Consider the following 142,994-nt stretch of genomic DNA (forward strand, 5'->3'; position numbering starts at 1 on the left):
GGTGGAAGAGTGTAACCAGTCCAAGCCTGTCCTTGGCACCCCTTGAGTGCTTTGCTTTCAGCCTAGTCCTTGTGGGATTTATGGCCTCAGATATAATGCCTGGAAGGGAAGAAGCATCAGCAAGGAGATTCAAGAGCTGCTTTCACCTCAGCTGGTACCAGTCTGTTGCTCCCCTGATTCCTTTCCTGTCAGCTTTTTGTGGCACAAGACCTCCCTCATGTGTGGTGCTCTAGAAGTAGAATTGGGACTTTTTGGTCCCTTCCAGCCCTAGCTATGCTAACACCTGTATAGCACATACACCTTGGGCTGCTCCAGTATGTACAGGTAAGCAAATCCTCATCTGCCCAGCGCACGGCTTCCTGACTGTTGAGCATGTTGAGAAGGGCTCTCCTGCACTGCAGAAGCTGTCTGGCTGCTCAGCAACTAAGACTAAAGGATTCAAGCTTCCAGTTCCTGGGTTTCAAGTGGGTAAGAGTGTTTTGGATTAGGGCTAATCTGTTGGGAACCCTGTCTTCGCCCAGCTCTGCTCCTTTGGGGTTTTTGCCTGAGGTCTGACCTACGTGCCTTTTACTTGCAGCCCCGAGACAAGGCATTGCATTCAGTGCAGTGGATAGCTTTCCCTCTTCCAAGCTACTGCACAGGCTAATTTACCTGGCATCCAGAATTAGAAGCATCAAAGGAGGAAGGTGATCCAGCTGAGTGCGGCAGGGAGCTGTTCTGCATGGGCTAGCCCAGGCCTGAAGAGGTGCTGGGTTTGGCAGCCAAGGTTGGTCTGGGTTGGGAGCAGTGAGGGTGGTGTGTAAGTCACATGGCAAAACCAGTAAAGAAACCCTGGTCACCCCCAGCACAAAGCCACAGCCCACCCAGGGCTTCCCAGCATCCTTGCAAGCAACCTCCCATCCCACTCCCCATCCTCTGTCATGCCAGGCAGCAGCAGAATTAAAGCAACACAATTCTACTCCCATGCTCCTGGGGGTACTGTCTTTGCTTTTGGCCTGGGCAAGAGAGGACTTGTGCTAATGGCTTGTTTTCTGTAAATGCCTACTCTGAACTGCTGTAGGGCACAGCCCCCACCTTGGCTGCAGCTGCCTGGCACCCTGTTCCTGCAGAAGGGCTGATACCAGCTCCTGGAGTGGGAGAAGTTGCCTGAGGGGAGAGTGCCCTGCCTTTAGCTGTTTACAGCAGTTTGTCCCTGTGCTGGAGGATTGCTGAAGATGCTGAACCTAGTGTTATATGGTGGGACTGAACAGAGACTCCCAGAAAACCCAGAAAACCTCCCACTCTGAGTTGTTTCAAGTGTGAAGACTGGAAGAATGGGGCTTGTTCCTAAAGTTGGCATCTTGTGCACAACTGGCCACAGGACAGCAGTACTTTGTCCTTCTAGAAGATGACACGGGGACCCTTGCTTGGTAGTGTTACTGCACTGGAACCTGGTGCTCTTCATCATGCAGTAGGACTTTGCCCTTTCTTCCCCAGTGAAGGATACGATAGATCTATCTGGAGGCCTTCAGAGAAGTAACACTCTGGTGCTCTCTCAAGGACTGGGTGGCTCTAACCACTGAGAGTCTCCTCTCATTTCTGGCTGGGAGACAAATGCCACAGTCAGGTACTGGGAGCTGCAGTCAAGGAAGCTGAGGAGCTCCAGGGAGTGCCAGGGCCAAGGTCTCTTCACAGGGCAGGCAATAGGTGCAGTACCAAGAAACTGGCACATCTTGGTGAGGATGTGCTAGAACAGCACTGGCCAGAATACAAACTACTTAGAAGAGTTTGGTGAGGAGCAGGAAGCTGAAGTAAGAGCATCTCCCTTTCAGAGAGGTTTTGCACTCAGGGTAAAATTTTCAAGCTTGTCAGACTATCCTGGTCAGTAACAGACCATCACAGGAGCTGGTTAGTTTTTTGCTGTAATTGGGTCACAAGAAATCCAGACTCAGGTCATTGTTCAAGTCTCTGCTAAAAGCTGGAGGTAGGTTAGGAGCAAAAGGAGGTGCTAAAAGCTTGACACCACAGATCTCCAAAAACCACATATTAATCGTGTATTGTCATACTGCATCTTTGTTCCAGGAGGAAAATCATGACAGCTCAAGATACATCAGCTGTGATCTGGTCTGATCTTTCTGTTGGCAAAAACCAGATTGTATCACTTCTCTCAGGTGGAGTCATTACTCTTGACGTGGCTTTTTTGCTGCTTTGGTGCTGGTGATCTGGGGACAGGACATCATCTTGCTGGCCCCTGACAGGCAGGAGGTCAGTACATGAGCTCACAGTGTGTTCTGATGTGCTAGCTGAACTTCTTGAGTCTGAAAGTAATACCAGGATTACAGTTTCACTGGAGTGAATGTAGGTTTGGAGAAGAAACAGAGGGGTTTGGAGTTGATTTTCCCCATTGTTATTCAAGGCACTTTTGTTCTAGAAGTACCTGGACTGGAAGATGAAGTTTTCAGACACTGCAGTTGTTTCCCTGATGATAAGGAGTCTGTTGTGTACCTCAGTTCTGCTTCAGAGGCATTAGCTCAGGCAAGCAGAATGTGTTTTGGTTATTCCTGTTGTACACCTGAAGCTGGAAAAGAGTCCACAGAGGTGAGCTTTTTGCTCTGTTTGAGTACATCAGCTCATCTCTGGCTGTTGTGATCTCTTCAGCTGGTCATGACAAAGCTGAACTAAACTTGTGCTGTGGATCTCCAGCCAGTGTGAAAACCAGCTCTGAGAAGGCTTCAGCCAGCCTCCTACTGATTATGTTGAGACTGCATATCCCATGATGGAGGAGTGCCACCTTTGAACCCACACTTAAATTACAGAATAGCTGACAAGGTCTGTTCTAGTCTGGTCAAGTCCAGATGTCTCAGGACAGGCATATAATACATGTTCTTCTCTCACATCATTCAAGTGCCTCACACCCTCTTACAGAGGGGCTGGGGCTCCAGAGACATCACAGCTGAGTCAACTACCACAATTGCTTACAAGTCCTTAAAGATGCTGATCAAGTGCTGGAACAGATCTCATGCCTTTTGGTCTGTGAGGGCTTCCACAGGAGCATTCTCCTAAGCCAGCACAGAGGGTGACTCCAAAGCAGGTGAGTGCATGGTGCTTGCCAAGGGCTTTGGCAAAGACCTGCGTTGTGCAGGAGCTGGCAGCAATGACTCAGTGCTGGAGTGAGACCTGAGCTGTGAGGGTGGTGGTGGGGGCAGCTGAATGAAAGGCTGAGTATTACAGAGCAGCTCTGGCAAAATGCTGGCCTCTGTGTGGTTGGGTAGAGGAGCAGGCCAGGTTTCCCTTCTGGACTACAACCACTGCTGCAAATCTTTCCAGCCTAAGCAGTACTTGTGTATCACTTCTTGCCTTCACCATAAAGGTAAGCAAAGCTACTCAGGAAACAGCTTCCCCAAGTCTGTAGGCTTAGATGTTCCAGGAGCAGGTCTCTGATGTGAGGCCAGGCTGAGTGGCCTCCAGGGCACCAGAGTGGCCCAGGTTCTTAATGGGATGGCTGGAAGGGGGTCTTGTGATATTGCATCCCATGTAGCCACAGGTACCTCTAAGGGAGCTCATACCAATTTTGGACAAAATTGGAAGTTTCTTAGTTTACTTTGCTCTGTGTCTTAGGAGGAGCCTGTGTTACTATGTGGAAGAATAGCCAGGCTTTAGTGACCTCAATCCCTTGGACTTATGTCTTCGTGTGTGCCTTCTAAGCCTTCTGCATCCCCATCTTGGACTCTTTTGTAACTGCTGCCAGTGAGTAAGGATGCCTGTGGGATGGGTGCACCCACTGCATCTCCTGGTGAGATGTTTCAGCTGTGGGTTGGTAGTCTCCTGGTGTCCACATCCTTTTAGGTGAAGAGGATGCTGGTGTGTGCCCTGTGTGCCTCCTCAGCCTCTGAGGCAGTAGGATTTGGGAGATGGTTTGGGAAGCGGTCAGACCTGCCTCTTTAAACTGCCAGGCTGTTATTTTCTCCATACACTGCTTTATACTTGGGGATGTGCTGTAGGAAGGGGATGACATTGCTCAGAGGATGGTGTGACAGCCACCATCCTGGCCACCAGCCACTGGTGGGAAGGGGAAGAGGCAGATGGGCTTGGCCCCATGTGCAACTGCTTTGCTCTTGCTATGGGTTAAGTACAGGGTGTGTCGCTTAGGAGAGCCATGGTACCAGCCCTAGCAAGGGCTGCTGGGTCTGCCCTTGCTCTGCTCCCCAAGTCCCATCCACTACTGCCATGGCTCCTCTGCAGCACACAAGGAGCATGAGAGCAGCATGACAGCAGCGTGCAGCTCCCACAGGTGCCACAGCAGCAGGTGACAAATGACAGCACAGCAAGGCTAAGAAGAGGAATGCTCCCAGGCCCAGCCAAACTCCAGCTCTCTCTGCCAAACTGTCTGGGGCACAAAGCTGCCAGACACTGCACACCCATCTCTCTCCCCCTGCTATATTGGGGAGCAGAGCCTCCTAAGGCAGCACAAAGCCTTGCTCCCTCCCTCAACTTCTCTGCTCCAGGCTCCACTTAGCATCAATTATTCAGTGCCAAGTGGCTGAAGCCTTGTGGAGGCATGCAGCAGTTGAGGAGCTTTCTGTGTCGTGGGAGGTGGGCAGGGATGGTGATGAGCACAGCCAGGGCTTGGCTGAGAGGCAGCAAGCAGCGAGGACAGACCTGCTCTCCTGCTTGTCCCAGCTCCTGGGCCTACTGGTTTGGCTGTTCCTGATCCAGGAAGGACAGGAGCCACAGGGGGCTGCCAGGGTAATAAAGCTGAGCACAGCTTGGGGAGTTTGCAATTCTGCCTTGGGAACCAGCCCTGGGAGCTGGAGAGCTGCTGTGAGGACAGCAGTGGCTCCACAGGAAAAGGGAGATGATAATACTGGCAAATACCAAGTGCAGAGGAAGAGGCAGTGGGAGGACCTGTCCCTGGCTGCTAAGACCACTAGGATTCAAGCAGCAGCCTCAACACCATCTATGACACTCATTTGCTGCTGGTCCCAATGCTGTCCATCAAGTGGGTATCTGTAACCTTGGGCTTTGGGATTGTCCTAAGCTTCGTCCCCTGCCAGCAGCAGTCAAGCCCTCAGGGGGACAGGAGGGGAAGGACTCTCTGCAGTGGGTGCTTGGCACCCCAAAACCATACCTGAGAGCCCCATCAAGCACCAGTTCAAGGCTGGGTACCTCTGTGGCTCCTGCACTAGCTGGAGGGATGCTGTAAGAGGAGGTGGTGGAGCCATGCCTGGCCCTGGTCCCTGCAGGGACAGGGTGAGAGTACCACAGCCACAAGGCCACAACTGGGCAAATGCAGGGAGCCTGGAGACCAAGGATACCAATAAGCAATATATTCCTCCTTTTTTTCAACAACTACGTGAACCAAGGCTGTTTAATGGAGGAACACAACCCTCAAACCTAGCACAACTCACCTTCCCTTGGGGAAGCTGCCCTTCTGGACATTTCTGCTCTCTCCTTGACAGGGACGCTGTTTTAGCAGTTGGATAAATGCCATTTCTAAACCCTGCACTGCCTGTCACGTAAGTAACTGTGGCAGAAATTCAAACCTGGTCCCACCTGGCACCGCCTGAGGGTTCAGGGAGCTGGTGGCCGGGAGGTGACACAAAGCAGCTTGTGCAATCAGGCTGTTTGTGAGCACCTGGAACATAAGAGGGATGAGGTTTGCTTCACTCCAGCCTGGGGATCTCACCCTTGGTCACAGTGCTGCAATCCCCGTGCTGGCATCCAGTGAAATGGCACAGGAGATGTGCCAAGAGCTGCATCCTCATGCTGCTTCTGTGACAGTAAACACTGTGGTGTTCAGTGGTGCTGGGACTTTTTCTGTGGTGTTTCAGACCAGGTTTTAACCTAATCAATATAAATGAGCTAATTTAAGGGCATTAGAGAACAATTTTTTGTTCCTGTTGGACCTCTCATGTGTGGCAGGTCAGTAACAGAAGCAGGAAACGCAGCCTACAGCACTCAGTGGGTGACAGACACATGGGGATGCCAGTTTCAGGCACTGCTCTTAAATCCTAGGGTGCCATTTAGCTACTTCTGACCCCTCCATCTGCTGTCACTCTTTGTGCCCTCTGCGCTACTCTGGCAGAGACAGACCTGTGTTTACCATAAACATGCTGCTTAACGCTAAGAGGCAGCTTTCTCTCAGGGGAGCCACAACACTGCTCACTACTCACATTTAACACCTCAAAGGCAGCAGTACCATCGTCATCTAAGCCCAGGAAGCCTTGGCTATGAAATCTGGGGTGTGTCAGAGGTACTGCTCACGCACAGCTTTTTAAAATGCATCCTCAGCTGTCAGCAGCACCACCTCACACTCCCAGTGGCTGCTGTAAACGTGACTCAGCTCAGCCCTGACTCATGAGTGTGAGTCGCACCCACCCACCCACCTGCTGTGCCAGGAGCTGTGTCCACCCGCTCCCCCTCCCATCCAGCCTCCCTACACTGCCTACAGGCAGGAAAACAAACTCCAAACACAAAATCTTGGCCAAAACACAAGCTTCAGCAGTGCTGCTGATCAGCAGCTGCGTGTGAGAAGGGATGCTGCCCTTTGCTCAGCTGGGAGAGGATGGTGGTAAGTAGAAAAGAGCATTTTGCTTTCCACTGCTGCCGGGGATGCCTGGATTTAATGACAATAGAAAATCAGGGAGGAAAGCAGAGATGGAGCAGGATGGACCTGTTGCAGCTGAAGCATACACAGTGGATCAAGCTAAAAGTCATCAGGAGAAGACAACCAGTCTTGGTGCAGCTTCTGTTCCTGTAAGAAACCTTGTGGAGTCTGAATTTGTGCTAAACTTCTTTAACCATTATTACTACAACCATGTAAAACACAGCATCGAACACTCCGGACAGTTTGGATCAGCATAAAAAGGAATGATTGACTTTTTTTTTCCAAAAAAAACCTTCCTTTAAAAAAAAACAAACTGAACAAACAAAAAAACAGACATAAAAACTTTTTTTTTTTCTTGAAAGTAATAATTATAATACATTAGAAAGAGTCATGAAAGAAGCGTTCCACGCTGTAAACAAGAAGAGCAAATAAAAAGGAAAGCAGACGGTAGCCAGGCTCTCAAAGTGCATGGCCAAGAAACCCTAACCTCAACCTCTGGCCCCTGCTGGAGCTGGGTCCTGTGGCTCCTGCTCTCTGCCAGTGCTGCAGCCACTCAAAGTGCTCTATCACAAACAAACAACACAAGGAAAAACAAACAACCTAAAAAACCCAAACACACAACGTTGGTCCTTACCTCTGCATGGAAGGCAGCAAGGCCACCATTGTGTCAGGGCTGCAAGGACAAGGATGTGGGGAGCTCCTTTCCCATGTTTGCTCACAGTAAGAGTGGTTTCTGCTGAGGGGTCAAGACTCTTGCAGGGGGCTGGGCAGGGCTGCAAGTGGCTTGGTTAGGTAATTTGTCCTGCTGAGCTGCCACCCTCATCCTGCTCTTTCCCTTCCTATTCCTGCAAAAGAGCTGAGGCTGGGCCATGCTGCTGCAGACCCATCATGGCTGCAGCTTTGTTGCAGCAAGAGGAGACAGACAGGAGTGGGCATCTCCTTGGGGATCATGCATTGATGTGTTCCAGTGAGAGCATCACCCCAAAGACAGCAATGCATGTTGCTGGTGGTTCCCCCAGGCCTGAAGATGACTGAGGACCTTGCTGCTCATTCCCATTAGGGCTTGGAGAGAAAGACAACTCCCACCAGTTTCCCCATCAAAATTCACGTTGAACATCATGCACCAAATGCCATGCAATGAGTACTGTACATTTGACAGCTCTCCAAAATTAGAGCAAACCACCTTTTTAAAATGTTAATACTGCAAAACATCCCAGACACACTGTGTGAGGAGTCTGGGTGCACAAGAAACATGATGTGCGAAGGCTGTGTGCCTGAAATGAGGGAAAATGGGTTAAAACAAGGGGAAAGAGGTCTCAGCTCTTGCATGCGTGATGCTCAGATGCATTAGGAGTCCTGTGTGGGCTTCAAGGAGAGGACAGAGCCCCAAGCTACAGAAGTCAAGATGTGACCAACAGCTCTCAGATGCTTCCTGTTGCTTCCCAGTAAGCTCCTGTGGCCAGTGGACTGCTAGCAAAAGGCAATGGATATCTGTCCTGAAATACTGCTCAGGTATTTTAACGCACAAATAATATTTAACTATGCACAGTTATGGAAAAACATACTCTAAATTAAAAACAATTCAAGCACCATTGTCCTAGAAAGGACCTGTGGTGTCTCAAAACACAAACACTGAACATTCAAAGAGCACTTTTCCTCAAACAGCAATGCTTGACTCCTCACAACACCCCTGCGAGGTAGCTAATAGGGTTTTCCCTGCTCTACAGAGGGAGAGGATGGGCAAGGTTGGAGGCTCAGTGGAAGAAGATGGGGTCTGGGACAGAGCTGGGGTTCCAATGAAAGCTGAGGGTGCTGTGGTCTGGCTGGCTACATCCAAACAAAAATCCAGTGCTCCCTTTGACACTCCCTGCTGCAAACATAAACCACCGCACGTACACAAGGCAAAATAAACCCTGATAAATCACAGAACCATAGAATATGCTGAGCTGGAAGGCATCCACCAGCATCATCAAGTCCAGCTCCTGGAACCCACAAAGTAATTTAGTGGAAGTTTTCTGCTGGGCTTTCAAGTAGGCTTTAGATCAGGTTATGCAACTGAAGCAGCCTTTGAGATATTAAAAAAAAATTAGTTTTCAAAGTCTCCTTAGAACTTAAAGGAGCTTTTGCTCAGGATCTCTGTTGAAGGAATAGGAATCCCACTTGCAGTCCCACCTAAGGTTGCACTTGCAGCTACCCCTTCTGGACAGCAAAGTCAAATCCAGCATATCTGGACTACTTCCTGCTTTTTCACTGATCTGCCTTCCTGATGAAGTCCCTTCTAAGGGTGAAGTAGATACCGGAATCAGAATTTTGGACCAGCTCTTTCTATGAGGTGTCTCCCCAGATCCTTGCACATCTCCAGCCAATGGCCTGGGCTGTGCAGCAGCTGCACCTTGGGATGGGGAGGAGATGGACAGACCTTTAGGACTTAATGCAACTTCCTGTTGTTAATTCTCTGTGGGCTCAACCAGAAGGACTAAGATCAGGTTCTGGGCAATGTGCTCCCCCTTCCCCAATTCCTATGCCCTTTCCACTCTGACACTTAACTTACTCAAAGCAAAAGTGGACTTATCTGCGGCACTGTGATTAGATGCCATCACTCGTCCAGCAGCTGGGTAGTGCAGGCGGGTTTCCTGAGCCAGCAGCCCCTTCTCCTGTCTGAGGAACAGAAAGGCAGCGAGCCTGCTCGCTGTGCTGGCCCTGGGAAGGAAAGGCCAACAGAAAGGGCACTCGGCCCAAGAGACCAGGCTCCACCTTCATCACTGTCCTTGTCACCCTGAGAACCTGGGAAAGGACCACTCTGCTGGCAGCCCCCCACTGGGCTGACACCAAGGAGATGTCCAAGGGACTCAGCAGCTGTTAAATCTGTCCTCCTAAACACCATCCACTACGGCAGCAGGAGCCAGATACAGCTGGGCACTGCTTTGTGGAATTGCATAGAGGGGGCAGCGGGCTGCCTGTGTCCTGCCAGGATGCCATGGCACTGCCTGGAAATTCTGCTGCCTACAACTGCAGGTCTGGGAAATGAAATAAAGATCTATTGCTACAAAGGCCTTTGAAAGCAATGCTGTAGCTGCGCCGATGGGGCATTGTAAAGAAAGCGTTTCGGATTCCGACACCTTATGCCTGCTTGCTTGGTCGTGGGTTCCCACAGACAGGAGCAGGAGAAAACACGCAACGAACTCACCAGCCCTGCCCCTTCCCCCAAGTGATGAGACTTGGGGAGCTTTGAAGAGCAAAAACTGAAAGCATTTTCCAATTTGTCCATAGGAAACATGCAAATCCAATCTGCTGGTGTCTCCTAGTGCTGGCGGCCACCGCTTCATCTCCTCACTGGGCACTCGTACCAAAGCACAGCGTGACGTGCGATGGTGCTGTGCTGTAACCCTGACAGCCCTGCTGACAGAAGGGAATCCTGTAAATGGGGCAAGGGTGCTTCTCCAGAACCCACTTCTTCTCCCTTAACTTCCCCTTCCCCATCCCCACTAAAACGTCACCGATTTGGGCAGCTTTGCCAGGGAAGGAGAGCCTGAAAGGAAACTGTTCTCTGAGCGGGATTTGGCAACCTGTGGTGGTAATTTTGGTTTGGGGCTCAGTGGGGGTCGTGGGGCTTTCAGTGCATTTAATGGTTTCTGGAGGCTTTTCTGGACCTCTGCCTCCTCTGGGTCCAGCATAAGAAGTGGTGGCATGGAGGTGGTAGGCAGAGGATGTCCAGTCTCTGACAAAGGTAATGCCACCTGCTTTCTGTTCAAGAAGTCCTGCTCTGTCGCATGGGCCAGGTGGAGGGGAGTGGTGGTTTTGATAACGACATAGGGGCTGTTCCCTTCCACCACAGGGGACGGTGCCCGCTGGGTGGGGCAGCCCTCGGTCAGCCCTGCTGCCTCCGGCTCTCTGCTGGACAAGATGGGCACACTGCCCCCTGCCTGCCTGTGCGCGGGCAGCACGGCCTCGGGCCAGCGCGTGCTGCTGGTGGCACTGCCCAGCCCATTGTGCTGCAGGCTGAGGAGCTCCCCTGTGGATGCAGCTTTGGATGCCGAGTGCTTCAGGCCCATTTTGTACGGCAGCACCGCCCTGCAGTGCCTGTCATCCGCCGCCTCCTCCCCGCGCTCGCTCTCAGGGGAGCCATGGCTCTGTGATGTTTGGGACAGCTGCTGGCAGCCGGCTGGCAGAGGATAGGGGGCTGCTTCGAGCACTGTGCCTCTGCTCAGGGAAGATGCCTGTTCTCCTGCTGGCAGGGCAGCAGAGTTTGGCTGCCATGCTGCCTGGTCCTGTTCTCCTGCTGGCAGGGCAGAGGGATTTGGCTGCCACGCTGCCTGGTCCGTAGCAGAAGGCTCAGCGGTGCTGGAGTTGGGAGGAGCCAGCCTGTTTTGGAGAGAGGAGTCTAAGGAGCTGTGCTCAGCTGGGGCATGGAGGGAGACTCCATGGTCCACCACGGCACAGCCAGGAGCAAGAAGGGGCTGCTCTGGAGGCAGGACCGTGGGCAGGAGGTGTTGCTGGGCCTGTGTCTCGCTTGCCTTCAGAAGAGATGATGGCTGCCCGTCCATGATGGGCTCCACCTGACCTTCCTCATCCGGTGGTCTCCCACCCAAAACAGGCGCGTTCGTTGCTTCAGCTGCTTCACTACCCTGGAAGGTGAGAATCCTCGCTTCCACCACTGTCATTCCTCCTGGTGTGCCAGGAACTCTGTCGGTTTGGGGCTCCCTGTCTGGAGTGCACTCACCCACCTGGCCATTCTGGCCATTGGCTGCTGTGTTTTCCTTTATGGCTACTGGGTTGAGGGAGAGCTCCAGGCCCAGGGGTTTCCTTGGAAACTCCTCAGGCTTTGCTGCATTGGAAGCAGAGAAAACAAAATAAAACCCAAACTATGCATCAGTTTATGTTTGCATGGCCTGAATGTAAGGAAGACAGGTGCTTCCACACAACAGGTACCAGCCCCTCTGGGCTGCCCTGGCTCCCAGCCACACCAGTGGGATGCTCTGGTCCCTGCTGGGCTGCCCACCTTCCCCTCTACCCACCTGGTGGGGGCAGGTCAAACTTCATCTTTCGCAGTTCGGTCATTGACACCTGCAGCTGCTCGATGACAGCATCGTCCTCATACTGCAGAGAAGCAGCAATTTTCTCCTGAAGAAATTCACGTAAATCTTCCAGTGTCATCTTCAGCAAGCGCTCTGGGGGATGGGAGAAAGGAGTAATGGCAGTGGCACAGACAAATTTCAGGGTAGCACAAGTGTGGGTTACACCATGCTTTGGTTTTATGTGGGATTCTGTTGCTGTTCCCATTCCACAGTGGGGACAGCCTGAATGCTTCTGCCTCTCTCCCACCTTCCCACTATTGCTCAGGGTCATCAATACATGTATATATCCATGCCACCTGAGCAGTAGTTTCCCAGTGGCAGGACAATGGCAGGGCTGGAGCTGTGCTGATGAGGATGCAGGGTTCAGACCATTTCTGGAAGTTCTCACCAATGCCTCTAGGAGGAGGAAAAGCTCCATGAGACAGGCCCGAAGCATCAGGCTGAACAGCCACTGGCGGCAGCTGCCACCACCAGCTGAGGATGCCAACCTGCACCAGCAGGCAGGGAAGCAGGAAGAGGCACTGGCCCTTCCAAAGGTTGCAGACAGGGATGGGATACAGGCAAAAATACAGGTTGTAGGAAGAGATGTCAACCCACACTACACATTCCTCAGGGAGGTGAGATTTTCCAACCAAACTGAAACATCTGCTTGCCTGCCAGTTTCTCATTTTCTGCAGACAAATAGGATACTTCAAGATTTATTTATGGATAGCCTGTTCTTCATTTAAATGAGAGAAGAACAGGGTGGCTGTTTGCAGAAGCCAACACATGCAGTCCCATAAATTCTGCTGCCCAAAGGTTCTCATCACACACTCCTGCCCCAGATGAAGGCCAAAAGAGTGACACAACAAGACTATCAATTTATGGGAGTGAAGGGGTTCAAGTTACAAAGATCTCGAGGTAGAAACATCACTGCCTTAGTGTTATGCAAGACAACCAGGTTTTGATCATTTTAGAAGTGTATTAGTGGACTTACTTGTCCCTCTACAGACTTTTCAGTTGAGTCACCACATAGTTCTGCAGACAGATGGGCTGCTGTCTGTATTGCCCCTAAAAGCAATTTGTGGGGCACAGTACATAGGAAGAGGCAGCAGGGAGCATTTCAGGTGTGGTTTCTGTGTGCTGAGCACAGCAAAAACCTTGTGGCATCTCCTTTCCTCCCCTGGACTGTGCCTTTTGTGGCCAGTGCAAGGCACCAAGAGGCTGGAAGTGGCCAGCAGGGCTTTTCAGGTCAGCAGCACAAGGGTGGCCCAGCACAGTGGCACCAGAGCCACAGGGGATGCAATCAGGTGGGACCTTACTTTTGTGCAGTTTGAGGATGGTGTAAGCCATGGCCGTCAGCACGCGCTCCCCTTCCAGGATGTAGATATCCCACAGCCGCAAGGTCAGCGTGAATGGGGTCTGTTCCAAACACACAGACAAGTCACAAATGGCATGATGAAACAGAGGCTGCTGCCATCACTGCATCACCTTGCACCAAATCACAAAACAGGGCTAGGCTTTGCAAGTCAGGAATTCATCTAAAACACAAAAATATCTTTTATCATCTATGGCTTTGCCTTAAAGCTAATGAACTTGGGTGGCTGGGGAAATACTTAAAACCCATCCATGAATGCAGAAAAAAGAGAAACTTCCCTCATAAGCATGCTAGCATGCGGATAACCCCTACCCTAGAGAGAGTACCATCATCTTTCAGCCTTGTGAGCACAAAAAACAACTCCTGTATCCATCCAGATTTCCCAAAAGGGCTATTTATGGGATAGGTCTGAAAACCCAATGATGCATCACTAAGCATTAAAAAAATCATTCATCTGGTGTCCAAAGAAGAGGTTTTTCTTATATACAGGCTTATTTCTGCCTGCTAAAAATACCTCTGAAAAAGGTTTTAATTTGCACCTAGACCCAGTCTGACAAACAGGATTGAACTGATGTCCAAAGTGACGAAGCAGCCCATACCTCCCACCAAAGATCTAAGGTACCTCACCAACACAGAAATTAATATTAATCCTACTGAAATGTTTAGGTTCTAATTTAGGATACTGCACAGACTCTCCAGAGTTTGGCACAACTGACCATTGCAGCTTTTACCACATGCTACTGCAGTTAAAGGGATTTTGCATTTTATACAGCTTTCCATGGCAAAAGCAGCGAGTTCCCTCTCGAGGGGAAGGAGCCATCCACTGTTTTATAGAAGACAGGGCAGCAGAAAATTGAGACTGGAGCACACAGATGTCCTAAATATCAGCAAATCTGGACATTGCATTCAAGTCCAGTAAGCACAATGCTGATCCTAAAAATAAAGTAGTCTTGGCTCAGGACTAGCAAATTAGCTCTGGACGAAGTAGGGTAATTTTCTCTCACTTCCACCTTTCCAGTCCCAATCCACTCCTTTGCCTGCGGCTGCTGCACTGCTATTTGTCAAGGTTTGTGCCCCCATCTCTTCTTCTTTCTATGTTGTCTCCAGAGCCAAAGTGAGGTTAATTGCCTTTGCAGCAGTGCCAGTGGGCAAGAGAAAGATCTCTCCTGACTCTGAAGTTTGTACTGCTGATGCTGAGCCATCTCCCTGCAACTGCTTGTGATGAGGCAGCAGGAATTGGCTTCTCATCAGTGACATGCAGTTATTTTTACCTTCTCCCTTATTAATTTTTTTCCTTTATGAGAGTGTGCATAATATCCCACCTTATAAAATATTAACAGCTTCTTCAAAGTATAAGATTTACAAAAAAACACAGGCAGATTAAGCACACATGCAAACAGGAGCGCAGCAAAAAACCCCCAGAGCATCCTCACCCGGTCAATGAAACACTGCAGGAACCACTTGGTTGTGTAAATCCCAGTGGTCATCTGCTCCTTGTCCTGGGGGAAGAGAGCAAAGACAGGCATTTCACCAGGCTGGTTACTGGAGGTTCAAGCGGCTCATAAGGCTTTGGGGGAGGTTAGTTGGTTGGATTACTTATTCTGGGATGTGAGTGCAGGATTTGGCTGTGGTTGATCTCCCAAGAAAGCCCCTGCTTTACACACCAGTGCTGAAGCCCTGCTTTGGTCCTTTGCCCAAGACATCCACCGAACCTGGTCCTCGATGTGGCCAGACTTCAGCCATAGTATTGGAAAGGGATTTCTGGGAGAAGCTTTTCTGGCCTAATACCTACTCCAGGGATTTATAAAAACCTTCCAGGAACTCAAACCACTCCTGCAGACTACCATTTTTGTTTCCATAGCAATTCCCATGTGAGCCTCTTGGAGCACAGTCAAGGCAGCTTTGGAAGCTCCACCTGGTTTACATGGCATGGCTGCTGCAGGAGCAGGACAGCCTGACAGGCTAAGGAAAACTCTTAAAAACCCCACCATCACCACCTTGGTCTAACATTTCTCCATCTGGTGCCCAGTGCTGGCATGTGTGCAGAGCTGACGTGACCTCTGCTGCAAAGCCAATGAAGCAATGGGGATGGGAAGAGAAAGAAGCCCATGGGATGAATGGCCAGCTCCAGCCTTTGCTTCTGCCTGGTGCTGTGCAACTGCAAGCCTGGAGAGCCTTCAGGAGCAGGAGGAATGAGCAGCTTTCTGAGTTATTCCCATCCCCTCCTCTGCCCATGACTATAATTAAGTGAAAACCTATCATGGCTCTGTTTCACTTTTACAGCCATTTGCAGCATGAAGCAAGAGCTGTGCAGATGATGGTAATACAAACACCTTTTGCTGGAGATGGGGGCTACCAAAGCTCTTGGGAGTGTAAGAGAACTTTAGGAGTCTGGCCACTGAACACCAGCTGTCTACACCAAATGCAAAGGGGGGCAAGGCAAAAGGAAAAGAAAGGGAGAGAGCAGGTGCAGTAAAATAGTGGCCTGGACATAAGACTGGAGTTGGTGTGCCCTGCAGATGCTCCTGCAGCCACCAAATGGGCCTGTATCATCTGCTGGAGAGAAAAGCAACTGGACATGCCCAAGCAACAAAACACCCAGCAAATCTTATGTGCCTCCTGACTTAAAACAACAGCAAAGCACTTGGAGCTAATAATTACTGAAATAAGACTCCAGACAGACCAGCATCAGCCTTTGGGCCTTGCAGCTGGTGCAAGCACACAGTCCAGCCACACTGCTCCAGGCTCTGTAAGCCTTCCTGGCTCTCCTGGGAAGCCTTTACATTTTAGCAGTCCTTCCACTAATGATGATCAGCAAGCAAATGATTACCATTCACCTTAGCAAGATTTGGGCAACCCGTTTAATAAATGCCTGCCTCTGCAGCTGAAGCAGTCCTGTATGGTTAGAAATATGTTCAGCTGTGCATCTGTCTGGCAGAACACTATATGAACTGCTTTTTCATTAAAATGTGGCATTATTATAGGAAGACTGACAGTAAAGAGATACCATGTGCTTCTTCAGTTTGGGGAACAGTTTGTTTAAAATTTGCTCGTGGTGGGCTTGAAACCTCTGCAGCTTTGGGAATCCAGGAATGAAAAAACCTTAACAAGAAAAGACAAGAGAAATAAAAAAGAAATCAGGTAAGCTCTGCAGCAGGGACAGGGATAGCCTGATTCTCTATAAACACATCTCTTGCATCACCTGTTGAAGTTGGCTGAACAACAGGGTGCCCAGCTACCTCCTTTTCACCCTCCTTTCCAGAGATCACCCCTCACCCCATCTGGGCAACAGGACCCTCAGACCAAGCCCAGCTGGTCCTTCTCACCCAGCTCCCACTGCCTGCCTGCGACTTGGCTTGGCCAAGAGCTCTCCAAACACACCTCAGTGCTTACCAAGGTTCAGAGAAAAGCTGAAGATGTTTGAACACCACAAGCATGTTCATTGCCCTGTAATCTAGTGGGACACATATTTAAGACTGTCCAAAGTTATCAAGCCATAAGGTTTAGCTCTCTGCCCATGAAATAAGCCTCTGTGCATAGATTACTGCTAACCACAAGTAAGATGAAAGGATCTCTAATGTGTTTGAAGTAAAATAATACATCACACATTTAGTGGAATTACATCTACATTTAGCGTGGATACTCTTGGATGTACTTCTGTGAGACTTATAAACTCATAACCTTGAGTTAATTGATTGCCAAGGGCAAGGAACCCTGGAGGCAGGACAGCACTTCTGTGAAAGTGTTAATTACTGAGCACTAAAGCTCAAGTGGATAAAACTCAGGTTTTTTTGATAAGAGCTTGTCTGCCTCCAAGAGTGAAGTTCAGCTCCCCAGTCAGACTGCACAAGTAGTTAAACCTCACCCACTTTAATTAAACCAACATGTAAGGAGAAACAAAGCTCTGCCGACCAAACTGAACAACGTTGCCTTGCTGTGGCAGACACCCTGGCCCAGCCCAGCCTTACCGTGCATGGCGTGGCGCTGGTTGGTGAGCAGCTGCGCCAGCGCCCAGAACGCATCCTCTTCGTTCAGGTACATCAGGAGGATGGCTGCAATCTGGCTCATCCCTTGGCAATAGCTCACTTCCTGCAACAGTCAACAGGGGCACATGTGCTGCCATGCTGGCAGAGCCTACTATAATGCTAAAGCTGCCTGTACTTCCCTCTCCTCTTCCAAGGTCTGTCCCATTTCAAAGTCTTTACTGTTTATGTCCAAATTCACAGCTCCCATATCTACCACGTCACTGACTCATGGAGTAGTTTGGGCTGGAAAAGGACCTTTGAAGATTATCTCATCCAACCCTCCTCAGGGACAGCTTCCACCAGACCAGGTTGCTCAAAACCCCATGCAAACAGACTTTGAACACTTCCAGGACAGGGCATCCACAACTTCTCTGAGCAATTATTTCCATGCCTCACCATTTTAAAAAATGTTTTCCTTATGGTAAATCTATCTTTGGGATGACAAACAGCATGTGGCTCCAATGCTGTTTTGCATTCCTTCAGCCATATGAGCACTGAAGTAATTAAACAGTAAATAAATCTGGTAAACATTTATCTGGCATGAGGGAGGCTCCTTGACTAACCCCCTGAGCATCTTCTAACTGTCCCCTCTTGGAGGTGGAGACAGTAGGTTCAGCTGCTAATTTCAGCTTATTCTGCCTGTATCCTTCAGCTAAAAATTACTGGTTTGTTGTAGTAAATGAGTGTTTTCAACAAGGATACCATTTGGTGTAAGACGAGAAGTCAGAAACATGACAGACTGCCAGAAAACTAGTGTTGCTGAAAAGCCAAAGGGCAATCCCTTGTTCTTTGCTGACACTCTAAATCTGCCAGATGTCATTTACCAGGTGACAAAATGAACAAGGGAATGAAACAACTGTGGAAAGATTCTTGTGCTGCCAGAGATTCTTGCAGGTCTCTGTACAACCCACTACTAGGACTTAAAATTGGAATTACCACTGGCTAAATAAGTGTGTGTTTATTACATATATTTACACGTGAAAATATGTATGTCTACACAAATACACACATACATAAAGCTTTTCTTTAAATCTTTACACACACACACATATATACACACACACATATATAAATATATAAAGCACAATGCTCTTCATGTTAACTGGAGTTACTACTACTTACAGTATTATAAACCGAGTATGCTGACAGGACGTGGAAGAGTGCCTGTTGCCTGGGGAGAAAGAAGAATTTTAAAACACCTGAGCATGAGGTCTCCCGCTTCATGAACACACCAGTACATACACACAGAGAGCAAAGATTCTGAAAACACCCAACCAGCTGGTACTCAACACTTTTGCAAGGAGCAGGGCTCACAGAACCAGAAAGCTTGTTCCTTGGAGACTGGGAAGGGCAGCCAGGTATGACTTACCCCAGTGACAAAGTCACTTGGTCAAACCTCTCCAACCCAATCTGTCATGAAGACCCCATCCCTCCCAGATCCTGATGGGCCCACCTCCCATCATCCCAGCCATCCCAAACCAAGCCTTCTGCAACTGTGAGCCTTGGGGGACAAGGCACTGCAACAGGCTGTTGCTTGGCTCAAGAACTGGTGCTGAGCCTGCTCCAGTGTGGACCTCTCTGAAGAAAGAATCAGCAGCCCAGCACCTGTGGGTCACACTGTGTGGTGATGGTTTGAGGAGAAGGCAAAGATGGCTTTGCTCTGAGCCAGGGGACTGCTGGCTGCTGATCCAGCTCATCCCTCACACATGCACTGGCAGGACTGCCCATATGAGCCACAGACACCTTCCATACTCACTTCACTCCGTAGCGCTCCCGGAACATGATGTGGTTTCGGAAGGTGCGGTTAACATCCAAATCTATCTGCTTGATTTCCGATGAAAAACTCTTGGCTTGTTCTTTCATTTGCTGGAAGGGAGAGGGGCAGACAAGAGGCAGGAATCAGACACCATCTCAGCCTGTACCTCTCGCCATCAGGGAGAAGGCAGGATTCCTGCTGCAGGAGTGGCAGCCTGGGAGCTGCACAGAGCTATCCAGAGCAGGGGACATTGCTGTCCTGCAGTGAGCAATGAACTGCAGCTTGGAGGTGAGCCCCTGAGCCCTTGTCTGTGCTGCTAGCCCAGGGAGAAGGGGATGACCCTACACTCACATCCTAAGAAAGCAGCAGCTGTCAACCCAGCCTTCGAGCCTTCACCCATCTTCCAATGCAGATACTGAGTTTTCAGAATCTAAAACCTTTACAATTCAATTCCACTCTCATTTATTTTGATTTCTTTGCCTGGCTGGCTGTCATAAAGCATTGAGAGCTCTGTTGATCCTTAAGGAACCAATACACAGATGTACACAGCACTGTCAGCTTTTCAGAAGCTCAAACATAATAAAGCCCAAACTGTTATGACAGACTCTGTGATCTCCAACTACTACTTTCCCTGAAGAAGAGAGTCATCTTTAGTTTAAGGAGTTTCCACCAGGAGAGCAATCCTGGAATATTCTCTTGGGCTGGTACAAATTTTAAGAAACTGGCAGAGTCTAGAACAGAAGCTAAACTCAAAGCCAAGAATCCCCATGTTCCCACCAGGCTGGCAAATCATTTAAGGCAGCATCACACAGTAAAAGGATTTAAGTCCACTGCAAAAGAATGGAAATTCAAATGAAAGTTTACGACTACCTCATCCAACTGTGCTCTCAGAGACTCAAGATGAAGACGTTCCATGGACAAATCTCATGGCAGTCCCATCTGCAACCCACCATTCAGCTCTGTACTGCAGGCAAGGACCACTATGCTATAGCTAAGCATCTCATCTCACAGCCTTTAGATACCACCAGTGATCATGCCCTCCTCCTTTAATGTCTCCAGAGTTAACTGCAGGAAGAAAATACATTTTGTGACTGTCCTCAGGCACACTGAGATTCCCCAGCAGATTGGAGGCAGCAGAGATGAGCAGCAAGCCCAATTTGCCTTGAGCCCAGGGTCAGGATCCCTCCTGGCTCACAGAGGAGACAGAAAATAGAACATCTGCACAGATACTTATCATCTGCTCCAGCAGCTGCCATCCAATGAATGCTTATCAGCCTGACACCAGGCACCTCCAGGCTGCTGTTGACCTCCCAAGGTGGCCACATCAGCTCTGGTGAACAGCAGAAGGTCATTAGCACCCACATGTGTCCAGCACAGCCAACACTTTGGATGATCACAGCATCTTGGGAATATTAACTTCAACCTTGAAAGCAGCTGTATGGAGGAGCAATAGTAAAGGGGCTATTTTGAATTATTGCCTACACAGGACAAGTGAGGATAAAGTGGTAATGGAATGAAGATCTGATGAACAACATAGTTTCCCTGCTGTAAATAGTGAGGTCTCTGTATTCTATGGCTCCTTGCCCTCTATAAAGCAGACAGACTACCTGAGAGAATATGACTATTCATGTGCACTGGGTCACTTCAGTTCAAATTTTCCTGCTAAAGGCCCTCTTGTTTTCCCTGCCAGAACAACACAGAAATTTCCCAAAGTAAATAACTTACTTTGGGTATTTTTAAATCATTGCACATGAATGGCAGGTAGGTCACACAGGACTTTGTCATCTCCATGCACCCAGGAGGCTTTACTAATTGTGCAGACATTAAAAAAGAAACACAAGATGGGTTATTCTCCTTTTTTCCCTAATGTAAATAACCTGGGAGCTCCACAGATGCTCTGTTAGCTCATTAGTGCTGCAAGCTGGTGGCAGAGCAGAGGCTAGAAAGCTGGAAGTCCCATTCCAAAGACCTTGTGCAAAGCAGTGGGTAAAAGCCAGGATGCCTCTGTTCTGCCCCATGGCCAATGTTTCTCCTGCTGCCTTCTCAAGCTCCCCTCAAGGACCCTCTGGCTGCAGCTAATAAATCCTGGGGAGGTAGAGCATCACACCTACATGAAAAGCAAGTGTGGAATGTCCCATGGTAGCCTTCAGGCTTTTGTGCCATGGGCTATACACCAGGGAGAAATGGGGCGGCCTTGGAACCAGTTTCTTCAGGGCACAAGTCTGAGGCTGAGGCTTAGTCCCTTCTTGAAAGCAAAACCCCTCATCCAGGACCTGCACTGAGCTTCTCCTGGAGGAAATTAGGGGAGAGCTAATTACTGGTGGCAGGCAGCACCAAAGAAGAGGTAGATTAAGATGATCTTGAAGAGGGTTTGCATCCAGCAAAGCCTATTAGCCCTGAAGCTCCTGTTTATCGCAGACCCCTCTGGAGCACAGATAACTCCTTGTGACTTTCATTTGTTTGGATTGCTTCCCTGCCTGTGTAGCACAGCTTTGAGGGAGGGAGCACAATTTTAATCTGCATGCTGGGAGAGCCTCCTTATCTGTGCTTAGTGTGGTGAGCCCAGCCTGCCTTCCCCCAGCCCCTGCATGTGCCTCCATCCCCACGGCACCTTGCCAGTAACATCCACACTTGGCCAGCAATAATAAGTGTTAGCATCACCCTGCTTAATGGGCAGGGAATTTTAGAAACACCTGTTGGAAGCAGCACTCAGCCTCCTGCCTCTGAAAAATAACTGTCTTCACAACACCTTGATCCTCACCCTGGTACATGATGCAAAATAAATCATAACATAGGCTTGGAAAATAAGTTAATTATTCACCAAGGGCTTCCCTATGCTGCCTATGGAAAGCCTCCCCTCACTCTTCCCTGCATCTTTCTCTAAAGAAGCAGTAACGCTGACAGCAGCTTTGCTCCCAGCTTCCAGCAGAATAAATGGAAACAGCATATTATAGAAAGCAGCCAACTATCATGCTAGAAGACTCCAGCTTAATATAAACCCACGGACAAAGAGTTGATACCCTTTGCATTTTCAGTCCTCACCAAACCAGCTTCATCAACCAATCTAATCTCCCTATCATCCTTCTCCTGCTGTCTTTGGCAGGTAGAGCTCATACCTCGTATTTTCCTTCATTCTCCTTCTTCATCTTCTCAACATCCAGCAGAAGTGACCAGACCTGGCCTCGCACCTGAAGCGGGATCCCTTTGTACACACGCCGGCACATCTGCAGGGAGGAAAACATGTGCAAGGTTAGCTGGGTCCTGCTGGTGGCAAACACATTTTCTGCACGGTTTGCTGCTGCAGATAATCAGCCATCTGAGCAGACACCCCAGGCAATCATTTGCTCTTCCTGTGCTGGCACAGAGAGGGCATCTCCGATCTGATGGATGAGCTGAGTATCTGCACCCATCAAAGACAACTGTTAGTCAAAATCACAGAACCAGAGAATCATAGAAAAGTTTGGTTGAAAGGGACCTTACAGATCATCTAGTTCCAACACCCTTGCCAAGCACAGGGACACTTTTCACTACACCAGTCTGCTCCTAATCCCATCCAGCCTGAACCTTGAACATTTCCAGGGATGGGGCATCCACAGCTTCTCTGGACAACCTGTGCCAGTGCCTCACCACCCTCACAGTGAAGAATTCCTTCTTTACATGTAATCTAAACCTGCCCTCTTTTAGTTTAAAACTGTAGCCTCTTGTCCTATCACTATCTGCCTGTGTAAAAAGTCATTCTCCCTTGTTTTTACAAGCCCCCTTTAAGTACTGGAAGACCACACTGAGGTCTCCTCAGAGCTTTCTCTTCTTCAGACTGACCAACTCAACATGTCTTCATAGGAGAGAGGTCTTTGTTCACTTCATCTCACAGATGCTTCTTCCCTTTTTCTTGTAATAAAGCCCCCATTAAATTTCAGTGGAAAACAGAAAAGAAATAAAAAAAGCTTTTTTTTTCCATTGCTGACTACTTCCATTAAAAAAAAAGCTTCATAAGAAAGAAAAATATCTTCCTCTCAATACTTTCCTTCCTTTCATTCATCCCACCTCTGAAATGCCTTGCAGCTGCACTACAAAACCCACAGTAGCACTCCTCCAGATTCCTGAGCAACCTTGGGTACACTGAAGGACCTGTAGCACATGCCCAAGCTCCAGTCATGGAGGATATTTATGCTGCCTTATGGTGCTCCCTCAGAACCAGGCAATTCCTTGGGAGGGAACAGAGGTGCCAGATTTCAAAGCATAAGAATGAGCTTGGAGCTAAGAAGGGCAGTGCCTGATCAGGCAATCAACTGGAGCTACTGTCACTGCCTGGTACAAATGCCAACCACCTTCAAAATCTCTCTTCTTTTTCCATAGGGTGTTCTGCTTCATGCAATGCACGCTGATGTAAGAGAAGAACTGCAATCCCCAGGGAAGCACAAGATCCTAGCAGAAGGTTTTCTGGATGTGGGCATGCCACATTGCCATTGCCACACCCAACTGAACACCTGCTTCTCTTGCCTTTCCTTTCAGACTCACCTTGCACCACCAGCTCTCTTTTATTTCCAACCTGACTTTTGAAGGTCAGCCTCTCACAAGGACATTAAGACTTTAACCATGGCACTGTGCTGGCTCACAGCCTCCATGAACACAAACTGACACTCATCATTTCCTCAATGTCTTCATGGCAGCATTGTGTTTACTGAGGGCAAAACCCAGGAGTGCTGGTCTTTGTCCCAAAGACTTACAAGACCAGGAGGTAAGACAGGAGGTGGGCTTCAAGCAGATAGGCTAGGGCACAGCAAAGAACTAACACTATCCCAGTCAAAAAAATTATATAAAATAACTGTAGTCTGTAGGACCAGGAGAACCAGATGTTTATGGGAATGCTTTTCCACTCCATTACAATAAATACTTCAGTACTTCTGCTGACAGAGAAAGTGTCAGCAACATATCCTGATCCTGAAAGTATAATGGAAATTCAACATTTAAAATGCCATCCTCAGAACTCCCCAAACGCTTGCTCTGCCCCAAGCATTGCTTAGCACCAGCTGTGAAGGTCCAGTGCATAGCCATGATGAAATCCTGCAGAAATCCTTTACCAGATCCTGCCCTTCCCTCTGTATGCACCAAATAAAAGCTGCCCTCCAAAAGCAACCTCACCAGCAGACAGGCCCATGGAAAGCCACCATCCTGTTCAACTGCATGCTGCATTTCAAGTGGGACATCACTAATTCACCATCTGGACACCCAAAGGCTCACATAAGGAGGTGCTCTAAGGACAGCAAACCTTCATACCATGTGGGGCAGATTCATCCCCATTTCCCAGGAATCATTAAATCACGATGAAAGAAGAGCAATGCATCAAGAGACACAAAACAACAGGATTAGATGAACCACATCCCCAAGTAGTAGGTAAACACAAAAGCCTGGCTTCTGCAAGCACTCATGCCTTTATGAAGCAAAAGCTGGGGCAGAATCAACAAACCAGAATACACAGCAATTCTGACAAGAACAGTAATTCTGAAAAGATTACTTATTTCCAGTGGAATACAAGAGACTGACTGACAGCTGCCAAGGCATATGATGATACTCAGGTCTGTGGGAAGGAAATAATTTTGTTTTGAATTTCCAGAGCTGGTGTTGTTGTACTTTAATGAGTGTAACCCTCAGTGGCATATAGTAATGTCTCTAATGATTTTCTTTGCACAAGTGCTAAAGGAACAGGGGAGGTACAAAACATGCTGAGATGGAACTGAAATGAAATGCCTTCCTTTTATTTACCCAAGGGCTTTCCTCCTCCCACCACCTCCAGACATGAAAGTGATAAAACCTCAGAGCTGTGAGTCACCCAGAAAAAAATGAGCAACTTTTCTTCATCATGAAACTTGAAGGAAAACAGGGAAGTTACCATACAAGTGGTATTTATGATGGGATGAAAAGACAGAGGTAAGACAGCATGTGATGATAACTCCTGTACCACATGGCAGTCAAAAACAGCCCTCAAGATCACTCTCTTTTAAACCACTCAGTGCTTAGAGATGGCAAGAGAGCACCTGGGTCATGTCCCACGCAGGCTGACAGACCAATGCACAGGCTAGAATAACAAACACCATTCTGCTTCACAAAAGGAGATGCTGGTGGTCAAAGCAATGGTTCAAGACACTGTAGAAAGTCTGTGTCAGCCAAGGACTGAAACCACAGTGTCTAAAACTTGCTCCAGATTTTGCCACAGGATCATCTTCCCTCTCCAGGCTTTAACATACACAGCTCATGGCACAGAGGCCATCATCACCCCATCCCTATCTCTCCCCTGCCCACATATTTTCTCTGAGGTAGATGGGATGGGGAAGACTATGGAAGTACAGACTTGAGCTCCATCCTCCTGCACCAGCAGGTTTAGTGGTACTCAAAGGAAATCCTCCACTCCAGGTGAGGATTTGCACAGCTCAGTTCCTCTGAGAAGTACGCAACCATTGTTCCAGGTCTTGAATACAAGGGTTGGAGTCACTGCCTTTAAAGACAGAACATTTTTTTGCAGTAGTAAAGACAGTGAAATTCAAAGATTTGGGACAGGTGGGTTGGTTTTTGAAACAGAATATACACATTGCAGTTCACCTTCACACTTTGGAGTCTGTCACTGTTAACTTCTCAGCCATGTGCATGGATCACTAGGAAAAGACTGAAGAAGCAATGCCCAAATTTTGGGTATCCATGGCAATATCTCCAACACCTTAAAGTGTTGGAGACATATGCTGGATATATGGAAGGGCTTCACAGGGATATCGCCTTCCTCAATTCCTTTAGGACTCAAAGAGTGATCCTTCCAAAGAGAAAGGACTTCTTCACATCCTCTACCAGTGATGCACCAGAGGAACTGAGCTGTGCAAATCCTCACCTGGAGTGGAGGATTTCCTTTGAGTACCACTAAACCTTGCTGACTGATGATGTGGCCATGCAGGATGCTTGGCAGTCTGGACATCAGCACACGTGGCTTTCTTTCTATATGGTTAATGATTGCTCCCAACTCCACTGTTGTGCCTGCAGCTGGAGCCTATGCAGCTATTCCTGATGGGATGCCAGCAAAGCAGGGGCAAAGTTAAGTCCTAAGCTGGTGGGGCATGGGCAGGCATTTACAGTTATTGCCCAGGCTGCCTTTGGAGGAGAGGAAAATGCTACCTGCTGTTCCAAAATGAAAAAAAAAAAAAGGCAAAGCCACAACTCCCAGACACAACCCCCTTTCCTTGCCATGGCATTTGAGGCAGGAGATCTGACTTCAGCCAGCCCTGGCATGACAAATGTCTGCTGGCTGTCCCTGGCATTAGCAGACAGTTCACTCCTGGGGCTTGTGTCAGTCCATACAGATCCCCGATTCATCCTAAACTGCTTTGCTGGCATGCACTGGATTAAGTGCTCTGCACTCCCGTGACCTTAGCAGAGGCAAGGCTTCCCCCCCTGCACAAAGGCATGCTTTGCCTAAAAACCAGACATCTATGACCAAAGACATCCCTCTCTAAAGGTCCCATCCCACATGGCCAGCAGCAAGATGCAGCTTGGAAATGATGCAGAGGTCATATCCTCCTGCTATGACTGATGCTTCTGGCTAAAATCCATTTCAGGGCTATGATGAATAAATTATTCCGCTGTTGCAACACACACAGCACAGCCTTTTTTAACCAGCAAAACTGTGCTGCCTGAACTGTGTAGATTCTTACAAGGCACCAGCCATTTCCCGACCTTCCCAAGCAAAGTCAGGCTGGTGTTTAAACTTGGGTTCAAATCAGGAGTGAAGAGGAGACAGATGTGAGCCTCCCTGTGCTGAACCCTGAATAACACAGTTTAGCACTTCTTTGCAGGTTTGACACACCTTAACTCTGCAAAACAATGTCATCCTTTCAGGGACTCCTTTATTTTTGTACCCTTTCCCTTATGGAAATTCAGCCAGAAAAAAGCACCATTGCATCATTCTAACCCCACCCATATGAGGAATTGTGCTGAGTGTCACTCTTTGCTGATCTTGAAATTAAATCAGATTGTTACAAAATGTGTCTAGAACAGACATGAAGACAGATCTAAGGCAATGATGAGCACAGGGAGCCCCAGGGCATTACTTTAATTAAGATAATCCTATTTGTTGCTCATCCTGAAACAGGTTATGCCAGAAATTACTTCAGTTCCTAGCCAGGCCATTCTAGTCAAGGAACTGTAAAAGGTCCCACTATTTTTTTGTTCAGCCTTGTTTCCAATAATCTGTGACAGTCACGAGACCCAGACTGCCATCAGCAGCATGCAAGGATGCCCACAGGCTGCAGGTGGGGGAACAAGAAGCCAAACCTGCTGCTCTCTGGTGGTGGCTCATGCCAAGGGTCTGGAAAAGCTGCTTGCTTGCCCACTGACAGGTGGCTGCTTCGGGGTCAATGCTCAGGATGGATACACAACCTCACTCCTCCTGCTGGCATTTCACAACACAGGAGATGAGACAACAACCTAAGCCTTGATCAGATACTAAAATGATGTAAAACACAAAGGCTTGCTTGCTAAGTCCCTCTTCATCAAGCACTAGATATGATCAGATGTCTGCCAGCTCCAGCACATGAACAGGGACTGAAAAGGTTGGCCCTTAAGTCCAGGAAGTCTCAGTCTGGAAAATAAGATGGGTTTCTACATCATTCAAGCAGAGTCAAAGTCAGGGCAACTTCCCTGTGAAACTGCTTGCAGTTCCTGCAACAAGATTTCTTTCCCCTCTAATAAAGTACAGCATATCAAAATTAACATCAAAGGGAAGGTTCTTGTTTTCAATAAGAGGATAATTTCAAAGATGACACCTTAGTCATTGTTAAAATAACACAGAGTGGCTGTCTTGTGACATTTGAGTTTTATCATGTCAGCCAAGTGGTGAAAACAAACTTGAAGGAAACATGCAATGCAGATGTGGCAGCCTGAGTACTCAGAGAAGGAACAAAACCAACCCACTCTGCTTTAGAAAAATCAAATCAAGGGCTTGTCACATTTACTTTAGCTAGAACAAAAGACATAGCCTCTGACATGACTGTAATCCCAGCATAAGGTCTTTGAAATGCTACAGTTGAACTGCATCCAGCTGTGGCAGCAGGAATATCTGAGTAGCTTCTATGTTCCTGACACAAGAACATGGGGTTTCACATCTAGGTGTAGGATACAATTTGATTTTACATTTTTTTATTAAAAGAAGGCACACTTTTGTGCTTCTCAGTGTCTTTGCATTTAATGGTGTGTGGCTGCTAGAGACCTTACAGCCTGCACTTGCCTTGGTGCCAGGCAACGGGTGTTAGGCTGGACAGGACTGAAACCAAAGCTCCTTTCTACTCCCCAGGGTCACCAGACTGTTCCTTCCCCGCTTGGGGCCAAGCACTGCTTCTCTCTTTGCTGGGAGAGGGTATGGCCACTTCCGGTGTCCCAGCATGGGACAATGCCACCTCTGTGTGCAAGAGTCATCGACCATTTACAGGCTGTTATTCATAACATCCTTTATTCTACTACAAGAGCTTTCTCATTTTCTAATCCAAAGACCCTCAAAACCCACTTGTCAGTCTGAGCCTTTGCCAGCCAGCAGGTCTGAGTGACACCAGCTACAGTGTGCTTAACACCCCAATAATTATGAAGGGAAATCCAAAACAGACAGTGATCAGAGACTGCTACTGCTCCCCATCACTCATGCTGGATCCTGCCTGTCCTCACCATCTGACCCAGGAAATCCAAGGTGTGCTAAAACCACTCATCATCACCCACCCCACACACCCTCCAGGACCTGAAGGAATTCCCTGTACCCTGCTGGAATTTGGTGGTTTATCCACAAGGTCACTAACCAATTAGTGCTAACTTCTAATTAGAAAGAACCAAGTCACAGGAGAGCCTCTGATTTTGCCCGTGGAGCAGCACTGATTAACAAAGTAATTAGAACCACCCTGAAGTGAACAGAAGGATTATAAAACCCCAAGCCCACCTCCACCCCATCCCTGCTGTCATTAAGATGATTTTTTTTTCTGGTTTTGGTTTTTTTTTTTGAAGAGCGAGACTAGAACTCATCTTTGGCTGGCTGAACAGGACATGACTCCTGACAGCTGAGCAAGGAGGATGCTCTGCTCAATGTTGTCCCTACAGCTATGCAAATATTCTTCAGGTATTTCTTTCCACTTAGCCTTTTTAACCAAGCTCAAATTTCTCCTAAGGACTCCCAACAGGAGCTAGAAGCTGTCCAGCCAAACACCCCACTCCTGCTAAACACGAAGGCTTCAAAGGCCATGGCAACAAGGCAATGCCAGGCTTCATCTCTCTCCTGTGCAAAGTGCTGCAAGCAGAGCAGGTCAGACACAATACTCCTTACACAGCAAGGGTCTTGTCATTAGGTTCAAAGTGTTTTTTGTTTCAAGAGGTTTGTAAGGGGAACATAAAACAGATACTATTTATTAAAAACAATTCAGTTTTGAAGTGGTGGTTGGTGCAGAGTTCATTTTAACACCAAAGCAAGACATAATGTTGGTGTCTCCCTCCTTGATTTCCAGACAGGTGTACACAATATGAAACCTAAGTGGCTTCTCACAGGCACAGCTAAGAGCAAAATACAAAATCTAAGCATTGTTCTAGACAAATAATTCTTCCCCCAGGGAGAAGTACAAGGAATATCAACTGGGCTGTATCAGTCACAGCTCCCATATCATTTCCAGGAGGTGGAAACACAGAAGCAACTGACGGCGTGCACTGCCCTCTGCTCTCACCGGGCAGGGAGCCAGCTGGGCACACAAGCACCCTTGCTGTGCTTCTGCTTGCACAGGTGCAAGTGCAAAAATGGCATCAGCATTTAGGAAAACCTTTTTAATGCCATGTAAGTCAGAACAGGACATTTACCTCAACTGGTAACCCAGAAATTTCTAGGAAAGCTTTAAAATATTGAAGATAACAAGTAGAATCAGGCAATGTTCCAGAGATCTCTGGTTTTTCTGTAAACTTTTTGAAAGCCTGACTCATCATAAGGATCCATCACACCCACCCTTCCAGACACACACTCTTTTCCTCCTTACCTTGTCACTATTTCTGTATTTGCCCCACTTCTTCAGCATCTTAAGCCACTTGTCCACACGTTCTATTTCCTGCTGTTTTTGCTGGCACAAGGGAGAAGAAAAGACAAATTTAAGGAAAAAAAGCCCCAGGAGATGCCTCTTGAAAACACGAAACTTCATCCTCTTAGGTTTAAACTTCTATGCAAAGATCTCACATCAGGGATGGGAATAATCTACAGGTGCGTGCAGAAACTGCTAATTTCAGCACTTGGTAATTAAAAGCAGCATTGGTGAAAATGACAAGACACAGAGGCTTAACATAGAGAAAGCATTCCCAGGAGTATTTCCTGACAATAAAAATCTTTGCAGGTCCAGCTAGACTCAAATCCTATCACTGTATCAGATCAGAAGAAATGTGATTCAGTCCCACTTAGCAAGGTTCTACCAGAGGACATGCTCACCTCTCAGGGGAGATGAGGATGGAAGTGATGGTTACCTACAACTTCCACCATCCTCCCTTGCACATGCAGTCCCCTTTACGAGCCACAGCTGCTGAGCACTGTGCCAAAGCAGAGGGAAAAGCCCAATATTGCTTTAAGAGGTGCTTTTTCAGTGCCATGTGGAGGAGGAAAATTGTCTGACCAAGGAAAATAAAAGCTCCAACAGCTGGACATCGTGCAGAGTCCCCACCTGTGGGCGAGCAGCAGTGACCAGTGGGTGCTGGCTGCCTGCTTTGCTCTTACTTGCTCACTTGTTTCCTCAAAAAACATTCCCTCCCCAGCTGGTGTGAAAAGGATGCCACATCCATGAAGACAGAGCTGGCAGCTCTCACCTTCTCCTCCAAGGCGGTGCGGGTTGGCAGCTCCTGCTCGCTGGAAAAGCAAGGGGTCACTGGTTACTCCATGGGCAAGAAAGGCTGTGGGGGAGCACAGGCTGCTGCAGCTCATGGACCACCTCAGACACTTGAGGGGGTATGTCCTGGGGACTTTGTGCCCTTCCTACACCTGTCCCCAGTATGAAAGAGGCAGGGGAAGCATCATCCAAAATCCCACCACCCAACAGGAGCTCTAGGGGGTAATCGAGCATTGGACATAACTAGAAATCCTGGGCACATATCTCCTCTTCAATACACACATGATCAGCAATTTAAAGGGTGGGGAAGCAGAATTTCTAGACAGCAATTGCTTAAAACCTCCCTCCTACACACAGAACACCTACTATTGTAACTTCTGTTAAGCATCAGAATAAAAATAGTTATTTTTAAGCATTTTTCCCAGGCACAGGGTATGTAATTCATGTGTGCCTTGGTTAGGATGGAGATTTCTAAAGGAAAGGTTTCCTAAGGGAACCAAAGATGGTCAGCTATCTTTTCTGGTCTCTTCCTATTCCTCCCTGAATCATCAGGTGCAAACATAAGGGTCTCTATCTCTGTGGCACACACAGAGGCACAGGAACACCAGCCTGCACCTTCTAACGCCAGGCTTGTGGTAGGAAGCCATTTCTGAGCCTTGTCTTGCAGCAGATGCAAAGCACCAGGGTCTGCACATGCACAGTTAAGGAAGGAGGCCCATTTAGTCTTTCCTCCTGCCTTTGGGATTGATCAAGCCAAGCCACAGAGCAGCTTATGGGAGAGATGCTGGCCCAGTCATGCTCAGTGCAGAAGGATGGTCCACACACACACAGAGATCAGAGAGGAAAGGAGAGGGCAGGAGCACTTACTGCAGGAATCCAAACCGGTCTGTAACTTTGTAGAGAGTGAAATCGGCATCTTCCCATTGGTCAATCTGAGCTCCTTCCTGTCTGCCCTGAAAGCAGAAAGGATACCTGTGAGCTGTCCCAGTACCAGGAATGGCCCAGTGCCTGCATCCTGCCCCCAAAGCCTGTAGACTACATCCCTCTCTCCTGAATGATAAAAGGTACAGAACCAGGAGAGCAAAACCTGCACTAAAGAGCCAAATTCAAGGCAGAGAAAAATGCCAAGTTCAGCCTATCCAGCATTCCATGTGTGCCTCTGCTAGAGGCTGGGAAAAGCTGTACATCAGAAAAAACAGTGTTGTTGGGCATAAGCCATCCTGGTGTTAAGGGAGCACTGAAGCATCAGAATCTCAGCACCTTTCAGTATCTATGCTGAGCACACATGGGACCCTCAGTAAACTCCAGGGATGTAGTGAGAGGGGATGTATAGGAAGGGAGAGCTGGCATGAAGCCTAGTTGCATGAGGGTTACTGGGACGATGCCTGCAGGGAGGCAAAAGTTCTTATTTGATGCATTCCTAATAGATTAAACAGCTTCAGCCCCAGCCAGCATGCTGGGGAGGGGCACGAGGTGGTACCTTCTCATACTTGGCGACGATTTCTGCTTTTTCCTGCGCTATTAAAGACTCTATATCCTTCTTCATATCAGAAGCTGTAAGGGAAAAAAAAAAAGCAGGAGGGAGGGGAAAGGAGATAAGTAAATGTGTACACAGCATGTGAAATATTTTAGGAAAGTGCTAATACAAAAAACGTGTACTGACAATTTTAGCTTCCAGCCATATCCCACAGCTAAAATTAGGCTGAGGTTGCACAGTGCTGCACAGAGTTTGTGGAGCTTGCCTGCACACAGCAGGACTGCCAGCTCCCTGCTCCCTGCACTGGGACAGCCCAGCCCGAGCAAGGGGGGCTTGCCTTTGTTCCCAGGCACACACATGGCAGTGTGGAAGACATGGCTTTTAAATGGAGACACGCAAGGCAGCCACAGAGTGCTGGCCCAGCACAGCACAGGCGCCAGCCAGGCGCTGCTTGGCACAGCACCCACATGCATGACAGCAAACCACTGGCTCTGGATGGGAAGCCAGGAGATGCCCTGTAGGGGCATCCAGAGGCAGATTTAACGTCAAAGAAGAAATTGAAAAAAGTTTTTGCCTACTGAAGTGTGCATGAGAGAAGTGAATTGGCCTCTAGATGATTACCTTCTGTACAGAACTCCAAAAGAAAACAACACAGCAGCAAGATGTCCCCACCTATGCTGAGAAGGACCAGTCTTGGTCTAAGCAAGACCCAGTCCAGGTCCCAGGGGTCTGTGCCCACTGCTCTGCTTCATCCATACACATACCTATGAGCAAGGTAAGTTCCCACATCAAACACAACTTGAGTGTCGTCCTGTGCAAGCCCAAAGAAGCATCCTCCCTGTCAAGCCATAACCAGTTCCTCATTCACCAAAGGTGGAATTAACACACCAAGGAGAAAATGTAGGCAGACAAAACCCCCAGGGAAGGGGGTTATATAATCAGGGCTCTTTCATGACCTGCTATCAGACAGCAGCACAGGCATGGCACCACTTCATACTCATCCATTCAGACACTGGAAAAATGCAAATTCTTCAAATTCATACCAGGATTGGGTGTATCTTTCCCTCTTACTGACTCCACAATCAAAACAGCACAAGGACAGAAATATTAAAGTGTATTTCGTTATTTTATTTTTCCAAGCTGCAGCTCCTATTTCAAATGTGAACTACATTTTAATCACAGTTTAATTTTCTAATGTAGCAAGGTCTGAGTAACTGTCTCACCATGTCACCTAATACTTCTGCATCTCCTGCTTCTCACATCTCCTGTGAAACTTATAAGCAATTTCACTCCCCAGTTCTGACTTTGTTGTTGTTGTTGTTTCAACAAATTCCAATGATGTCTTTTACATGCTGCTAAAAATACAAATATTCTGCAGGCTACAAGGGAAAAATAAACTGTATGTCAGATTAAATGGTCAATTTTTCAAGACACTTATAAAGTGAAAACTATTCTGAACATCTCTGACCACACTCTAAAAGAATAACAAAGGAAGAGCAGCTTGGTACCACGGGAGGATTTACACGGCAAGAACATATATATTTTGGCATTCACCTCTGCAAAAGCCTCTCTGCAGCCAGAAACACCAGACTTTTGCAAAGGAGCCAGTTTTTAATCTCATCCCGGGAATATGTATATTTGTTTTCTCTTTCTATAAAACTGCAAAAGACCAAATTTAGGAAAAAACTTGAAAGCAGAGCAAATGCTTGATGGCAGTGGGAAGGCTGGAGATGGCAAGAGGCTTCAGCAGCCTTGGGGTGTGACCACAGTGCTGCTGCTTGGAGAGCACAGAGACGGCGCTGCGCTCAATGAGGGGGTTGGCAAAGTGCTCTGGAGAGGGAACAGAACATGGCTTAGCTCTGTACCAGCAGATATTGAAGAGAGTATGTTTATTATTTAATTCTGCATGTGCTCAAACTCCAGAGTAGTTTTGACATCATGATGTTATACAGCCTTTGCTTGAGGGAAATGACACCTTGTGTACATGGAAATTACTGAGATTTATTTTCTGAAGGATTTGATGAAACACATAATTTTTTTACTTGTTGTAAACAGGCCTCCTATAAATAGGAACAGGCTGTACTATACCTGCCATGCTTCTTCATATACTTATGTATGACTGCATACTTTTTTTTTAATATACCACTCAAATTACTTTCTCAACCCTGCCACCCAATTTTCTCCTGAGAGTAATGTATTTTCTTAGCAAAGAGTTTTTTTTTCCATGACAAACACACAACATGAAGCTGCTATGAACAGGAATAGTACAGAAATGTGAACTATGCAACAATGGTATTAGATAGTTAACTAGGACATAAGCAACAGAAAGCCCTGAACCATGCACATTTAAATTCAACCCCGAAACAAAGTTATGAACTAGCTCCTTTTAAAAAGAATTATGTGAAAACATCCACAATCTGTCATCTCACACTGACACTTGCAGCTTCCAGGCTACGATTTAAGGAAGTAAAAATTATCACCAACTACAGTAAGCCTAAAAATGTTTACTGAAAATGCACTTTACTGCCAACCCACATTAAACATTATCTAGCTATCAACAAACCTGAAATAAAATACCCAATTTTTGAATGAAAGCAACTTTCCTTGAATTAATTCACCAGCTGGAATCTCAAATATTGGCAGCAAGAAGAAAGTATCGGCATCAAAAATCTAAGACTTCATGTTAAAATTGTTCTCCATAAATCAGATTTACTGTTATACCTTTCCCACAAGCCCCGTATTTTTCCAGTCAGATCTGCCAAGCTCCCATTGCCCCACATGGGATTGCACCCGCCAGGACCAGCCTGGCTGGGAGAGGGGAACCTCTGTCCAGCAGCCACCAGCCCAGCTCTGCAGCCCTGCTCACTGCCCAGGAGAACTGAGCATTTCCCATGGCCCAGCAGCAGTGCTCCCTGTGACACAGCCCAGGACACACACACGTCCCCTGTCACCCCCAGCCACAACACCATGTCACACGCTTATCAATTCATCAGCAATCACCCTGCCAGTGCTTGACAGATGGGCTTTTGAAATGAAAATATCAGCAAAGTCTCTTCTTAGGAAACACAGCACAGCAACATGTTCTCAGTCTCAGCCTGGATTTGAGGATATTCTGGAACCCAGATTTTAAATCTTTTGTACTGTAGAACAGTATCTACTCAAGCCATTTGAGATTAAGATTACATGTTTGTAGTTGGTTTCTATTTGGTGGAAGGTCATTGAAAAAGCAGAAATGGGTTTAGGTGAATATGTGCTCTCATTCTGACTATGTCCACTTAACTTTAAATAGAGACTGCTGCTAGGAGAAGAAAAAAGGCAAGTTTTGACACACCATACTTCACTACCACTCCGGCCTCTATCAGAGTGAAACTGCTGCTCTGGAATAAGGTAAAAAAGGTTACTTACTACACTGCTGAAACACAACAAGTCACCGTTCCTGTTTCATGTTCTATTTTAAAAGCACATTTAAACATAGCATTTTATGTCTTTAGCCATCTATGGTACCAGCCTGCAATTTTTGCTTTAGGGGAACAGTTTTAAAGGAAAAGCATAGACATCTATGCAAGTGAAAATGCTTATATACATCTGCTAAGAGGCAAAAGCCTCTCACAAGGTACACCTGTAGTCTGCACCACCTCCCAGCAAAGCACTTTGAAAGCAACAACTCACTTGTAAAGCTTCCACTAGTTGTAACAGTGACTCACACACTGGCACGCCCTGGAATAAAACTGGCCATGCAGGGAAAGCAACTAAAGCAAGCTGTGAGAAGTTGAGTAAGCCCCATCAGGGCTTTCTGAGTGCATGAAACAGGCACCTTGACACACTTCAAATCACACAGGCAAAGGGCTTGAAGCAACCTGCCCATCCTGGCTGCCTGGTAGAACGCGGGGGGACAGTCAGCAGCTGCAAGCCAAGAGAAGCTGTCATCAGAGGCTCTTTTCCCACATGCCCAAAGCCTTTCAGAAGCAAAGCCACAGCATTACACCACTGCACACACCTACCATGCACAGCCAAAGTGATCATGGCTTTGGGACTGCTCCACCACAGCCTGAGGAAACCTCAAAGCCCCCCAGGGCACCCAGGAGGGTCTGTGGGCTCTTACAGGTGGGCCCAGGCATGCCTGGCTGTGTGCCCATGAGGTGACAAGCCAAGGAGGAAGAGATGGCCACGTGCTGCTGACTGCAGGCAGAGCTTTTGCTTTGTGAGAACCAACCCCAGGCAGAAGTCAACCTGCTCCTGAGGCCGTGGTGCAAGACAGGCCAGCATCCCCATCTCCAGTGTTGCAGCTGCTGCAGCAATTTTTACTAGACCCGTAAATTTCTACTCCAAGACAGACAACACATTCAGTGCACTTGCATCAAGGGCTTCTACTGATCCCCCTGTGCAGATTCTCTCTCATTAACAAACCCAGCCTGCAAACATCCTGGCCAGCACCAGCTTCAAAACACTTCACTGGACTGTGCATCTCTGACCTTAGCTCAATTCCGGCACACAATTACATCCCTGCTAGCAGAAAGGAAATCAAGACCTGCACTCACAAAGTGAATTACAGCTTCAGGAATGAAATTACTATCCAGCAGGATGAACCAAGATACAGGAGATCCTGTTTGCATATTTATTTCCTTGACTACGACACAGGAGAACACAAGCAAGCTTTTTTGTTTGTTCGTTTTAAGAGCATAAGGAGCACTAAGCCAGCTGAATTGCAGGAAGGTTTGTTTTAACTGTCTTGGGGTCTTTGAAAATGACTGCCCATAGATCACTTTAGATGAATCACAGATGTGCTACAGAAAGTTCAAATGATCTCCTGTCCTAGTAAACTTGCATTGTATCTGAAATTGCACTGGATGCTGGGCTGGATAAAACCAGAGTCACCTCCCTCAGCAGAGGTAGTGGGAACACCAAGAGAGAAGCTCCACTGCAACTCACTTTGATGCCACCAGCAATTACCCCAACAAACCAGAGCATCCAGCATCATTGTAGATGAGATCCTGCTGATGTACTAGCACGTGTAACCACTATACATGACAGCCCTCAGTGCAATTCTCATTTGCTCCTGAGCCAGTTTATAAGATTGGAAAAGACAGGATGAAAACATAACCCAGCTCCAAGCAATGAGCCCTTACCTGAGCCTTGTATCAGGTGCCAAGATTCATCAGTTCAGCTGGAGTTGTCCACTCCCCTGAAGGCATCTATGTGGCAGGAGGCAGTGGTCTCTGCTGCAGGGTGGTGAGGACCCCCAGTTGCCACAGCCCACCAGCCAAAAGCCCTTTGGCTCACCCCCAGGGCCCCAGCTTCATGTGGCTGATCTCCACCCTCGTCCTCTGCCACGTGAGAGCTCACCACAGGTGGCTGGGAGAAGAGGCAAGGCAGGAGGCAATCCACACTCTCTTGTCCCCCAGGCTCACTGCAAAGGAAATAACAAGTTGATCAGTTTTCCAGTTCTGGGACAGCAAAGGCACCATCCTTTACCAGCACAGGGGTCTTTGAACACAGAGGAAAGGAAGGTTCCTTTGGAGCTCGTGGGGAAGGAATAGGCTGTAACTACAGGGCATACAATGGCAGAAAGTAAACTGCACTTGTATGCATTGCAAAAACACCCTGCTGTGGATTTTCTTGCCATTTGCCATGCAGGTTAGGTCCCAGGATTTCCTGTGACGGTCTTAGAGCCCAACACACCTTTATACCAGCAGGCATGTGGCACTGGTAGCTCAGCAGGCAGAAGATGCCCCCCACCCAAGCCAAAGGCACAGTATTACATTCTACTCCAGGTAATCCAATGTTATGTTGCCCCCAAGAAGGGCTGCAATGGAGGGTTCAGGCCATTCCTTCAGGACTCGGGTCAGGTTAAGACCAAGACACATGACTGACTTGCATGGTACAAGAGCTGGCACCAGCTGTGCCACCTGAGCCACCTTCCAGCACTGGCAGTTCTCCTTGATACATCCAAACAGCTACACAGTCCAAAGGACAGCAGAGCCCAACACAGAGCTATCACTTACAAAAACCAACTTTTTAGTTCTCACCTTCAGAAACTCAGAGAAGCAACATGGTAATTCGACAAGTGTGAAATCAAGACAGCATCCCAATGCATGACACACTGCTTGAAATCAGCAAGCACTGGGCAGAGGAAGCACAGCTCACTTCTGCCATGAGCTGCAACTTTAATAACACCACCTCTCTTCCAATCCCCCTCACAAACACCAGGAAATGGACTTTTCCACACAACCCTGAGCTGTCCTGTGCTGATTTTCCCTGTTGTCACCTCTCCAGCACTCAGACACAATGACTTGGAGGCCCTAAAGTGCAGAAGGCCTCACACACTTTCAGAGGTGGCCACCATTATAACCAAGCAATCCATTACACAGATTATACTTTATATGTTATCACCTAGTATATTATAATGTGTCTTACACACATTCAAGGCAGATTACACACATTTGCCTCTGTTCTCCCAGTTTGCACCAAGCTTTTACAGTACAATTGCAAGCTGTGGTGACAAGACTGCTGCTAGACTACAGCAATATCAAAAACCCCAAATAAATTAGCCAAGTCTTCTAGATACAGAAATAACTAAAAAGCCATGTAAGCCTGCAACTTTATGCTACCCACCCCCTCAACATGAGCAGCACTAGCAATAAATAAAACCTCTCTTAACCCTCTCCCCACCATCCCTCTTGCTTTGCTCCCAGTACTTACACCCCGCTCTCATTCTCACACACGTTTTTGGTGCTGTGCCTTGGCGCTCTTCTCCCCAAGGATGGAGCTGGGAGGAGATAAACAGGAGGGCTGATAAAGAGCTTTGGTCTCCTCCCTGCTTATGCTCAGTGAGCCCAGCCTTGGTGCTTCTGCACAGCTCAGTTGTTGCAAAGTCAGAAGATGCAGCTTTAGACTAAACCCTCTGAACAGAGCAGTAAGTCTATAAGCAAATTCTTTGTCAGCTTCTATTTTTAGACCTCATAGGGAATAAAGGAGCACCCAAGTATTTTTTAAACTCTTTTTAATGTAAGCTCATCTTCTAGAGACAACAATAGCCAAAAAAAATAAAATCCAGACAAAGGACTGCACAAAAATAAAAGATGCATGAGTTATTTTCAAAAGCATCATTATTTAAATGATTTTTCATTTGAAAAAAATAAGCAGACTGAAGAATGCAAAGGTCCACATGCTTCTTTTGGGAATTGATGAATTGAAGATTAATTTTCTCTCTGCATTCCCTCATTTTTTTTATTCCAGTGTCTATAAAAAAGGAAAAAAATAAAAAGCCAGAGGGGGGAAAAAAAAATTCTCTTTTTCAGGTGATGCACTGACCTGGAAGGGAACTATATCAACACAGAGCTTAGTAACGGGCTTCTTCTGTTTGCTTAAGACTGGAAAAGCAGTTTGCATTTCTTTAACCATAAACTAAAGGAAGCTACAATGATGGTCATTCTCCACTTGGACATGCATTCCTCTTAAAACACTGTATTTTATTCTTTATTGTACATGTAGCAACACCACAGGACATGCTACTCTTCCCTTGTCATTCTTGCCTTCAGCTATACTTGGCAATTTTGGGTAAGCTAAAGGCTCCTTTTGCTATTTCAAACTTTCCCTGGTTCTGGCATGGCAGGGCACAGTCAGCTAGAGGCCACCTACCCCCAACATGTGCCCAAAGCAGCAGGGTGAGGACACGTGTCCTGGCTGGTACCCAGGATGTCACCCTGGGCACTGTGGAGTTAGTGATGTTCCCCAGCCAAAACCAAAGGAACAAGGATGCAAACATAAGGTACCATGCTGCCAGCACCCTGTGCTCTCTTTGGCACAGACATGCAGCATCCTTTTTTAAACACATACAAGGAAATAACAAATGTACCGTTATATAAAGTTGCTGGTACAGCAACCAATGAAATAAAAGAGTATGAAGTTAAAACTCCACTAACAAGATGCAGCTTGTCTGTGAAAAACTTGTCCAAAATAATTATTGAGGCAAATTACTTGTATGCTGCAGATACATAAGGAGAGTTGAAGTGAGACCCAGGCTGACACTGTGTGTCTTACACTGCTTTCCAGAGCCTCTGGCTTCACCTCTTTTTCAAGAGAGAGGAATCTTCAGCCATTAGCCTGACCCCAACTAATGCCCAGCCCCTAGGAGCCACCCTCACTCCTTCAATCACTTTAATGAGTTTAATCAGCTCACACTGCCTCCAAATACAGAGCCCTTGCAGGAAATTATTTGTCTTTGGCAGCCTCTGCAGAGGACACTCCCTGACCATTTTACTGGCAGTATCCTGGACTTACATTACCTTCAAACAGCATGTCCAGATGCTAATGCACGAGCTTTTGTTAACTTGTTTTCTTCTATCAAAGCCCCATGCAAGCAAATCCAGTAACAGAAAACTTGAGGGAAACAAGAAGTATTTGATCCAACACCGGAAAGTACTGAGAAAACGTCTCCCAAAGCTTTTTTTAACAGCCCTGGAACTATATGCAGGACAGCATTAGAATAAATTATTTTTTAAGTTCCATGAAAGGAATCTTTTTAATCACAACATAACTTTTCTGTTTCTTTCTGCTTGTTGTTAACTCCTAAAATCACCCCAGCTTAAGAAATACAGGATTTATTTTTTTTTGTGCATGTATGTGCAAACACAACATTTTATTAAAAATCATAGAATCATAAAATGGTGTGGGTTGGAAGGGACCCTGGAGATCGTTTAATTCCCAATCCCCATGCTAAGGACTGGGTGGAATTCACTAGACCAGGTTGCTTAGGGCCCCATCTGACCTGGCCTTGAATGCTTCCAGGGATAGGGCATCCACAAACTTTCTGGGCAACCTGTTCCAGTGCCTCACCATCCCGAGTAAGGAATTTCTTCCTAACATTTAATCTCTCCTAACACTTAATCTCTCTTCTTTTAGCTTCTTTTAGCATTCACCCTTGTCCAATCCATATGTGCCTGTGTAAAAAGTCACTCTCGTCTTTTTTTTCCAAGCCCTCTTTCAGTATTAGAAGGTCCCCTAAGGTATCCCCGAAACCTTCTCTTTTCTGGACTCTCTACCTGTTCTCACAGGAAAGGTACTCCAGCCCTCTGATCATCTCTGTGCCCTTCTCTGTACCTACTCTAACTGGTCCATGACTTTTTCATGCTGACAGCTCCAGAGCTGGACACAGCACTCCAAGGCAGAGTAAAGCAGGAGAACCCCCTCCCTCATCCTGCTTTGGATGCAGCCCAGGATGCTTTGGCTTTCTGGTTTTTGAGCATACACTGCTGGCTCATGAAGAGCCAGCTCCAAGACAGAACCCTGAGGGACACCACTTGTCACTGGCCACAACTCTCTGACTACCTCCAGCCAGCCAATTTCTTTTCTACCCAGCAGTGCATGCACCCCTCAAATCCCTATCACTCCACTTTAGAGATGAGGGTGTCATCTGAGATCAAGTCCAAGGCCTTACAGATCTGTGGGTAGATGCCACCAGTTGGTTTTCTTCCCTTGCTGAGTGCTGCAGTCACTCCACCAGAGAATGCCACACAATGTGCCCACAGTGAAGCTGTGCTGGCTGTGAGATCACCTCCTCGTTTTTGCATGTGCCTTAGCACTGTCTCCATGAGGATCTGCTCCATGATCTTCCCAGCCACAGAGGTGAGGCTCACTGATCTGTAACCAGGGTCCCCCTTTCTACCCTTCTTAAAAACACATGTAATGCTTCCCTTTGTTCCAGTCATCAGGGACTTCATCTGACCACTGCAAATTTTCAAACATGATGGAAAATGACTTGCCAACCACATCACTCAGTTCCCTTGGAATCCTGGAATGCATCCCATCAGGCCCCATAGACTTGTGCTTATTCAACTTCACCAGATGGTCTTGAATGTGGCTCTTTGCTTACATTGGGAGGGACTTCACTCCCCCAGCTCCCACCTGAGACATGGAAAGCCTGACTGCCAATGAAGAATGAAGCAAAGAAATTGCTAAGTACATAAGCCTGATCCAGATCTGTTATTATCAGTTACCCCTCCTCATAGTGGTTGCCTCCCTTTGAGGGCGTTGTCCACACAAGAAGTCCTCCCCTCTTCTCTAAGTGGAAAACATGTTTATAGAATCCAACCATAGGTAAAGAGGTAAAGCAGAGGTAATACTTTAGCTTATGAAACAACAATGGCCATGTAGGATACCCTGTTAAAAGCAGCTTTTCAGATTAGGAGTTAATATGAAAATAACTCAAGGATTCTTGTGATTTTGAACAGTGTTGAAATCAACATCTGTCCCATTTGGTCAGGGCTTCAAAACACATCTCACAATTAGTGTGTATTTGGCTGTTAGCATTTTACTGTGGTTGATATAAAACTAAACCTGCCACAGACAGACACTGCTTTCCAGACAGGAAAAATTAAATGGTACCAACATTTTGGAGCAAGCCATATTATTTCACTAGCAGTTTCTGTATTTAAGTTATAAGTACAATGAAATGATGCCCAGGGTGGAATAACACCAGGTGGGTTGGTGCTGGATGCCTGCCACCTGGAGCCCAGGATCCAAGGGGATGTACAACTGAGGGAGCCAGGTGACATGGACAGACATCAAACCAGATGGCACCTTTCCATTTCTAGGTTTTCAGAGGCATTCAGCACCTTTGATCAAACATGCTTGAGGAAGCAACACAAAGAACTTCAGAAAAGCCCGAGCTCAGAACCGCAGTGGATCTATTACCAACATTAACTTTTTTGCACGTCCTCAGCACTTCTGCTGTGAATAATGGAGAGCAATGGAAGTGGGATAAAAGCAAGTCAGAGGGGACCAGAGCAGGCTCAAGTCCATTGACAGAAATACTTGAGAAAAGTTTTTCCAGAGAAAGCCAGCTTGCATGAAGGGAGTAACAGTCTGAACGGAAGAACTAAAAAACTCACAAAACCTTTGCTTGGATGAGATAAAAAGCAGAGAGGAAAGTTTAAAAATGCAGTGAGAGAAGTTTATGAAGAAGTACATGAGAGCTTGTGGCCATGATATAAAGACAAGCATTTGGTATGATGGAGGCCCATGCAAGGCTGTCCAGAAAAGCAGCAGCAGATGCTGTTTTCTCCAGGAAACAAACAAACACAACTCAAGTATCACCTGCAATTCAAGATGCAGCTCTACTTAGCTGAAAACATTTTTTCTTCTCAGCCGAAGAAAAAAAAAAGTTACTTTGAACTTGAAAGGTGCATTTACCTTAAAAATGCTTCAGCATTTACCCCACAAAGCAACAACTACACATTTCACTTTAAACAGTTCACTTATACACAGAAAAATTCAGTTGCCTGCTACAAAAGGCATTTGCAAGCAGGATGATGATTTCCTCAGCAGCTTGGGAAATGAATCTTCCTGTTCCAAGATCAAAACCTGGGAGACCACAATGCATCCTACTAAAGGGCAGCTGGACTCTGCACTGTGCAAGAAAGCTTGGAAAAGGGAAATTGCAAATAAATAAGCATCTAAGGGCAGTGAAGTGCCCTTTGATAAGAAAGAAACTTTTTTTCCCTAATGTAAAAAATGGATCCAACACAAAGTATAAAATGCCTACTTGGGTTAGAACATGCCTGCAGGCCTTCAGATAAGACTTCAAATCTGAAATTGCATGGGAGCTTCTGCCTTTTTATTAAACAAAGTATCAAGTTCTTCAGCAGGAAGGATCTTTCCAGAGAACAGAGATCAGAGCTGGTTCACACTTTATCATCACTGTCAGTTGAGTACAGGGGCCTCCCTTTAATTTAAAGTGCAGTTGCTTCAATCTTGACCTGGCTGAATACAAATTAAGGACTCCATCTCCCTGTTTCCCACTTCACATAAAAGCTTGGATCTAGATTTTCATCATGGCCACAGACCTTCCTTTAGCATCTGCTTCACACAGATGCACTGCTGCAGCAAAACAAAAGTCATGCCTTTCCCACTGACTCTAAGCAGCCCTTCCTCAAAGATATCTCCCCTGCTAAAGAAATCTGTGCTCTAAATCTCTTTTCCAGCAGTAAAGCCTGTGCTGTGTTATAGCTACTACATGTTTCTCCCACTTCCTTCCATTGACAGCAAACAAAAGCTTGTTGCTCACTGTTATCAGAAAATATTTGCTTTCCCAGATTGTTTCTGCCCCCCCTTGTTTCAGAAGGGTTTTAGTAGAGTAATAGCTCACTCCCAACAAAAAGCAGCAGGGGGTGATTTGAGACAGAGGCCCTTCAGAGCCCATCCAGCAAATCCAGCCCAGACTGGGCACAGCCTGATGCTGCCCTTCCCAGCTCCATCCAGCACCTCCTCCATCCCCTTACAGGTCCTGTGGAGAAGATGATGTTCCAGCAGCATGGCTTGAAGGAGATGGGGCCCCTTTTGCACCACTTCAAGTGGCTGCCCCTGTTCTCCAGCTACAAACCATCCCCAGAAGACACTGTGCCCACCCCAAGTATCCGCTGTACTCTAAATACGCTCCTTTGAGAACCTGCTCTTCTCACCACACACTGCACTTCCTTCCTGCCAGATCCCTTATCACCATGTTTCATCCCCACACGACACAGATGAAGCTTCCACTCTTGCTGGTGCTGCTCCTTTATTCAGTAACCAAAGGAAACATTCTCACACCAGGCACTAAGCCTGTGGCACTTCTGCTAATGAGTTATGATGAATTAAACCCAGGTGTGACACAAAAACAGGGCACCAAGATTACAGTTCCCAAAAAAGCACTACTCAGTCACTCTTTATATTTAATTTAATCTTTTTTAGGCAACCAGAGTGTCAAATGTCAGGTCCTAAACATAAGAAGGGCACCAAAAGTCGAAGTATTATTCAGGATATGAAATGCTCAACTCTGGCCACCCAAGCTGACACATTGCAGACTCATGACTGAAACCTGCCCGTGACTGCCAATGCCAAACCCAAACAGCTTTCATCCACAGGCAGGGCTCCCTGCAATGAAAGGATTACCCAGACAACCACTTTGTGTCCCAAATTTGATGTCAGGGAAAATGCACAACCAGCACCTACAGGAGCTCAGCACCAGCCCTGCACCATCTCCTGATGAAAGCTCCCAGGAGGCCTTAACTCTGGCCTTCATTTTGGCATAGGACTATGCTGAAGTCAGATTTCAAAAATATGAGCTTCAAAATAAGTAATTTCTTGGTCCAAGAACATGGGGGCAGGGAGAGTGGTGCAGAAAGGACCACTTTGGCACGTTTCTGATGCTGAATGACCCATAACCTCTTTGAAGCAAGATCCCCTTTACTGTGGCAAGCCCTGCCCAGCCCCAGAGAGTGTGGGACCTGCAGGCACCCCACACCACACAGCCCACTCTCCCCAGCCAGTGGCCCAGGATGTGGGCTCGGTATTTTGGGGAGCATCAACCTTTTTCTTTTTCCAGATCCAAGGCTGGACATGTGGTCCTAACACCTCCAGTAGACTAGGCTGTCATTTCTGACTGTGCCTCTGGTCATTAAAAATGCACCACAGCATAAAAGGACTTGCTAGAAAGCAAAACAGCCTCAGCTCATTTAATTTATTAGCAATTAGCAGAAACCACTGATCACTGATCTGGGTTCTGAAAAAAATGATATAAACAAGTAAACAACCACTTAAACAGCTTCCTCATCCCTTCAGCCAGACACCTCTCCAGCCCCACCATCAGGTTCTTCCTGGAGAACCTTCCTGATGCCCTCTGAGATGGAGTAGCACACCACAGATGCAGCATAGCCAGACCACTTTTGCCAGCCCTTCCTTCAGCTTGCTTTCACATGTGTTTATTATTTACCATCAGCTTTAATGCTTTCTTCCCACAATTCCACCAGAGTCAAGCCTGGGGAAACACATAACTGCTGTTCCCTTTGGAGAGCCAGACCATTTCCATGGGTAGCTACTGAGATACAGACAACGCCTGCAACCCAACCTGAAAATGCTTCTTCTCTCCTATCTTTCATATCACCTCTCTTTGAGAAACTTTTTTCACAGCACCTTTGATGTTCACAAAAAACCAGGATCAGCTCACTGGTCCCTCAAGATCTGTGCTTCCTTTCCAGTTTGTCAGCAAGAGGTGAGGAGAAGCCCAGCAGCTGCTGGATGATGAAGAACTTTAGGTTTTACATGGGAATTTACTGGCTCTCTTATCTCAAAAGCAACATTTGCAGGTAAATCCCAAGAGAATCCAGACAGTCAGCCACACCCCAAAACTCCAAACCATAAAGACTTGAAATTTAAGCTGCCATCTCTTACACCTGCCCTTCCATGGGATTCCTGCACTACAGCATCTCTATCTGCACATCATTCCTCTATCCAAGATTTCCTCTTTCAGCTATTTAAACCTTGATCCTGTTTTCAGCTGCTTTTAAGAAGCAGGCAGTGTCAATCAGACAGCTGCTATAGCCAGAGGGAAAGCTGAATGCCAAGGCATCTCTCTGACCTGGGAAAGGTCCTTCACAAGGTACACCCAACTCTAACACTGCACCCCTCCTAGGCACCAATATCCATCAGAACAGATTTCCATAGTTCTCCTGCTCCCTTTTCTTCTCCCCCATCTTTGCCTGAAAAAGCTTCTTTAAAAACTCTAAGGAAAGTGTTAAAGAAATGTACTATTAGAAGAAGGTCACAAAACAACAACTTGAGAATAGCCACAGCTAAAAATATCCAATCTCTACACACCATCTTTAGAGAAAACATTATCAGGTGTCACTTCCCAGTGGTAAAAACATATTTGTTTTTTAATTAAGGTTGTATTTTGGACAGTGGATTTTTTTCTTTTTTTTTTTTTTCTTTTTTTTTTTTTTTGCCAGAGACCACAACAAGAGACCCCAGGAAAGTATCCCCACAGATCCCACTTTTCTGTGCTACCTGATTGAAACACTCTCAGAAACTGGCACCTGCAAATTTGTATTTTCTTTTAACACCACCTAACTTTGGAAAATAATTTTCTAAAGAGAACAAAGTATTTTGGCCACTCATACAATGTTGCAGAGTATTTGTGCAATATGGATTATTTTGAGATTTTATTACTTCAGAGTATCAAGAAGGTCAATATGGGAAGAATAAGTGGAGCAGCAATGCAGAGCAGGTATCAGCACAGAGCTGGAAACTTCTGCTCATCTAACCCAAATTCTAGACAGGACTGGAAAAATCTGCATTATGGATGCACTGAATTAGTAAGCCTACTGCTCAAAGTCTCCCAGATCTAAAGAGCAACAGCCAAGATGTATGTCAGCCTTAAGGCTTACTTCAACAGTAGGATGAGCAGAATCAAGGAAGTCAGTTAAACTCTCTCAGCACAGACTTGCCATTGATTAAATAAGCTCTGGTTTATTGATCACATAAAAAAAATCACCCAGGAGTTACTGCAGGCCAGTAAGAAAGCACCTGTGATAACATTTTAACAAACTGAGCACAAACAAAGGGAAGCTTAGCACACCATAGCACACTTTCTTCTCCAAAGATGTAAATGAAACCCAGGAATAACTTTTCCAGAAGGTCCACAAATCTTGCCCAGATCACACTCACTACTTTTTAACCCTTAACAAATATACACCTTTCCACCACTCAGAAATACTCAAACCAATACTTTTTAAAGAAATCACTCACAAAATAATTTTGACAGTGGATTACTTTGGTGGCCAACTTCTGCTCTGCTGCCCCCCACCCAATGCCTCTTTTCCTCCACCATAAAACAAGCAGTGGATCTCCTAAGTGCCCATTCCCACTGCTTTCTGCCTGTGCATGCAGGCTTTTTTAACTTCACTTCACCTGCTTCCCTGGTAAAGTTACTTGAAACTGGCCTGATGCAAAATTTGGTAGCATCAAAGAGATTGGGTGTGCAAGCCTCCTGCTTCCCTGAGAAGCCAAGGTGAATACCCACCAAAGAGCACTGCAAAGGACTAACCTGGAAGTGATGAGTAGGAAGACAGACAGACCACCACAGCTATATTCTACTGCTAAAACATTTGCTAAATATGCATCAGTGTGCTGGGGGGGCCTCCCTGCCCTGTCCCCAAAGGAGGAGGAAGATTTGGCTTATTTTGAGGGACAGCCACTGAACACAACGACAGGACTGTACTGGGAAAGGGGCAGGGTTCAGATTCACAGCCACCACCTCCCTCTGTCTGCTCAGCCTGGAGGAACTTGGAAGACCATGCCCTCATGATGTCATTAGTGGGTTGGTGTCTAAATAAAGGAAGCTTTTTATAGAATTTCTCACTGACAAACTTATTCCGGTAAACCCCGATGGCCAAGACGTCAAGCAGAAGGGAAGGAAAAGGGAAAACAATACCCATAGCCTTGTCGGGGCCTGGACAGGTGGGTGGTGTCTCAGGAAAGAAACCCAAACAACCTAAACAAGTTTACTCCCTAATACCTGCTTGTTGGATAAAGAGCACAGGGAAGAGCAGGGCACAATGTAAAGGAGATGTGCTTTTACACCTCCTGTCACAAGGACACACAACCTGCTTTGGCATCAGGGTAGGGGGTTAAAGGATGAAGATGAGGAGAGAGGATAGTGAGAGAAAAAAACCTTTGCTTAAAGAGAGTAAATAAAACGTACTTCCATGTCAGAGGGGTTTTCCAGCTTCATATTAATCACGTGGCAATTACTGTGCTTCCTAAAAGCAAACTGGGGCTATCTGCATATTCAGAAGATTCTTGGCTGCAAATGCCTTAAGTTCAAATCATCAGCAAATACCATTTGCTGGAAGTTCCAAAAAACAACAACAACAAAAACAAACAAAAAAAACAAACAAAAAAACCAACAAACAAAACAACAAACAAAAAACCAAAACCGAAAACCGCATGAAATAATTAAAAAAAAAATCTAACAAAAGGAAAGCAAAGTGTTCACGTATGCCCGCACGTCATCCTCTTCTTCCTAATTCTTCACCACTTCCAGAGCGCTACGGAGCAGCTCCCCTTGCTCCCCCTGCTCTGCCGTGCCTCTTCAGCCGGGCATCCACACGGAGAGCAGTTGCAATAGCTCGGTGACTCACGCTGCAGTAATGTGGGTGGGAACTGCTCCCATGCCCAGCTCCTAAGGACACAACCTTTTATGGTATTTTTAGCGTGGAAGCTGTTGTGGTTTGTAGCACTTTGCCTTTTGTCTTTCAAGAAAAGAGCTCACAGTTCCCCCCGGGGCTTCAAGGATGCAGCGGTGGAAGCCAGGCAGGTGATGAGCAAGCCAAGGCTGGAACTTCCAGACCCAGCCCCGGAGGGATGCTCAGGATGTCACACCGCGGCCAGCCCGCAGGCGCCCCCGGCCAGGCAGCGGCTCCTTGGGTGGCTGCACCAGCCAGCAATCTCCAAAGAGTGGGGCGTGTGCGCCATCTGTTCTGCGGGCACTTTGCCCACTGCAGCCCAACTTTGTAGGGAGTTGTCCCCCGAGTCCTGACCACCCTCGGGCAATACACTAACAAACTCATCCTGGCAAGCCATCAGACATTTAGTTTGTACCCTTGATGGGCTGTTGGCATACAAAAAGCTGGGAGGTCCCATCTGTCTTCCCTCAATTAACTTAAGACTACATGTCTCCAAAAAGTAGAAAATAAGCTCTGTTGGGTTTCTACTCCATACACATGAGGTGAAATGGGGCAAGAGGTTACTAGGAGAAAGCAGACAGGGATGTTACACTGAAACCAGGTTAAAAGCATCAGGGAGAAGTGCAGTGGCAGAAAAGCCACTCTCTGGACCCCAAGTTTGAGGACCACGGCAAATGGGACTCAAACTTGCCAAGGTAAAAAAGCAGGCTCAGCTGTGCTCTTTAAAAGCTGAGGGTCACACATGGGATTAAAAGAGTATCCCAACATTGCCCCATAGGGCTTGAAACAGGACTCTGGCTGCAGACATGCAGCAGATTGCTTTACAGGACAGCCCTCTGCTTCCCCTTGCACCTGAAGCATTATCTGCTGTAGAAGAGAAAGGCATGAAAGTTTTTGCATCCCCAGTCACAACCCTGAACAGCTATTGATTTTAGTCCTTTCAAAGTTATTAAATTCAAGAGGAAATTCAAGAGGAAATCCACACATGCCTAAGAAGTCTAGGAGAAAAGCTAGCAGGATAAACCAATCCTCCTGACACAAGGCTACTTACATTAAAGCTATTTTATTTTTTCTGGAACTCCAGTGAGCTCACAAGGAGTGAGCTTACCAGTCAGGCCAGATCAATGACACACAACCCACACAGGCAGATTTCACCTAGTGGGAAGCACCAGTGAAGAGCTGCTCTGGAGTGACTTCTGAAGTATGAGAGACACAGTGAAGGGGAAGTCTGAGGAACATTTGTGTGGGCAAGCACTGCACAGCCCACAACATACCTTGGAGGTGAGCCAACAGCAACAGAGAAAAATCCTCCAGCCCTAATGCAAGTTTAAAGGTCTCTCAGTGCATTTATCCGGGCACAGCAAACCCCAGCATTTGCCAAACAAGATGCCCTACACCAGGGGAACACCAGGGCTCCCTAGACAGACCAAGATGGAATCTTTTGCTCCTCAAGGAGATGAAATACATTTCCAAATTTAGGATGTCTTCCTGCTCTTAGATAACAGATCAAGATTACAGAATTAAAGTTAAAAAAAAAAAAATGTCACGTGAAAGGCTCCATCCTGTTCAAAGGAATACAATGCTTTTCCTGTGATCTTGCCCTAAATACCACAACATCACACTCGATTACTATCCCATCTTGCTCCTAGGTCCTACACAGCCAGTTTGGCTATATGAGAGCAAAATGAGCTCTGCCTTACCTCATTTCTCATTAAATTGCTAACTACACATGGCAGTAGCTGTGTAAGAGGCAGGCCAAATCTTAATTTTCATTACCCTTTACTTGGACCCGCACTATGAAACTGGAGTAAAAAATAAAAAAAAAAAATTAAAAACCAACAGGAAGGAAAAAAGGAACTGAACAGAATAATCAGCCTATACCTCCTACTGACAGAAAAGGAACATATCCAAGCCTGAACTGAGGTTTACATATCCCACACTAGACAGACCTCTCTGTACTAAGCCTTTAGTTATCAAAACCTACCATCTGCACTCCTGAGAAAGCCAGGAAAAGGAGGAAATGCCAGTTTGCCCCTACATGCTCAATTCTGCAGTTGCTGCAGGCAAATTGGTGCTGCTCTGACCTTGGTGTGCTGGCAGACCCCAGGGACCCCACCCTGTGAGACCACCTGCCAGCCCCCACCTCCAACTGTGCACTACACCTGCATTTATCATATTTTTTGTACCTTGGCACACAAATAAAAAAGTTTTTCCAGCCAGCATGTACTCTGTAAACCTAAAAGCATTGGATGCTGATTCTTACAGAGCAACAACTTCCTTCATGCAGCAGCCAAGTGGTGCCAGCACAGCCTGGACATGGATGCACTGGTGCTTGGATGCATCCAGGCTTTGCAGCTGATGGTATCTTCAGAGGAGCAAGTCCAGACAGTCTCTAAGCGCTTGCAGGCCTCTCCTGCTCCTGCAGGTGTCCCAGTGACCACCCTGCCACACACCTCCAGAGCTCCAGCCCACCCCCCCTTTGGAGCAGACCAGACTGTGGCTGGCTGGGACAGCTGGAGGAAGGGATAGATGCATTTCTCCTGCTCTCCATGGGGAAAGGGCTCCCTTTAACAGCAGGCTGCAGAGGATGTGAGGCAGATGTGCCTCTCCAGACTTAAAGCATCGCTTAGTGGGAGACTGCAACCCTGGCTCCACTGAAATGAATGTGAATGCTGCTAATGAATTGACAATGCAACTCAAATTTCCACTGCTCTTCACACAAGGCCCATCTGAACTAACTTGTAGTGTTTGCTGAAAAAACCGAGCTTTACCAAGCTTCAGTTCCTTATGAGTTTTCCATGCTCATCTTCTCACTTCCCCCTCTCAAATTTGCAGATGGGTTTAAGCACTGCAGCTTCTGCTCTGGACTCTTCTGAAAGCAGTTTGCATCATCAGGGTTGAGTTTAATGTAATGACTACAGAAACCCATGCAGGAGAAAAAAAATTAATTCAAGAAATTACATCCTTCACAGGATCTGCAGATGACATATTCCTCTCAGCAGTACCTAAACAGTTTAAAGAACAGTAGGAGACTCCCAGGAGGAGATGCAGGTATTGCCATCACAGCCAGGTAAAAAGAAGGAGCCAATGAATCATGACACAGGTAGCATTTAAAACAGACCACCCACTGTTTTACAGGAAGGGGGGAGGTGAAACCCAACCAGAAGAAGCATCTCACTGTGTGCAGACTTCACAACCTATTACCTTCACCAGACCTTTGCAGGGCCACAGCCTTCAGCTAAGGATCTGCTTAGCTGGAACTAGTCAGCAAATTATATAGTAACAGGAGGCTTTAAAATCCTTGCAGGAAAATGCAATAAAAATAAATAAAAATCAACTGGGCAGGTTCTGTCTGACAAATAATTTTTTTCCCCATCCAGTACATTGCCATGTGGAGAGATGTGGCATTAATCAACTCATTTTGGCAGCACAAGACAAGCCAGGATGCATCACTGCTCCTCTACATGGGGAACACCCTCGTGTTGTTTCCTCATGGGGAAAGGCTCTGTTTACCCAGCGGGAGCCAATGCAATTCCTACACAAAGCCTGTAAGTACATTTAAAGGCTCAAAAGTAATCTGAAATAGGTCCATTCTCCCCTCCAACTCCATAAATACAATCCAAATTGGGTCATCTTCTAACAATAAATGAATGATTCTCACTTAAGCCTCTGCTACACTGCTGACACAATCTAGGTCCTTTCATTCTCCTTGTACTGCAAGTACTAAAGATGCTTTTGTACATCCTCTGAAGTACTCCATTTAAAAACCATGGTAACTAGGGCACTGCATTCAGCTGCTCTTGGAAAGAAAAGCCATTCCCCTTCCCTCTCAATAGCCTCTTAGAAGGCTTGGATAGCAAAATATTGCCTCATCCAAACTCAGCTCCACCAGGATGGCTGGAGTTGGGTGCTGGGCATAGGGGTGAGCACAACTACCAGGTACCACTCGGGTCTGTGCTGTGACAAACACCAATCATTGTGTTTGTGACAAACACAGTCAATGTCCCCACATGCAATGAGAGCCATTACCTGTGTCCTGCATCTAAACAGCACCCAAAAGTCCCATTTTAAGTCAAATGTGACAGCACAACTGCAGCATTCCACAGGTAAAACACTGTATTTCCTTTAAAAGCTACTGGGTGCTCCTAAACATCTCAGGTTCATTTTAGGGGATGACAGGATTATTCCATTTCAGTACTTCAGCATGACAAGGACTACAGGAACCAAGAAACAAGTTTTTCTGTTATTTTTGATTGGCAGTAAAAGTTTAAGGGGTTTTGGTGTTTTTTTATTTCTTGCTCATTCCAAATGCCTCAGAACTGTGAGCTTCCATGCCCTGCAGCTTTTGAAGTTTGCCTGCTGGCACCAAAATCCCCTTCCTTTCTGCTATGGAAACATTCAGAGATGTGGGCATGGAGATCAGATGGAAAGAGCAAGGCAGCTCCCACTAAAAAGCCATTTACGAGGAAAAATATCACCATCCTAAAAAAAGGGACATTTGTCTGAAATGGAAGGTCCATTATTTGTATTTTTAAAAAAAAACATTCATTAAAAACAACCCAAAAGACATACACTAGCACCAGAAAGTCTAACAACTTTAACATGACCTAACTGTTTCTCTATTCCTTAGATACAATTTTAGCAGACTTTTTCCAAATCCCACTACGTACTGTTAGGGAGCCACGTTCCAAGATTTAGGGTTTTAAATACAGAAGCCTTTAACCGCAACATCTGCAAAAGTACCTTAAAAAAAAAAAAAAAAAAACAAAACCAAAAACCAAAAAGAACTCCTTTCAAGTTCTGTCCTGTTATGGAGGCCATTCCCTAATTGATGCACAGAAGCACTTTGAGCATCTCTGCATCTCTGGAGGAAGCAGCATTGGATCCACAGCAGTATTGCTGCAGAGGACTTATAACAAAATTCATGTCTGTTTGAAAGCAATACAAACTTGGGAGAAAACAGGCAGTTTTAAAGAACACATTCTTAAATGGGGAAACTGAGGCATGTAATGATTAGCCAATTCCTCAAACAGCAAAAATGTATTTCTTCTGGCTAACTCACTGTCATCTTTGCTAACACAGGCTGTGGTGGTGAGAGACGTGAGAGGGTGAACTGAGGACAAGTGCAGCAGTTATCCTTGAATTCCCGACTCTGCTCCTCACACCACCCACTGCTACTTTTCAGGAAGAAAACAGGAGAAAACTTAAAAAGGAAAACAGTGTGGGAAAAATGCTCTCAACCAGCTAGGTCAGCCTAGCTTGTGTGAGACAGAGCCATAAAAACAGGTACAGCACAGCTGGCTGCCTTGAGAGACATGCAGAGAATGAAGGTGTTTGGAAGCTAAACCACTGTATCCTTATTTCCAAATATAAGGGATTAATATTTAAAAAGTATTACAACTTACATATGAGTCAAAGAGTAAAAGCTAAAATAACAAGGGGCTTGCATGAGATGCCCCCATTGTCACATTTCAACATATGCACTAAATAAGTAGGTTTTTTATAGCCAATGTTTAGCATTGTTTTGCTGCTATTTTTCTTGAGACTCCAAGAGCATTCTCCTCCATATGAACTGCACAAGATGAGAGGAAAAAAAATAGGAAAAGCTACCACTCAGGGTATTGCTCTGGCAGGCCTCTGCTCATTTAGGCTTTTGAAGGCAGAAATTTTTTATGGGAATTAATGAAGAGAATTACCTCTGGAGCCTGCTGCTCCCTGCCATCTCTCCTGGGATAAGTACCGCAGCTCCTGGCTGCACTCCCTTGTCTCCACTGAGGATGAGACAACTGGGAAGTCTGCTCACAGGCAAGTTTATGAATGTTTCAGCAATTGCCTCCTCCTTCAAGAAGCTGCTCAAAAGCGTCCCCAAGCCCGGGCCTTCTGGCACAGCATGGGGCTGCAGTAACTAATGAGCCCCTCTGTTTGTAACCCATGCCCTGACAGACACTGTGCCACGTGAGCACAGAACGCTCACTCAGCCACAGACCCTCCCTGCTCCCAAGCTGCTGCAAGGCTTCTCCATGGCCTGCACCCTGGGGGACAGCAGCCCCTTGAATTCAGAGTGACAAAGGCTGCCACTCTCTTCTGCAGGCTCTGCTCCAGCTGAAAGGCAGAGGGTCAGCAGTAAGCTCTCCAACTGTATTTCACTCTGCTTTGCAAAGCCAGACTGTGCCAAGTTTCATCTCACAGTGGAAAGGACACATGAGCACACCAAGCCCCACAAAAGTTTAGTTCCCAGGACCACTGATGCCAGATAAGACTGTGGCAAGTCACCTTGTGTAATGTGTAACACCTGTCACCTGTGGCCCAGGCTCTGCTCCTCCCTTCAGGGGAAGGATATGGCCATGGCACAACTCAACTTGAACAGCAGAATTTTGGTGTAATGTTGCCACAAGGCTCTTCAGGAACACAAAAGACCAAAGAATGCTACTTGCATTTGAAGCAAAAGACAGAGAAGTCTGCAGTGCTTTGCTGTAGCATAAGAGAAAACAGCAACAAAACACTTTTTGAAAGAGAGCAGATGACAGCTACCTGGTTCTGCTGCTGTTATTCCTTAAGAAACAACAATCACATTCTGGTCACAGGTGAAGAACAAATCCTACATGCACAGTGAATACAAGTCTCACAGACTGTGGGACCATTGAAAAAGCAGGAGAGGAAATTTCCTGCCAAGCCATCAGCACCTGATCAGGCAGGCAGCTATTTCCTCTGCTCAGACTCATCAATTAGGCATCTTAGTGCTTGGGAGCCATGGCCATGGACAAAGGCTGTTCTCAATCTGACACAGGAACAGGAGAAGAAGATGGGGAGAGAGTTTCAAGGAAATTTCATTGGAAAGAGAAACCAAGACACACAGGAAAGTTTCACCAGAACGAGTTACCACACAGTTTTTACTCTGTTGTTGTTGATGGATCTCCAATCCTCCAACATGGGCCAGCACATAAAAAACACAAGGCTTAGCAAAGAAGTAGAAATCTGTAGGCTTAACTTCTGGGCTGCTCCCTTCCTCATCTCACCAGGAGCAAGAGCTGGCAAAGCTGTCCCATTGCCCCCAAAGTCCATACCAAGCAATATGCACAACACAGAAATCCATAAACATTTAAATACAAATCTTTGCAGACAGAAAAACCTACAGATAAAACAGGAAGTTAGTCTGCTGTTAAGTGTACTATCTATTGAAGAACATGATGATCAATTTGTTGGTTGCGTCATTATTTCCATCAAGCCATCAGAAGCAGTGGTCCTCTCGTACAGGAACCTGTGAGTTCGGCCTTGGATGTGCTGGATTTTTCTATGTGCATGGACATCAGCTCTGGAAAATTTTAGAAAATGGAGCTGGTTATTTTCTTATCACAGCATTTGGAAAACTGAAGCGAGTTCATTTGTGGCTTTCAGTACTTTAAATGGAGAGAGCAGCCAACTTCTGTCTTCATCTAGATGAATTGCTGAGATCATGCTGCTAGCTAACATCACTCTCACTTTGTTTTTTGGCTGGAGAGGCAGACAGTGCAAAAGGGTGTCCAGTTACAGAATGGCAGCACTGATAAATTGCCTGAAGTTTTAGCAAGAAAATAAATGCAAGATGTGCAACAAAAATGTCTGCTGAGTAATAGATGTGGGGTCATGTGGGCATGTTTCTAAATTCCTTCTCTTCAGTATGTTCAACAACTCTTCCAGATAGAAGCACAGAATGCTTTTGCAACTAAGTCTGACATTACTCCATTTTCCCTTCAATTAGAGATCAGTTCTAATCCCCTCCAAAGCATCCACAAAGCATTTGCCTGAATTCAGACTCCAGAGTAGTACAGTCAAAGCAGACAGTGGATCATCATGAAATATTAAGCTGGGGGCACCACAAAAAAAAGGTACCTATGTACTGAGGCAAGAAAGAAAACAACCTGCAGGACCCACTGGTGTAATAACAAGCCATGTTAGGAGCAAAAAACAACTCTTCACAGTCAAAGACCATGAGACAGCAGATAAAAAAGTTAACCAGAAGGAGGAAACACTTCTTCCAAATGACCCAGAATTGTGCAGTGGCATGTTCTGCTACTCAGAGTGAGTTACAGAAAGAGTCTGCAAAGTATCATGGAAACTGCAGGAGGACAACACAGGTGCAGCTGTTAAATCTTGAGACTCCTCCTTCCCTGAGGATTCACTCTGTTTGTCACTAGGGAAGGACACTGGCCAATCAGAACCTTGGCTGGAGCCAGTGTGGCAGGTCTTCCATTCTTGAGCTACCACACACAGGCATTGCAGCAGAGCTGGAAAAGGTTTGGGCTCCAGCATTTAAACCCTTTGACCTGGCATCTAAAGAGACTGTCTCTGACAGGGCTCTGAAATACAAGCAGAAGAAGAGGGGATCACAGATACTTCCAACTGTTCTTGCAGAGAACATCTTTCCCGGACAGAGGATTCAGAGGGGAAATGTTCTCTCTGGTGTAGAGCCCCAAGCAGTGAGATACAGCATGTCCTGTCTTCTCCATAACATGACACTCTGAAACAGAAGCTGCAAGTGTTCACATTTCAAAGCTGCAGCTCAAACTCCAGGACAGAGATCCCCAATGTGTGACACAAAATCTATCCAGCATCTACCACCATCAGCCCATTGGAAAAGACACACAGCCTCATGATTAATGGGCCACAAACTTTGTAGAGGAAATCTGAGGGCAAGAGGCACCTCCATTGCTTAGACATTGCTTCAATCGTAGATGCTGCAACAACCAGATTATGCTTACAAACCTCTTGCACCACCAGACATGACAAACTTCCAGGAAGACACAGCAAGATGACCTCTGTCACCACAGCTTTCCCAGGCACAGCACACCCTCTCAAAGGCATTAATTGGTAGCTGATGCTGGAAGGCTGTGAAAGTCAGTGTACTCACAAGGAACAGGAAGGCGGTGCTGGGCACACTGCAGAACTGAAGGAGCTTTAAACCACTTTACTCCTGCACTTCTCCTCAGACCAGAGCACTGTTTCCAAAGCTGTTCCTCTGTTTCACTAAGTATCTGAGTCAAAACCTGGCACAAACAAACCGGCCAGGGTGTCTTTGGGTGTGTTTTGCTTCCAAAACAAAACTATCTTTCATTAACAGTGCAAACATTCACTGCAGGGAGGAAGCTGATCCACTCGACTCTAAGGCTCGGCTGTCTGTCAGAAGATGCATGAATGCAAGGTGCAGGAAACAGGTTAATGGCTCACACAGAGGACACCTCTATCTCCTTGAACCAGGAGCAGATCCAAAACCAGTAACCTGGAGCTGAGATCCTTCTCCTTGTGGCAACCAACCCTCCAGAATAAATGAACAACAAAATCAGACAGGCCTCTTCATCTGAAGGCTTTTTAGCCACTTCTGCTTTAAGACAGGAAATCTTAAGGACTTTATCCAGATCGTTCAACTTGTCCTCCAAGCCACAGCAGCTTGTCAGCATTCTGCCTGGATGTCAGGCTCTGCATGTGCACATAAAAGGAATCATTTGCTCACTGCTGTAGCTACTTTCCAACCAGGCTGACAAAATGCTTCTGATTCTTTGTGCTCCTGTCGTGCTTCCCATCCTAGGCAGCTGCTTCAAGTGTTCATGCACACTAAGAGCACTGAGGTACTCTCACACCAGGTTACTCATTTCTAACTAGAAGAAGCCAAGAATTTTAAGGAACTAAAATCATAAGTTAGCAAAATTTCATGAGGATTCTCTCACCAGTTGCTGGTTAAATAGAAAACTGAGCTTTGTGGACATTGCAGACAGTAATAAGGAGAGTGATGATCATAATTAGAAAATGTGGGCCTGTCTCTGTGTGCTCCACAAAGAAGTGCAGATAAGCAATATGGCACTAACCAGCTCTGGGGCTGCAAGGGACACTCAGCAAAGGATGTGAAACCCTTTGCTACTGGAAAGGTGCACACACAAACATGTTATGCTTTGGGGCTGACAAATGCCTCAGCTGAGAAGGTTAAAACCAGGACATCCCATCAATGGGGTCTGTGCATTCATGATCCCCCAGCTGTGAGAAAATGAGAGCTGACAGCAGTGCCAATACAAGCAGTCTGTCCTCTCTCCTGTTCACTAGGTCTGTGTGCCGACGATGCAGCCTGCGGACACATTACACCCCCTCTTTGGATTTGGCATCCAGCTACAACAACCCTTTCTCTTCTTTCTTCTCTCACCTTGGGCTTCTGGCAACTGGGAGTGTAACCAGAACAAACAATCCTCCTGCTCCTGTGCTTGCAGGGATGCATCCTTAAGCCAGCATTCCAAATGCTATGGTAATAAAAACAGTCACCTGAGCATCACTGCCTTGTGCCAGACGTTCAAATGAACCAACCCACCTCAGCCTGAAGTGCCCTGTGGACCAGGGCTCCTCTCCTGCTGCCATGGAGAGATGCTCATTCAGAGTGGCCAAACAAGTCCCTCAGCACTGCCACAAACCAGTGCCACACTCTGCTTTAACATGCAAAGTGAAAACAGAGGCCAATGCTGGGACAAAGCTTCCTTCCTTCCTTCCTGCTTGCCCACAAGAGAACCAGAGCTGCCCTGGAGAGACACATCTCAATTCTTCTGAACAGAGCAAGACCAGAGTCTTGGCCTTGTAGTCTCTCCATCCTCATCACCTACTTCTCACCACCCAGCCTGCTTCTGCCTAGGATAGCACCATAGAACCATCTGCATCACCATCAAACTATAAAGTGCCTGCCATCTCCGAGCTGCAGATTCCTGGCTGAAGCAGCAAGCCTTTGGAAGTCTCTGATGACTTGTTTTTTCCTACCTCACCTATATCAGTTCATCTGAATAGCAGATGCTTCCTTTGTTAGTTTTGGTTTCTGTTTTGCTCGGAGATTTGCTTGCTTTTCTTATTTGAGCTGCTCTTAACAAAAAGCCCAGCTCCAGGCATGGTGTGACCTGTGCATTAGGAAGACTGGCAGATTGCTCTTTTTTGATCTGCTAATACAGCTGATTTTTCTCCTCTTCATTTCCAGGGAAGGCGAATAGCTGAGCCCCCAGGAAAGAGACACAGCAATTACACTTACCTCAGACCAGCAGAGCGTTTTAGTGCAGAGCTTGCACTGAGCTGGTGCCCTCCGGCATCTGCTCTGTAGACAAGAGCACACCAGGGGACAAGTGCAGCAAAGGGGGAAAGCTGACAGCTCCTGCCTCTCTGCTGCAAAGGGGATCCCAAAAATCCTTCCAAGAACATCAAATAAGCCTCTGCTCTTCTGCTACTTTCATAAATTGAAATTCTAGATTTGGAAGGAAAACAGTATGTAACTGAAACTAATCTAAAGACTTGCCTCATTGTTAGGGTCACATTTCCACAAAAATAGGAGGTGATTGCCCAATTTACAGAGCAATGCAGCTTTCTAGAGTTCTCAAGTAAGCATAACCACTGTGACTTTTCAAGTGCAGTCCAATATCTAATCCTTCACTAGATAAATTCATAGTTAGGTATAAATATGAACAGTTACATCTACAAGTGAAGCTTCACAGAAGTAAAAATTCACACTGTATAAATTTTGCAGGGTATTCTTATCAATATATGAATCATATTTTCATGTGTACAACTGCAACTATTAAGAAAGCATTAGGCATCTTGTACCTAGTCTAGTGGAAGGTGTTCCTGCTTATGGCAGGGGAGTTGAATGAGATGATCTTTAAGGTCTCTTCCAACCCAAACTACTCTGATTCTATGATCTAGCTGCTAAATTATTAACACCAAGTCTGTTTTCCCATGCATCATCCTTGCAGCTTTTGCAACCTGGTTAGGAACAGCATGGGATTATTTTATAACAAATACCAACCAATACACGAGGGGAGGAAGTACAGAAGAACAAAAGTGGAAGGACAGAAACAAAGTGAATCTTGGTTTATATAGGAGCTGTTTTTAGCTGGACTAGCATTACCATTGCTACCACTACCTCAACAGCATAATTAATGAGTTATGGCAAGATTATAATAACAGGCTCTTTAAAAGTTGTGCCAGTTGCCAACCCTATCTGTATCACTTTGCATGGCAAAGTGTGCCAAGCCTGATATTCTGCTCAAGCAATGGAAAAAACAGCTTTTTGGGCAGATCCCCAGGACAAACACTGACAGGCAGACACAGCAGCTGGTTTTTAAACAGAAGCCGAGAGACGAGTACACTCGCGGGCTTTTCCATACACACACAGACATACAAAGTCCCTTGACTCAAAGCAAGTTAATTCAAAGGGTTTCCATCAGGAAAGCAGGAGTCTCTTTCACAACATGCCTGCCAACCCTCCAAGGCTGGAAAGCTCAAGCATATAGTCCACAGACCTTTTTTCCTTTTTCTTTTACTCACAATTAACACACCGATAGCCTTGGCATCAGGCTACTTACAGAAACATTCTCTCTCAGTACTAACAGTAAAAATATTCAAGAGAGCTTTGTAGTTAAGGTAGAGAATAAGCTAATTTAAACACAACCCAGGCTATCTGCAGGGATTTTAATACACCAGGCAAAAAGAGCCAAAGAGAGAAACCACTGCAGCATGGAGATGGCTACTAGTCCTCTTGCCTTGGAGGCCTGAAGGGGATCTCCCTCTCGGTGCCAGAAAGAGAAGGAAATGGCATTTTCACTCACAAATAATATTCAAAATGTAAAATATGAGGCCTTCTGAAAATTACATTTTCTAAACTGACCTCTAATTCTAACCAGATTTTTCAAGTAGGAGCATCACCAAGTTCTTTTTATACCTTAGGCATTTTTAGGTAATGATGACTACACCTACCTAAGGGATGCTGCCATGCCAGGGCTAGGTCCTTTAGTAAATTACCCCTTCATTTAACCTACACATAAAGCCTCCTGAAGGCTGAACACCAGTGTTTTTGGCTGGTATCTGAAAACAGCCAAAGGAACAGTTGCTTCAAGCAACCTTAAGGGAAACTGAATTAAAGAAGGAAAGAAAATGCATCTTTTCCTATGGAAATAAAAATCATCACCATGCTTGGAATATTACTTCAGGTCAACATAAGCAAACAGTTGTGAAGAAAATTGTCTTCTTTGTACTTCATACTTCAACATTGTTTTGAAGATAAATAATTACTATCCATCCACATCTATCACCAATCTCCTCAGAGGGGTTGATACAGCATGGCATGACTTGAAAGGAGAACAAGGGCTGAAAAAGGAACACAAGCTCCTCTGCTCTGAGACCAACCCATTGCCAGCAGCAAGCACATATTGCTGTCCCACCACAAAAACCAACCAAGAAAAAGCATCTCCCAAAAAACCCCAACGGTTTTAACTGAGATTAAAAGGACTTGAATTTGCAGTTTATACACACAAACTCAGAAAAGATGCTCTGAGAAACGTTCTTCTTTTGTGGTTTCTCTAACAGCATCACCATTACATCATTAAAGGGGAGAGACTAATTCATTCAACATGCATTCAACCTCTAGTCTCTTAATCCAAACACTTCTCTATTGCCATTTGAATAGTCAGATGTCATGGAGGCTGTTTTGACTAGAAAACACACCACTGGTTTCTCCCATGTGGATTTTATTACAAAACTCTGTTGTCACACTAGGTGGAAAAAAGCTAATTCAAAGGATGAAAGAGGACAATGACTTGAGAACAGGCTGTTAATCTCTACATGTGCTCCATTCTCTGCCTCCACCCTCTATTTTTCCCCCACCATCTAAAGGGGAACTATGGCTCTGACTGTTTGTCAGAGCATATCCAACTTGGCTGGTCAGCAGCAGCAAGTCCTGGCACTGCATGTTCAGGCAGTTAGCACTCAGGAAACCTATCTCCTGAGCATCAGATCACACACTGCAGATGCTGCAAGGTCATGGTAACCAGTGGCAGCTGAGAAGATTGTAGTGACTTGCTGTGGTTGGTGCCTCACATCCTGCCCCTGCAGCTGGCTCACCACAGCCCTCTGGCTGGTGGATCAGCAGACTCCTGGGACCCAACAGGCCAGGAGACCTTGTGCCCACTCAACAAGACCAATGATCATTAAAAGAGAGGGGAAGAAGTCAGACACATCCTAGGAGACATCACTGCTGTGCTACAAGGACCATATACCAGGGTTGATGTAACCCAAAGCTGTTCGCTGCTATTGCAGTGGAAGGGGGAAAACCCAAAAATGCAAACCAACCACCATCTCAAATAAACAGTATTTAGTTCCATAAGAACCTGAGTGGATAAATTCTTTATTGCAACTCATTTTAAATTAGGGAAGCAAATTTAAGTGTTTGCACAGCCAGATCATCGTGCTCTGAACAAACCAAGGGAGGTTTGCAGATGTACACCATGCTGACCACAGGGTTCAGCTTCTGAGTGCAATGTAGGTAAAGAGACACTTTGGTGCAAAGCTATGTCAAGCCTGGTAAACATATGCATAAAGATCCTATTAATAACCTGGTATTTCTGCAGGGAATTGGGGGAGTTTGAAAACAGGCATTGGTCTGGAAGAGTGGAACAGGTTTAACAAGTGGGATGCTCTGTAGAAACCAGTAATGGCTGGTTATGTTGCTAGAAATGTTTCAATGAAAGTTAACTCCCACAAGGTCACAAAGTCCTGCTCAAAGGTGAATTCAGCACAATCTTAACTGAAACTGGCCAAAACCAAGCAAAAGCTATGCAAGAACCACGCTTTCAGAAACTCCAATGTGAGTGCTGCAAACAGCTTTCCTGCCTGGAGCTTTTGAATATGAAGGCCTTCTATAACAGGAAAGAAATATTTTCTGCAAAGTGACCCAAAAGACTTCAGAAGTATTTAGGAGACTGCTTTCCCCTTCTGTCAAAGTCCAAAGGGGAAAAAGGCCCATAAAAATGGAATATAATGTGAACAATGCTGAGCTGTTCATTCCAAAATGAAAGCTGCTTCTGAGAGAGCAGGGGAAATACCCACCACAATAGCTTAGGAAAACACTGCCCAAACCCTCAGGAAAAGAACAAAACAAGGAAAACATACTTTCAGAAGTCAAAAATTGTGAAAGTAACACAGAAGAATTACAGCAATTGCATGCTAGGAAATAAAGACCTAAAAGAAAATCACCATGGTCAAGCCATTTATCCTGGCTCCCATTAGCCTGGTTTCTACTTAGTTTAATCCAGGACTGCACTGAGTAGAAAACTGGCACAGGGGTTTTGGCAGCTGCTGGCACTTACAGAATGCAGGGTTCCACCCCCTGATCCTCCCCACTGCAATGCTCCCACAGCTTCCACCTGGATGCAGGACAAGCCCAGCCACCACACCTGGGCTGCTGGCACCACGACAGGGCAAAACAACAAGGAGTGGAGGATTGGTTGTCAATCCCTTAAAAATCCTCTTTGATATAGATAAAACTTGCTAAATCCCTGGGGAACCACACTTCTCCTTGGTGTGCTCCATGCAACATGGAGGTCTGGAAACGTGGGGCAGCACTGTCAGCACCATTGAAGGCTATGCATGTGCCTGGCCCTGCCCTCCTGAAGAACCCTTTGACAGTCTCACTTCCACTCAAAGCATGAGCACTGAGGCTCCAAAAACAGCTACCCTAGAAATTATTTTTTTAGAAGAAATGCATATTTCAGGAATGAGTTAATACACTTGGAAGGAAGCACTAGCCACCTCCTTGTACTGGCATTTTTCCAGCCTCCCAAAGCCTACCACCAGCCCTGCCACAGCAATTTTGCAAGGTTAGATAAATAACGAAGGAAATGGACAGCAAGCCACAGTTCTAGAAACCTACCAGAAACCTTTGCCATTTCAGGTTGCCATTTCTACCTTTTTTTCTCAGCCTCATCTTCCTGCACCCTGGTGTGGGACCCTCCAGCATCCTCTCCAGGGCACTTGAAGCCCAACCATAGCTGCAAATGGCCAGCTGTGACTTAACTCTGCTTCTTCTCTACAGCTAAAAGGCCAGGAGCAATGCAAGACCCCTCAGGTTTTATGGACTGCACCATCCACAGCATCCTGGAACCCAGCAAGGGGTCCAAGCAAGAGGCTGTAACTTCAGTCTCATAAATCACCAGCATACCAAACCCGTGTTTTCCAGCAATGCTATTGTTCTCCTCCCCTTCCCCTCTGCCACAGTATCTCAATGACCTAAAACCACTTATTATTTATCAATCCAGCAATTCTGAGAGCCCTTAGGAGGAAAAAACACTCCAATCCTTATCAGATGAGACCAGCAGGACTCCAAAGCAGAGCATTGGTACTTGTCTGGAAAAAGTGGAACCACTCAGTCTCAAGGAAGGAGCAAAACATAGCCAAAACCATCCTTAATGAAAGCTGTACCTTTTCTCTGAGGAACACTAACAAGTGAACTACAAGGAAGCTCAGTTAAAAAGAAAAAATAACACAATCTCTTGTGAACTGATAAAATATGAGATAGCCCACTGCATCCCCAGCTTAGACAGAAGAAGCAGAATATTCTTACCATTTAGTTTCTTTCTAAATTCGGGATAAGTTTTTTTTTGTAAGCCTGGATTTCACCTGAGGGTAATGCAAAAAGGAACATAAAAATCCCAACATGAATGACAACTGAAGAGCAGCCATCTGTGTGGGCGTCTCTCTTTCCAAACAAAACTTGGAGTGAAAAGGGTTTTCCAATGAGCCAGCCAAGAAAAGGGAAACTTCATCAAGAATCACAGCGGGATCTGCCTGGAGAGTATGCTGCATGCAAGTACCAGGGCTAAAACCACTCCCCCTGCCACTACCAGCAGTCCTCCCAGATGTCCATCTGTCCACTGTTCCTTATTTTCCCTTTTCAAAACTGTGGTGAAAGCTGCTGGGGAGGACACAACGTGTGGCAAGTAATTACAGAGCAAAGCAGAGCAGAAGCACCTTTGGGGATAAGCAGCAGTTCAGGCAGTCACCAAATGCTGACCCTCCATGAGGGCTGCATGAGGTCTCTGCTTGTGAAACCAAACTGAAGACCCTGGCACAGCTCTGCTGGGAGGGCTGGGTAAGCACCAACTGTGGAATGCCCACAGAACTGCTCACCTGCACCAAAGAGAGGTTTTTAAAACAGCAATCTGGAGTCAGCTTCGTTCTTTGCTGCAGGTAACCCAGAGACTGCTGGGATTCCCACTGCTGCACCCTCCCGTGCACATGTGGGTTCCAGCACTCAGCCACAGACATGGCAGCTCCTCACCTGCCCCAGGACCTGGAGGCTGCCAGCCAAGTTCAGCTCTCAGCCTGCTTAAAACTCAGCACATTTGCAAGGCACAAGGTCAAGCTAGAGCAGATGGAATGCTCAATTACGCTGCTCAGCCTCTATCCAAGCCCTTCCAGAGCAGCTCCTGTTACACCACTGGAGACAGGGTACTGATTCAGACATTAGCAGTTTACATGAATCTTTGGGCCAACCCAGAACAGTGATTTTCAGTGTCTTTGCCAGCAGATTACAACATATGCCCACATACTTCAAGCATAGTTCAATGATATCAGCAAAAATTCACTGATAGAAAAAATATTTTCCTATCAGAGTACACAAAACTCGAGGTGGACATCTCCTCCTCCATGAACTCACCCGTCTGGAACAAAACCTTCCTGAGCATCAGAAAGAAAGCTGACCCAGGGGTGCCCTGAGATTCCTGTTCATTTTCTAGCAAGCCGCTCTAAGAGGAATTTGAGCTGAGTATTGACATGCTTAAGGCCATTTAAAACAGAGACTGGCTTTCCTAACATATCAGTGTTTTTCCAGCCTCAGAGAACAAGAGACAGAGAGGAAAAGAATTGCTTTTGAGGAGAAAGCACTAATAAGATAGGAATTTCCCTGAAATAATTAGCAATGTAAGGAAAAACCACAAAACCCAACCACCCACAAACTTTCCCTAAGGAACAGCTTCAAACCTATGAAGTCTCTACATCCACAGGCCACCAGGTGTATGGCAAGCATGGGGCCTACTTCTGCATAAACACTGGGGCGCACGAGATCATCTGCATCCCAGATGGACAGGGGATTTGCAAATAGGTTTGCAACTAGGAAGTCCCCAGGGAACTAGGGAAAATTGAATAGCTAAAACAATCCTGATCTGCCAGCTAATACAGATGGTTTTTAACAGAAAGATACAACAGGCCTTAGGAAGACATAAGCCCTCTCCCCCATGGAGAGAAGAGTGTCATTTTGGCACTTACTTTTTCCTAGTCTTCTCAGGAATCTTGGCAGGAAATGGTAGAGACTTCCTCCACTGCATAAATTCTTTTATCAGATTAAATTAGATTAATTCCTTCAGGAAGATTACTGCTCTAGGCAGATGATGAGTGCTCATACCTTGATTCTCATGGTGCTTCTACCCCAATGACTGAAATAGCACTTAAAAATTTTGTTTCACCCCCAATCCTTTCACAAAGACCTGCAGGTCTGTTACCTGCAAGAAACATATACCCACTTGTTCCAAATGTAGAATACACCTAAATTCTTAGTATTACTTCCTCTCTTTTTTTTCTGGTTTCCAAACATTCAAAAAAAATTGGAAGTATTTCTCCTTGTTTTCTTAATGTAACCATGACAAAGTTGCTATGCAATTGTCTGTTGGGGAATTGGGGCAGGAAGAAAAAGAAAGATAAAGCAAACTGCTGGAGTTAACCTGCAGCAGGAAACAAATAATTTACAGGCTCACATATGGAATCAACTCTCATTTTTTCAGAGGAGTAAGTACCAAAGGCTTTGCACAGTCATTGACTCTCTGGGCTCATTCTCTGATGTGTGGTGCTTGCAGCACTACCAGCTAATGGTAACAAAGATTACCCTGTAAAAGGAGTGGTGGAAATGTCTGAGGAGATGCAAGACCAAGAAGAAAATAGCCCTTCACCCCTGAAAGGTTGCTGCTCATGTGAGAAACCAGTACAAGACCCAGAGTAGTTAGAAGCAGTTGGTGAAAGCAATGAGGCATGTGAAGACAGTTTGTCCCTGGAGCAGCAGCTGGGGAAGAGAGGAGAGGACAGCTGCAGCACTGCCCCAGGACATCCCATGTCATTTCAGGGTATCTGACAAGGGCACTCAAACATGGGCATGATACATTCCACATCATCGAAAAGCTCAACCCTCTGCGAGCCTGCAGTGGCCCCAAACGGGGCTGCAACAGGACAGTGCAATGCTGTGCAGGGACAGAACTTTTCCCATGGATGCTGTGGATAAGGTGACTTTGCCAATTCACTGCTCAGGGTCAGGTCAAAAGGTTGGCTCATTGACCACCTGCCCCTGAGCAGCACTCCCCATCCACTGCTGGTTAACCTCTGTGGCAGCCATCAAAAGGAAAAGCAAGAGCAACCCAGACTGAGTTATCCATTGCAGCAATACAACACTGCTCTCAACTTGCATTACCCAGCCCCTATGCTCTCACAGCAGTGTCCTGAGCTGTTTTTCAAGTCAGCATTTAGCTTTTTTGCTGGCTAATGTAACATTTCCTCTCCCTTCCCCCAGTCCAAGGATTTGGCAAAATTGCTTCTTTTGCAAATCCCACTGCAAACGCTGAACTTTTACCAGTTAGACAGGGAAAATCTTGACTAAAAATAAACCATGTTTCAGAAAATAGACCTCCTTCCAGTACAATGAAGTAGTGGATAATGCATGCATGCAGATCTGCCAGGAGAACACAGCCTCCAGATTTGCATAAGAATCTCCTCAAGCTCAATAGACAGCTGCAACTCCTGTGACTTATCCCATCTTAACAAAGAACAAGGGAAGGGGGGGGTGTCTGGTGAAAGGAGTGAGGTAAGGTTGAGGATGCTGAGATAAATCAACTTTCCACCTGTGGTGGCAGGAAGAGAAGTGCCACCATCACCACGTGCCTGCATCCCCAGTGAACCAAGCTGGTCATAACCCATTTGGGAGGGAGGGGATGGCATTCCCTGCATGGTCACTACAGAAGGCGAGAGTTTGTTACAGGAAATCCACTGCAATTCAGGCATGAGAAGAGAATGATCTGGGATTTTGCCACCTGAGTCACCAGGAGTCTGGGACACTGACTCAGTGCTGGCTCTCCTGACTCAGACACACCTGCAGCAGCTTGCTAGCAAACAGAGGCACTCCTACCTTTGCTGTTCCCCTTCTTATTGTGGTTTTCCCTCTAAGAAGAGGCCTTTTACAGCAGAAACTTAACTAAGAAAAGGAAAGCATAGGGAGAAGACTGGCCTGGGAAGCACAGGCAGTGCTCAACTAAGCAGCTGTGCTTTTAGATCCAAAGAGGGCACATTTGCTTGCTTGCTGTGATAAACCCCGGGAAATACAGGAGAATTAGGTGGAAACAGCTCCACCCTGACTCCTACTCCTCTACATGTCTGCAGCACCACCCAGACAGTCCTGGATGAACCAGGTTTTCAAGAAAGATATCTTTCCATAATGAATACATTTCACTTTTTTTATTTTAGGAATCAAGAAAGCATTATGCAGCAAGTTGTGATTATATCCTTATACAATCACATGGGCCATTCAGGCAAGTTAAATGCAAGGCAATGCCATTTTTATGAGATCCACAAGGGACAGATGTTTGCAAAGGAGCTGCTTCTGCTCCTAGGGCAAGCTGAAGGTTTCAGTTCAGCGTGCCAAGCCAACCCTCCTTGCCCATTAACACTCCCACAGCAGGATCATGCACCTGCTTTTCAGACCTCCCCCGAGCAACCACAGATGGCTGAATATTCCACTCCAGTTCCAGTTGCACACACACCTGATCAGCTGTGAACACAATTCCAGATAATACAACAGTAGACTGCAACCCACTCCTATATTTTTCCCTCCTCAAATTAATCCAGAAATTGAAATTGAGATCTGCTTGTAGCATAGCAAGGGGCATCACTGAAAGCATGTTTGGCATCTCAGGGACTTCAACTGACTTAGGCAATGCACTTAGAATGCCAAACAGCTGCAAAGAGCGCAGATTAGATTTTTCATTTGAGCACTGATGCCTTAAAGCAATAACAAACCAAATAACTCAGGCAAAAGGATGCACAGGGCGGCGCAGGGGAGGCACTACTCCACTGCTCCTGAGAGCAATCAGTGGCAGAGCAGAGCAGTAATTATCCAGGGAGGAATAAGCTGCTACAGGCTGTTCTTGCCATCCATTAAGAAAACAACAGCAGATTTGTTCATGGTTGGATACCGAGAGGCACACAGCTCCCTCCCTCCCCGCGGGGGAGCTGCCAGAGGGCGGCTGAGCAGGAGGCGCAGCAGCCCCCCAGCCCGGCCGGGATTCCCCAGCTGGAGCTCCGGGAAGGAAAAGGCAGTGCCTGGGCTAGCAGGGAGCACGGCCTCCCACGGGCTGCTCTGCAGCAATGCTGCTTTCCAGCCCTCTCCTCAGAGGGCTGTCAGCAAGGCTAAATGCAAACCTTATCTTCTGCCTGCGTTTTCACAAAACCTCTGCATGGAAAAATCAACTATTCACTGCAGAGCAGTCTGCACCACAGGATCCATTCCACATCCATCAGGCAAACCCTGCACACATTTCACCCTGGCCATATGCAGCCCCTCTTTCCCCCACCAGGAACGTAACAAACATACCTGCTCAGGGCATCAGCTTCTCCTCTAGCACTGTCAAGGAGCCAGAACACGATTCCCATGGGCATACAGGAACTGGCAAATCCTGTAAGCATTAGAGAGAATAGCAATTAGTGCCATTAATGAGCTGCCTGGTGAAAAGGAAGGATGCCAAAGCAATCTCGCAAGAACCAGGAAGGTGGTAGGTCCCTGCCCTGAACACACTCCTGCCAGCCCTGGCATCATGGCAGAGGTACATGGCATGAGGCTGTCAGGGGACTTCTCCAAAATCACAGAAGGAAGCCAAAGCAAAAGACAAGATGATGAGTCCCAAACCAAGGCTGTTCATCCAGTAAAGCCTCCTCAACAGCCAGTGCAATGAAGATAACACCTACATGCAGGGGCAGAAAAGAGGCTGGTAAATGGGATGGAACGGATCACCTACAGTGCCCCTGCTGTGCTCCCTGAGATGCTGCTGAAGATCTGCTTCACAGCACCTGGGCAATTTCTTCTAGTTTGCAGTGGAGGCAAATCCCACATGACAGAGCCAGGCCACTTCCATTTCTTCATCATCATCGATTCATCATTATAGTTTCATAACAAAAAAGGCTTTATATTTTCCACTGATGGCTGTATAAAGCTTTTGTACCTCAGTCACACAGAAGACATTTAACCAGCACTGAGAAAGAGCTGTGACAAAAGTCACCTCTGCAGGCTACAAAAACACCTCACTTCAGACACGTGAAGTGCCTGCTGCATGCCAAAGAAAAGACAGCAGAAATGTTTTACTGGAAACAATTTTAAGCAGCCACAAGGAGAAGTTTTTCTGATAATACTACTGAAGCAAAGGTCACCACATCTAATGTAATTTTACTTTTTCCATCCTGTTCGTGCAATGGTTCAGGGATAGCAAGGAACATGGTGGCTGAGGGACCATCCTCAGACACACTGTAACACAGAGAGCATCTGGAAGCTGAGGGAGGTAAGGAAATAGAGAGACATCTCTAGTCAAAACACTAAACCAGCAAGAGGAAGGTGCAGAATCAGCCTGACAATGTCTCATGTGCTTCCTGCCAACTGGACCTCATTATGTACTGTGAGAAAACTTACTCATGCAGCATATCAGTTTACCTTGGACTGAGGAGGAGAGACTTGCTTGCTTTCCCCAGTCTCTGCAGGTGATTCAGAAAACTGTCATTGCCAACTGGTATTTAAAGAACTGAGAAAAGTCTAATCCATTTGTGGCTCCCTCTCACTCATTTTCCCCTTTCTCCTTTCCTATTAAGGAAGGGCTGAAGGCATTTCTAAGTATGAAAAAAATGCTGAAGTCCACAAGACCACAGCACAGACCTTGGACTCCAGCCTCAATCACAAATTTCCCATCACCCTGTTGCTCTACATTAACCAAAACATAGGAGTTACTTCTGTTATGTACTTCCAGGAGGGTCTTTTGCTGTTCTTTTGAAGCCAGTAAGTGAACACTATTCAGCAGCTCTACAAGGACAGAAGTAACAGGACAAATCCAACCTGGCCAATAATCTTGGGTGGTAGCTTACATATCAAGGTACGGAAAGAAAGGGAAATCATACCTTAACTTCACATGGCTTAAATCTGAAGGGGGGCTGCCTTACCTTCATAGGACTTCATCTGCACTGGTGCTGACCCATGCCTGCACCAGGGCTCAGCACATGGGGAGTATCAACATGGCAGCCATACAGACAACCTTTTCTCCCTCCCTCCTCCAGTTCCTTTTCCATTTAACAACTTTCTCAACTCGACTCCTACTCTTATACAACGCTGCAGAAACATCACTGACAAAGTTCTAAGTCCTCACTTCCCAATACTGCCGAGCAAGGCAAAAAGAGATGCCTGAAGCTTTCTTAAGTGCTGCTGGATTTAATCAAAGCCATATGAAGATGGCCTGCTTGCCCTCCCAAAGCAACTGCAGCTCTCAGAAAAAGCATGTTGTCCCACAACAGACAAATATACTGGAAACACAGCAGAGTGCCAGGGAATCAGAGAGCTCAGCCTCTCCCTTGGTTCCCAAACTTCCTTCTCCCAGTGCCCAGCAGTCACTTGTCCTAGGGCTGCTCCTCCCCAAGACATCACCAGGCTCCAGGCAGTGCAGAGCACGGATGACACATGACAGCTGAGCTCCTCTGCCGCTTTCCTGCGGCTCCAACTTGTCCACCAAAATATCTATTTCTCAGTGCCACCACCCTAGCAGACCCTCTGTGGCCTTGGCCACGATGACTCCTTGCTTGTTGCAGACTGAGGTAGTGCTGCAGAAACACAATAACCTTTTGTTTCATCTAAAGCAGGACACAAAGATTCACCAGAGTTTATAAAAAGGTTATGAAGCAAGGCAGCAGAGGACTGAGTGATACTGGGTGACTACAAAGATGGGGCATCCACAACTTTTGGGAGCAACCTGTTCCAGTGCCTCACCACCCTCATCACAGAAAACTTCTCCCTTATATTCAATCTAATATTCTCCTTGCTACATTCAGCAGGAAGCTTTATTTAAAAGCTCAAAGTCCTCCCAGAGGGAAACCTCCCCTGGGTTAAGTAGGAAGCCAAACCCTGGCAGCATGTACACGAAGCCATCAGTCAGCAGTGCCCCACAAAGGACTCTTCCAACACTGTAGCCTCCCAGAAATATTAATGCACTTAGCAAGGTGGTGCACCTTGCCACCCTCTTACATGGAAGGAAACTGGAGTAGAAGCAGGACATGTTCTACCAGGGGCTACACAGCTGCTCTTCAGCAAGCCATGCCCACTCCCACAGGCTTATCAGCTCAGCTGATCCAAAAGTACTCTCTGCTGCCACAACGGGCAGTCCTACCTTTTCTCTCCCCTCGCTTCTACACATCTCTACAATAGAGGTAGCAACCATCATTTGCTTGATTCAACTGGAAGCCATCTCAGAAATAAGAAAATAAAGGAGAAGAATTTCTGGCAGGAGAAGAGCCTGAGATCAGCTAAATCTGATGAAAAGCATGACCTCAGAAAGGCACAGTGGTACATGTGGAAACCAAGATGAGGCTTCAACCTGTCATATATTTGTGTTTGCACAGGGGTAAGTAATGTAAAATCAGTTTAACAGCTCCATTCATTATTGAGCATGCTCTGTCACTCACTGTTGTAAAGACCCATCCAAAACAGCCCAGTGATTTGCCCTCTGAGGTCTCCAAACCAGGCTGATGCACCCAAAAAGCAACACACCACAGATGTGCAAGCCTTGCAGCTTACCAAGGCACCGCAGTAAAATAAAATTCCTCCAAGAGGATTGGGAATTTTTTGGGGGGGAGAGGAGGGGGGTATTTTGTCACAGCTGAAGGGTGTTCTCAAATGGTTTCAAGGAGCAGAGGAGCAAGGACAAGCATATGCAAAGGATCTAGCAAAAGCTCTTAAGCAAAGCAGACAGCAGGAAGCTGAAAATAAATACGCAAAGCCCTTTGCAGCACCAAAGTTCAAATCCATCTGGATAGCTCTAAGGCTGTCACGGCAGCCCACAGAGGGCATTTTCCAATTCCTTGCACAGAAACCCTGGAAAATAACGATGGAAAAGTAGAAGCACAGGCTTGAACTCTAAGCCAGACCTCCATCCCAACACGTGACCAACTTCAACAGCACCAGGAGTGCAGGGGGAGGAGAGCACAGCCCTGCATGGTCCCCACAGGCTGCCTTGTCCCCAGCACCGGGATGCCTGAGCGCCCTCAGCCCCCACCCTGCCTCTCCTCTGGCACAGGTGTGGATGGAGGGGTTACAGCAGACACGGGTGCAGCTCAGAGGGGCTGCCAGCACCAGCCTTCACATGCCAGCCAGTCACCTCACCTCCAGCACCAACAAGAGGCACAGTCCCCACCTAAAAAGTACATGCTGCAAAGCTGCACTGAGTGGAGGGAGCCAATCCATCAGCTTGCCCAGAGGTCCCACCTGAGCATCCCAGCAGCAGTCTGACAGAGCTCCCCAGCACTAGCTCCTTACAGAGGGGGAGGAGGTAGAGTAATCCTGCCTTGTTTTTCTGAGTTACACAACATTAGTCACACAGGCTTCTGTCCCAGGGCCCCCAGGCAAGCCTTGCCTTCCATGGCTGCTGTGTGCTCCCCCTTATACTACCAGCTCTTGACAGGAACAGACAAGCACAGTTCAAAAACTCACATTCGAGCCTCCTTTACACGCATTTCACAGAAATACCCAGAGCTGCCCCTCCACTTAACACAGTTCTATTTTTCCCCCCACCAGGAAAAGCACCCAGTTACTCAAATTGAATTTCCATGGCATTAAAATCAATTAAGCAGCTACACATCTCCAACTGACCCATTCCCAGTTTTTCTGATAACTGCCACCACACAGACCACATGCACACCCCCAAAATATCCCAAAGCATCCTTAAAAAAATCATGGACTTTGTAATAAAGCTCAAGCTTTCACCTCCGCAGAAATGCATCTTAGTTTAAAAATAAATAAACAAACCACAACGGATCAATTCAGGTCAGTTTTTACCAAGAAGAGCTTCAGAAGTCAGCTGCAGCTTGGTGTAACCACAGAGCTCACGTGAGGCAGGACACAAGAGCCATCACGTCCATCGTGTCACACATCCAACATTCAGGCTGGGGACCTTCCAGCTGTCTGCGTGCCACCTCCCAGCAGCAGGGACCTGGAGCAGAGCATGGCTCCTCAGCCTGCAGGGAAAAGCAGCTCATTGCACTCACCCAGACACCAGTGACCACTGACAACAGATGCAAGCACTGCCCACACCTGTTTCTCAGTAGAGACGAGCTGCCAAAGCAATCAAGCGAGCCAAGCCCTTCAGCTGCAGCTCCACAGAGCTCTCCTGGCCGTGCCACAGCTCTGCTTTCCCCAGCAGCTCTGCAGCACCAGCAGGAATCGCTCTGCAACACAGCTCTGCAAGCAGATGCCTGCAGCGGAAGCAGCTCTGGTGCACAGCCTCTTTGCTCATTTTACTGCAGTTTCTTGAAATCAAACAAGAACAGCTAAATTCATTCTCTCTCAGCTCTGGCAGGGTACTGGCTAACCCAATCTTTTCATTTCAGTCTGCCATTTCCAGCAGTAGAAACACTGTTTGAGCCACAAACTAAAGCCCAGGGATGTATTTCCCAGGGGTAAATGCCCCTCCTGGCCAGCCTCTCTGGGCATGGACTCTCTGTCCATTCAGCTGTCCCCACGCCAGATCCAGCACCCTGCTGTAGGTGATGTGCAGTCTCCCAAGTACTGATCTGCTTGGATGTGCCACAGGATGAGGTCAGTGGAAATTCAGCTGGCATCCGTGCCCAAGGCAGGAAAGCAGTAAGGGAAGAGATCCCTGTAAAATCCAGACAAAAACCTTGAAAAACTGTTTCCTTGGACACACAGGAGGCTGATAACAGCCCCCTGCCCCTTCTCCCTCCTGTTCGCTCCAGTCTGCTGGAAGGAAAAGCTCTGGCTGCCATGAAGCCTCTGCCAGCCATCTGACTGAGTGCTGGGACACAAGAGGGTGAGATGACAACAATTTCCATCCAGACTTTCAGATGTTAAAATCATGGCGAGGGCAAGGCTGCAGGAAAGAAAACTCCCTGAGTTCTCACAAGTTTATAGAAGGCTAGAACAACTGAAGGGATTTATAGACCAGCCTGAAAGCACACACACTTGCTGAGTCTGCCCCTTGTATTGACACACGTATGGTGCAATTTTTTCCACAGAAACTGGATTACAGCACCCTGCTTTAGGGGGTGACTAATCACATCAACGGGAAACAAGTTCAGCCCCTTCAGTGGTTAAGATCTTGTGAAGCTTATTGGTTTTCTCAGCTATATGTTACATATGCCCCCTTCCCACTCCCAATTCAACTTCAAGTTCCACATGTGGCACCCCGTGGCATCTTTCTCTCACAGCATAGGAAGCCCTGAGCAAACCCCAGCCAGATCTGGTTGGTCTGATACACAGAGGTATCAGAGCACAGCCATCAGGTGACCCCTGCAGAGACTGCTGGGGGATTTACACCATAAGCTCAGGGCAGGCAGAAGGACAATGCATCAGGCTCTGCTCAGCCTCCAGACATTTGGAGCATCTCTGGGAGGTCAAGTGATGATTCCACCAGCCCTTTGTCCAAGGGAGCCAAGTGGTGGGTGTCTGTCTACCATAGCTACTGTCAACCTGGTCAGCTCTGCAGCAAACCTGATGGCAATGCAGCTGTGGCTCAAAAATATGTTGGTAAATAAAAAAATCCAGTGCCAGGCCACCTAGACTGGCAGCACCAAGGTGGCTCAACTCTAGGCCACAAGAGCCACCAAACAAATTAATGCCTCGCAGGTCAGATACAGGTTTCCCAGTGAAACTTATACAGCAAGTCAAGGAGCAAAGCAAATAGAGAGGTTTTGAACTAATTTCAGTTTATCTGGTTAGCAGCAGCAACAGCACAGGTAACACTTCTGACCCACTTTGTTACCACCAGAGGAACGAGCACATTACATCCTTCCTGATAAATCCCCCCAGTCGTATATCAACACTCTCATGATCACTTTTGACTCATGGAAATGAAAGGGGAGGGAGGAGAGATACTGTAAGTACAAGGCACCACAGTTTTTCAAGAAACTGAATTTCTAAATATGCAGGTCATTTTCCTACCTGCTCCTTCATCTACTCTATTGAAATGTTTGACAGGACACATAATTCACTATCAGTGCTACCTTGCTCCACTCAAGCCCATCAGATGTCAGAGCTTTAAAAGAAGGAAAGGAGACACTCAAAAAATTTAACTTGGGGTGAGAAAACCACACTACTAAGCTAAAACTTTTGCAGTCAGCTATGATTCAAACAGAAGATTTTTTTAAAGAGCAACTGCAGTAGCTGTGACTGATACTGTATCCCCCCAACATCCTGCCACGGCTGTGGTGAGCGGTAGATATGGCTCTCACACGCATGCCCCTCACTGATTAATGACAGCACGGTAGGCTAGGGGAGGCAGGAGATTTAAAAACTCAGGACAATCTGCTTTTGATCCTGATTTCTGGAGAGTGAATTGGCCCACAGCATGTGCATGAAGGCAAGCATGTCTGCACAGCTGCTGCAAAGAAAAGTAAGAGATGCAGGAGCAGGCTGCAGAGTTAGGCTGCTGTCCCTGCTGCTGCTGGGTCACCAGCAAAGCACATACCTCACTGTGCTCCACCAGCCACTGTCCCCACACCTCCTGCAGCAAGAGGCACCAGCAAGCTGCTGAACACACCAACAAGCAAGCATTTTGAGCAAGATGGCTTCAGTTCTGCTGTTAGGACTCCAGCAGGGGCTCAAGTCCTACCTAAGGAGATCAGATACCCACTGATGGACACTCAGGCAAAGCTGGAGTGATGGGCACATAAAAGGGGCTGAGCATCCCCAGCACCTGCTTCTTCTTCACTGAACTTTTTTTCCCCACCTTGGACTAATGACAAGGAAAATCCTTCACTAAGCTCCAAAAGATGAAGCAAGTAATTTGTTTGCTTGAACTTTGGGGCACCACAGCACTGGGGCTCACTGGCACTGTGAGCTCTCACCCTGTCAGACACAAGTGCTCAGCTGCTGCCTGCAGCAGGGAACTCCTCTGCAGGAAGCTGAATGGTGCTGGCTCCTGCGTTTGATTTCCAGGATCCAAGCCACAAGGAGAGCTAAAAATGTCCCAATTAACCATTTCTTTTCAACACAAGACTTGATGATGTGCCACAAGGGTATTATACAACTGCAAACAAGAAGAGGTGATCTGCAAATCAAACTAAGAAAAGTAAAAATCAGAAAAAAATTACTTCAAAAAGAAATCAAAGCAAGCTAGCCAGGACTGTAAGCTCTGAATTCAAGCATGGACCTCATGGCCAAAAATGTAGAGAAGCTTGTGCTACTTGCAATTGTGGTGGCTGGCTCTGAGATGCTTGCAAGCTTTCTGGTGTAACACACAAAGGGTATATAATTTCTGTTCTGCACCGATTACACACAGAGAGCTCGTTCTGGCCAAAGCCCATACAAGCTGTCTCCTGGATCAGCTGGCTGGTTAGCACGGTGCCATCCTGCATGTCAGGAGTTAAGCAGGAAACTTTTATTCCCTGTAAAACCCATTGCAAAGAGACAGCTACACTCTAGAACCAAGGATTTCCTCACATGAAGATTTAGCAGCAGATTTTTTTATCACTGCCCAGTTTTTGCAGCGACATGTAGACTTTAAACACGGTCTGTGGGTAATACTGGAGTACATTAGTCACAGCAGTGCACACGGGAGAACCAGCAAATCCTCTCCATTTGAGCCCGAGCCTTAGCTTTACCGTGGAATTACATTTATCTCTCTGGCACTAGGCTCTCATTAATGGAATTACCAGGCAGGCTGCTTCAGACTTAACACTTGAGAGAGGCGGGCTGGGATGGCGCCGCTCCAGCCTCAGCCCGCAAAGCCGGCACTGTTTCTCCATCCTCCAGCGAGCTGCCGCCCCAACGAGCCCGACCCCGTGACGAGAGGCAGGGAAACAAAAGGAACAGCCCCGAACTGTCCAGGGCAATCAATATCTTTCTAGGAACATCCAGGCTTCCCGCCAGCTTTCTTGCAACCCCGATTTAGCTCTTCTGCAGTGCAGGGGGGGATGGCACGCGCAGGAGCAGCCCGGCGGGATGCGGAGCCGCCTGGCACTAAGGGACACTTAGGGACAATCTACACCAGGCCCTCTACAAGTAACTTCAGCTGAGGTGTCAAAGCAAACCCACAGCTACAGAGAGCACCCACCCACCCAGAAAATCAGAGCAAGCTCTCCAGTCTGAATACTTGCTTCAGAAATACCCACTGCTGCTTCAAACAGGGAGGTGTATGGTGGCAAAGCAGCCGAGACTGCTACCCTCAGCACACCAGAGTACCTTGCACATTCTAGAAATCTGCCTTCCACCACACAGCAGCTCTTGCAGGGCCATGCTGAGCTACCTGCAGCGTAGCATGAGCCTGCCCCTTAAAGAACCCCTGCACTACCCAGTAAAATGGCCAGCTGGGATGTCCCAGGCTGCCGAGAGCTGAAGGAGATACAGCAACCTCCCACAAAGCTGCACTGATAGCTCTGCAGCTTCAGCATCTCTGGGGGCTGTTCTTCACACAGAGCAGCTGTAGGCTCCTCTAGGTGGTACATTCCCAGTCACCTGCAAGGCAACTTCTATCATCTCAGCATGGATGGAGCACAAGGACAAAACAGATCCACCAAAACCTGAACAATACTGCCCAGCATTGTTCAGGAGCACACCTCTGCCAAAGCAAGTGGAATACAGAAGGGGGAAAGCAAGCACAAAGTTTATTTATTTGCAGAGCACAGACATATCCTCAACAGCTTGAGCTGTGGGAGCTGAATACTCTCCCCTGTAATTAAAATGAAGGAGAGGAAAGCACAGGAATTACTCCAGCATGATTGTGAAGGACTGACAAGCTTTGAGTTTCAAAGTCCACCTTAACACACATTCTTTGCAGCGATTTTAGTTCTAAAGAAAAGGAGAAAAGAGGTTTTGCTGTGGGAAAAGCTGCTGTACAACCCCGTTATTAAACCAAACAAGGCACAAATGAGGGAGGCTGTGGCTGGGTTGATGAAGCAAGGCTCAAGACAAGCCTCTTTTCCCCCTGCCCCTGCATTTGCTCTGCCAGGAGCTCCCAGCAACATGATTCAGAAGCAGACTGCCCCGTGACAGGAAAAACACATATAACACCCAGGCAGTGAAACCTCACATCTGAGAGCATCTATGCAAAACACAGCCTGAAACACATTTTCCAGCTCCACAGAGCCAGCCTGATACTTAGCAAAGGCAAGCTGCTGAAATGCTGTAGTGTGCATTGAAGGTAAGATTCCTCAGCAGGAGAGACTCTTGAGCATCTCCTGGTTTACTCCATATCAGAAAAAAGGGGAAAAAAAAAAAAAAGAGATGCCTAGGGTAAGATTGTGGGGTTCTGCAGCTCAGGGCGATGTAAAAGAGACAGGAGGACACAAGAAAAAAAAAATTACACAAGTGCAGTGCTCTCCAGTGTGGCACCCAGGGGAATAGCTACAAAAACTACTTTCTTTTCAAAAAAACCAATAAGGGTAAGGAGCCATCAAAATTATGAGTCAAGCTCCAAGATAAGAAATCATATTGCTGGATGGGTGCGGCTGCTTGCTTGTTTGGTTGCTGTTGGGTTTTTTCTTAAAGATAAACATGTCTTTCAGAACATGTTTGTTGGCCAATCTTCTCTCTGACAAAAAAAAAAAAAAAAACCTCCACAGAAGGAAGCTCACAACCGTGAAAACGATAAATGAGAGACAGGAGAGTTTCAGAAGAGTTCTGAGGTCATGCTTCACTGGCTCTTTAAAGTAAGATGCAACACATCAAAAAGAACAAAAGAGGAGTAAATTTAAAATTCCAAATATTTCAATAAAATATCATTCAGAGAACCTATTAAGCAAACTCTGCAAGAAGCAGACCTCATTCACAGAGCCCAAAACCTGTCAAGTAAAATAAATAAAAAATGTTTTGCACCTATTTCATTTGCAAAGCTGTTGATATATAGGAATGTTTAATCAGAAATTCATAGTCTGGAGGAGGATAGCTCAGCAAATTCATCCAGAAAAAGTAACTTGTATCTCACAGGCAGAACTAAGGCAAATCCCACAAGAAGGGTATAAAATTGAGCAGAGAATGGTTTTGAAACCAACAGAATGATGGCTTGAACACAACCAAGGTAGAAGTAGAAAAGTACTGCAGGAAAGCAACGTGTAAAGCACCCAGGAACTCGACAGAGCAAAAGCCACAGCAAATCCCATCACTTTCACCAAATTCCCTGCTGGCTCAGTGAATTGCAGTGACTTGGTGACCAGGATCACTGCGTGCAGCCTGGCCAGCTCAGCAGGACTCTGCTGCTCTCCACACAGCTAGGCGTTAAGCAGCCACCACCAAGGTTATACAACAAGGTTATTCTGTAATCATCTCGGTTCAGAAAGTATTTTGCACTGGCCGTCAATGCTTTTTGGGTTTTGTCTCGTCATCATCAGAGGGGAAGAAATGTGATCCAGCACAAGGGAAGATATTTACCAGAATGACAGGTTTTTGACGGAGTCCTGGATATTGCTATTGCTGAACACAGCTTTAATTAAACACTGCAAGCCCACCAATAGCTTTGTCTTCCTCAGCATAGCGCTCACAGAGAAATGACCCAATGCTCTCACCTGCTTTGCTATGCACCCCTTGATTGAGGGCATCTCCTTTTCCTGTATCCAAACTGGGCACCAAAATCCCATCTGGTCAGTGCAGCTCCCCAGAAGACTCCAGCACATGCCCCCATCTGCCATTTCAACAGGCACCTGAAGTTCCCTGCTCAAGAGCCAGCATCTCTTTCCTTGTCCAGCAGGGAATTGCCTTTAACTCTACTCCAGCTGGAGCACAAGAGCAAATGGAACTATTTCTTGGAGAAAAAGACCTCACGATTCACCACGGTGCCAGATTTCACTTCTGTGGGTGTTGTTTTCAAAGGAAACATTGCAAGGCAAGGCGGGGAGAACCAACTGCCCGCAGCAGGTTTGCTCACCCAGGCTCTTGGGCATCCCGGCTGTCCCAGCCACGCTGAGGGCCCAACCCGGGATGTCCCAGCATGGATGGCAGCCAGCACCGGGGGCTCCCGGGCCGCCCGGCCAGGCCGAGTGTCACCCCGAGCCCCCGCAGGGGGAGTGCGGGCTCGGTGCCCCGAGGGCCGTGAGGAGCTGCCGGGCAGGCGAAGCGTCCCTGGGCAGTAACCGGGCTCATCCGGGCAGCTCCTGCGCCCTTCATCAGCAGGGGGGCGGGCTGGGGGCTCCATAATTTATGGGGCGGAGGGAGAGGGGGTTTGTTTTGTTGTTTCCTTCTGTTTTGACCTCAGCGCAGCCCCGCCGCCACTCAAAGACCAGCCCAGGCCCTGGCAGAGCCCATGCCGGGCGCTCCAGCCCCTGCTCTGACCTCCACAGGCACCGCCGCCCCACACACACACAGCCGTACGAATCCTGCCCGCCAAACACACAGCCCTTCGCAGCCCCTCGCCATTCCCGTTCCCATTGCCATCTCGTTCCCATTCCCGCCCCGTTCCCGTTCCCACTCCCTTTCCCGCCCCGTTCCCGCTCCATGTCTCACCGCGGGGCGCATCCTCCTCTCCCGGTGCGCGCCCAGCCCGGCCCGCCGCCGAGCCCCGGCCGTCGCGCTCCCGCGCAGGCGCACTGGGATCACCGGCCGGGACGTGTAACAACCGGCGGCGCACGGCGTCTCGCGAGAAGTCAATATAACTGTGCTGGGTAGAATGACAATCGCTGCGGGGAATTAGCTCAAATGGTAGAGCGCTCGCTTAGCATGCGAGAGGTAGCGGGATCGATGCCCGCATTCTCCAGCTACTTTTTGTGCCCTCTGTCGCCAGCCCACTGCCTGCTTCCAGTGCAAGCCGCAGCTGTAGTGGTTTTGCCTTTTTAAATTCCTCATATTCTTATTTGCTTCCTTGACATTTTTAAAGACCACAGAATATGCCAAGTTGGAAGGGACCCACAAGGATCATCAAATCCAACTCTCGGCCCAGCACAGGACTCCACAAGAGGCACACCCTGTGCCCCAGAGCGTTGTCCAAATGCTTTTTTAAATCTGTCAGGCTTGGTGCCATGACCACTTCCCTGGGGAGTCCTTTTCAGTGCCCAAAGGAACCTTTTTCTACTGTCCAGCCTAAACCTGCCCTGACACAGCTTCAGGCCATTCCCTTGGCTCCTGTCACTGGGCAGCAGAGAGAGGACATCAGTGTTTGTCCCTCCTCTTCCCCTCACAAGAAAGCTGGAACTGCACAGGCTCGACAGAGTGGAGGAGTGACCTCACCTGCTCCCCGTACAGCTACACAGATACCTTTGCCCATCCCATGCTTAAGGCAGGCAGAACACTGCCTGTGTATTCCTGGCACTGCAAGAGGGTCTTTTGTTTCCTTACTGAACATTGGACAAGGCCACGACAGTGAGCAGCACCCACTACATCCAGTTCTTCCCATGCAGCCCTGGCCCCAGCCCTCTCTCTCTCATCCCACCCAGAGCAGGAAAGCATTTGGAGATCGCTTCACCTGGAGGCCTCTGCTAGCGCCAAAACACTTGTTTGTCTTCTGTAAATTTAGGAAAAAATGAAAAAACCTCAAGGAGTCATTGATGCAGGTGCCATTTATTAACAAAAAGGTCGAGACCTTGCTCCCTGAATTTATCCAGGTGCAAAGTTCAAGCAAGTGCTTCACATTCTGCTTCTATTCTACCACAAGCCACAACAAACAACCAAAAGCTTTTAAAAAAAGAGAAGCTGTTTTTAAAAACTGATGGTGTATCATGGAAAAAAAAACAGGATTACACTCAACTGGCAGGATTTCCATCCCTACCACGAACTGAACTGGGAATAAAACAATTCTGACCGCTTTCCTCAATTACATGCATAAGGAAATTACCTTTCTGGCAAATTTCAATGACAAAGAATGAAATTCAGCTTTCAACTGCTCACCAACCCCAGCCTATACCTGAGGAGACTCCAAAATATCCCACCCCCATGCCTTTGCAGCAAATTAATTCTGATAATCCAAGGAAGAACTGGATTAAAGAGAGGGTGCGGGGGGGGGGTATTACGGTACAAATCTTATGGGAAGCAGCTGAGGGAACTGGAGTTGTTTAGTCTGGGAAAAATGAAGCTCAGGAAACCCCATCACTTCTACAACTACATGAAAGGAGTTTTAGTGAGGTGAAGGGGTCTCTTCTCACAGGTGACAAGTTAGAAGATGAGTGGAAATGGCCTCAAGTTGTGTCATGGGAGGTTTAGATAGGATATTAGGAAAAAAACTATTATCTGAAAGGATGGTCAGGCATTGGAACAGGCTGCCCCAGGTAAGTGTTGGAATCCCCATCCCTGGAAGTGTTCAAAAGGCATGTGGATGTAATTTTGAGCTATGGTTTAGTGATGAACACAGTGATGCTGGGTTAATGGATTTACATGATCATTTTGAGGTCTTTCCCAACCATCGTGACTCTAGGATACAAAGTGATTTGTATCCTAGATTTGGGGCACAAATACCCATGAATTCTCATGGGTATTCTCATGGAGACTAGAGAGAGATGCCTCTAACTGGCAGAGGACATCTACTATTCCTTTCTGCAAAAAGGCAGTGCTGACATGCAAACTGAAGTCTGAAAACCAGATAAGTATATGGCTGTTGGGGTTCTTTTCCCTTCCAGATTTCATTCTTGCCTTTTAAAGCTGATTTAAACTTACACTTCTGAGTCCTATACAAACTAATGAAATAACCAGCTGTCCCTACAGTGGCCTTCAAAGTTTCAGCAAATTATTCAAGTCTTCCTGTGCAGCAGGATTTAACAGGAAAGTGAAATCCATTGCAGTCTCCAATTTCATCAGCTGCTGCACAGCTGGCATGAAGAGACTGTGCTGTCAAATACACCCTTGTTTCTGCTCTGGTCCTCTCGTTTTTCCCTCTAGCTGTGGCCCCATCTCAGCCCTCAACCCCTGCAATATCTTGGTGACCAAGGGCAACTTCGGCATGAGGGCAAACCAGAGGACCATAAGTCTGGTCAAACTGATGCTGCATCGCCCTCTGCAGACGGGCAGGCAAACACTGCGGCAGGCTGAGACAGAAGGTGAAGAAAAGCAGGGATGTGAGAAAAATTCCTCTGACAGTACTTTTTCTGCAGGTGTGTTGGTTGATGAACATATCTGGGGAGCTCCATTTTTTGGGGGCTCCATTTTCGCTGGACCCACGGTGAAAGACTGTATCTACAGGAGTAAAATATTACACATACACTCACAGAACTATTTCATTATAATCCTCTCCACTCCCAAAACAACAAAACCAGTGCAACATGGAAACAACAGCTTTTCTCTTACAAGAACAAGGCAACCACATCAGAACAGTAAGAATTTCCTCCCTAATGGTTTTCTTGTGGGAATCTATAATGAGGTGCCACAGTATGGAACATCCCTATGCGTGTGTGCACGCACGCAAGTCAGGGTGAGCTATTGCCTGTATTTGCGGAAAAACCCAAACCTTGCTCAGCCACCTCACTAACGGCTTGCTACCAACACCTGATTATTGACCTCCTTTTATATTTTTTTTAATTTTTTTTTTTTAGTTCCTGAGGCATCAGTTAAGCCCCAGTGTCAGGTTCTCCACTCTAGCTCCACAGATACTTTGCTCCCCAGTGCTTAATCAGCCCACTGACTCTTCAGGAATGACCCAAGTTTTGCATTTCCTCACCCTACAAAGCCTTACTTCAAGTTTGCACACCAGGTCAAGGAACAAATGGCTTCCAGCAATGGATCAAGTAGGATATAAACAAATCACTCACTGCAACAAATGGAGCTGGGCACATGCTTACAGCTTGCTGTTTTGATCTCCACAGCTGAATTTATGGAATGAATTTTCTGGTAGAGATCACAGAGTCAAGTTAGAAAAAGATCTGTCACTACTCTTAGAAGTTTATTGTCTTTAATTACCATTAAGTATATGCACAGAGGCATCATAAGAGCAGAGAGGACAGAACAGGAAACTGCTAGAAGGGGAAGAGGCAGAGTTTTCAGTTTACACTAATGGCCTTAATTTAAGTATTCTTTTGTAAGTTTACTCTAGAGTTATGTGCATAAATTTAGTTTTACAATGAAGTAATCTTAAATGCAGAGACACATGTCAACTTCCTCAGATCCCAGGACCCGCACTTCATGCTTTCAAGCCAGCTGTGCCCAAAGGCAGCAGGGGCAAGATGGGCATCACCGTGCTCTCCCTCCCTGCTACAAAGACCAAAAGAGGGAGAGCATCTAAAAAAAGAGGAGATAAATTTGAATGAACTCAGAAAGGATAATGGGAAACTGTGATAAAGAGGGGAACACAGGGCAGATGTCACTGCCACACTCCTGAAGGCATCTTTAAGGAATCAGCCTGAGTCTGTACAAATAAACACATGGTTCCATGCCAGGAGTCTTCCACTGTTTCTGTGGCAACACACACACAGGTATTTCTTACTGGTGTTTGCTGTTGGCTTTCTCAGCCCCATTTTGTATCATTTCCTCTGGATCTGTGTGTATCTTGATGAGCAGGATGGCCTGTCCTGCTTGCTGGAAAAAGGGCAATAGATTTTTCCAGAAATGCTTTTTGTTGTCCCTGCAGTGAGGGCAGCCAAAGGGTTGACAGGGAGACAGAAGCACATAACCTTTTGGCATGGCTGTTTGGCCTATAAATCTAATATTTCACCAACACAGACCAGAGTGTATTAGGTGCTTTGCCCAGGGCAGGAGGTCTACAGAAGGCCCATGTGACATGAACCTCTCTGAAATCTCTAACAAACACTAGACTTTGGCCTTTAGAGACTCCTGATAAGTGCAGTGAAGCGGGAACCAAGAGCAGAGAGATGCCAGCAGTGGCTGGATAGGCAATGACACCTTTGCTGCTGGGCTGAATGACAGGCATCGACTCCAAATTGCCTGATCGACTGGGAGATCTCCTGTCAGCATAAACTGTTTTCCTAACACTGGTGGTCTTCCTGAAACCATAGTGCCAAGCAAAAAGGGCAGAGACATCCTGCACCAGCCTCAGCATCCCCTTCATTTCCTGCCAGGGAGCATCCAACAAACACCAAAGCCAGGAGGTCGGGCCATCCCCAAGACCTTGCCCGTGCTTCAGCAGGTTTCAGGTCAGACCCAGAAGCACAAGGACTGTTCTAGCAAATTCTTTGTGTGGATTTCCCTGAGAGGGAATAGGGAAGAGGTGAATTCTTTGGCTTTCAACTCTCTTCTGGGCACTGAGAAAGGTGGGTTTTTGCTCATTGGGCTCTCCTGGTGATTGGTTCCCATCTCCTCCAGAAGAAGGGTAATAAAAGCAGCTGGAGGGAGAGCCTCTAGTGTTTCTCCTGTGGCTCAACAAAGGCTCTGTTTCCCAGGTCATCACTCTACCATCATCTCTGTCAGCATCTGCAGCTACAGGAGGGAAAGACAAATCTGTCCTGCTGCTGGATCATTTGCTGGCTATTGAAACATTAATTCATCATCACACCACTGAGAATGGGGGAAGAAGGCAGGTTACCTCAACCCACAGCTATTGTGCAACGCAGCTGGATTGATGGCAGGGTTTTCCTTGAGGAGGAGAAGAACCAGTGGGAATTTAGGAGACGGAAGTATAGGAGTGAGGTCCAGGCTTGCTGCTGAGGGGCAGTTTTAGGGAGACACAACCAGGGCTGTGCCCAAGGGACCCTTTCAGGCAATGTGAGCATTCAGCTTGAGCAGAAGCAGGGAGCTGCCTGTGTCCCAGGCCCTGCTGGGAAGAGGGATGCAGAACCCCCAGGTAAGGTGACAGGTAGGCAGTAATGTGCTCAGCATCACTCCTAGGCCTGGCAGGACAGGCTTGCCTGGAGAATGGAGAGACTACACAAACTCCATCATCTCTACCCACACTTCAATACTGCTGTGGCCTCATTTTCGGATGGATCCTTCAGTGGCAACTACTCCCTTGCTCTGGGCTAAACAATGGCGAGTGGCCACATGATCCGGTGTGAGAAGTAAAAGCTGCCTCTGTCATCATCAGGAGCTTTTTGCAACATTTGCTTCATCACAAGCCAGACACAATTGTGTGCACAGCGCTTGTTCTGCAAGGCCCTGAAGAGCTGCCACGGGAGGAAAAAAGCCGTCAGAGCCCAAAACTGTTTCCCTCCCTCTAGCAGGCACCGTGTGTACGACAGCAGAGGTTGCGTGGTAACGGCAGCAGGAAGGCGCCAGCTCGGCCCCCTCGCTCCCGCACAGAACCGACAACAGCAAGGTACGTACCAGCGGCAAAGGCGGCTCTGAAACTCCCGAAACTTTCCCTCCTGCTGCCCGGGGAGGAGCACGGAACCATTTTAAAGCCGTGCTTTGTGGGGAACAGCTGGTTGAGCTTAGTTGAACTGTTGTGCGAGCCAGGGTTATGGGAAGAGGGTGTTGGTAGGAAGAAAAATCTGGGGGAGATGCTGAGATTTTGGGAGTGGAGGGAGAAAGGCAAGTCGGGGTGTTGCCTAGTGCCTCTCGGCACTTCAAAACCTTTCTTTGTTCCGTCTTGTGAAAATCTGAATGAGCTTTTACCGGGGCTAAAACTACCGGGGAACAATAGGGAGGGAGGCAGGGAGTAGCCGGCAGGCGGAGGAGGAAGGGAGCCAAGGGATGACGAATGCCTTCCAGCCCTGAGCAAGCGCTGCCACCCTCGCCCTGCCTGGGGCGGGTGTGGGGACAGCCGCTGGTCACTGGGGTCGGCTGGGGGCGGTGACACGGGGACAGCCCGGCAGGGCAGCAGGCCTGGCACAGCACAGGCCCGGGGCGCCCATCCTCCACTGCTGTCACAGCTCCGTTCCAAAGAGCTCAGAAAGAGAGAGGGGCCTTTGTGCCAGCGACGTGCAGCTCCCTGCCCGGCGTGTTGCACTAAGGAGGGAACGCGTCCTGGATAGGACTGGTGACAGGGATAGGGAGCAGGCACTTCCCAGGCCCTCCAAGCTGGCCCCCATGCACAGCTGTCTGTAAACTGGAAGTCAGGGAGACCACTGAGGATATTTTTGTTTCCAGTTCACACAATTCCTAGCTCTGGGCTCCCTGGGGAAGTCCCGTCTCCCCTAGCAGAGACCTTGCCGCGGTGCCTCTGCCCTGGGTGACCTGCCTGCATTCCCATCTTGCTGCAGGTCCCGGCACACAGCAGTGGTTGGTACACTGCCTCATTTTATGTTTGATACTCCCACCCTGTATGCATCCCCTCATTATAGGGATTTCTCCTTCTCCTGCCTTGTTTCCTGTGTATCCCAGTGCTCCTGCTCAGTGGAAAGAGCATCAGGGAGACCAGGGTGGATGTGGAAAAAAAGGGCAACAGGAGATAGGAGTAAAAGAGGACAAAAATAGAGAAGCTGGTGAGATGAAAAAGAGGAAATTCAGAGTAAGAGGAGAGATAGCAGAAAAAAGGAGGGTGGAAGAAGGAAGGAAGGAAGGAAGGAAGGAAGGAAGGAAGGAAGGAAGGAAGGAAGGAAGGAAGGAAGGAAGGAAGGAAGGAAGGAAGGAAGGAAGGAAGGAAGGAAGGAAGGAAGGAAGGAAGGAAGGAAGGAAGGAAGGAAGGAAGGAAGGAAGGAAGGAAGGAAGGAAGGAAGGAAGGAAGGAAATGGGAGGAAAACAGAAAGTAAAAAGGGAAAAAGAAAAAAAGAAGTGAGGAAAAAGGAAGGAAGGAGATATGAAGGAAACAGATAAAGGAGAGTAGAGGAGGAAAGAAAGAAGAGGAAAGAGGGAAAGAAGGTCAGAAAAGAGGGGGAGAGGGAAGCAGGGAGAAGTCAGGAAAAATTAAGAAAGGGAAAGACAAATGGAAAAGAGAGGGTAAAAAGCGTTAAGTGTCAGAGAGGGCAGGGAAAAAGGGAGAGGGGGGAAACGGAAGGAAAAGAGTAAGAAAAAGGGAGAGAAATAGGAAAAGGGGGAAGAAAGGGAAAAAGGGGAGGAGGGACAGATCCTGCTCCTCCCCGCCGCGATACGAGGCGGAGCCGGGCCGGAGCCGGCGGCAGCTGCGCGGTGGCGGCACGGCGGTAGGAGCTGGGGAGCCGGGCCGGGCCGGGCCGAAGGGAGCAGGGAGGGCAGAAAGCTTGGGAGGGAGAAGCGCTGCTGGCGGTGCGGGAGGCGGCGGCGCGGGGGGAACCGGGCAGGGGCGGTGGCGGCAGTGCCCCAGGATAGGATCGGGCCGCTGCCCGGGACCCCGAACAGGATCCCCCCTTGGCTCGCAGGAAGGTGCAGAACTCGGGGCCGGGGGAAGAACTCTCTGTCGACCGGGGCGGGGGTAGAACGGGAGAGTGCCTGAGCGACGCGGGGAGGGAGGGCTGTGACAGTCCGGCTGCCACTGTCCCCTCGCGTGTCGCCGCTGGCCCCGATCCCCATCACCCCGCGACACGTGGGGCTGTGGTGCGATCCCACGGAGGCCGTGGGCCGGGATTCCCGGCAGCGCTCGCGTTGGGAAGGGAAGGGCAGCGGCCGAGCGCATCCCGAGCTCCCGGTGCCGCTGGCACCGTGTCCCGGTCCGGCCGCCGCTGCCGAGCGCCGCCCCGCCCCACGTGGGTGCCGCGTTTGTTGTGGGCGCGACCTGACGGCAGCGCTGGCACCGGGCCGGCCGCCGGGAAACGCCGCTTTGGGATCCCCGCGATGTTACGGCGGCACGAGGGGACTGCGAGGAGGGAAGACGATGGGAACTGCCTGCAGCTCACATTCCGATGGGATAGCTCAGGGATTATTTCTTTTTCATGCTCCGTAGTCTGAGTCATGCTGGGCAAACCAGCCGACCAAGGCTGCATTTTGTCACCTACTACAGCGCTGCCTTCTTTAACCCCATCCCTAAACCTAGGGCTCAGCCTTGGCAGGCTTTTGTGCACGTTTGTCTGGAGCTGTTCTGCACAGCACTCTGTTTACATCACTTCAGAAATGCAGTTTGCAGACAAAAAAAAAAAAAAAAAAAATCTGCTTACCAGCTTCTCTGTACTTGGATTTGCCCAACCAGAGTAGTCTTTCAAACCTTGGATATCAATTTGTGGAGGAACACTTCTCCCATCCATGCAAGTTCCACTTCTCACATACAGACACATGTCCAGCAGGATTTTTAATTTGAGCCCAGGCAGTTCTCATGCTCATCATCCTCATTGACCCAAATTCTCTCAAAAATACCCCAGTTTTAAGTACAGCTTGAGGGTCCACAGTGGGTCAGGTGTGCCATGCTGGTGGAATGGGTGTCTGTGTGGCTCAGCAGTGCAGTAGTGAGTAGCACCAGTGTCTCTATAAAGCTCCTTCTGGTTAAGCTCCCTTGGAGGGGGATGGGGAATGTCTTATTCTCATACAAGCAGCCTCCAGACAACAGGCTTTTGCCATATCTCTTGAGGATTCCTGTGCTTTTTTCCTCTCAGAGGAAGGCCTTCCCAAGTCCCAGACAAAACCAACTCTCCTGACCTTGTACTGGTGTTTGCAAGTTTTGGAAAATTATAATCTGTCCCCTTTGCACAGTATGGCTCATGGCTGAGAGCTGGGGGGGATTGAAGAACATCGTTGCTTCTCAGTCAATTAAAAAAAAAAAAGGTCATTTTATCTTGTTTTAATTTTCAGGTCTTATCTCAGCTGTCAAAATGGAGCTTGACATCCAGTGTGAAGAGATGAGCCCATCTAGATGGGCTGAACTTCTGACCACAATGAAATCCTGCAAAACCATCAGGTAAGTAAAGTGTTGTGTATTCTCTCTTTTGAGTAAGAACTGTTGCATTTCTCTCCTGTGCTTTTCATCTTCAGAACTGTTTGACCTGGAACTTAGAAATTGACCTGGAACTTAGAAATTGCACAGCAACAGGAATACCTATTTTTGTCCAGAAAGTTAATTTAAAGGGTGGATAAATCCCCATCCTCTTGCAAAGCTTTATCAACTACAGATAAATATCCTTTGTTATGAAGTAATGTTGCCCTGTTTCTTGGTGTGCCATAGGGCTCAGCTAGGTAATGTGATTTAAATATTTGACCACCATTTTGGTTATTCTGCCTTTGCCTCTCAAGAGGGGGAAGACATCTCTCTGTGCTTATTGGGTTGCACACTCTTTGGGTTGCAGGCTTGATGCTGTCAAGTGATTTTGGCTTCAGTAGTCAGGTACAAGCCGTGTGCCATCAGCTTTTAATTCTGCACTTGATCTTCAGAAGTACCAGCCTTGTTTGTTGAGCAAACAATGGGAGGGAACCATCTCCTGGGGTCTAAGGTGTAGGACAGGGCCCAGAAGAGTTGCTACTGCAATCTTTCCCCTCTGCTGTTTGGGAACTCACACTTCATGGGATGGCATCATCCTGCTGGGGCTGGAGAGGATGGGCCACTTCATGCCAGCAGTGCCTCGGAGGGAATTGGATATGGTGAGGGCAACTTCCTTTTGTTTTGCAAAGCAGGCAAAGCTTCATGGGCCTGGCCTTGACTTCCCAAGGCCTGCCTTGGGTGGCAGAAAGCAGTGGGATGGTTGTCTCCTGGCAGAGGCCGGGCTGCTCCAGAGGCAATGGATAAGGCTGACTGCTGCACGGGTTGTTTCATCAGTGTTGAGCATGATCCCATTGGAATCCATGTCTTCTTGCTGGGGGAGGGAAGGAGAACCCTCATAGAGCCTCAGTTTCCTACTGTTGTGTAAGGAGAAATGACCAGGCAAATTTTGGCACTCCTGGCTGTGGCTGTGCCTGGGACTATATGGTTCTCAATGACACCTTCTTTTTGCTCTGTTCTTTTCTGCCTCCCTCTATACCTCTCCTAGCTGTCCTGTGCTCCTTTCCTTGGCTCTCCTTTCAATTAAATTCATCCTCATCCATTCAGTAGCACCTAGAAGAATGCTCATATCCCGTGGGGGAAGCTGCTGCCAAACTGCAAACTCAGGGTTTGTGTGCTGAGATTCCTGCTGGAGGGAGATGGTGCAAACCAGCATGACTCACCTGCAAGACACCAACCTGCTGATGAGTGTCTCTGGGCTGGCTGCAGTTCTCAGTGCAGAACCAGTCTGACACCTGTAAGCTGGCAGGTGGTTTGTCACTGTCACTGTTTTAGTGGAGGTGCTTCCTCCAGCTGTAGGAGGATGATTTGTGCCTACTTCTGTGCAGCACAGAGGAGGAGCAAGGCTTGGGAAGCTGCCCTCCAGCCCATCCTGTGGTGCAGCCCAGAACACATCTTGGTTTGACCCAGCAGGCCCTGCACATACTATGGAGCCATCCCAGGAACTGCAGGAGCACTGCCCACTCTGCTTTCATGAGCAGTGCTCCAGCCCAGGAGAGCAGAGCAACTCTGAGGACTAAAGTGCTCCTTCTGTCCTTGTCTTTCAGGTTGGATGACTGCAATCTCTCCAGCAGTAACTGTGAGGATCTCTCTTCCATCATCAATACAAATCCATCCCTCACAGAGCTGAAGCTGAACAACAATGAGCTGGGAGATGAAGGTGTTGAATACCTTTGTAAAGGGTTGCTGACCCCAAGCTGTAGCCTACAGAAGTTATGGTAAAGCTCCCCTGATTGTCTTGCTCTATCATACTGTCACAGATGAGTGTTTTGAGGTCTCTTAAAGAATCAAAGGCAGGTTTACTATAAAAGTGAAAGCACAACAATTTGTTGATAAGGTTCGCTCTACTACCTACTAGATGGTTAAAGCACATAGAGAAAAAGCAAACAAAAATCTAAAGTCAATAACCAATGTCAACTGCAGAATTATCTACATGGAGGCTGGGAGAAGGGGGAAGGGTGAGGACAGGAAAAGGTGACTAAAGAAGACAGTCCTTTTGAATTTCAAGTTTCAGAATCTTTGCTAAACCGAGTTCTGAACTGGACCAATACTTTAGGCCTTAAAGTTTTAACAGCACTTAAACTTAACAGCACTTCATTAATAGCTTGGGTTAAACAATTTAACAAAGGTTCATATAGAATTTACTATAATGCACAGGCCTAACTTACATGTCCAAAGTACTTAATAATCTAGGACAGTAACAGTCACAGTCCACTTGGTACAGTATATTCCCACTCACAAGCACACAAACCTAAAGGAGAATGTACAAGGTGCTCACCTGTGGAAAATTCCCCTCAAATTCAATGAAGGACTCACATCAGGTGCCTTTGAGGCTGAACCTCAGGCAGTGGGGGTGCCAGCCCAGGATCTGTCATCCTTCAGCGATCCTCAGAATGCAGCAAACTGGAGGGTTCCCTGGCTCTGGGAGGCATTTTATGGAGGCACCCCACCACATTATAGCATTAGCGGGCTTCCCTCAGCAACCCTGGTGCAAGAGCTGTAGTCAGAGCCAGTGGCTGCTGCCTCTGCTCCTCAGAAGCCCTCAAAGAGGGCTTCTGCCTTCTCTGTTCAGCATCTCTTCTCCAGGGTACAGGACTCCTCCAGCTCCCAAGAGGAATCTGGGATCCTCAAAACACAAACTTGTAAGAATAATATGACTTTTGGTTCAGATATTGAAGTCCCTGTGCCGCCTGCAATGAGGAATCAGGCAAACAGGAAGAAAGTTGACTGTGAAGCTGATGCAACTGCAGCTCTCTGATGGACCTTCAAGAAGTAACTGTGGTACTCTGTACTTGAAGACTTAAGTAAATTTTCAGAGAGTTTGCCCTAGGCTTTAGATTTCTCCATATGCTCAAGTAACAGCCTGGGGTTTTCAGTTCTGTAGAAAAACATTGTCCATTTTTGGTATTGTGATAAGGTGCCTTAAATAAAAGAGAAATCATATAAAAAGGAAATAAAAGGAAGAGGAATATAAAGAGGAATGAATAAAAGGAATAAGAGGAATTAAAAGAGCAAGCAAACCCAAGTCAAACCTCCCTGCACAACATCTCTCTATCGCTCCAAATCTTATCCAATAATTCTATAAACAACCCATAGCAATATCAGCACAGTTCCTATGCTACGTCTCCAAGCCTGAGTGCTGAAGGATCAACTTCATAGATCTTTCTTGTACTATACCATTAAACTAAATTATATCCATGGTTGGATGAGATTTTAACTTCTACCAACTCTGGATCACATTTCTAGAGGGGGCAAGAAATCATAAGATGCCTTGCTTTATCTCTGGGGTCAGCCTCCTGATATTTAAACCACTTCCATAAGTGGTTTAGGGTGAATCCTTATTCTGCTGGAGATGCTGTAGGAGTGATTACTCTGAAGGAAGCATGCAAGCTATTGTTTATGGCATAGGTGTAGTAGATAAAATATTATGGCACACCTGCAAAATAATGGTACTAACCTGGACAAACCACTTGCACACCATCAGAGCTGTGTTGTCCTTTCTGAGCTCCAACCTCAGCAGATAAAGCTCTCTGAGAAGAACCTCTGTAATTCTGAGTGCATTTCCCTCTCTCCTGCAGGCTGCAAAACTGCAACCTGACGAGTGCCAGCTGTGAGACCCTGCGCTCCGTCCTCAGTGCCCAGCCATCCCTGACAGAGCTGCATGTAGGGGATAACAGGCTGGGAACTGCTGGAGTGAAGGTGCTGTGCCAAGGGATGATGAACCCCAGCTGTAAGCTGCAGAAGCTGCAGTAAGTAGTCACTGGGCTTTTTCAGTCATCATACATGCTTGCTTTTCCCTTGACACAAGCAGGAGTTTTGCTGCCAGGTGTGGATATGTTCTTGTTTTACCTGAAATTGTCATATTTATTCATGCAGGTGGATCTTGTGGGTTTAGAAGTCAGGTGTCTGTTCCCATAGGCTTTGTTTAGCCCTTCTGGCAGTGGTGGCTGTAAATGCAAGACCTCTCAGATGCCCAGGAAACATCAGATTCTGCTGCCCTTGGTCCTTATTTCATGACTGAGCAGGACCTGGGCGTATTTGCAGCCCCCAGCTCCCCCTGGGCAGGCCCAGAGTTGAGGCTCTTGATGGTGTTGCAGTGCAGAGCTCAGCCCTGTGCTCCAAGCTGCCTGTACACTGATTCAGTGAAAGCCTAGTGTAAAAATTGGTCTTGCTAGGGTCCTCTGGGATCTAGTTTAAGAATTAATGCTTCCTGAAATGAGCAGAGAGATGCTGTTAAAAGCTTACAGTTATGTCTGGTTTATGCATTGCCTGATCTCAACTCATATTGGCACGTTTTCTGCCCTGGCTAACACACACCAGGCTCAGCTGATTGTTCTTGGTAGCAGGATGTGTAAGGAGGGTTGTCTTTTTGCCTGGACTTCTTTTCTTCTTGCAGGCTGGAGTACTGTGAACTCACAGCTGATATTGTGGAAGCTCTCAATGCTGCTCTGCAAAGCAAGCCCACCCTGAAGGAGCTCAGCCTGAGCAACAACACACTGGGAGATACAGCTGTGAAGCAGCTGTGCCGGGGCCTGGTGGAGGCAAGCTGCAACCTGGAGCTACTACAGTAAGGAAGAGCTGCTCATCTCCAATGGCAGCTAGTGCTGCTGCTAGTCACACCATCCATAGACAGGAAAAATTGTTGTCAGGAGTGCTTGAAATGTAGGCCAGATTTTGGCTGGCTCAGATTTATGTAACTGGAAACTGCACATAAAGGTCTGGGGCTTTCAGTTTTGGGGTTTTTGGCACTCCAGGTTAAACCACCACTTACTAAGGGAGACTGCTCACCTGTGTCTCAGAGCAGAGGAACAATCACCCTCAGTGGCTCTAGTTCCTAAACTGGAATTACCAGCCTGTTGAGTATACTTATTCAGAGTCCTTTTTTTGCTTCAAAACAAAGGTGCTGGGTTTGGCCTCATTTCTGTGGTAAAGCCCATGAAGGGCTTTCTGGGAAAAGCACAATTCATTTTATCTTGCCCCTGAGGTTCAGCAGGGGTTGGCTCAGCAGGGACTCACTGTGTGATGCTGCCAAAAGTTCCTCTTAAAAAGGACAACTGATAAAAGGGAAGTTTGGCAAGAATCATCCTTGCATTAATGCATATGAATGGCTGGGTCAAAGTGCCCTGCAGCCTCATGAAATGCAGAAGCAGTGTGTTGCCTCACCCAGACTCCCATCTAGGATATCTGTATCTTCTCTTAACCTTGCAGGATGTAGCAGTGCCTGGCTGAGCTGCACTGGTTTGCGGCAAGGACCCTTCTCAGTCTGACCTGGGGTATTGGGGTGTATCTAACACAGGTGGGTCTGGAGCAGCAACTCCAACTGTGCTTTTTCCCGCAGCCTGGAGAACTGTGGCATTACCAGCGACAGCTGTATGGACATTAGTGCTGTTCTCAGGAACAAGTCATCTCTGATGGATCTTTCTGTGGGGGACAACAAGATCGGGGACTCCGGTCTGGCTCTGCTGTGCCAGGGACTGATGCATCCTAGCTGCAAAATCCAGAAGTTGTGGTAAGGGTGGGCAGAGGTTTCTTATATCCCTTCTGCAGCCTCTGAGGTTTAGGTTGTGCTGCTGGTTTGCTCCAAAGTGGAAATTTTTCATTTACCCTTTATGATCAAAAAAAAAAAGTCTCAGCCGCAAATCAGTTAATTCCCAAAAACTGGGTGGAGAACACCATGAACAAGTAGGACCACACTGAAATTGCTTGGATCAAATTCTGGTGAGAAGGCAAATGGAAGTTTATGATGGCATTGTCTTGGCTTCCAGTTGAGTTAGCTGTCTGCTAGAATTGCATATTTCTGTTTCTTTTTTTGTGTCTTACAAGCAGAACTTTTGGTGCAGCAAGTGGAAAGTAAGGAAAGGAGGAAGCTGTGTGGTATGATGTATGAAAGGACACAAGAAAATAAGACATTGTAACCAGAAATTCAGAATACTAAAACAGGACTCTGTTTTCTAATCTCAGTCATTCTTGGGAGAAAATAACATTTTGTTCTTCCCTGCAGGTTATGGGATTGTGATCTCACAAGTGCTAGCTGTAAAGATCTCTCCAGACTCATCAGTACAAAGGAGACCCTCACGGAGATCAGTCTGATAGACAATAACCTGAGAGACTCAGGGATGGAAATGCTCTGTCAGGCACTCAAGGATCCCAAATCTAAACTTCAGGAGCTATGGTGAGCTGCTGTCAAGTTTCACATATCTACTGCCTTCTTTGGAGGCCTCACTGAAGAACGATGTAAGGTGAAGTAATGCCCACCCACATAAATCCTCAGTTGTGATGGTTCCATAAGCAACTCCTGCTGGTTGTTATTGAATGGATTTATAGAGTTAAAAAGGGCTTTTCTAGACTTAAAGACTTTAAAAGGATTTGTATTTCTAAACTCAGACACTTTGAAGATGTGCCCCATCACAGTTATCCTGTTACAACTGAAAGGAGACCAAGCATCACTTGCAGAGCTTCTAATTAATTGTTTTATCATGCAGCAAATGACAGTTAAGAGACTTTTGAAGTCTGAAAGGCCTGATGAAATAGCAAAATGAGTGCTGTGATCAGATATCTCAGGTTCTCCACTGGAGCTAAACTCTCTCACTAACGAGACAAAAGAAAGCTCTAGTGACATTAAACAATTCTTATCATCCTGTCCTGTTAACTGTCTTACCTTTTAGGCTAGGATGGTCTAGGAGGGGAAATTTGTTCTTTCACTTAGAACCTGAATTTTCCTACATTGCAGATTTAGCTCGTGCCCCTAGCTGGGTTCTTGCCCTGGTGGCCTGGAAGTCAATGGGGTGCCTCAGGAGTGCACAGTGGAGCCACCAGTGACTGTTAGAGCAGCACACTTCATCCTTCCTTGTTCCTGTGCTTCTTGGGCAGGTGCCTTTCCTAGGTGCATGCTCCAAGACAGACATCCCACATAAAGAGTGGGAGAGGTGCTGCCTAGAAAGGACTGAGCAGACAGACATTGAGAGGAGTACAGTGATTGCAGGAAAGCCCTGGTTCCTCTGTTCCCACTGTCTGGGCTCCTGTTAAATAAATGTAAAGAAGTGAACAGTGCCTGATAGTCTCTAGGTGACCCACCTAGATCTCATCTCACTTTTGCCTTGCAGGGTTAGGGAGTGTGGGCTCACTGCTGCTTGCTGCAAGGCTGTCAGCTCTGCCCTCAGCACCAACAAGCACCTGAAAGTACTGCACATAGGTGAGAACAAGCTGGGAGATGCAGGTGTGGAGATCCTGTGTGAAGGGCTGATGCACCCCAACTGCAACATCCAGTCCCTCTGGTAAGCTGCACTCTCAGAAGTTGTCTTCTCTCTTGCTATCTGAATTCACCCTTTGTCTTCTGCTTCCATGGTCCTTATGGGTGCCAGCACAAGTGCTGGTCCAGCCTCACTAGAAGGAGCAGGCAGCCAGCTGGAGCATCACCTCCAGCCCTAGGGTGGGATTTGCCTTCCCCATGAATGAGCCTGTTCCCTTCCCAGCTGGGCCCACCTCTGGGCTGTGTGATGCTCGGTGCTTGTTCTCTCCATGCTGTTGGACAGAAGCTGGAGCTGTGCTCTGATGCCTGAATTCACAGTGAGTGAAGCAGATGGGTCATGGGAGACATCAGTAAGACTTACAAGTCTGTCCCAGAAAGTGTCTTTTGACCACTTAAAGCTACTTGGTCATCAACTGAGAGGGCTCAGTTGCCCTCTTTAGAGAGGTGGTTGCAAGTCTCAAGTATAGTGATAAGAAAAGATGATGCATGATGGTGAATTTGGGAATAACTTCAGTGAGTTCCTCCTGTGCCCATAGCCACACACTGTTATGCTTTAGGGAGGCCTTTGAGGTGTTCAGCAGTCACCACGAGGGCAGCTGTGTCTGTGGCAAGACCACAGGCCAGCCCCTGCTGATGTCTCAGAGATGCCATCTTTGCCAGGATCTCTGGTCCATGTTGGGGATGTCCACACCTGCTGCCCGGGTGTGGGCAGGGTTTCCTGGAGCCAGGCTCACTGTGCTGGCCTCTCCCTCCTCTCCCTGCAGGCTGGGGAACTGTGACCTGACAGCAGGCTGCTGTGCCACCCTCGCCACCGTCATGGCCACCAAGCAGTGCCTCACTGAGCTGGACCTCAGCTACAACCCTCTGGAAGATGAAGGCATCAGGAAGATCTGTGAAGCCTTGAAGAAGCCCAGCTGCAATGTGCAGCAGTTAATGTGAGTGATGGTGGTAGCCCTGGCAGGGGTGGGAGGCTGCTGCTGGTCAGGGACTAAGGGGGTCCTGGGCTGTAAAGCCAATTTTTGGCTGCTCTTAAAGCTAGAAGGGCCCTGCCTGGCATATGACCTTCCCATCCTGGCCAGTTGTGCCTCTGACTCTTCCCTTAACAGGAGGATGCTCACTAAATCTCGCTTGCCTTTTTGTTTTGGTGTAGTTTGTATGACATTTTGTGGAGTTCTGAAGTGGATGATGAACTGAGAGCCTTGGAAGAGTCCAAGCCTGAAGTGAAGATCATTTCATGAGTGGTGACTGCCTGCAGAACAACGTCAAAGCAATGTCCTCTTCTTAATCTGAACTTTCCATACGTAAAACTAATTAACTTAATAGGGAATTTTCTTGTACCAAAACCATTTGTGGATTCCCTGAGTGGGTGTCTGGGGAGCTGATCAGCCTTCTCTGCGTCTCTGGATGTACTAACTGTGAGACCCATGAAAGCTGCAGCATCACTAGCCTTGAAATAAACAATTACTGTCTTGTAGAAGTGGGTCTCCAGCCCTTAGGAGCTCTTTAATCCTATAATCCCTTCTAACGAATTAGTTGGGCTTTAAAGAGAGCTCCTTCCCAAGGCAAGAGAACTACCCACTGGATTGTTAGTGGGTGGTGCTTTTGATAGGTCTTTGGGGAAGGCTTTCAAAAAAACCTACATGTTTTTAATCTAAAATTGAGCTCTCCCCTGTCTTTCCCTAAAAGAGCTCTTGGAAAAGCAGTGGTGGCCAAGGCACTAGAGAAAAAAGAAATGAGCAGCTGTTCAGCTGTGCAATGTCAAAATTCATGTCCTTTGAAAAGTGATTTTCCTACAAACAAAAGATGCTGTGTGCATTTCTGCTAGTATGGGAAATGATTTAATGATTGATATGTTTGATCTGGCAAAGAGTAGTTCTACAGGAACTTTATACTTAATTTTTCTACTTATAAAAATAAATATATCTGTATATTTCTCCTTTAAGACCAATGTAGTTATTTGTGAACTGCAACACTACCAACACCTTGGTTTACTTGTTTGTTTTTGGTAAGTCCCTAGCTGAAACATGCCAGGAGAAGATCTTAGTCAAGGCTTTAGGTAAAGAACAAGCCTAGAAGACATTTCAGTTTTCAGGGGACACTGGGGTTTCATGCCCAGAGTTGTAACAAACCCTTGTTCCTACAGAAAATGCAGCTGCTGCACACCTAAACCACAAAAGAATGAATATGGATTTAAAAATAGACAAGGCAAGCCTGGCATTGTCCTTGGCTGGCCTTGCAGGATGAATGCCAAAAAAATCCCATTCCCCAACGTGTCTTCCTGAAGTAGTTACTTGGTGTTTCCTTCACTGGCAAATTCTGTGTGGCACCTAAGGGGTAAAGGTGTTATCTAGGCTTTGCTTTTTGCTGCTCACATTCATCCTGTAGAGGTCACAGCTGGCTTTTCTTTGTCCTAGAAGATTTGACCTCAGCAGTTTCTACAGTAGCCTTCACAAACCTAAAATGGTGCATGAGAAATAGTTTACTTGTGTCTTCAGGCAGGTGTGAAGGACAGGATTTGTTTTTTTTCCCTAAAGGCATGTCTCTCATAGCTGCCCAAAATGCTAAAAACCCACTCCTTTTGGCTTTGGTCTTCTCCATGAATTAAAAACTTACCCATTCTAAGGGGCTTATAAACAGGCTTTTCAGTTCATGATCTGTCCTGGATTTGGCATGCACAGGTGCCCAGATTAATTTCATGCTGGAGGAGAAGACAGGGCTCCAAAGAGTAAAGAGATGTGTAGGGAGAGCCAGAAAAATCAGGCATCTGGGAGGGTGTAAAACCAGCCCTGTAAAAAGACACAGCAAACAGAAGTGGATTTTCCCCATCCTGGCTACCCGAGGGGGGCACTCTGCTCTTGCACTGCAGCTGCAATGCCTGGAAATGGCTCCTGTTCCTCCCCTCAGCAGATGAGCATTGGGAAGGATCTGCTGCCACCATGGCTGCACTGGGGCGTTCAGCCTGGCACAGCCTGCTCCCACCAGGGGTGAAGTCCATGCCTGCCTTTGATCCCAGAGTGGTTTGCATTGCTTCCAAGAATGCAGACAGAACTTGGAAAAGTCTCTGCAGCAAATGCCACAATGCACAAATGGCAGTCTCTTCAGCTGCCAGCCACAGCAAGGAAAACCACAAGAGCCATATTTTGCTTCCTCATGAGCTCAGGGCATCTCAGGCCAGGCCAGCCTGGTAGAGCTCTACAGTTCCCCAGTATGGGGATAAATCTGTGCACTCAGAACCTCTGCTGTGCTTTAAGACAACCTCAGGTCCTGTGCTTGGCTCTAAAATGCAGGTAGAAATCCCAGGAACAAGCCAGTTTAGCAAGAGACACTTGTGCTCCTGAACAAGACTCAAGCAAGGATTTCTACTCCTAAAAACTTTTTTTTGTTCATCTACTTGTTAGTCCAGCTCACTTCCCTGACAAACCTTGTCACAACTGTGAACTTGGGAGAGCTGAAAGACACAGGAATTTGCTTCTGCAGTTTAGATGTGTGGGCAGCCAGCATTTTAAACTAAAGCAGTCAGGAACTGAGTCACCAACCTTTCATGTGGAGTAGGTAGTAGGCTGGTGGGCAAAGCCTTACTCATACCAAGATCACAGCTGGAGATCTCAGCAGTTCCTGGGACATTGCAGTCACATCCTGGTTCTCAGGGCAAATACTTGGACCCCCCGATTCAGAGGTTTGCAAGTACTGACTTTCTACCAGTAAGGGCTGGGTTTCACCTCACATAGTGAAGATTTAGGACAAAATTGTGCAGCCAAAGTAGAAGATTAAGAAATACAAGTATGACTTTCACTTTAAGCAAATACTTAATACGTAGAACTTGAAAAGACATGTCCCAGAGGTTTTCAATTCAGAGAAAACAGGTTTGTATTTTGGACTTCTGTAGCAGCAACAGTGGTTTAGGGTATAGTAAAACTTCAGGTTTCTGCTAGTAGTTTCAGATTCTACAATAAATATATTTTTTTATTCATCAGAGCATATGATCTTGAGCTGGGAGGTCACAGCACTCAAGTCAACATTGCCAGAAGCAGTTAAACAAATATTACTGTCCTCACAGTTTATACCCCAACCAAACCTCCTACTTGCTTTGGAATATCAAGTCATGGCTGCCCTGATATCCTGTCTGTTCTCTTGGTACCTGGGCTTTTTAGAAAGGAGTTCCAGCACAACAAGGCCCCAGATACCACATTCAAATAACAGTGATGCTACCAGCAATTACAGAGCTCCACTTGAGTCTGAAAGGAGAAGTCAAGCCCACTGTGTTTGAAGAGCTAACCACACACAGCTCCCTGCTTTGAAAACAGTGCTTGCCATCTGAGTCACTCCCAAACCTCTACTAAAATAACCTAAAAGGGACTTACTTGTCTCCTGAATTCCTCTTTTGCACAGATCATTGTGACTTTCAGCTATCATTTACAATATATTTTCTCCTTTCTGTGTGCTGATTTCAGCAGTCATTGCTTCCTCCACTACACCTCTATTTCATCTTTTACTAAAGGGGAAAAAACATGGGAAAAAAACCCAAACAAATCACTAGGCAGGAAAATCCCTCTCCCCATAAGGTGAGAAGAATTTGGATCTACTTTACCCATTCCCCTCCCCACAGCTGCAAATGAGCCATGGAAATTTCTCCTCTCGGGGCACAGCATCACAGCCCCTCCTGAGTGATGCCCACTCCTCTGGCACTCACACACAAACACCAGTCAGTCCAGTGCACTCCCAGCTTGGCAAGGACTTGCAAACTGGCAGGTTGATGAATATGTGAAGTTAGTCTTGCCTCTCTCAGCTAAAGCCAGCTGCATCCACTATGAGAGGAAACGCAGCCCCAGCCAGAGGAAGAAACTGTGCTGGGTCAGATGACTGCACAGATGATGATAAACCTTTCCAAGCCAGAGGGCAAATCGGTGGCATGTGGGGTGCAGGACCATGTGGCTGGGGGGTATGGAAACTTTAATTGGCCAATACCGTGTCAGAGCCTATCTGGTTTGCAATTAGAGGCAGGTATGCAGTGAGAGAGGTGAATTGTTGGCACCTCCTCAAGCCCTTGAAGATGTTCCAGAGCAAACACTCAGGAAAAGTCCTAAGCCAGGCTGTGCTGCCCTCAGGCTGGTGCACAGCAGCTCATAATATCCACAGAGGGAGATAAAGTAGCAGCACAGCTGTCACTTGCACAGGCACCCCTACATGCAGCTCAGGCAAATCCTCTCCCGCTGCTCCATTTCCTACTTCACTGGTGATTATCACATGCCAGGAACAGCCCGGTGCCATGGGCACGGTGCACAGACCTAGCACTGCCCACCCCAACTCCTTTCCATCTCCTCTGTGTTGCTTCTGCCTTGCCTACAAGTCACAGAAACACTCAGACCCAATTATGCTTGGCAGATGATTAAAGCGCCTCTTTGCTCCTGGGTACAGAAGAGCTCTGCAGGCCACATTGGGATTGTCCGGGAAGTACGGCCTGCCTCCATCACTTCTGGGTGCAGCTCAGCTGAACCAGCTCCTCCTAGTCAGCTTAGAGGGGTCAGCTCACCTCTCACGTGCCACAACTGCAAACCAAGGCACGAGGCTGCACTTGGAGATAATCAGAATATAAAGCACCGAAGAGTTTGCTCCAGGGCACTTCCCACAAAGAGGGAAAAGAAAACTGTTTTCTTCATCCCTGACTCCAGTGGCGACTTGTTGCTTTCTACATATCAGGCTCCCAGGGGATCCATTCCCTGTTCAGTGCCACAGGATGCAAAGCAAATCTAAATTAGACACACTACACGGCATGCAGCCCTGCCTCCTAACTACAGCAGGATCAAAGACAGCTGTAATTCCACTGACATGGGTGAGAGTCACCTAATGAATGCTCTAGGGAGGAAATCTGGCTGGGTTTGGATCACTTGGGAGAAAGAAAGCAAGCTTCCAAGGCTGGAGAGAGAAAATGGGACCAACCCAAGACTTCTCAGGGAAGTTCATCAAAGCCCAGGTGGGATAAGGAGCGAAAACCAGATAAGGGAGGAAGGAAGGCACTGGAGGATGGTGTTCTCCATCCTTCCTCACCTCCCTCCAGAGTTCTTGGCCCTGTAATCTCCATGTAATTTAGCATCATCTTCTGAAAGAGAGAACTATTCCTGCTATTCAGATGGCTCATTGCTGCTAAGCATTTCAAGCCTTTCTAGGTTCCTGGATTTTAGGCCTGGCAGAACTGAAAGGGTATGGGATGGCTTTGGTGCTTCTGAGACTATGGATCCAGCTCCAGAAGTGTGTGTGTAAAGATTACAGAGTATTCACTGCTGGCATCAAGCTGCTACAGGATATATTTATCCTAACTAAAAAACAAACCCTTCTGCATTGGATAGAGAAAGCAGATTTAAAACAACTGCAAAGCAAAAGCAGGTGGAAAGCACATACTCTTGGAATATTCATTTTTGCTGTGCCCATGAAGGGCTTGCAGCACTGGAAGGACTTCACTAGTCAACATGGATTGGTGTCACCAAGTCCAGCAAGGGGTTGGAATTACTCTCCTGCAAGCCCCTCAAGAGCTCTTTTCCTTCATGTCCTGCCTGGTGCTTGCTGGGCCTCTCCCAGGACCTGCAAGGCAGCAGGTATGGAGCAGCTCTCATTGTGACTCTGATAGCTGGATTCTCCAAGCAGGCACCCAAAACTCCAGTCCTCCAGAGTCATGCTGGAGTTAATGAAGCAGCAGCCTCTCCACCTTGTTCCTTCCCCATGTTTGTCCTGTTCTGACCTGGATTCACCAACACTGGCTCCTATCTTGCTGAGTGACTTCTCTCTGGTGAATGACAGTGAGTTAATGAGTTTGTTTGGAATGAAAGTGTCTGTTGCAGAGATGGAGATGTTCAAAACACACCCTACACTGCAGCCAGGGAGCAGGGGCTTACCTGGGGCCTCTGGCAAAGGACCTCAGGAGAAACCCAAGGTCAACCATTACAGTTTTGGAGCTGGAGTTATCGAGGACCAGAAGCCCACTATACTCCCACGAAAAAAGAGAAATTAGCAGCCTATGAGGGAGTTCAAGCCACCTCAGGAGTTGTTGGGACAGAAGCATCTCCTTTTGGCACCACAACTGCCTGTCCTACAATGGATGTTCCAAGGAAACGTGCCCTCAACACATCACATAACCAGCGCTAGATGGAGTAAGTGGGTAGCGCTGACTACAGAAGGAGCCTGAATGGGAAAACCCTATTTCCTAGGAATCCCAGAAGAGATTAGGAGCTGGCCAGAAGGCTGAGATTTTGAAACAGTGCCTGAGAAGGTGGCTTGGGTCCAAGAAGCACCACCATACGAGTTACCAGAGAATGAGAGAGGCTATGGGAGCTGGGAGTTGACAAAACTTGCATTTTGGCTACTGCTGAGCAGCACTGCCCCTGTGGCATTCCTTCTTCCCCATGAAGGTCCTGGGAGAGGACACATCCAGGCCAGCTGACCCAAAGCAACCAAAGGGATATCCCATACCTATATGACATCAGCTCAGATATAAAAGCTAAGGGAGCGAGAAGGAATACGGGGCATTGTTATTCTACAGTGTGCCTTCCAGACCATCCTCCCTGATGGGAATTAGAGATTAATGTTTCCCTTTGCTTATGTACAGGAAAACTTTTGTTTCCCTTTTTTTTTGCTTTACTAAACCACCTTATCACAACCCAAAAGTTACCATCTTATTTGGCACACAGTCAAGTGGCAGACCTTTTCTGGAATTTATTCTCAAAAGAGAGGAACCCAAGACAATATATTTTCTACAGAACATTTCACTTCCATTTCTATCCCAGTAATATCAAATCCTCCTCCTTCCCTCAAATATAAGCCCTTCCTACATTCCATTTATATCATAGTAATAGAAAATATTCCCCTTTCACTCCAGCAGAAGTTCTTCCCAGGTGCGCACCACATGTGCAAGAGTCCAAAAATACTAGAGATGCAAAGTAGAATAGAATTACCTAGAACAGAACAGAGCAAAACACAACACAAGATATTTTACATGCAGCATTGCACTTCCATTTATATCCAAGTATCAGAAAATCTTGGTTTTTCAATCCAACAAAAGGTCTTCCCATGTGTGCACTGGGGCCAGGACTAGACCAGTCAGAGTGATGCACAACAGGGAAGTGAGGAGATGAGCTCTTTGGGATGCAAGCAAAACATGGTCGAGAGGTATCACAGTGGGACAGGGCCCTTGGTTTGTTTCCTTGTGCATTAAGGGGAGCTCCAGAGCTTTTGAAGTACAAGACTAAGAGAAGTGAAAACACTAGCAGATAAGTTTCCCAGATAAACTGTTGTAAAATCCCTCCTCTCACCTTATCCATAGTTTAATTTACTTCCTTCTCCTTTACCCATATCTTAAATTTTCACTGAGAAAAAGCAATTGCAAACCTTTCCCACACTTTTTCTTCCCCTATGACCACACGGATCTAGTTTCTTCTCCCACTCCAGACTGTCTTGGTTACTGGATGCGGTTTCCAGTAACATTAATTCCTCAAGTCCCCAGTGACCTTCCGGCAGCTGGCCATGGCCCACTGGGGAGGAGAAAGCCCAGGCAGACAGCTCTCCAGTGGGGAAATAGCCACCTCAGCAACAGGAGAGAGGAGGCAGCACCAAAATACCACTGACAGCTGCTAAGACAAACTATTAGAGGCTATTAGAGGGCTGCAGCTGCTCCTCTCTGATTAAGAGATAGGGGCAGAAAGAAAAGCACAGCAAGAGGGGGATTAAATCTGAAAGAGCCTGTCCTGCATGGCCAGGGGTGAGGGAAGTAGCCAATGCTTACTCTCCCTCTTGCAGCATAGGCTGGGCTGTGCATTTTATTCACTGCTCAGCCTGAGCTAACACGCAGCTCCTGAGCAAGGCCATGCTCTTTCTTCCCACTGCCTGAACCAGGACTAGATGCTTATGTTATGCCAGGAGTCCTGGCGGTACCACACAACCCCTCATAACCCCCCTGGCTCTACTGCAAAGGCACCAGGTCTAAACAAACCTTCTTTTCTCACTCTCACTGTAGGAACAGAAGAGAAGTTCAACACGACCAGACTATGAAAGATCCATACCTCTCTTTTCCTCTTGTGTTCATTTTCCTTAGGTAGAGTTGTCACAAACTGAGCTGAACAAGCCATGCTCTTGCTCCATCTCCTTCTTCAACAGGACCAAGAACATCAGCAGCATAAATCCAGGACTTCTGCCCTACTACCAGAACCAGCCCACCCTTCCTGCAGGCCTTCCCATCTGGATCCAGCTGCTGAGGCAGGTCTCATCCCCATCCCCAGACTCCAGTGTGTGGTCCAGAAGGGCAAAAATGCATGGTGATGAACTGCAGCAGACCAGTCTTTGGGATCACTCTGCTCCCTGCAGGATGCTAAGATAGAGAAAAACACTCTGAAGTGGGAAGTGAGACAGGGTGTGAGCTCAGTAGCCATAAAGAAGGGTGCCTTGCCCAGAGAAGAAATGCGTAGTGGCTTCTGGAGACAACTCCTTCTCTTACCCGTCTGAGGAATAGAGTGGGGCAGTCACCAGGCCTCACAGTACTGCCAGATGAGAGGCTGGCCCTTTGCAACATGAATAAGACCCCAAAACTGCCATCAGCAATCAGAAGATTCAGAATCAATCAGATAGCCCAGAACCCCCAAAATGTTTTAGCTTTCAAAGCGGTACCCTACCAACTTCTTGGGCATTTTATTTTTGGGCTCTGCATTATTGTTGTAGTGGGGGGGGGGGGGGGGGGGGGGGGGAACTGATTTTCCCAAAATCTGTTTCATTTTTTAACCAGCTATTCCCTACACACGATCTGCAGACACCATGGGCTAGAAATAAGAAAGTACATGAAACTGAAGGCTTTGTACTTTGAACCCCTTTCCACATTATGCCATGGTGCCCAGGACCTCAGGTGGAGGTAGAGGGAAGGGGGTCACCCAGAAATCTGGAGTTGCACTGTTGTCATTATAGTGCAAGGGTCCCATATTGCTGGAGTTTTGTACCTCCTTGATGTTTCTTGTAGGCAGTTCCTCTAGGCACTGACTCATCCTCACAGCAGCCAACTGACTCCAGTTCCCACCAACCCACTCTTTTACAACACTCTTCTTATTGGCTACAGGTGTGGCCTGATAACATCAGGCCTGCTCCTAATCGTTGGTAATCGGTTCAGCTGCAACTCTTTAGGGGATAAGATTACATTCTATGCCACCTTCATCTACCCATACTGTATCTCCCTACGTTGCACCACCAGCAGGATAAAGACAAGCTGCCACTACAGAGCTGGTGCAAGCTCACAGTTCTCCAGGTGTTAGCTAGGGGTGTAACCAGCCAAGGATTGATGGCTTTCCTAGGCCCACATAATCCTTTTCTGATCTTAGGCATATTTGCTCCTTGCAGGAGCAGCCAGCAACTGCTGGCAATTTTGGAGCAATTACTGGTCCTGAAAGAGCTGCTGGACTGGATGGCTTGAGGCTCTGAACCTGAGTGGCAGTTCCCACTTGTTGCCACAGATATCATGTTCCTTGACAAGTGTTCAGTTGCATATTATTTCAAAGCCTCTTTGATCTGACCCCTAAGTTTTCCTGGGGTAGCAAGCAGAAACCCAGGGAGGTTGGACTGGATGCAGGAAATGGCTGCATGCTGGAGAAACAGCTGTGGAGGGGACACAAAGAGGTGACTGAGGGCTGAAGCCATGTGTGAGCACGTGCAGTGACAGCCCCAAGCCTCCACAGAGCAAGTATGGGCAGCTGGCAGAGTTCATGCCCTTTGCAAGGCAATTCCAGCATTCCCAGCCTTCCACACAGCCCTGGCAAACCTTGCATGGAGGAAGGGCAGGACTCAGCAAGGTCAGAGGGGTCATGGCCTCCACACAGCCTGCTCAGGGCAGTCTGAGAAAGGGGACAGGGTGACTCAATGCTACTTGATGTTCAAAAGCACTAGCCATGAGGTAGGTGGAACCACAGCAGAAGAGGTTTTCAGGGTGATACCACTGAAAGAAAGCACCTGAATTTCCCTTCTTGACACCAGCCCTTTTGCTAGCATAAGAGCCCAATCTTGACTTCCCCAAAGGCCCGTGACTGTGAACAGAAACACATGAACACAGACCCTAAAGGCAGGTAGCATCCCTTGAATGAGTTCAGCTGTGTACCATATGGATGCACAATAAGGAGACAAGAAGACACTAAAAGACTGATTTGTCTAATCTCAAAAAGAAATGTAGCTGGGAGCTTGAATTCATATTGAGGTCCTCTCCAGCAGCTCAGAAAGCCATCACCATTTTTTTTTCCTAGTAGCCTGCCAGGCTTGGCTTATTAGGACTTCCAAATTTGTTACAGTAAGAGTGAAAACAGAGACTGGAGATATTGAAATGAAATTGTCCAAGGGAACACCAGTGTGAGACACACCAGACATGTGCCTATGTCACATCCTCCTCCTGCTGCAGGAACCTGGCATGGATCCTCAGGGAGGGCTGCAGCTGGATCTGCCTCTCCACCCTTCTTCTCCCCACTCCAGCTAGATCTAATGGCTCAAATGTGTTCTGCACCCCGAAGCAGGGAGTTTAATACACCTGATGACATTTTTAGTGACATTAATTCTAATGAATCCTGATATTCTTGCTGTCCGTATCTATTTAGTCTTCCTCTGAATCTTGATGTATCTTTGCCCTCAGGAATTTCTGGGGCACGCTTATTTCATGTCATAGGGAAAAATAAATTAGGAAAAATAGATTTCCACAGCTTAAAATTTCCTTTCACCTCTTTCACTGTCATGATGTGATAAGAGAGACCCATTTATCATTTCCTATATTCCCAGCCTGTCTTGTGACTGATTTCCCAGGCTTTCAAAGTGGCAGATTCCCTCATAAAAGAACCATCCTCTGACTTGTCTATAGAGATGTGGGTTGGAACGCCAGTCTTCCTTTGTTTTGCATTTTTTCTTAGTGGCACTGCTTAAAAATCCTGCCACTATGCCCTAGTCACAAGACATATAAGATTTCACCTTCCAGGAAATCTGTTAAATGTGTGCATGGGTTTTGAGAAATCTGTTAAATGCGTGGATGGGTTTTGCATAGAGCATCACAAAAATAAAAGAGTAAGGTCACAGAGGCCTATGTTGTCATGGAAAGCAAGTGAAAGGAGGCCAGTGGAAAAGAGGAGGGAAGGGGAGGTGCTGAGTTGAAATGGGTGACCCTGCAGCCATCCCCATCTTTGCAGAGTTCCTCTCGTGTTTGCTTGCCCTACAGAATGTCTTTGGGTGGCAGCACAGGCCTAGCTCCCGGGTCCTGTGCAGACAGGAAGAAGGAAGCTCTGAGGAGGAAGGCTGTGATGCACTGCAGGCTGGAGGGGGCTGTGTCACCTGGGATGGGGTGTCCCCAGAGGCCAGTGTCCAGCTCTCTGGAGTTGAGCTGAGGTGTCCCCAGTGTCCAGCTCTCCAAGGTGCAAAGGCCAGGCAGGGCCATGGTGGTGGGTGACAGCTCAGTGCTGCTTGCAGGAGGTTGGCTCCTGGGTGGTGGAAGCTTTCCAGGTAAACAGGAATTTAGAGCTGCAAGGAGAAAACAGAAAGTAAGAACACTTTCTGTCATCCTCTGTCCACCCCCTCCTGCAGAGGCCAAATGTAATTTGATTATCTTTGGGCTCTTCCTCCTTTCACCCATGACCACTTCAGCCCTCGTAGGCTCCAATCTCCAGAGCTGTCCATGGAGCAGCAGCGTTCCTTGATGGCCGTCACCCTGACTGCCACTCTGGGGCAGAGGCTTTCCCTGGCCTCTCTGAGGATGTACCACTGTCTGAGTTTAGAGACAAGTGCAGGAGAAGACATTCTCGAATGAGTCGTCTCTCTAAAAGGTTCCAACAATCCCTTTCCACCAACAGGAAATGAATATTAATGGCTGAACGTGGAGAGCAGAAAACCAACCCAACAATTATTAACAATCAGAATGCCCAAAAGGCAAGGGAAAAAAGAAAGTCAAGAAATGCTAGATATTAAACTGTCAGATCTCATCCCCCGCCCACACACCGGAACGAAACCCCAAAGTGCGAGGGAAAGCACCTGCTCACGATGTGACCCGCGGTACAAGATGGCGCCGGCGTCTCCCTCAGGGAAAAAACCCAAACAAACAGGAGCTTCACGCAGCAGTGCGGGCAACAGATGAAAACCTGGTGACTCTCCAGCGTCTCCTCTCCACGGCAGAGGAAGCAGCTGGGCTGGAGCCTCTTGGTTTCCTTTCTCTCCCGCGGCTCGGCTTCCCGCGGTGTGGGGCCGGATCGGAGCGGCCCCTGTGCCGCAGTGCCGTGTCTCTGCCCTCGGACTGACGGGCTGCCAGTTCACCTCAGACAGCTGAAGAATTGCTGCTTCTCCAGGGCCAGAGAAGGGAAAAGCTTCTTGCCTGGGCTAACAAAACCAAGCTAGGCAAGCAAAAGCAGACTGCACCGCACTTTGGGTTTGGGGAATGAGGATTAGAAAAAGCCGCCATAGGGCTCAAGACTACCGCCTCCCCCGGCCGCACACCTTAAAGGTCCGACAGCCACTTTGGGGCACAGAGCGGCAGGTCATGGAATAGATCATCACCATTCATCACCCCAAGACAACCACTTGCTCAGGTGTTCTACAGCGGACGATTTTTCTCTCCCAAACACAGAATATTAGATTTCACTTGAAATGTACTCCCCGGTTCTGGTGCTGTGCTGCCTTCACATGAGTGAGCATGAATGGACAACAGGTATGATTCCAGATGCAGCCAGGGGATGCTGAGTTGAGGAAGAAAAAAGAGGCTTATAACTAAAAACCTGGTATCTCTATATAAATATATATTGTTATGTAATAAAAAAATGTTTAAATTCAGGCAGAAGTACAGACAGTTGGGCAAATAGCTCTGTAAAATCTGCCAGGAGAATATCACTGGAGCAAAGTACTACCACAGAGCCGTAACTTTCCTTTCCTCCTGATGCAGATTTCCCTATCTCAAGGCAAAGGTGTGGAGAAGAAGCCAGCTTCTGGCGCACAGGTGAAAACTCTCAGGAGACTGTTATTCCACCCTCAATATAATGAGTCAGTGTGTTTATACAGTTAAACTATTAAGATAATTTTACTCCTCAAAATCTCAAAGCTTCCATAATTAGCCTCTGGCAATTTTAGGTTGGGAGCTATTAATGTGAATTGGAGCTTCATTCCTGTACAATTGCCTGTCCTGGCTGTGTCCAACTGGTTTGGGAGTGCCTGGGATAGCTCTGACAGTGAGTTGCAGGCTCAAGTCCTTACACAGATTCTCCTGCCTGCCTGTAGTAACTACAGGCAATGATGTTCTTGGGATTGTAAAGTAGAATGCCCTACTGAAATAGCAAAAAATGTTTTGGTGATGCACTGGAGAGTCCCAGGAAACACACAGGGGGTGGGAGCTGTTTGAAAGCAGCACAGAATAGAGATGTGAAGGCTTTCCCTTTGGTCTGGGTTGCTTCAGCAGGAGGCCTTAATTACCTTTTCCAGGGTTTGTGCTTCCTTCTCCAAACTTGGCTTTGTAGTGCTGGGCTCTCATGCAGGTACCAGCAGATTTGTGTGAGCTCAATGCAGAGCTGCTTTTCTGGAGCTCCAGGGGCCCAGTGCAAGTTCAGCCTGGGGCCAGCAGAAGCCCCCAGCACCAGGGTTTCTCTCCAGAGACTTCATGCATTGCAATGAAAACAAGCTCTTCCCTACAAATAGCTGGGAGGGAGGGACTGAGGGAGAGAGATGTCTCATCTTGAGTTCCTGTAGTTGCCTGAGGGACAGAAGTGTCACACACTTTGATTTTCTGTTAAAAACAAGCCTGAAGGGACCTTCTTTATTTAATGTTTATGTGGCCCTGGCAAAACACCATGTAAGTGGACTTGAAGCAACTGTGTCCAGTTCAAGCACACCTGACCACCAAAGTTCTTAGATCCCTTTTGTTCTGCACTCATGTTAGATCTCCTCAGACTATGGTAAAACTGAGATTCATCTCTTGAGACAAATTTTGGGGTCAAACCAATTCAGCACTTAGTTACAAGTCCCCTAAGCCACAGTGTCCTGTGCTGTGCTGCCATGGAGAGAACTCTGAAGGTAGCCAGGAGGTGCCACTGAACACTGAGAGCTCTGGCATCCAAGACTTGGTCTCAGCCAGGAGAGTCTTCAGACAAGGCTTGGCTGGTAGAAACAAAATTATTATGGATTTGCCACATTGAATGGCACCTTCCTTGAGATACTGGCCAGGAAAAATAATTTCAGAGGTGCTGGCAGCCAGCCCAGGCACATGGATGCAGGATTGAGCAGCCTTTGATCGGCTCAACTTGTTAATCTGCCCACACGTGCCACATGTCTCCTCCCCAGGATCTCCCAGCTGGTTTGGTGCCTGGCAAACCTCCCATACCCACCCTTCCCTCCCTCCTGCTCTCTAAGCACCTGCTTTGCATGGCAAGGGAGGGAGTGGAGCCCTGGCTCTCCCATTCCTGCCAGCCCAGTCATTGTGCAGTGCAAGTCCTGCTCTCCAGACGTGTCTCCTCAGGCTGAAAGGAAGAGACAAAAGGCAGCTGCCCAGAAAATGAGCTGTGCTTCGAGCCCAGGCATCTCCCCCACCATTCCCATGCTCTCCATACCGCTGGGCCTTTGGCAGCTCTCCCACCATGACCCTAAAGTCATTCCTGACTGTGCTTCTCATGCCCCACATGGGCCCTTTGGGTAAACAAAAGCTACCCAAAATCTCTGCCAAATGTGAGTCCTCCCTGCCCTGCCTGCAGCAGCCAGGCTGGCAGCTCCCTGCCCTGTCCCCTGCTGGGGTCCCCCCCTCCTGGCCTGTGCAGCTGTCCTTGGGGACATTGGCAGCTGCTGGACTGGGGAGTGGGGATCTTTCAAAGTGCCAGTTTGTGATGGGCTCTCATGGGAAGGAGTCGGAAGTGCTGAGACTTGCCCCGCTTGCCTGCCTGTGCACTCTCAGCTACCCTCCCCGGCACAGGTGGGCATCTCCAGGAGCTGGTGAAACCTCCTGAGGACCCAACCAGATCTGGCTGCTGTTTCTTCCTTGCTGTTGATTTGAAAAATCAAGTCCAGAATGGTTCTAACCCTCCTGGATGAGCATCATGACAGTGATGGTACAGTGGTGGTTGCTGGTGAGGTGGAGCAGCCCACTTGCTTGTCCCCAGCCTTCCCCACCATCCCTGTGTGCTGGTGGCTGCTGCTGGGAAAACCAGAGATGCATCTTCTCTGGAAGTAATGAGCATGGGATTGTTTCTAATCCGACCTAGCCAAAGCAGTCCTGATAAGAACAATCCCTCATCAGGAATGTTCCTGATCACCTTGGACAGAAGCTGCTGTCCCTGACAACTGTTCTCAGCTGCACCAATATTCCTTCGGAGGTATTTCCTATGAATACAGCACCCTACTTCTCCAGAAATGCCAAACTTTGCCTTTGACACACAGGGCCTGATGCTGGACAACATCTCCCATTCAAACTGGAGTCCCAGACAGGAGTAAACCTTCACAAGCAGTGAGAGGTCAAAAACGGGGAGTCAGGAAGCACCCCGAGCTTTGCCTGCCCCCATGCAGCTGTGTCCCCCCATACACCACTCACACACTCTGCATGGGGATATGATCCCTCTGGGAGCTTCTCTGTGTGTTTTAAGATTCTTTCTGTGCTTGCAGAAGTACAGAAGTAGTGTGTGCTTGGGACAGCTCTGTGTCTGCTTCCTCGTGTGATGTCACACCGCTGTCATATGATCCTCACCCAGTCTCATCAGGTGGTGGCGGCCCAGGGCCCACCCAGGCAAGCGAACCCGGGAGTTGTACTGACAGCCAGCAGTCAGAATTTGTGCCTCCTTCCCCCTGTATTTACCCCACAGAAACAAAATGCAAATATGTGTTTAAAAAAACAAACTGCAGGGATCTGGCAGGGAACCAGGTGTCATAGCTGTGTCACTGTGTCAGCTCTTGCAGGGCCTACAGCAGCATCACCAAGACAACAACCTTTCAAAGGAGGAGCAGTCGGTTCCCCTGGAGAACACAGCAGCAGCCTGACCCGGCAGCCTCCGAGGTCTGCTTGGCTCTAGATAAGCATCTGCTTCCCCACACAGCACTTATCTCCTTCTCCAAGGCTCTCATCACTGGAGCTAAGAGGCTTCATGACTGATTTACCTTTTACAACAAACTGGCTGGGAGGTGAGTATTATTTCATGCTAGAGATAAGGGCACATTGATTGAACTCACCTAGAAAGCTTGCTATAAAGAAGGAAGAGAATTTAAACCTGTGGAGCTCTGGTATTGCTCATTAGCTGCAGGCAGAAGCTTTACTCCATGTGGTAGTGCAGCTCATCTCCCTACAAACCATTTCTCTCCAAAGACCCTGCTAGGAAACCATTTTATCCAACCACCTGTGGCTGAGGCAGAAATGAGGAGATGAAAGGTTCTACTTGGTAGTAGCATAACATTTCCAATCCTGGGTTAAAATTAGGGGTTTCTCAAAAAAACCAGGAGATTGGGAAAGTGGCAGGGGGAATAACAGGTTGGAGAAACAGAAGTCTGAGTTCCTTATGCCTCTAAGATTTGGCACAGGGATCAAGGGCAGTCTGCTTGGCCCATGTTGCTCAGTCTGTAGCCTTGTCTCCCTGCACACCACCCTGAGGAGAGCCAAGGCTCAGCTTTTCTCTGCTGAGGAGCCACTGGTGCCCCACTGTGAGCATCCCCAGTGAGCCGAGCCTGGCTTTCTGCCCACGCCCATGTGAAAATCTCACACTCACTCCCGCAGCTTCCTCTTCCTGCCCAGGCAGGGGGAGCCCAGCACCCGCCCTCCAGACGGCCCTGCTGGCACTGCCTGGCTGCAGTGAGCACAGTGGAGCTCAGACAACAAGGGCAACATCTCCTCTGGCCAAAGGGAAGGGATTTCTGAATGGGATGCATGCACCATTCAGCTTCTGGCTCAAGCTGTATCTTGCTGTGGTCCCGATGGGGATAACAACGTGGCAGGAAAAACTGCACTAGAAAAAAGATACGTGTGGGGGCTGAGGTGGGGAGAGGAAGAAGCAATGTAAGCACAAGGAGGAAATGCTATGGTGAGCCAAATGAGTCTGCAGGGAGAGGGCTTCTTCTTGTGCCATGGATCCGGCCAAGCACTAACTTCACTATTGTTCTTTGAAGAGAGATAAAAACACTGGTTCACTCAGACCATGACCCAAAGGCCTTTGGCAACAAACCCTTCTGTTGCCCTCTCCTGGAGCCACCTCTGCTCCTACAGGGAAGCTTTGCCATCCAGAGACAGCTGGGCAAGGGTGAGAGAAAAAATTAAATCTGTTCAGTGTTTTTTGGTGCCCCAGCAGTTAAAGATCCCATCATAAGGGTACCTAATTTCTTACGAAATTTGAGTACATCCTGGAAAACTCAAGCCTCACCAGAGTGGCATGTTTGTGCATCTGACTGTATGTTGAATTTTCCTTACTCTAACGCAAAAGAAGCCTGCAAATGTTTCTTGCATCCTTATTTTCAAGGGCAGCAATTTAACAAGTTTTTTTTTTTTAATTTTAGTAAAGCAAGACTGGCAGTTGGAAATGCTCACATTTCAATGAGCACGGAAAACTATAAATAAGAGGAATCCTGAAATGAATTCAGGTGGTACAGATTGCAGCATGCCCTGTGTGCACACAGGGTTTAGAAATAGAAGTTTTTAGAAATAACTATGGTGCTGGTGCCCCAGATTGTTTGCTGCCCAATTTGTGCAATAGTTTCTCTTTGTTTACTTAAGATTAGGCCCTATCATCCCAGTCTCCACGTTGTTTAATAGGGAAATTGTACCTTTGTGCCTTTTTTAAAAGGCTTTCTGCATGGGGACTCAAGTGTTCAGGGGTTTTGGAGGGACATTTTGGAGATGTCCCTTTTATCATTCTCATCTCCTTCATAGCTCTGTGTGGTACTGAGCCATTTTCCTAAGTGATGCATTTTGGGAATTTGAGAAAATACCCTCAGCATGCAGTCTGAAAACTTGCTGTTCTCACACACTGGAAGTGAAACTATTCCTTCCCTAAGAGAAGTAGAGACTTGTGTCTTTGGGTCAAAACCACACTAAACGTGTGCCTTCTGGGGAATGTCCTTGACATCTGTTTTTAAATGTGTGTTAATGAACAAACCAGTGCCTCCAAGCAGAGTCACGGCTCCCAGAAGAGCACCTTAATCATTAACCATGAACTGCACAATTTCCCTGCAGCTTAGAGAGCAGGGCTTTAGATGGAGATCTCGTTAAGGGCCATCAGGAAACATCCCAGCTCCAGTGCCTGGGAGGGCACTGAGCAGGGACCGCTCACAGCCCATGCTGTATTATTGCTTACATGGACTGAAGGTGTTCCCCCCAGTCACTGATCTGCAGCAAGCACAGGACTGAACTCCAATATACATCCCAGGCGGCCTTTAGTTTGGCCTCTTTACAGCTTAAAAAGAGTTCTCTCCCCTGGATTCCTCCTATCATACCATTTTAATCAAAAGCATCCAGACATTCCTGAGCTGTTCTCATGTTCAGCGGTTTTCAGATCTGCTCTCTAGCATGCAGGAGGGAGAGTTCAGGTCAACCCCAAAAGGAGCAACTAGGCTCACAAAAAGTCAAGAAGTTTTTAATCAAGTCATCCCCAAGCTAATTCGTTGGTGGAGGGGGTTTTGTTTTGGTGTTTGTTTCTGTTATATAGTCAGATATTCCAGTAGCCTTGTGCAAGTGCAGGGAAGCTGCACTGTGTGAAACAAGTGAAACCCAGGTTGTGGCCTTGGAAGGCAGAGTTTGCTTTGATTTCCTTAAGGCTGAGGAAAGGGGAGCCACTGAGAGCTGGAGGCACAGAAGTCACGCTGGTGGTTTGCCTAGCAAGGCAGCTGCCCCAGGGGCTGATCGCCTCCCTTTGTCAGCCCAGCGTCTTTATCAGCTGCTCCACAAACGCTCCGGGTCCAGTCGGTCGGGCTCGCTCCACAAACAGAGTATTTGCTTTCAAATACTGAAGCCAAAATCAGTTGCTGAAAAGGACATCCAGGTACTGAATGGCCTGGAAAGAGAGGGTTGGTTTCTTTTAATGTATGTGTGTACACAGGACACGCTTTGTAAACAAAATTGGGCCATCAACGGAAGGTTCCCAGGGTTTCCGGCAACAGGAGGGGGAAATTGGCATGGAAAAAGAAAAGGCAAAGTCTGCAGCCATCACCAGGCACACAAGAGCTGAAAGAATAACAGGTTCAGGTTATTGGGCCAGAAATGTTCTATTTTATCATATGCTTACAGAGCTTGTGCAGTCCTTTCCCTATACCTTAATGCAGTGTCCAAACAACTTTGTCCTCAAAAGAGGAGACAGGGCTGAACAGCTTTTCAGTAACTCATCAGTACTTGCACTGTTCACTGAAGTCTTGATGTAATAAAAATATGAATGCATTGGTGACAAGGGCAGTGACCAGTCTTCTGCTCTGTATTGGTGGCAGGTAACAGTTAAGGCAAGAAATCTGTAATTTAGCTAGGGCTTGAGGACAAAGCACTATTAAAATAACCTTTCCCTTTCTGAGTGACATCCTCATCTTCTGTATTATCCTTCTGTAGGATTAGAAATCCTACACAAAGGGCAGTTGGCCTTTACATCAACTGCCTGGTCCTGTTTTTTCAGGGAACCCCTCATTCTTCAGGGAGGATGCAGGGACGACCAATGAGTTCACTCCCAATGACCTGAAAGCCTCTGGGAACTGTAAGAGAAGCTTATGACTAAAGCTTCCCCTGGGGAAGGATCAGAGTCAGGATAAGCAGTGTTATGTTGCAATTTCTGGGTCAAAAATGTGTAAATATGCTCTTCACCCACTGAACTCCTCTACAACAAGAGAATAAACCAAGTAGTGAGCTCCACTAGACCCTGAGTCCTGCTCCCTCAGGTCAGGTTCTGGTGAACACCACTTAGAGCTTTTAAAGTAGCTTCTTTAGGAATTGTCACCAACTGCTGCTTCAGCTGGCAGCATACCAAGATCCACAGGATCATCTCTGGTTTGACCCAGTGGAGATGAGCTTTTAAAGCCCCACTTCCTGCATCTCCTGCCCAGTGCCTTTGCAACTTTACACGTGTTTCTTGAGCCAAACACATCATCCCATTACATTTTTCAGAGGTCAGCAAGCTTGTACTCACAGAGCATCCAGTTTTTCCAGAGCCCATGCAGTGATGCAATACCAGCAGCTTTCCAAAACAAAACTTGTTCAGTAGATGCACAATGCCAGCCTTGCACCGCCACTGAAGCAACCTGTGACACACAAGTACTGGAGGTAAGGTTAGTCCTGGAGCAGAATACTCTGGAAGAACAGAAAGTAATTAACTTACAGATTTGGTCAGATGCCTGCCAAGATTTCTAGTCCACTGCACTGTTCAGTGATGGCTTAGACTTGACACGAGGAGTCCAAGACTTGACAGAAGAACATAAGGTTCTCAAGGTAGTGTGAACTTGCTTGTTATGCCAAAGGCAGGAGTGCTAAAATGTGTCTGATGCAAACCCATACTGGAGGAGTCCAACTGAAAAAGCTGTATCCAGAGACTTTATTTACAGCTGAATTCTGAAAGCCTGGGTCTTTCCCACAGATGAAGATAAAAGTGAAACATTACCAGGAGGTCTGACATCTGAGATAGGAACTCTTTGCAATACATAAATATTTCAGTGGGAGACTGCAGTTTTGTTAGTGCTCTGGGGGCTGCATTCTTACATTGAGCAGCAAGTGAAAGCAAGAGGCCTGGTTTGGGTGTCTGAAGGCAGTGAGGGTGCTGGCATCCCCTTCCTCAGGCCATTCCTGCCTGCAGGACCTCTGCTGGACATGCCCACTCCAGCATCCCAGGTTCATTTGAAGCCACTCTCTTCTGTTGGCAGCTCTTGGCACAGTGCCCAGCTCAGAGCATGGGAGACTGTGAGCCACGAGGCAGCCAGGCAAAAGCAGAAGCAGCCTGAGCTGAGTTGGGAAGCCCCTTCCCTGAAAGATCCATGCTTCTGTATTACCACCTTGCTCTGGTGCAGAGCACAACTCACGGTGCCCTGCGGGGGCCTTGGCAGAGCAAGGCCCTGAGGATGCCCAGCGAAAACCAGGGACTTGTGCAACAAGGGCATTTTAAAACTGCTATTTACAACCTCTCCAGTTTTTTCTTTCTTTTCCATCTCTTCCTCTTTTTGTCTTTCCTTTCTTGGAAAGTGAGAACAGAAATTGTGACACCAAGTGTGGTTTCACATATAACACAGCATTCAACCATGGAAACTTCTGCTTAAGTATAACTTACTAGTTCTTATTTTGTCTTTTGATTAAATTGAACAGTAGAAGGGATCATAACCATGAGATCCACTTCCTCCTCAGAAAGCATCACTACCTGTCAGTTACTCAATACTTTTATAGGTGTACAAATACTTTTAATATAAATATTTTACAAAAGCCTGCACATTTCTAATTAAATTAAGCAAAAATATAGAAAAAATCAAAACTAGTTGGCAGAGGTCAGAAAGGAAAATAAATGAAGACATTAGGATAAACTTCCATTTTACTTTATGTTGCTCATGCTTTCAGACTGAAAAGATCTCCAAGAATTTCAAAATCTGAAGTTTGTCTTGAGCCTTCATCCAAAACATAATTCAGTGTAAGTGAATTGTGATTAAAAAATGAGAAAATGATTCATCTTATTTCTAAAGACAACCTAGTATTTTTCCAAACAACTCTAATGAGGGATTTGTGAAATAACCATTTGTCTTTGCAGCTGTAGTCTCCTAATTAGAGTTTCATTCTAAGGTGAATTTTTAAACCCTTCAGACCTGAGACATTACACAAAATCCTCTATAATCTCTTCCTGAGGAAATGATTGTATTATTTAGTGTTCTTTATGTTGGGTAATTACAGCAGGCTTCATTCCTCCTTTCCATTCCTTGTTCTCTTTGTGTACATTTGCAATGGGTTCCTAGGGCCACAGTCTGCTGCTTTCCAGTGTATTATTCTTCAGTAAGATGCAGCAAGAAGCAAAGGACACAGCTTGGAGGGATTATTCAGCATGGAAGATTTGGGTTTTAGCACAGAAACTGCAATACCTTTTGCCTTCAATACACATATCTAGAGAAACACAGGCTGTAGGAGGAAGTGCAGCAGCAGGGAGAAAAAAGCACAAGCAGAGAGGAAGCTCTGAGAGTTTCCAGATGGCAAACACCAGAGCAGAGGTCAGCAAATGTTTGAGATGATTGCAGGCAGAGCTTTTCCTCTGCCCAACCAAAGGCTGAGCGTCCTGCTGGGGAGGAGATCTCTATCTTGAGGCAGGTCACAGGCAGCTAGTAATGCTTCAGCTCTCTTCAAGGCTGTGCCTTTTGGCTCTGCTTTATCTCTCACTTGGTGGGAGCTGGGAGTTTCTTATGGATGCCTTCACAGAATGTCAGAGCTCTTTAGACAGCAGTTGCCAGCCCTGGCTTTAAAGGACCTTCAGAATTGTTTCAGCTTTGAAAATCAGGAAGGATGGCTGATTCCCAAGGCATATTTTATTTTCATTAGAAGGAAACAATAAATAAAAGTAACATCCCCTAGGACTGGCAGCAGAGGCAGCATCTGTATGGCTTTCTGAGAAGATACTTAGTCCAGCATGCTGGGCTGGAATTCAAGTGCTGTGTGCTGTTCCTGGCTCTGCCAGAGCATGCCTGTGACCTGTAACAAACCCCCCTCACCTCTGCTTGCTCTCCTGCCTTTTCTAGCACCATTCCTCAGACAAGCACTCCAGTGCTGGTACCATATCTCAAACAGCTTCTGCTCAGGATGTTTCCTCCAAAGGCAGGACTCAGTGTATTCATGCAAGGCAGACTGGACTGCATTCAGACTTTATTAGCTAATCCCTATTTAATGAGACTGGTAAGAAGTCATGTATATATATATACACACAGAGAACCTTGTTTGTGCATTATAATACAATAGCACTTAATGCTGAGGTAATAGGAGCTCTGCATACTTTGAAAATGAAAGCCACAGAAAGTGAATCTTGCATTAGGAAAAAACAAGTAGCCTGTTTTTTAGTGATCAGCTTTGTTGCCTGGGTACCAAGTACAGAAGCTCCTTTTTGCTTCTTGCCAGGAGCCTGTAAGAGTATGCTGTATTTTATTTCAGTCCAGAGCCATTATGGCCATTTATCCATCTGCACAGAAGTGCTCCATTTGCTGCTTCACATAGACCCAGGCTGGCATCAGGGACAATCCTCCCTGCCTGGTGAGGGAACTTGCCCAAGAGTGTGTCAAGGATCTTTCAGGGGAGGATTTGAACTCTCAAAAGCTTTATTGTCTTGGTAAGGTCCAGAAAACAGTGATCCTTCACCTACCTGCTTTTCTGAAAGCACTGAAAGAATGCAAGGCTGTGCTGCCCAGCAGTTGCTGGCTGTATCAAGTGGGATAGCTGAACTGGGGTGGAGAGACAGCAGCAGAGACTGCTGGACTTGGGATTTTAGCAGCCTGGAAAAGCTGTGATGACTGGCTGATGTAGTCTGCAGACAAGACAAGGCTGGTGTCTTGACACACCAGCAGATTCACTGTGTATTAACACAGCCTCACTCATCAGGTTCAGCTGAACCTCAGGAACTCACAGCACTGCAGCTGGAGAGCAGAATGTACAAAGCTGAGGTGCTGGCACTTGGGCCAAGGGCAATCATCTTTCTTTATTCTGGGAATGAATTTGCTTTCTCATTTTCTATGGCAAATCAGAGGATTCATTCTTCAGTTCCAAGTCCTAGAGACTCTTGCAGAATTAAGCCAGGTTCCTGCCTTCCCATCAAAATGTCTAATAAAATTGCAGGACATACTAGGTTCCTGAACAACATGGCTGCAAGCCCCAGTGCCTTTGAGGGGCTTCCACAGCCATAATCACTGAGGAGAAATAATTACATCCATCTCGAGGAGTGAAACCCAGCTGATTCCATTTAAGCTGCAGTGCGACCTCAGCCAAGTCAATATGCAGGAAAAAGTAGAAATTCTTATTGATAGTAGCAAATTTTCAGTGAAAGAGAGTTGATTTGCACATTTCCATGTTTTTCAGAACACTTATCACTTCTCCAAGCTGCTGTGAAGAAAAACACCAAACAATCCCAGTGACATTTTCCCAGAAGTATGTTCAGTGCTGGGGAACAGGGGCTTTCCAAAGTAACTTCTGACCCTTAAGTGACAAAGCCTAGCATTGAAAACACAGCAGTTCTCAAGCAGCAAGATCAAAATACTGGTAAATCTCAGCTTCTTCCCATTGTGCCAAGTACCTTTGCATTTGGTGGAAAGGCCCAGAGTCACAGAGAGCAAAAGCTGCTGTTGCTTTTTGCCAGTTTCTCCTTGCTGAGTGTGTACCCTGAGGAAGAGCTGGAAATAAACTCTTTCTCTTATCACTTCTGTGGAGAACAGCAACTCCAAAAATACTGTCATTCAAAGATGTTTAATTTACTGATTGATTGTATGCAATTCAGCCCAGAAATACCTGCTTTTCCAGTTAAGAGAAGCCCCGAAGACTGTGCAGGGAAAATCCTTAAAGAGATGTAGTGAGGCACTTGGAGCATATTAGTTGTAGGAGTGATGGGGATACACACTAAACCAGGCCAATTACCCACTGAATTACCTCCAAGTGGTGGCGGAGATGAGCTGTCTGGCTAGGCAAGCAACAGATTCCTTTAAAAGTAACAAATGTTCTTTTAACTCTTATAGTAAAAGTCACATTTTCACTAGTTAATACCAGGTCCAGAGACAAGAATTCACAAAGTGGAGATAAAACCCAGCAGTTTCAGGCAAGAAGAGCTCAAGCACAAATTATTTTTACAAATCAACTGAAAGGAGGATCAATCAGTAGTTTTTAAACTGCCTTTCTGAAAAGCAAATCAGAAAAACTAATACTTAACTACCTTTATACTAGGTCTTATGAAGTGCCAGCACATTTAAATAGCTGCTTTATCAGCCTATAAATCACCTTCAACATTCAGTGACTATGAGTAAGAAAAGGTTTTACTCCAGGTCCTTTGTCTACTCTAAGTTCTCCAAGAAAACAGAAGGCAAGACTGAAAAAGGGGGGTGACCTCCAATTACACCTTTTATTAGTTAGCACTAGTGTGACTGAGTCCCCTTCCCTATTTGGTTCTGAGAAATGTGAAGTGATGAGTCAGTATCCATGGGTGGTTTCTCAAGAACTTGAATTTACCCTTGGACTACTTTTCCAAGATTCCAGACACCTATTACATATAAATAATCTTTTTAACTATCTGCAAAGCCTCATTCTGAACTGTTTGTTCCCACCCCTTTCCCTGTACTGCCATTTCCACTGGGTTTGCTGGGTGCAGCAATACTGTAAATGAAGCCTTCAGCAGCCTAAAGAAAAGACCTGACTGTTCACACTTGCACACCACATGAAGTGTTTGTAGTAAAATTCCATGTGTACTGGTACTTTTTAGCTTTTCTTTGAGGGTAGTCAATAGGGCAGATAGAGTGAAGTGCTTAAACCAAAACTCTTCCCACCTCTAAAGCTATAGACTTAGAAACTGATGTCCAGTCTGCCCTTCATTGCTTGCTTTAAATACCTTTCTTATTAGAATTCAATTATACAATACATGCTGAAGACACATTTAAGTAGAAGATATATCCCAGAGCACTAAGCCTGTATCTCAGTCTGCCTTTGCAAGGACTCGAAAGAGATTAAGGCCAGAAATGGCATCTACTTTATCCTGCAGCTGTAACAGAGACTCAAGAATCTCAACAACAATGTTTTTAAGTGCTTTATATTTATTATAAAGTATTAATAACTGAATGTATGGAAAATGATTCTCTGTACAAGAGAGTAACATGACAGCTTTTACAAGTTCTGCTATACAGTACATGAAATGCTGCACATTTTTTCAGCCGCTTCAAACAGTATTTGCTATACAAGTCAAAAAGGGTAAACTTAGAAGTTTATTTATAATACAGTGTGTTAGAAAGCACAAACAAATAACATTCAAAATAAACAAGCTCCCAAAAAAAATCAAAAGAAGTCTTTAGATGGCATGTACAGAGATTATACTCAAGTTTCAATATACATGTTATTGTTCCCCACAAGATGCTCCACTTTACTGGATTCCTGGAACATGATGAGAATTGAAGGTGCAAGAAAAGCACCTCTCAAGCCACATAAGAACTGGATGGGCAGAACAGCAATTTCCTGAAGTGCTCTCCACAGTCTTTGGCTCTATTTATTACAGCCATATACTGTGGCAACACGAGAAGAGAGATGGGCCTCAATTAGCAGTACTGTCAATGCCAATCCAGTTATCTGGGGAGCTGCTAGAGCAATTCAAGGCACTCTTCCCAGTGCTGCCAGCCCACAGAACTCCCTGTGCAGGACACAGCATTTTAAGAGAACCAGGCATGTTCTTGAATGACATGGAACAAACAGTTCAAAACAAACTCCTTCTGAATGTCCAGTTCAAAGTTCATACTTCACTTCCCAGGCACACCAGCCTAGAGAAACATTCATGTGTGTGTCACTCACACTGCTCCAATGTGTTTAGTTGCTCTGGTTAAAGTGGTGTAAGGTATCAGCAGCTTTGAAGATAGTGTTCTTGGGGCATGGTGAACCTAAACTCACAGTAAGTTCTTAAGCCTACTTCACAGTTTAGCAGCTGTCTCCTCCACTTTTCCTTTTCCTCAAGAGGCAGTGCCTACAACAAATCAGCTTTTACAGCTGTTCTGCTTACAACACAAACCAGAATGCCAACATCCCCCCAAAATGTACCCACAGCAAGTTTGCTCTGATGCATGTGGTATTGACACCTAATTTTAAGCTTCTCCCATAATACAAAATAGCTCCTAGACTTAAAAGATTTAAAGATATTGCATGGTTGTATTTTACTTTTGCCTCCCAGTCTCTTTCCAACTATTTATGGAACTGTAAACAAGTAATTTTTATAGTCCTCAGTACTGTACACCTGCATTCCCAGGAACTGGAATTCAGTGACGCCTTCATTAGAGATACAGTAGCCTAAGCACAGTGAAAGTTCTGTTCAGCTGCCCTCTTCATACGGTACCCAACAGTCCACTCCTCCCACATTCACACCTTCAGCTTCCTCTTCTGATCAAAGTAGGCATCAAATCTGGATAACGCATATTCCTGGAGAAATAAGGGACATTCAGTATTCAATACAGTAAACAGCTGTTTTCTTTTTTGGGATGGGGAAACAATGAGGTATTAACTGTGTTACTTTCCTAATCCATCATCTCAATGCACTAATTAGCTTTATTCAGAAGGATAATCTCTACAGAGGTGTTCTGGCTTCTCAAAATTTCCTCCAGTTTTGTTTCCACTCTAACACAATTAGCTGCTGCCAAAATGTCAGAAAAAACAGTTATTAAAAAGGCCAGGACTTCACTGAAAAGGCTGGCTCCTGCAACACGTCCAGTTTGATATTCCATCTACCTGCCAGTCCTATCACTTTGCAGTACACTGAGCACAGACCAAGAGCTGGGCTGATCCCTTTCTCAAGTACAAGCTGCTACCTGGCACAGATATTGCTGCACACTGAACATCACCAAGGGACAGCATGTGCACTTTGAGTTTGCGCTTAGTTTGAAATTCTCACTGCATGTTGGCCTCTCTCTTGCCTGGGATGTCTTATTGCAGAATAATGCTGCTGGACACAAGGCTGTACACTTCCTACATAACCATGGAAACAATTTATGAAGTTTTTGTGATCTTAGATGTTGTGTACATTCTTAAGGAAAGAGCACAAATTAGTAACAAAAAGATTTTTTAAAATTTCACATGACTTAGAAGATACTGGTTGCTGTGAGAGGCCATTCCATTGCATTTTCAATAATGTACTGCAGGTTATTTAGGTTATTTAGATTATTTGTTTTCAGTAGTGTAAAACTACAATTATAAAACTTACCAGGTACCCAAACTCAATGGATGAGATCTTTGCTTGTATAATAGACCACAGACCCCAGAAGAAGTGTGATGCAAGGGCAAACCTGAAATTACAAGGCTATGTTATTGAAATAAATGCCTAGCTAAGTCACACCACCTTATTTCCATATCCTCTTACAACATTCCCTAGTTTGGGGATATCCACACCTTTTCTTCAACTATGGTTCTACAAAAATAATGCCCCATTGAGTAGTATTCTGTTTACTTCACTATTAGTGTATATCACATATCTAATGTTACAGTGGACAGATCATTCTTTAGCACATATAAACAGCTTTCAATCTCTCTTGGCTCAAATTCCTCACCAGTGAAGTATGTACAAGGATAGGTACCACAGTGGAAGTCTGAACATACAGTTGTGCAAGGCAAGTTACCTGTTAACTTCTACCAACACTACTTCTTCTAGTTCAGACTTCTCTTCATTGCTCAGATTTTCAAAGCCATCATGGAATGCAGACAGGTAACTGGAGAGGAAATGAAGCTGAAAGGCAAGTAAACAACTGAGTTACAACTTTTCATCTCAAGATATATTGGTTTCTTTCAGGCCTAGGCAGACCTTCTAATAAATTGGCATTTATTTTTTTCCAACCATCCAGTGTTGGAGTTACCTTTAAGATTAATGGGGCTCCTAACAATTGCTTCAAAGTCTGGTTTAAGAAAAGTTATCATGTTAGGACAGGCAGTATATTGCTACTGCCAACTAATTTCACAGTTGCAGTCTACAACTACTGGACTTTTTTGTGGTAGATGGGTATACCACACATAGTAAATATTCTGTCCTGAATAGCTATTAAGTTACTATGATTTTTAAAGCAAAGCTAGTCAAGATTAGACAAATTATTACACTTGAAATCATGGAGGAAATATCTTGGGACTCAGTAAGTCCAAAAAGGAACTGAAAAAGAGTCAGCATACAAAGACTGGACACTGGCATTTAACTATGACTTCTGTGTCTACCTGCTGTTTCTTCGAAGGATATTTAAGAACACTGGCTTTGAAGAATGGGTACTTCTCATATGAATAATCATACATCCATTCACAGAAGTGATTTCCAATGTCAAATCCTCTGAAAAAGAAAAAGTACCTCAATATTTGCAAACTAGCAATCTGGGTATTTTTTAAGCAAACCCAAAATCAAGTTTAAAAGCACTGCACTACTCAGAATTTACTGCAGTTTTCCTGGAGGTAGAGAATTGATAACCAGCAAACAACTTTTTGCAAGTTATTATAAAACAGCAAAGAGGGGCAGTTAAGAATGAAAGCTATCAGCTACATGAAAATATTAGACTTTGCTACCAAACTTTACTTTATACCAATAGACACAGTAAAAATACTTGAGTATGTAGTACATGTCAGTATGAAGTCAGACATCTCTAACATTGGCATTCTTGCAGGCAAAGAGATCATATTCAAAGTTTTCAACATATTCCACTTTTACATTATTGGAATTCACTGTTTTATTATGTTCCTGCTATGGTGGTGTTTAATCCCAGTGACTATATACACTTAGATCATCCTTAAAAACGCTTAACTACATGTCTGAGGGAAGAAAAACAAGCATGTTGCATAAGCATGTAGTGAAAAACTTGTATTCTCATCGGCTTAGATGAAAAAGCCATTAGAAAGGACAGAAATAAACATGAAGCAAAGCTGCCCTACATACATATGCACACAAAATCTACCCTTTTTTTCAGCTTCCCACTAGAAAGAAATTTTGACATGCAAGCAAGAAGCCATTTGTGCATAACAAACCCTCTAATCTGAACAATCAAGAAGCCACAACAACTTTGCCTCTGCTAAACTCAACAGCATCAGAACAGAACTGTTTTGATTAGTTATATTTGCTAACCACCACTATCAAAGCAGAACACAATTCACTAAAATAGACAAACAATCAGCAATGCAGCACTTGGCCTCCCTGCAGCATGCAGAAAGGAACACAATCCCAGGCTGAAGAGAAAAAGTGTTTACCGGTAATTATAGCTGCTGTATTCAAAGTCAATGAGCATCAGCTTCTGGTTTTCTGAACTCTCTCTGCCTTCCAGAAGTAAGATATTACCTGAAAATTAAGATAATACTGCATATTTAATAATGCAGGAAAATCAGAAAAAAGCAATACTGTGTATCTCAAGGAACATTGTTCAGCTAATCCTAGTTATCCCTTATATCTGCACTGAAAAGTTATAGGTGTGCTGGTTTTGGCAGGGGTAGTTCACTTTCTTCACAGTAGCTGGCACAGGGCTGTGTTTGGATTTGTGGTGTTGATAACACAGGGATGTTTTTGTTATTGCAGAGCAAGTGCTTCTGTAGAGTCAAGGTCTTTTCTGCTTCACAGCCCAGCCCAAAAAGGGACCAGGGTGCAGGCAGAGTTGTGAGGAGATACAGCTGAACAGCTGACCAAAGGAATATTCCATACTGTATGCTCACTATGTAGAGTGGGAAGGAGGAAGAGGGGATGTTTGGAGTGATGGTGTTTGTCTTCCCAAGTCACTGGTGTGTGTGATGGGGCCCTGCTCTCCTGGGGATGGCTGAACACCTGCCTGCCTGTGGGTAGCAGTGAATTAATTTCTTTGTTTACTTTGCTTGTGTGAGCAGCTTTTGCTTTCCCTAATTAACTGCCTTTATCTCAGCCTGTGAACTCTCACTTTACCCATCCAATTCTCTTCCCAATCTCATTGGGAAGACTGAGTGGCTCTGTGGGGCTGAGTTGCCAGCTGGGTTTAGTTAAAGCCAGGCTGCACTGGCTGTTCACCAGCTCTCTGGAAGTTGAGATATATAGCTTTACCTTGTAAAGCTGAAAGCAAGGAATTTTTTTCTGTACAGGGAGAGGCAAATTTGCTCTCCCAAGGATCCTCTTTGCCCAGTTTAGCTTGCAGCTGGCTCAGGTGGTCCTGTAAGCCTTACCGGTCCTTCCTGCATTGTTTCTTTGCACAGCTTGAGATCTATAAATTTCACAGCATCTCTCCAATCAGCATAGGACTATCACTGATCATGCAACATTTGGGACAGAAATTGCTTTTCAGCAGTTTGATCACTCCGCTGTTCTAATACGTGGCACAACCAGTACCTATATAGAAAGTTTAGGCAATTGCTTATGTGTCTTTCAAGTCACACAGTCACTATAATTCATCTAAAAGACATCAAGTCTGCCTCTGTCAAGTAGCAGATAGTAAACAAATGTAGAGCAATGTCAAGTTCTGCAGGAGTGTGACTCTGCAGGTCCATCTGTTCTCCATGCCACACTCTTGCACCAACAGAAACAGCAGCACAGAGCACAGTATTTCACACACATCCCCCAAACCCCTTGGAGCTTTAGGCTCCTCATCTTGCCTCAGCCCTATTATGCTCTGACTCCTCCAGCAGTGCACCTTGCCACATCAGCAAGGAGAGCTCCACTGACATCTCAGATTAGTGGCCTTTTCTGCTTCTGCTGCCTATCCTTGTGTCCACCCTGCAGGGCAGTTCCTCAGCCAAAGCTGGGACCAGTGACAACAACAGCCCTGCACACAGTGCCACTAGAGCATCCTTCCAGCTCAGCCCAGCTTACCCACTGTTCAGGTGACACAGCATACCCAACACACCTTCAGCCTTGCTTCCTCCTCATCTTTTTCAGGAAAATTGTTATTCCTTCCATGACTCCCAGACAACACTAAAAAAAGGTGGATAAGGTTTTCCTAATGTTTCTTATCAGTAGAAATTAAAAACTGCCATGTCAAACTGCCCTGCTCTCCATTTCACCACTCACTGCACTTCTTAGGCATCTTTCTTTTAGAATGACGCCAGTATACCCTACTCTCTGATCATGTGTTTTGCAGCAAAGCAAGGGATGGTCTAAACACAAAACACATAAGGCTCCCATCATCAACTGACCTGTGCTACCAGAGCATGAGTACATTCTTGGCTTAACCCATTCACAACACCAGAGTTCTCTGAAAAAGCCTGAAGGGCTGCAGAACCCATACTTTGCTTTGGTACTGGAGCACACCAGTCAGGGCAGTACCTCCACAACGTGGCTACCTCTCAGAGAAGCCAGCAAGTCACCAGAAAAGGCTCAACAGTAAATGACTGAGCAATATTGAAATATTAGCAGCTTACCCTCCTGACAATCATTGTGGCAAAATACAACTGGTGAAGAAGTAGCTTCAAGCATAGCTCTAGAAAAAAAGCAACAGAGCATCTTTTAAGTAACAAATCACTAAGTTCAGTTCCACTTCCAGGTAATTTTGTTGTAAGAATTTGAAACACTATTCCCTTCCCAGCAATAGCCTATTTTCTTAATTAGGAACAAAACATCAGCACAATAAAGTTTGATTTCATGATCAGTACATCAGATCAGCAGTTTCATCATAGAATTTTGTATTTGTATGAGACTCAGGTTGGTCACAGTACCAAAAAGAACCCCCAGCTTGCAAAGTAAGATGAAGTGTTATGCTGTATAACATGTCTGAACAAGTATACAAAAATCCATCCAGAAACTGTGGAGATTAGAAGATAGTAATAGACAAAGTAAGCCTACCTTAGATTTTGCATTTCCTGGGGGAGATTGTAACTGAGAAGTTTGTTCAGTTTTCTGGTTTGGGATTCTCTGGTGAATTTAATTCTCATCACTTGATTTAGATACCTGGTAAGAGAAGACAATAATAAAGGATTTGTAACAGCAAGTATATTATTCTTCCCATACTATGATCAAGGGAGTTTGAAAGAGTTACTGAAGAAAACATTACTCTTCTTCAAGGTAACTGAAGTCCTTCATGTGATAGTTTCTGGGTACAGTGAAAGCTTGTGTTCTCAGACATTCAGGAAGAATGATCTGCTTATCAAAATTACAATGGGTCACCTTTTTTTCCCCCATAAAGTATTGCACAACTTACTTTTCCATTGTTCCAAAAAGCCACTTAGGTTCCTTATTAAATGGCATTTTCATGCCATGAAATCTGGCCATCTTCTCAGCTATTTCAGCAGATATGTCAGGTATGCTTAGTTCCTCAGTGCTCAGTTTCCTGCTCTGTAATAAAATACAGTAGTCGTACAATACAGTTAATTGATGAGTTACAGAACTGTGACTAGTTATAAACACTAGCATTAGGTTCCTTGCAGTTTACTGTGAAATACTAGTGTAGTACTCAAGCAATACCCTTTTTTGCTCTCAGATGAACTTACAAAGTTGCTGCCTTTACAAAGTTGTTAGCCAGCCCTACTAACAACTTAATCAATTCACTTCTAGATTCAAGACCTGGGGAGTATCACATCTCACACTAAGAATATCTTCAGAGCAGATCAAGTATAAATATTTAAGAACATCAAAAGCGTCTGCTCTTGTTGCTGTTAAAGGGAAGTGTTACTCCACAGCTTCCCCATGCTATGTTTGGTATCTAATAGGCTTTTTATCTTCATTTATTCTCCTCTGCTAGAGTTGAAGAGTTTTTAGATCTCTCCCCCTGGCAAGAGCTACAATGGGGCTCTCCAACACCCACTCTAACTGTATCAAATTACAGACAGCAATTACTACAGGCAGCCAAGTATTCCATTCCCACATCCCTGCTTTTCTGGGCAGTCCAGAGACCTTCTTGTCATGAACAATTACAACAGCTTCCAGCAGCCCAGTAACTAATTGTGAGCAGGACTTACGGGAATGAATTCCTCCAGTCGCCCTTGTGGGAAGATTCCATAGAGCTTTGGGCCGAGCGCTCTCTCTGCAAGAATGGCAAACATAACACTTTCTAGAACCATGGCTTCTGCTCCCTGCCAAAGAAATCAAAGCATTAGTTGGTGCTGGCACAGCAAATAACGTGGGTGTGTGCAACAGCTAAACTGTTACCAAGTGAGAAATTTTAGGGCTAGCTTTGAAAAGACTCGACATTCTACTAATCAAAGTTTCTTGACTAATAACTTTTAGTCAGCATGGGAGCAATACAAATATTTTGCTTTCAAGTTTAAAGCTGGGGAAGAAAACCTGCATTACTTCATTTTGGTGGGCCAGGTCAAAGGAAAACTGTAAAAACCAAAACACCCTCTCCTCTCTAACCCTGTGAGAACTCTGCAAATTCATTTCCTGGAGGAGCTCATGCCACTGAAACACAACACAGGAGCTACAAATATTATCCTATATCAACTATTTTAATACTCTTCAGAACACAGCCTCTCAAAAGAACATTTTAGCTACACAAGTGAATGAAATGAACAACACTTCTCATTTAGAAGATCGACTTAGAATGTGCTTAATGGAAGGAAATCCTAAGTTGTTTGGTTTTTTTTTTTGAAGTGAGGAAGTAATTTAAGCTCCTGCTAAGGAATATGTGTGTGAATAAATGTTCTTCCCTTTCTGCCACCAAGCATACCTCAAGTTTCAGTAACTTTTCTCTAAGGTTTTCATACATCAATAGGCTTGGTTCATAGCAACAACAAGCAGACAACTTTTTAATATGAATTTAAAAGTTAATAGAAATATGAAATATTTAGTCTTAAAAACACAATTAAAAATCACTGAATTGTAGCTTTCTGGATGGGTAAGATTATCTGTAAGTAAGCACAGAGGTCACATTATAAATATCTACTTCTAGCAATTATGTTCATCAGAATCCAGCTCTACTCAAATCCTAAAGACCGGCCAAGCATCTGCCTACTTTTGAGTAGTTCATCACAGAGTCAGGCCCATAACACTTAAAAGTCTAAGTATGAAGATCACAACATTAAGAAACGTCTCAGGTATTTCTGACCACAGATCCTTTTGCATTATTGCAGTCAACACAATATCAGACAGTATATAACTCTATACTAAAGTTCCACTCTTGAATACACTCCAGGCAGCACCACTAATAAATTATTTTTATTGTTGTCCCACACATTATTCTGAGATCTTCAATAAATTCTAATGTTTCATATTGAAGTGTAGTAAAGACTCATGTAACTGTGTTCTGCAGCACTGAGACTTTAAGACAATTTACATATTAATGTATTGCATCTATGTTCTCCACCATTTTTTCATCCCAGTTCCTCAAAGCATCAAATGCTTTATCCACTAACACACCAAAAAAATGTTTTTAATCATTTCACATGCCCTCACCATCACAGGTCTGAACTCTTTCTATTCAGTTCTGAAATCTAATGCGAAACACCAAGAAAGAAATTAGTTACAAGCTACTGAATGTCCACTCTATTATTAACCAACACTGACTTTGACTGTGCCTGGTACAACACCAGGAGTTTTTAAGTCTGTTCCTATTAAGGTATCAGTTCCTTATTTCCATATCTTACTGAAAAGCAACGCTCTATTCTTGGATAACAAAGTACAAAAAGACCCTGTTATTTATTAAGACATCTCTTCATGCATCAGAAGTGACAAGCACTAGGAGAACTTTCCTCTACTGAAACCAAATGGTTATTTGAACACAAGACCAATAAGTTTTGGAACAATACCATCCATGTAATCTCAGGCACAAAGGCCTCTCCTTCATAATACCCAAGGGACCTTTTACCAAGTCTCCACTCCATACACTACTGTCAAACACAGGGCAGGTGTGGAAATAAGCCACTAAAGGACATGAAAGAAGTTCTATAGCATACTTCATATGGACACTGAACAAATCTGGGTATCTGACTCTTCAGCTTAATGCTCACCTGATGACTTCAAAGGATCAAGCATTGTAGCCAAGGACATTATGTACCTCAATGCTTTCAAACACTTTGCAATATACTTATGGTGCCAAGACAATATTTTAAGATCTAAAGCTCTCAATTTTGACCAGTTTCAGAGATTGATCCATAAGCACTTGTATTTAGCTTTCTAGAGAAGATTGGACCACTCATGTTTTTAAATGAATACTTAAGAGATAATGTTTTATTTCAAACCTAGCAATTATAGACATTTTTACAAGATTTTCCCAGCATGCAACTCCCATACAGAGAGCCTTTATACACTTCAGTTGGAACTGAAGCTTCTTTTTTTTCTGCCTTAAGAAAAATTTAACTGTAAAATACATAAAGTAGTCATATTCTAAGGAAAATTACTGCCAATTATAGCAAAACCAAAGTAAAACAAATAAATTTCTGTCAAGAGGCCTTATGAGCTGACAGAAGACTATCCAATGTCTGGACACAGTTGTCACACACCAGGCAGCTCAGAAGGTACAATGACTTTGTTAGTGAACTCAGAGAATTTTATTGTCTCTAAAGAATATCATCTCCTCCCATAACCTAGACACATGAGAATTAAGAAATCCATCCTGACAGTAATTCTTGAGAACACTGATTCAACAGTGAAATTTCAGCACTATGAGATTAATAGGAGAAAACCTATCAGCAGAGAATCAGTATTTTCAAGCAACAAACACCACAAAATGAAGTTCTGAAGTTCAAAACCTAGTTTCCTGTACTGCGAAACTTCTATGAGCTTCTGTCACCAGGGTGGGGCTTATTTGGACTTTTAGAGTTTTTTAGAACTTTAACTCTTTTTCTACATGATTGTGGTAGAGGAGAAATCAAGCCATCTCCATTTTTCATCTTTGAAAAAAAAATTGAGGTATCAAACCAGTGCATTTTTCAGTTCAATCTTGGTTCAACTGATTGAAGCTGTTTCCAGTAAGCCAAAAAAGTTCAACAAAACTTCAAAAGCAGTCATTCAACAACAAAAAATTTAAAACCAGTTTCAACTCACTGAAAGAAAATAAAACAAAACCAAACAAATGCTTGAAAATGTTTCAGATGGCATTCCCAGAAGGCAAAAACACAAGGGGAGAAATGCAGCACTTACCAATTGAGTAAAATGTACTTTTCCCTAGTCACTGCCAAAATCATTATGAGCCGAAAACAGTACATAACAACCAAGGCATCTGGCTAACATGCTGCAATGTTATCCCTTTCTGAAAATACACTGCCAGGATGGAAATCTAAATCACCAAATCCTGTTCAGATGACTTTAGGAAAAGATACACTCAGCTAAACATTATGCTGCAGGAGAAGAAATTATTCCAAATGCAAGAACTTGAAAGTTTGCAGAGCAGAGATGATCCAAGCACAGTGCTAATCAGGAACACTTCATGTCCAAGAGCAAGTTCTCTCCAGCTCCATGTACTTTCCTCAGAGTTCATCAATGTATTAAAAAATTAGGGATTAGGTAAAGCAGAGAACTGATGTTCATCTACTTAAGAAGAGTCTAAAACTAGAAATAGCAGTACTGATACCAATATTCAAAATGATAAGAAACCATTTAGGTTTAGGGTAGAATTGGGGGATGCTTCAAAATGTGGAATGCTTGAACCTTTCCAAACTCTGTCCAGACACTCACATAATGTTCCTTCTGTGAGCAAATAAATTTCTTTCCTTCATTACTTTTTACATTTTCTAGACACAGTCCAGGTGGAATAACTACTGGTTTAAAACAAGCAGGATCACCACATTTCCCTATAATCTACAAAATTCTGTGAAATAAGCAAATTTATTTACTCACTTGCAAGTCATTTTCCTTCTGAGACTGTACAGACTCCCCCTTATTACAGGACCTCTATGAATGAGAAAAAGCAAACACAATGAGAAGATGAAATTTCAAGTTATTAACCTGCAGCCACCAGAACAAAGGGAGTAGAAGTACCAGCTACAGTTAACTAAAAGTCTCAACACTGTCTCAGACCTGTGACAGCTACAGCACTAGTATCCATCTGACCTCTGACCACCACACTTCCAACAATTCCAAAATCTTTCAAAAGGATGTGCCACTGAGACCAAGCCACTCGTGTAAATACCTGATTTTCACTTATTTTTATTGTTTCCCAGTCTTTCAAAACAAGATTTCAATGCACCATAAGCTCAGAGGAAAGTTTTTAATTAAGAGAAAATTAAGTCCCTCTGCATGACATCTGGGATGAGATTCTTCCAGCCAAAGCACTTGAGATGCATTACAGATTACATAAAGGTCTTACAAGGACTATTGGAAGAGTCATGTTATGAAGCTTGCAAAGCACGTTTGTTTGCTTATTACCTTATTTTCCAAATGTCTTGTGGCTAGAATTTTCTTATTTAGAGTGTGCTGTCTTGGCTGTATGTCCAGTGTACCACTGGCTGTGCAAATCCAAGATTGTTCTTGGAATGAATTGCCCATGTAAGCTAAAGGTGTCTCAGTAGGGACCACAGTATAGCAGCAAAACTTTAACAAGTTCCATGCATAACATATTGTACTAGGGTTGTTAAGAGTCATTATAAAGCAGTTACAGAACATTAAACCATACCCTCAGCAACTGAACCCTCAATGGCACATGCTTTTAATAGAGCTGCACATTTAAAAATACAAGATGTATTAAAAACCTTGTCCTTTAAAGGGCTTGAAGGTAAGGAGAAGAGAAGGCAAATATCTGCTTAGAATTAGTGACAGTTTGTGGCTGCTATTTATGTTGCAATTCCACCATAGACTGTTTAAACCAGACTAGCTTTAGAGGCCCATAAAGGCAGCCTGCATCTCCACCTTCTGAACACAAACATTTCATTCACAGAACCATGTGCACACCTTCCTGTTCCAAAGCTCTAACATGTCCAAAACAAGGGTGGAAATATGAACTTAATGGAATACAGTTAAGCAACACCAGCTGCCTTAAGTACAGTACAACAAGCTCTGCAGTTACAGTATTTCAGAAGCTATAGAAGAAGGGTAGTTAACAACAATCCATGGTCTTTCAGCAAGTACTTCCCATAACACTACTATGTACATTTAAAACAAGACAAAATGGAAACTACTATTACTTTATATTGCTTTCAAGGAAATTAATGAAGTCCAAACATATTCACTACAGCTAAATGTGTAACTACTCAATAGCATTAAAATCATTTAGAAAGGGCTTCTCTGAACAAGCATGGTCTACATCAATACCACTCCAATTTTTCTGAAACAGTCAGAAAGTTACTCACCATTCAGGAGTCTTTCCTGATAAATGGTGCTCTCAGAATGGTTCAGTTCAAACAGAAGGTAAGCACATTAGACTTTTCCCTAAAACCTGAACTGGCATCTGCTTTCCAGAGGTCATACTGTATAAAGAGCTAGCCAGTTCCAAAAGTCCACCTCAAATCGGTGTTGGAGACAGCCTAATGGCATCTGGCATTCTGCCATTAGAAAGGGACAGTTAGGGCTTTACTGCAGTCATCACAAGAGGAGACTTCTGCAACATCCCTTCCCTCTTTTCTGTTCCCTCAGCATGAAGCATTAGTTTCCAGAAGAAAATGAATACAAATATGTAAATAACTTGCAAATATGAATGGGAGCTTGGAGAGGATCAGACTTCACAAGCGGCCATGTACGCAGCCTAGGATTAGGAAATTCTTCACTATACATGGGCAAGGAGAACAAAGTTTGCAGGATGCAATATTATGTATCAGAACTTTAGGAGTTTAACAGATTAAAGTAGTAGAATTTGATTATTTCCTGATTCCACACTCACCTCTGAGAACAGTGGTTCAAAATAAGGCGTCTAATAATTTGATCAACCTATTTAACACACTTGTTCTTGGTGAAATCAAACAAGTTCACTTTTTCCATAACTCTTAATATCCCACTCCAACTAACGTCCAATTCTGGGAGCTATTTACATAAACAAAAATGAGGTGATTTCAATTACCTCAAAAAGAGAATCGTTGAGTAACTGCTAGAGCTTTTTAATTTGCTCTCTCTACATGGAAACTAACTAGAAAACGACATGTCTTCTACAGCTTCAAGATTTTTTCAAATATTTGTTCAGAGCTTTTATTGTGGGAAGAATTATTCTCAAAGCCCTGAGAAAGTTCACTACAGTTTTAGTAAGGAAGGACAACTATACTCAAGAGAAGCTGTTTAGAGTCTAATTTGTAATCATGTAAATTGAATGGGAAACAGTACACATTGATCTTTGCTCAGATGACCAGACAGTATTTATACATCTGGCAATTTGATACAGAAAATTGAGTTCAACATTTTCTTCCTAATGCTCCCAATTTCTTCTGTAGCTGAAAGATCACGTGTCTTACCAAAAAACCCAATTGATGCTTGACCATTCTGTACAGAAAAGGAACTTATCTTTTTTTTATACATAACTTTGAGTTCTGCTCACAAATTTAAATAAAATATAACTCAATTTTCCTGAGCTTACTCAGCTTTAGTTTTCAATCAAAATACTGCAATACTTTGAACCAGATAAATCCCTAAGAATTCAAATCTTAAATCACAACATCACGATGAATTGCCTCAGAGGTTAGAGGTGACCTGAGCAGGGGAAACTTTTCTAGAAGCCATCAGCAGATGTCAATTTGAACTCCAGTGTATGGAACAAAACCAGCTTTAGGTTTAGCAATAACCATTTCTGCTTCTAAGGATCTGCCATTGATCACTTATCCCTGTCAGATCTGAAGGAACCAATGCTAATTTGCTGAAGTCCTAAAAATCTAGCATGTGAAGAATTCCCAATTCAAGCTCTACAAAAGCCACAGCTCCAATCCTCTACATTTCAAGTTACCATTCTGTTATGAGGGAGCAGAGAAAAGGAAGGGACAAGTTTTTGATATTTTGTTATTGCTGTAAACATTCAGATGCACAGACAGTAGCTGGTGCTACTTAAGGCTTACTTTTAAACAATGAAATCCAGGACTAAAGAAAATGAAAGCTGTAGAGAATGCTCCACTTCAGAGATCTCATACTATACCGTGAATCGTGTCTGTCACCTGGAAACCAGAGTGCTCTAGGCACGATCGCATGGGCAAGCCTGCAGCAGAGAACACATGCATATACAACTAAAGTGGTACATTACCCCAGAACACCCTTAATGCCACCCAACACAAATATATCCCCGTAAGAGGTGCTTGGTTTCTTTCAAGCCGTCTGCCAGTGCCAGGGATTTGTAGTTACTCCATGCTACAAACAGACATGGACACCAACAACCACAGAAGACGTTGATCATTACAGTTACACAGCAGTCTGCATTTTATTTAGTTAGACAAAATAAAAGGCAGCAAGGCAGGTATGGAAAAAGATTTACCACAGAACCGTGGCAACCATTTATAATCATTTTGCATCTGTTCACATAGAAATTGAGACCAGAAAAGAACATTAGGTATCCTGGTTTGTTTTTCCTCATTTGTATACAAGATTTTGTTTTTGGCTGTTGTAAAGGTAACAGAGTCCCAGTGAGTCAGAGTTCAAGGGTCTTTTAACACGTGTAAAAGAATGGGAATCAATCCAAGTTACCTTTTGATAGGTGAACTTAAATTTCACCTTGATTTGAGCTTATTTTGTGTTGATGCACCTTATGTTGAAATCCTATTAGCATTCTCAAGATGCTATTTTGAATTTAAGTAGAAACACTTTAGTGATATGAATATGAAATCCAATTATAAATCTGGACATTAAATGGCAATTGTTGGATAACCTTTAGTTTTAGTTGTTTACACTAATACAACCAACAGTTAAAGATATTTTGCCACAAGTTTTACTTTCAATGCTCCCCTTTAAATTTAGCAACTAAGCTGGAGCAAGAGTAAGTGAAGCAGAGTAAGACATTTCCTTTTTTTCAGTGTAGGACATATCTGCATTGTGCCTCAAACATTGGAGTTTTAATGTGGTTAGTACTTTAACCTGTCACAAGTACAATACTTGTCTTAAAAAAAAGTTCTGCTCAAGGATATACTCAAGAGAAGTCCTTGATTTATAAACATCCATGCCAGTGCGACCATTCATAATAATGGCCGAGCCAGCACAATTTATCTCCACCCAGCTCCCCCCAAAACAGTCATGCACACAAAAAATTGGCTTAAACATATCAGCTATGACAGAGGAAGGCACAAAGCCTTCCCTGTGTGGCAGCTTTAGCCAGCTGGCATGGTTTATATTGGATGAGTTTCATGTACTGACATTTGTGTCTTCCAAGAGTCATAATAAGCAAACTGGAGCTATTTTCAAACAGCAAAAAAGGTTCCTTTAAAAGGTGGCTCAAAGAATTATGGTGCCAGTATCATTCCTTCTTAAGTTAGTAATGAGAGGTCCATTTTTCACTTGTATTCAAAATTTTAACTTAAACTTGTCTTCTGTACATCCAATAATTTGGTGCAGGTTGCTATAGATACACAGTATTTACAGTACCGGGATGAAGAACTGATATCACTGGTTTGTGCTCCAATTTCAACAGAAAGTAAAATGGACAAGAGTTAAAACATGCTACAAAGGCTCAAACAAACAAGTGGTAACTACTAATACCCAGTGGCAGTTACAATAAAGTCATTGAGAATTAAGTTGTGATTTTAGCATAAGGTCTCAAAACTCAACTTACTTAAGCAGTGTTCCTTAATTCCTACAGGGTTTTTAACTTAAGCAACTTTACTAAAAATATCAAATTACTCCCACTTAACAGGCTTGTCATAACATTCTGCTTATGCCACCCAGAAACTCAGAAATCCTATGTGAGGTTTTCAAAATACCCAATAAAACAGTTTGCTTATATTTTAACTTGCATTTAAGGTATAGGGGCTGGAAGAGACAAATGTTTGTTGACAAAAATTGTGAACCTCAATGCAATCAAAGTTTTACCTTGGGACTTTCTCTGCTTACTTAACCATTAGTGAACTGCACCAACAAGAGCAGTCATTTCACTGCCACTATGGAAATAAAGGAAGTTAGACATCTCAAAAGATCCTTCAATACCAAGAGCAGAAAGGTTAGAAAGTTATGAACACACTTTCAATTTTCAAACCAAATTAGTTCTGATTTTAGAGCCCAAAAATTTATTTGGATTTCTTCAGTGGATAGGGGCAGAGAAGAGGCAAGTTAAAAAATACCCTGAGGGAAGAAGAGGGCAGCCAAATTCTAGAGTCCATTTTATTTTCACTTTGAAAAATAAGGGAAAGGCCATATTTCTTTACAGCTCTTGGGAAACAGAAGCTCTACCACTACAATAGTTTTACAGCCCATGTTCCTACTCAAGCTTTCTACATATTAACTCAGCATTACATTGAAACCAGTAATAATTCTTAAAAATAACCCAAACTT

General features: G+C 46.0%; 3 protein-coding genes and 1 non-coding gene across 7 annotated transcripts in view; 2 read left to right on the top strand and 2 right to left on the bottom strand.

Moving 5' to 3' along the window:
• Positions 1–6,624: 6,624 nt before the first annotated feature.
• On the bottom strand, positions 6,625–82,758 carry LOC131558564 (USP6 N-terminal-like protein). Of its 2 annotated transcripts, XM_058806389.1 has the most exons (16): positions 82,694–82,758; positions 70,595–70,676; positions 37,270–37,550; positions 32,147–32,220; positions 31,534–31,619; positions 30,647–30,686; positions 29,836–29,916; positions 21,916–22,023; positions 18,800–18,909; positions 18,166–18,214; positions 16,987–17,107; positions 16,026–16,120; positions 14,452–14,517; positions 12,963–13,062; positions 11,602–11,754; positions 6,625–11,411 (listed from the first exon to the last, which is right to left on the bottom strand). In XM_058806389.1, the coding sequence occupies exons 4-16, from the start codon at positions 32,210–32,212 to the stop codon at positions 10,072–10,074; spliced, it is 2,415 nt and encodes an 804-aa protein (XP_058662372.1). In that variant the 5' UTR covers positions 32,213–32,220; positions 37,270–37,550; positions 70,595–70,676; positions 82,694–82,758; the 3' UTR covers positions 6,625–10,071. The 2 variants fall into 2 exon arrangements, with proteins under 2 accessions (XP_058662372.1, XP_058662373.1); XM_058806390.1 differs by lacking the exons at positions 30,647–30,686; positions 31,534–31,619; positions 32,147–32,220; ... (1 more) ...; positions 70,595–70,676; positions 82,694–82,758 and adding an exon at positions 30,558–30,633.
• A 112-nt stretch (positions 82,759–82,870) lies between these two features.
• TRNAA-AGC (transfer RNA alanine (anticodon AGC)) lies at positions 82,871–82,943 on the top strand. The gene has a single exon. It is a non-coding gene; the product is annotated as a tRNA-Ala (tRNA).
• A 5,285-nt stretch (positions 82,944–88,228) lies between these two features.
• Positions 88,229–101,068, top strand: LOC131558979 (ribonuclease inhibitor-like). Of its 2 annotated transcripts, none has more exons than XM_058807142.1 (10): positions 88,229–88,376; positions 91,697–91,802; positions 93,425–93,595; positions 95,456–95,626; positions 96,274–96,444; positions 97,216–97,386; positions 97,879–98,049; positions 98,981–99,151; positions 99,891–100,061; positions 100,277–101,068. In XM_058807142.1, the coding sequence occupies exons 2-10, from the start codon at positions 91,717–91,719 to the stop codon at positions 100,362–100,364; spliced, it is 1,371 nt and encodes a 456-aa protein (XP_058663125.1). In that variant the 5' UTR covers positions 88,229–88,376; positions 91,697–91,716; the 3' UTR covers positions 100,365–101,068. The 2 variants fall into 2 exon arrangements, with proteins under 2 accessions (XP_058663125.1, XP_058663126.1); XM_058807143.1 differs by lacking the exon at positions 88,229–88,376 and adding an exon at positions 90,101–90,141.
• A 24,784-nt stretch (positions 101,069–125,852) lies between these two features.
• The window catches only part of CHKA (choline kinase alpha), a 22,250-nt gene continuing 5,108 nt past the window's right edge, over positions 125,853–142,994 (bottom strand). The window contains exons 3-12 of one of the 2 annotated variants that reach the window (XM_058806330.1): positions 137,451–137,504; positions 133,634–133,747; positions 132,877–133,010; positions 132,522–132,626; positions 132,101–132,159; positions 129,977–130,064; positions 128,963–129,071; positions 128,380–128,486; positions 127,968–128,049; positions 125,853–127,189 (exon numbers count right to left, since the gene is read on the bottom strand). In XM_058806330.1, the coding sequence (XP_058662313.1) occupies positions 127,130–127,189; positions 127,968–128,049; positions 128,380–128,486; positions 128,963–129,071; positions 129,977–130,064; positions 132,101–132,159; positions 132,522–132,626; positions 132,877–133,010; positions 133,634–133,747; positions 137,451–137,504 (912 nt within the window). In that variant the 3' untranslated portion in view covers positions 125,853–127,129. The remainder of the gene's footprint in view (positions 127,190–127,967; positions 128,050–128,379; positions 128,487–128,962; positions 129,072–129,976; positions 130,065–132,100; positions 132,160–132,521; positions 132,627–132,876; positions 133,011–133,633; positions 133,748–137,450; positions 137,505–142,994) is intronic. The other variant, XM_058806331.1, reaches the window with a different exon arrangement.

The sequence above is a fragment of the Ammospiza caudacuta genome, chromosome 6 (assembly GCF_027887145.1).
Source record: "Ammospiza caudacuta isolate bAmmCau1 chromosome 6, bAmmCau1.pri, whole genome shotgun sequence".
In the NCBI taxonomy this organism is placed as follows: Eukaryota; Metazoa; Chordata; class Aves; order Passeriformes; family Passerellidae; genus Ammospiza; species Ammospiza caudacuta.

What these genes read in the sequence shown, in the direction of transcription:
- LOC131558564 (XM_058806389.1), bottom strand. Translation starts at nt 32,212, where the DNA reads ATGAAGAAGGATATAGAGTCTTTAATAGCGCAGGAAAAAGCAGAAATC. An exon ending in CCAGCGCCACGCCATGCACG is followed by an intron (nt 16,121 to 16,986) that starts GTAAGGCTGGGC and finishes TTTCTTGTTAAG; the next exon opens with GTTTTTTCATTCCTGGATTC. An exon ending in GTTTGACCTGCCCCCACCAG is followed by an intron (nt 11,412 to 11,601) that starts GTGGGTAGAGGG and finishes CTTCCAATGCAG; the next exon opens with CAAAGCCTGAGGAGTTTCCA.
- LOC131558979 (XM_058807142.1), top strand. Translation starts at nt 91,717, where the DNA reads ATGGAGCTTGACATCCAGTGTGAAGAGATGAGCCCATCTAGATGGGCT. An exon ending in TGTAGCCTACAGAAGTTATG is followed by an intron (nt 93,596 to 95,455) that starts GTAAAGCTCCCC and finishes TCTCTCCTGCAG; the next exon opens with GCTGCAAAACTGCAACCTGA. An exon ending in TGCAATGTGCAGCAGTTAAT is followed by an intron (nt 100,062 to 100,276) that starts GTGAGTGATGGT and finishes GTTTTGGTGTAG; the next exon opens with TTTGTATGACATTTTGTGGA.